This window comes from Somniosus microcephalus, chromosome 3 (genome assembly GCF_052327205.1).
Source record: "Somniosus microcephalus isolate GS21.2 chromosome 3, FLI_Smic_1.0, whole genome shotgun sequence".
In the NCBI taxonomy this organism is placed as follows: Eukaryota; Metazoa; Chordata; class Chondrichthyes; order Squaliformes; family Somniosidae; genus Somniosus; species Somniosus microcephalus.
Window position 1 is genome coordinate 241,389,023 of NC_140989.1, and position 135,880 is coordinate 241,524,902.

A 135,880-nucleotide genomic window follows, 5' to 3' on the forward strand; every position below is an offset into this window, starting at 1 on the left:
TATAAATGTGACAGGTGTTCAGATCTCCTGGTTTATAAATGAGCGAGATGTGAACATCCGTGGTTTATAAAAGAGGCAGCTATGTACATCTTCTAGTTTATAAATGTGACAGGTCTGTACATCTGTAGTTTATACACGAGGCAGGTGTGTACATCTCCTAGTTTATAAATCAGACAAGTGTGTACATCTGTAGTTTATAAATTGGACAGGTGTGTACAGCCCCTAGTTTATAAATGAGCAGCTGTGTACATCTGTAGTTTATATATGAGACAGGTGTACATCTGTAGTTTATAAATGAGACAGTTGTGTACATCTGTAGTTTATATATGAGACAGATGTGTACATCTGTAGTTTATATATGAGACAGCTGTGTACATCTGTAGTTTATAAATAAGGCAGGTGTGTACATTTCCTAGTTTATTAATGACACTGGTGTGCACATCTCTTAGTTTATAAATGAGACTGATGTGTACATCTGTAGTTTATAAATGAGCCAGGTGTGTACATCTGTAGTTTATTTATGAGCCAGTTGTGTACATCTGTAGTTTATATATGAGACAGCTGTGTACATCTGTAGTTTATAAATGAGACAGCTGTGTACATCTGTAGTTTATATATAAGGCAGATGTGTACATCTGTAGTTTATATATGAGACAGGTGTGTACATCTGTAGTTTATAAATGAGAGAGATGTGTACATCTGTAGTTTATAAATGAGACAGTTGTGTACATCTGTAGTTTATGAGACAGATGTGTACATCTGTAGTTTATATGAGACAGATGTGTACACCTGTAGTTTATATGAGACAGATGTGTACATCTGTAGTTTATATATGAGACAGATGTGTACCTCTGTAGTTTATAAATGAGACAGTTGTGTACATCTGTATTTATATATGAGACAGATGTGTACATCTGTAGTTTATATATGAGACAGCTGTGTACATCTGTAGTTTATAAATGAGGCAGGTGTGTAAATTTCCTAGTTTATTAATGACACTGGTGTGTACATCTGAGTTTATAAATGAGACTGATGTGTACATCTGTAGTTTATAAATGTGACAGGTGTTTAGATCTCCTGGTTTATAAATGAGACAGGTGTGTACATCTCCTAGTCATCCACGGTGGCATAGTGGTTAGCCCTGTTGCCTCACAGCGCCAGGGACCCGGGTTCAAATCTGGCCTCGGGTGACTGTCTATGTGGAGTTTGCACATTCTCCCCGTGTTTGCGTGGGTTTCCTCCGGGTGCTCTGGTTTCCTCCCACAGTCTAAAGATGTGCGGGTTAGGTTGATTGGCCATGATAAAAATTGGCCCTTAGTGTTAGGGGGAATTAAATACATGGGGTTACGGGGATAGGGCTTGGGTGGGATGGCTGTCGGTGTAGGGACCGGATGCTAGGGTTTGGATGATCAGCCATGATCTCGTTGAATGGCGGAGCAGGCTCGAAGGGCCGAATGGCCTACTCCTGCTCTTATCTTCTATGTTTCTATACATGGGACAGGTGTGTACATCTCTGAGTTTATAAATGAGATGGGGGTGTGGATCTGCTAATTTATAAATCAGACAGGTGTGAACATCTGTAGTTTATAAATGAGACAGGTGTGTATAGCTGTAGCTTACAAATCAGACAGGTACGTACATCTGTATTTTTTTAATGAGACAGGTGTGTACATCTAGTTTATTAATGAGACAGGTGTGTGCCTCTGCAGCAGTCTCTACAAAAAATGTATCTTGTGCATAGTTTCAACAGTGCCACCTTAATATATAAATGCTTCATATAAAAAGTCTGCTTTTGGGACTCTCGAAAGGCATAGATGGTCGCAGATTGACAGTTCTATCATCATGTTTCTTATATCAGATTGGCTACTTGGTTTCCGAATTACTATTCTTGGCTTGTACCCAGAAATTCCAGATGATCAGTTTGCCCTGATGGTCAATTTGTACATGGACTACCTGCTGTGGTACTGAGCAACTCAGACCAGAAAAGCCCTTGGTCTATGCTGCGTTAGCCGACCTCAGCGGGCATTGCATTGGGAGACACTGTAATTCGCCTTTGTGTACCTGGGTTAGCGAACAGTAAAAAGGAATTCCAGATGATAAATAGCCTTTGTCAAACTGGAGAACAGTTTTAAGCGGTGAGCTCAGTGTTTCTTGAAACCACAAAACTACTTGATGTTAATTTAAAATGCCATTCACATTTGTAATTTGTCAATTGTATTAGTGTGCTGGCTCTTGCTTCTCTGTGCCTCAGTAGGGTGCTGCGGTTTATTTCATGTTGTGCATTTTAGGATGAATAATTTAAGTTGAGGATGAGGGAACTGTTCCAATTGACCCTTGTTAATGTGGGAGTGTCGGTGGAGGGGGCGGGAGAAAGATTCCTTTGATGTAGTTCTTCAGATCTTTCCCCCGATTTTTCACTGAACTGGATTTCTTTCCAGGAGGATTGCTCATTCTTATGCAAAATTCAGATACACACACAGCGCCCACACATATGAGCACACACACAAATGAGGATGCATGCACATGTTCACTCAGATGTGCTGACACACATGCACCCAGACACGTGTGCCCACACACACGAATGCAGATACGAGCATGCACACGCGTGCCTACACTCACGAGCACCTACGTGCCCACACACACATCCACAAATAAGAATAAAGCGAAAAAAATTAAACAAAAACAAATAATGTGGGAAATACACAGCATTTTGGCTAACAGTTGGAGAGAAAAACCGAAGGGGTTTGTGTGGGGCTCGAAGCACAGAGATGGAGTTTGTGCGGGGGCTCGAAGCACAGAGATGGAGTTTGTGGGGGGCTCGAAGCACAGAGATGGAGTTTGTGTGGGGCTTGAAGCACAGAGATGGAGCTTGTGCGGGGGCTCGAAGCACAGAGATGGAGTTTGTGTGGGGCTCGAAGCACAGAGATGGAGTTTGTGTGGGGCTCGAAGCACAGAGATGGGGTTTGTGTGGGGCTCGAAGCACAGAGATGGAGTTTGTGTGGGGCTCGAAGCACAGAGATGGAGTTTGTGTGGGGGCTCGAAGCACAGAGCTGGAGTTTGTACGGGGGCTGGAAGCACAGAGATGGAGTTAATATGTTGATTCACCTGCTTCAAAGGAAAAGCACAGGATTATTTGATGTTATGAAAATATTATCTCAGTCAGACAGTAGGCTGAAATATCAAAGAAACAAAAGAACATGCAAATAACTGCGAGGGGTCTACCCCAGGAAAAGGGCAACTAGAAAAGAGTGAATTTGAATAAAGAGAGATGGAAAGCCCATTGATGAAAATTAAATATCAAATTGCTGCTGAAGGTAAGCATGCAGGTGCAGCAGGCGGTTAAGAAGGCAAATGGTAGGTTGGCCTTCATAGCAAGAGGGTTCGAGTACAAGAACAAGGATGTCTTGCTGCAGTTGTACAGGGCCTTGGTGAGACCGCACCTTGAGTATTGTGTGCAGTTTTGGTTACCTTACCTGAGGAAGGACGTTCTTGCCATGGAGGGAGTGCAGCGAAGATTCACCAGGCTGATACCTGGGATGGCAGGAATGACGTATGAGGAGAGATTGTGTCGATTGGGCTTATACTCACTGGAGTTTAGAAGATTGAGAGGGGATCTCATCGAAACCTATAAAATTCTGTCAGGTCTGGACAGACTAAATGCAGAAAGGATGTTTCTGATGGCCGGGGAGTCCAGAACCAGGGGTCATAGTCTAAGGATAAGGGGTAAGCCATTTAGGACTGAAATGAGGAGGAATTTCTTCACCCAGAGAGTGGTGAACCTGTGGAATTCTCTGCCACAGAGGGTGGTGGAGGCCAGTTCATTAAATATATTCAAGAAAGAGTTGGATATATTTCTTGAGGCTAAAGGGATCAAGGGATATGGAGAGAAGGCAGGGACAGGGTACTGAATTTGGATGATCAGCCATGATCTCATTGAATGGCGGAGCAGGCTCGAAGGGCCGAATGGCCTACTCCTGCTCCTATCTTCTATGTTTCTATGTAAATTCTGGCAAATAGTGGGTCTGCTGGGGCTTCCTGGGCCACGATTTTATTTCAGGAGGCGGCTTGGAGTCGGGTTGCGTGGTAGGCGGGGTCCGGACTCCCTGCCGGCTGGATCAGCTCCGGTTTTGAAATATTGATTCAATTGCCTTGTTCAGTTCATTGGAGTGCGCTGGCTGGTCCAATGCCTGGGATCGGGTCCGTTAGCCGCCTCTGATGACTTCATTATTGCAGATGCTTTTAATGGTCCCATGCAGCCTCAACCTTTTAGTTCTTGATTCTGCTGGTTTGGACATGTGTGAGAGCAAGAATGAATGCTTCCAGAGGCAAGGCAGCTCCATGCTTCAATGAGGACTCCCTCCAAGCTCTTGTTGAGGCAGTAAGAGGGCGCAGGCAGATTCTCTTCCCTCCGGATAGCCAGAGGAAGCCTCCTCAACACAGCCTAGCTGTGCATTGCTGAGGAGGTCAGTGCAAGGTCCATATGTTCACGCTCATGGATCCAGTGCAGGAAACGGGTTAATAATCTTCTGCGATCATCATAAGTGAGTATCCCATCACACTTACCTTCAATCTGCTTCCCTTCTCTTTTCATCACCAGCACTCTTGCTTTGTAAGCCTGCTCCTCCACATACTTAGGGATTCTTCACACCCACTCCATCACAGTGGTTGAAACTCAGCTTGTGTCCCTTCTTGCAGGAAAAGATAGTCCACAATAAGAGAGCGCACAGACAGGAGGAGGCACACCAACCCTTGCAACATTGACAAGTGCCGAGGAGGCAGTGCACAAAATCGTCGGAGGTGGCGAGGATCTGGAAGTGGGCGATGGAGAGACGGGCACACTAGACGAAGCTAGTGACAGAATAAAGTTTCATCCCTCTCATTTACATTTAATGATTGACTGCAATGGCATATGATGTTCACAGAGATTCCCTTTGTATCATCTGCACAATAGGATGTGTCCGCTACCTAAAAATCAGAGTCTAACTCATGCCTTTACTCTCCCACAGGACCATCGAGAGCCCCCCTCCCCACTGTCCAGGAGGAAGAGGAAGATGACTCCTCAGAGGAACCTGAAGCCTGTGAGGGAGCAGCGTCACCAGGACTCAGCGCAACCAACACCAGTCCAGAAATGCACACCTCGACGGGGCCTTCGTGACTTAGAGTAGTGTTGTCACCTGGTGTATCACAGCTCACAAGTGAGCATCAGCAGACGGTGGAGACAGTGACAGCAGTGGAGAGTCATCGGAGGTTGCAGGACTCCTAGCTCTGCTCAGCTGCATGCAGACATAGAAACATAGAAGATACGAGCAGGAGTAGGCCATTCGGCCCTTCGAGCCTGCTCCGCCATTCAATGAGATCATGGCTGATCATCCAAATTCAGTACCCTGTCCCTGCCATCTCCCCATATCCCTTGATCCCTTTAGCCTTAAGAAATATATCCAACTCTTTCTTGAATATATTTAATGAACTGGCCTCCACCGCCCTCTGTGGCAGAGAATTCCACAGGTTCACCACTCTCTGGGTGAAGAAATTCCTCCTCATTTCAGTCCTAAATGGCTTACCCCTTATCCTTAGACTATGACCCCTGGTTCTGGACTCCCCGGCCATCAGAAACATCCTTCCTGCATCTAGTCTGTCCAGGCCTGACAGAATTTTATAGGTTTCGATGAGACCCCCTCTCAATCTTCTAAACTCCAGTGAGTATAAGCCCAATCGACACAATCTCTCCTCATACGTCATTCCTGCCATCCCAGGTATCAGCCTGGTGAATCTTCGCTGCACTCCTTCCATGGCAAGAACGTCCTTCCTCAGGTAAGGCAACCAAAACTGCACACAATACTCAAGGTGTGGTCTCACCAAGGCCCTGTACAACTGCAGCAAGATATCCTTGTTCCTGTACTCGAACCCTCTTGCTACGAAGGCCAACATACCATTTGCCTTCTTAACCGCCTGCTGCACCTGCATGCTTACCTTCAGCGACTGGTGCACAAGAACACCCAGGTCTCTTTGCACTTCCCCTTCTCCCAATATATTGCCATTCAAATAATAATTTGCCTTCCTGTTTTTGCCACCAAAGTGGATAACCTCACATTTATCCACATTATAGTGCATTTGCCATGTTTCTGCCCAATCACCCAACCTGTCCAAATCGTACTGGAGTTTCACGACATCCTCCTCACAGCATACCCTCCCACCCAGCTTTGTGTCATCTGCAAATTTGGAGATATTGCATCCAATTCCCTCGTCCAGATCATTAATATATATTGTGAACAGCTGGGGTCCTAGGACCGATCCTTGTGGTACCCTACTAGTCACTGCCTGCCACTCGGAAAACGACCCGTTTATTCCAACTCTTTGCTTTCTGTCCGCCAACCAGTTCTCTATCCAAGTCAATACCTTGCCCCCAATCCCATGTGCCTTAATTTTGCACGCTAATCTCTTATGCGGGACCTTATCGAAAGCCTTCCGAAAGTCCAAATACACCACATCCACTGGTTATCCCTTACCTATTTTACCAGTTACATTGTAGGAGTCTTAACAAAAACAGTGTGAACTGAACTGGTAGTTAACAAACTTAGTTTAATGCACCGAAAGTATTACAAAACAAAAACGCAGGAGAAACTCCAAACAGGTCTGTACACTAGCTCACTCCACGAGGACCAACTGGAAATGCCCTCCAACCCTGACGTCATGACGTTTCCCGCCGTTGGGAACGTCACGTGACCCACGTGATGACATCATCGCGTCAGATCGCGATTTTATCGATCCCGCGCTGTTTAAACAGGGCAAATATTAAAAGGTAACAATAATGATTAAAGACAATTGTACAAGTTACTGTGAGAGTCTCTTCGGTGGCTTTGCCACATATGCCCCCCCAGAATTGTCTTTAATGAGGAAAGTCAATCGCCAAGGAGGTCGGACAAGCCTGTTTGACTGACTCCTAAATTCCCGGAGTCGCCGATCGCCATCGTGGCCACGGGGGACGCACTGGACCCGGTGTTCTTGACTCGTGGCGGTCTGTTCGATGGTCTGGGCACGAAACCACACGGTGGTCGGCAGCAGCGGGCCTTCGGGCTGAAACGAGTGTGGTAGTAACAGTAACCGGCCGTTGGAGGCGCTGGGGCCGGGGCTGGGCCCCTCGGGGCGGAGCGGGGCATTGCGCAATATTGCTGCCGGACCGCGTAAATTTTATCCGCCTCTTCGGCGAGCGCGATGCAGTCCCCAGTGTCCGATCTGGCGAGGGCTGCCTGGACGTGTTCGGGCAGCTGCGTAAGGAACAGCTCGCGGAACAGGAAACATGGGGGTTCGGACCCCAGGAGCGTTAGCATGTGGCTCATTAGTTCCGAGGGTTTGGAGTCACCTAACCCTGGTAGTGTCAGTAAGCGGTGAGTGCGCTCCGCCTTGGTAAGGCCAAATACCTGCAGCAGCCGAGTCTTGATGGCTACATACTTGTCAGCATTCGGGGGGTTCTCCAGAAGGCTGATGATCCTCGACGCCGTCGAGCTATCGAGGGCGGAGACCACGTACAAATATTGGGTCTGGTCCTGCACGATGTTGCGCAGTTAAAATTGCGCCTCGGCCTGCAGAAACCAGGAGGCCGCCTGTTGTTCCCAGAATTGGGGGAGCTTCAAGGCCACAGCGTTGGCATCCATCACTGGCCTGCGTTCCGTGTCCACCGCGAAAAACGATCGCGAGGATTCGGGGTCACCAATGTAGGAGTCTGTGCACTCCTAACAAAAACACTGTGAACTAAACTGGTAGTTAACAAACTTAGTTTAATGCACTGAAAGTATTACAAACAAAAACGCAGGAGAAACCCCAAACAGGCCTGTACACTAGCTCACTCCACGAGGACTAACTGGAAACGCCCTCCAACCCTGACGTCATGACGTCATCACGTTTCCCGCCGTTGGGAACGTCACGTGGCCCACGTGATGACATCATCGCGTCAGATCGCGATTTTATCGATCCCGCGCTGTTTAAACAGGGCAAACATTAAAAGGTAACAATAATGATTCAAGACAATTGTACAAGTTACTGTGAGCGTCTCTTTGGTGGCTTTGCCACAACATCCTCAAAAAAATTCCAGTAGATTAGTCAAGCACGATTTACCTTTTGTAAATCCATGCTGACTTTGTCCGATCCTGTCACTGCTTTCCAAGTGCTCTGCTATTACATCTTGTATAATGGACTCTAGCATTTTCCCCACTACCGATGTCAGGCTTACCGGTCTATAATTCCCCGCTTTTTCTCTACCACCCTTTTTGAATAGTGGGGTAACATTAGCTACCCTCCAATCCATGGGTACTGTTCCAGAGTCTATTGAGTTCTGGAAGATGACCAGCAATGCATCTACTATTTCTAGGGCCACTTCCTTAAGTACCCTGGGATGTAGATTATCAGGCCCTGGGGATTTATCGGCCTTCAGTCCCATCAATTTTCCTAACACCATTTCCCTACAAATACTGATTTCTTTCAGTTCCACCCTTTCATCAGACCCTATGTTCCCCGGCATCTCTGGGAGGTTATTTGTGTCCTCCTTTGTGAAGACAGAACCAAAATATGTATTTAGTTGGTCTGCCATTTCTTTGTTCCCCATTATAAATTCCCCTGATTCTGACTGCAAGGGACCTACGCTTGACTTCACCAATCTTTTTCTCTTCACTTTTCTATAAAAGCTTTTACAGTCAGTTTTTATGTTCCCTGATAGCTTACTCTCATATTCTATTTCCCCTTTCTTAATTAATCCCTTTGTCCTCCTTTGTTGAATCCTAAACTGCTCCCAATCCTCAGGATTATTGCTTTTTCTGGCCAATTTATATGTCCTCTCCTTGGATCTTATGCTATTCCTAATTTCCCTTGTTAGCCACGGTTGAGTCACCTTTTTTGTTTTATTTTTATGCCAAACTGGGATGAACAAATTCTGTAGCTCATCCATTTGGTCTTTGAATGTTTGCCATTGCCTATCCACCGTCAACCCTTTGAGTGCCATTCCCCAATCAATCCTACCCAACTCGCTCCTCAGACCATCATAGTTTCCTTTATTTAAATTGAGGACCCTAGTCTCTGAGTCAATTACTTCATTCTCCATCTTAATGAAGAATTCGATCATATTATGATCGCTCCAACCCAAGGGGCCTCGTACAACAAGATTGCTAATTAATCCTTTCTCGTTACATAATACCCAGTCTAAGATGGCCTGATCTCTGGTTGGTTCCTCGACATATTGGTCCAGGAAACCATCCCGTAAACACTCCAGGAATTCCTCCTCCACAGTATTGTTACTAATTTGGTTGGCCCAATCTATATGTAGATTAAAGTCACCCTGCTGTGCCCTTATTGCACGCTTCTTTAATTTCCCTTTTAATGCCATCCCCAACCACCGCCTTGCTGTTTGGAGGTCTATATACCACCCCTACAAACGTTTTTTTCCCCTTAGTATTTCTCAATTCTACCCATACAGATTCCACATCATCAGAGCTAATATCCTTCATTTAATTGTGTTAATCCCTTCTTTAACCAGTAATGCTACCCCACCTCCCTTTCCTTTTTTGCCTATCTTTCCTGAATATCGAATACCCCTGGATGTTGAGTTCCCAGTCTTGGCCATCCTTGAGCCATGTTTCTGTAATCCCAACCAAATCATATTGGTTTACCTCTATTTGTGCAGCCAATTCATCCACCTTATTACAAATGCTCCTCGCATTAAGACACAAAGCCTTCAGGCTTGTTTTTTTTAATGCTCTTAGACCTATTAGAATGATTATTTACTGTGGCCACGTTTGATTTAAACCATTGATTTCTCTGACTGCCACTTTTGTTTTTCTCCTTCCTATCTTTTGCTTTTATCCTTGTTTCCCTTTCCTCTGTCTCCCTGATCAGGTTCCCAACCCCCTGCCATTTTAGTTTAAACCCTCCCCCACAGCACTAGCAAACACTCCCCCTAGGACATCGGTTCCAGCCCTGCCCAGACGCAGACCATCTGGTTTGAACTGGTCCCACCTCCCCCAGAACCGGTTCCAATGTCCCAGGAACTTGAATCCCTCCCCCTGGCACCATTCCTCTAGCCACGTATTCATCTGAAGTATCCTTCTATTTCTATTCTGACTAGCACGTGGTACTGGTAGCAATCCTGAGATTATTACCTTTGAGGTCCTGTTTTTTAATTTATCTCCTAACTCCCTATATTCCGCTTTTAGGACCTCATCCCGCTTTTTACCTATATCGTTGGTGCCTATATGCACCACGACAACTGGTTGTTCACCCTCCCCTTCCAAGATGTTCTGCAGATGCTGTGCCTCTGGGGTCATCCAGAAAGAGAGCGGTTCGGGAACTCCAGGAGTCTCTGGAAGGGGGGTGCTCTCCAGCCACTTGCTAGCATTGAAGTGCGGCTGACCCATGAGAGGGATGTTGGTGGCAGCCAACAAGGAAGTGTGGTCTCATCTCCAAGCGCTCACATGACCATGCCACTGCAGAGCCCTCACTCAGAGACCCACCTGAGATGGCTGTTTCAGCCCCTGCACAAACACAGGAAGAGCAGACTGTTGCAGAGCCCTCCCAGGCTCCCAAGCCCAGAGGATGCTCGACAAAGACGTCTAAGCAGGCGCAGTATCCAAGTGAGCAAGGTGCCTCTACATCTGCTCAAGCCATAGGGGAACCACCACGTAGAAGCACGCGTAAGAGGAAGATAAAGCACAAATAGTCACGAGGGGACTCACTTGGGTGTTTTATCATGATTTTTCTTCTTCTACTTAAGAGTTTGCATTGTGATCCTTTTGTCAATGTAGTAAACAAAAGTGATGGCAAACAGTTGAATGTGTGGCCTATGTGTTCTGGGAAATGGCAAATGCGCATTGAGGGCTCAGGGTGACTTGCATTTGTAATGATGATGGTGAAAGTGATGGGAAAGAACTAGTTATAGCAGAGATCATATGTGACGTTGCAGGAAGGTCAGCTGCAATTACAGAGCCATATGGTAGCCACCCATGGTTGAAGAGTAAGCTTATGCAAATGTGGCATGGCAGTGTGCATCCTTTGGTTGACGGGCAGCAGTGAACTGGAGGGATGCTGCATTGGTCACAACAGGGCCTGCAAGGTGCGCCTCCTCTTCTTCCGAGTAAGCTCTGCGCTGAGCCACGCAGCTGCTGCTCCTCTGATTATGATGACCAGGATGAAAGGAAATAAATGGAGTCCATAACGCTGGAAGATATCTCAGTCAAGGAATGGATGTTGTGAGCACTCAAAGTGGCCAGAGGGTGTTCCAAGGAGCTGACACAGCAGATGGATTTCAGACTCTAACCTCACAAGATTAGTTGAGCACCAAAATGTCTCCCATACATCAAACCTCTACGTTGTGGCTTGTGAACAAATGAGACATTGCAGGACTGCTTTAAAGCTGCTCGAGCAGCTGTCAACTATTGAGGTCTGAGGTGAACACGCCTCCATCCACCAGGCGTGTTTTGATGAAGGCAGGGCAGCATCTTAAAAAACCACAAAAATATGATCAGCACTTTAAAATAGGATTAACCAGGCAGTTAACGACCTGTTAACTGCCTTAACAACCTGTCCCACCATTTGATGTTGGGTCAGTTCGGGAGCGGCTGACCTGACATTTCCAAAAGTTGGGTGAAGGTGGGATGGAGGTGGGTTCGCAGCCTGCCCCAAATTTTCAGATTTTCGCGTCAGACCTGCCTCCAAACTCACCCCCTCAGAGGAATAAAATTCGCAGACCTGCTGTCTGTCCCATGGGAAAGTGACAGGTTGGTAATATCTGAGGGGTACCTTGTTGCTCTGTTGCGAGGAGAGATGGACTGATGGGGCTGAAGACGATGAAAAGTTTTGAAAATCCTGCTAAGTTTAAACTTTCCCAGCAGTTGAATACTCTGGGATTGGTTGCCATTAGGGAAATGGCGCTTCTGGCCTCACTTGCACTAGATCATTTCATGTATGTCTGCATGATGCATATTTACTGTCCATGAGGTGGAAGAGGAGGCAAAACCAACAGGATTTCTGGTGGATGACATCATTGTGACAGCCTCGTCTCCTCTCCCGATGCCAGGATAGAAGAGGACAGGCGTCAAAAGCTCTCTCTCTCTCCATACATCCGCACAAATATAATGGCTAAATTTAATTATATTGTGAAATAGGTAACTATTAAACTTTTGTTTATAACCTTATTTTAGACATCAGAAATTTCAGTTACTGAGGAAAAATACACGAAAGTTCATTCAACTAACATTTTGAGTCATTTGATTGGTTTATCAACAAATCATATTGGCAAAATAATTATATATTGTTTTCCCATTATAAAATGTTTACCTGCTGAATTTCTCTGTCCCCTTTTTCTGTGCCTCAGGTTATTATAAATCAAAACACGGGTGATGCTGAATTAGAGTTAAAATTCAGCTTTTTACATTAAAAAACTTAAATTAATATGAAAGACACAATCGCATTCAACTGCTTAGGCTTTCCAAGGAAAGATACTCACTCTCCTCGCCTCTCTCATAATGATGCCAGTATTTAGAATGTTTATATTTGGTAACTGGCAACAAAGCACATGATAATTAGAGGCGGTTTGCTTGAAAATATATTGGTTTTGTTTTTTGGAAAATTTAACTCAAATTAGAATGACAAAATATACAATTTCTCTGAGCTTAATGCATTTTAATCAAATGACTCACAATTTCCCTATGCAGTTACTGTAACTCTGTTGATGAACCAACTGAATAGCTCAAAATGCTTTTTCTCATTAGTTGGAATTTGTAATGTTCAAAAATCTTCATTACCATTTTTATTTCAAGGCCTCGTCTTATCTCATAAGCCTAGGCCGTGACTGGATATGCTTTTTACCTCAAAACAGTTGTCCAGTACTTTCGATCACATCAGTGCATTCTGAGCATGTGCAGCTTTAAGTGTCTCCCAACATGCAATCACTGTAGTCCGAGCAAGTGCAATCTGTGCATCAACAGGAGTTGATATCAAATAGAAGAATGTGTCCCCTCATCCTGTGAGGGCTTTGAGAACTTCCTGGCATTTTCAAAAACACTTTGAAAGAAATTAGAAACCGACTTCACAAAAGCTTTTATTTCAGACAAACAATAACAAATACATGTATTGACAATTGTTATTTTTTGTTATGAACTCCTCACAAACAACACCTGTAAAAACAGTGTATGTGAACAGCAACAGTTGTTATTGTAGTTTCTTAGTGATGATTAGAGAATAGTTTTTTTTTAAAAGATTGAATTGCTGTTGAAAATTCAATTAAAGTCTTCCTGGACCCTTGGAAACACCTTCCAGTATCTCAAAATACCCCATCCCACTACTTCCCAACCTCATGCCCCTTCGCAGTGGTCCCAGGACCATGCCCAATTGCTAATGTCAGAGTCCCTAGTAATTCCAGTTGGTATTACTTCTGCTCTTATAAAACTGTGAACAATGCCATGGAAGTTCTGTTAGTATATCATTTGTATTGCGTAAATATTTTTGTAAGGTGTGCATTCAATATAATTTGTCTTATATATCCTTGTCCCCACATCCACTAAACTGCTGATCATCCAGCTTCCTGGTGCTGTCCCCCCCTCTTTCAAAAGCACCATCAAAGCCCTCCTCAAATAATCCACCCTTGACCACTCTTCCCATCTCCAACCTCTCATTGCTCTTCCAAGTCCTTGAAAGTGTTGCCACATTCTAAATCCATGCCCATTTCTCCACTTCATGTCTGAATCCCTTTAATCAGGTTTCAGCCCCTTCCACCGCAATGAGATGCCTCTAACCAAAGTCATGAACGACATTGTGTGTGAATGTGGTGCATTATCCCTCCTCAACCTCTCTGCAGCCTTTGGCATAGTCGATCACACCAACCTCTTCCAGTGCCTCTCCTCCATTGTCCAGCTTGCCCTCTATTTGACTCTTACCTATTCGATTGTAACAAGAGCATCTCTAGCAATGACTTCTCTGCTCACTCCCACACCATTACCTCTGGAGTCCCCCAAGCATCTATCCTTGATCCACTCCTCTTGCCCTTGGCATCATCACCTGCAGTCAGGGGAGGTCAGCTTACACACATACACTGATGATATCCACCTCTCTCAACCCCTCTTCTGCTTTAGACAGCTTGTCCAACATCAGCTCTTGGATAAGTCACAACTTTCCTCAGTTAAAACATTGGGAAACTACCATTTATGGCCTCCGCTATAAACTACGTACCCACGCCACTGACTTCATCCCCTTCCCCAAGCCACAATCTTGGCCTGCTGGCAGCCTTGGCATTCTTTTCAACATCAAGCGGAGTTTCCAACCTCACATATTCTCCATCACAAAGACTACCTACTTCCACCTTTGGAACATTACCCATCTCTTCTCCTATTCAGCCTATCTGCTGCTGAAACTTTCATCCATGTCTTTGTCACTTCCAGACTCGATTATTCCAATACTCTCCTATCCTCCGCCCTCTATCAACTTCAGTTCATGCAAATCGCGACTGATTTTATCCTATCATATCCTGCTTGCTGATCAATTCTGTCCTCGCTCACCTACATTGGCTTCCAATTCACAGAATCACAGAAACCCCACAGTGCAGATAGAGGCCATTTTGGCCCATCGAGCCTGCACCGACACATATCCCACCCGATCCCTGTAACCCCTACACCAACACATATCCCACCCTATCCCCGTAACCCCACGTATTTAATCCCCCTAACACTAAGGGTCAATTTATCATAGCCAATCAACCTAACTCGCACATTTTTGGACTGTGGGAGGAAACCGGAGCACCCGGAGGAAACCCACGCAAACACGGGGAGAATGTGCAAACTCCACACAGACAGTCACCCGAGGCCGGATTCGAACCCGGGTCCCTGGCGCTGTGAGGCAACAGTGCTAACCACTAATTTAAAATTCTCATGCTCGTGTTTAAATCCCTTCATGACCTCATCCTTCCCTATCTCTGTAACCTCCTCCAGCCCTACAACTCCCACCCCCTAGAACTCTCTGTTCCTCTGATTCTGGCCTTTTGTGCATTGTTCCCTCCCTTTAACCCACCATTGACAACTATGCTTGCAACTGTCTAGGCCCCAAACTATGGGATCCCTTCCTTACGCCCGACCTCTTCCTTTCTTAATCTCTCCTTTCTTTGGTTCAGCATCCCCCATTTTTGATTACATCTGTGACGTTTTCTACCACAAAGGTGCTATATAAATGAAATTGCTGTTCTATCTTTGTGAATGTCAGCTTATGTTCTGGTGGGAAAGGCTATATTTATATTGATGGGTGCCTGACTGTGGGTGTGTATCATCAGGCAGGTCATTGGGACCTACTCCATCAGCAAACAGCTTTGCCTGTCAGCTCTGCATAGCAGGAAACTGCAGGTACACTGCTCGTGAGTCTCTGTCCATTACAATTATTGGGCAGAGCCATATTTCCGGATTTGGGCTATTTTTCCACAGAAAACATTTGGGGAAAATTTTTTACCATTAATGTTGAGTTTTTAAAGAAGTATTGCATATTCAGAAAAGTTAAAAATAGGGCTCCGAGACACAAGCTAGCGTTGATGTCATTGTCCCATAGACTGTAAATAATGTAGCCATTTGTTGGACTGTCTTGGCAATCAATAAACACATTCAGACCCACTGAGTTGGAAGTCGTTGATTCCCTTTCTGGCAATGAAAAAAGAAGAGATTAAAGCACAGACATTTATTTGGTGGGGGGAGGATTTTCAATGGCCGCTCACCTGTTTCTTGCAGGAAGCAGCTCTGGAGTTTTGTAGAAACAGAAAGGGCTGTTGGCTTTGGCAACATTGAGGTTGTGGTCCTGGATTTTGTAGAACTGCGGGACGAATCCCCGTGGGGATAGGGGATGGGGTGGGGGAGTTTGCCACAACTTGCAGGGGGCCTGGGGTTTGGCAGCAGCAGAGATATGGTAGCACATAGTCAGGCTACCAGAGCATGGCAGTACTGGGCCGTGGGATCACACTGTCTTTCAGCTGAATGGAAGGGTGTTTGGGCTGTGTCAGCATTGGGAGGTTGGCCCAGGTTGCGGCAGCACACGGGGCTGAGGGGAAGCCAGAGAATCAGCATCCCTGCAGCCAGATCTCAGGTATACCCTCCTGACCCGGTCTCCGTTTGAATCCGCCGCTGGCTGACCCCAGATCTGCTCCTGTCCGATCTCCCCACCCAGCTTCCCTCCAATCTCCTGCATCTGCCATTAACTTCTGTGCCACTTCTCAGTGCCATCAGCAAGCATCGCGGAGCAGCGAGCAAGGCACCAGGATAATGGTGGCAGCAGTAATGGCAGGTCAGAAGGGAAACAGGGCTGACTTGGAAAGATAAGCTGGGAGACAGGGGGGTGAGAAGGGGAGGACTAGTAGATGCAGGTTGTGAGGAGATACTTTGCTCCATTCCGCTCCACCACTCCTTTCCATCATTCCCCTTCCACCTTCACCCCAATGCTCTCCTTCAATATCCCTACCCCATCTCCTGTTCTCCCACCCATTCCTACCTACCACTTTTAGTCCCCTGTCCAAAAGTGCAGCACCGAGCTAGGAAATTAGTTCCTTTTTAAAAAAAAGTGTGCATATATTGTATTTGCTGACTGTACATTCAGTGAATACAGCACAAGTGCTTTAGTGCTTTAAAAAAACTCAATGCTGATTCCCCAGGGAATGAAGGTTAGACCACTTCTGGTGAGAGATCTGACTGGGATTAGCATTCCAAGACTCGCGGCCCAATCCCCAAGACTCCAAGTTCAAGTGGGCAGGAAGACAATGGTGACAATGGCAATGAGGGGTAGATGGCAGCAGCAAGGGACGGGCAGGAGGGAATGAAGACAAGGCTGGGGAATGCCAGTAAAAATGGGAGCGGGGGGGGTGATGGCAATGACAAATGGGGGGGGCCATGTCAAACCTGGGAGGACCACAGCTGTGGAGTTAATCAGATGTTTAACTCAGCCAATCAGAGATAACACAATCAATAGATTTGTCTCACAGCTTCACCTAGCATAGTGTGTCAGGAGGACTGAATCACAGCTCAGTGTAATAAAAGGGAACACTGAAATTGCATGAACAAATTATCACAGGAAGTGTTACAGAAGTAAATGTTACATTTACAGGAAGTATGCACATATGCAAGACTTTTAATTATAGACCAATAAATATTTAAATATTGTGCGCGCTGCTTGGCATAAAGTCTCTGTTATGTATGTTTCGCTAAAAGGCAACTGTTCTTACCAGTGCTAGGGCAACCATATGGACAGCCTACAGAAATTTGCTGTTTCACTTGTGGAGTGGACAGTTTCAGATGTGAAAGGAATTTAAATCTTTAAAATGTATCGGACTTCTATGTTGACACAGCCTGCAGATCAGATACACAACATTGATCTACTTAACATTCTAGCTCAGGCCGTATTCAATCACCTGGTATTAATAAGTAACTCAAGTGTAAACAGAGAGTGTGGTTTACCCTTGTGTATGTCTTAAGACGATATATATATAAAAATATAGAACAGAATCTAAAACAATAATGTTATATACTTCTCATAAACATCAAAGTATTCTAAATCAGCTGCAAAAATGGCAGCTATTTACATGCTCAATAATTAATGGAACAATTGAATTGTAGGAACGGAGGTTCCTATCAAAAAGACTGAGTTCGACTCAGGCAATTAAAACAATGAACTTTAATGAAACGAAAGAAGTTTAAACTGGAAACTGCTAGAACACATCAATTACAAGTCTACTCTCGAGGGCTCCACGAGGACTGATCCTCTGGTCAGAAGACTGACGTCATCACGTTGAAACCACGCTGTAAAGGTAACTAGACATTGTAGAGTCAAACAGTGTAATTAAAGGTACAGGCACAGACAGTAACTACATTGCTGTTAAAGGAATTATGTACAACCGCTGAGTCCTTTGGTGGCTCTGTCACATGCGCCCCCCCCAGAATTGTCTTTAACAGAAAAAGTGAGGTGAGGAGGAGGCCTGACAAGCCTGTCCGATCGACTTCGATACCCTGGTAGAGGAAGTTGATGACCGGTGGTTGAGTTGGCAGTCGGTTGTGGTTGAGCAGGCGCGGCGAGCGCGGTCGAGTTGGCAGGCGGCTTTGGTTGATCTGGTGCGGCGGCTGCGGGCGGTCGGCCACGTTTGGGTGGTTGAGCGACTACGACAGGGTGGTCCAGGTCCAGGTGAGCCGGCTTCAAGCGGTCCACCAAGATGTGATCCGGCTTCCCTCCGACGTCGACCGAAAAGGATTTGTCTCCTGGTTCGATGACGCGGAAAGGACCAGTGCAAGGGGGCTTGAGCGGATCCCGGTGAGCGTCGTGGCGGATGAATGCATACTCCGCATTCTTCAGTCCCAGTGGCACGTAGGAGTTCTGCAAACCGTGATTGGATGTAGGTATCGGAGCGAAGCATCTGGCCGCTTTGTGGTGGCGAACGAGTTGCTGGGAGGCGGACCATGGTTCCGTGGGAGAAGGGAGGACATCCCCTGGTACACGGAGCGGCTGGACATAGACGAGTTCAGCTGAAGGCGATTGTAGGTCGTCTTTGGGCGCCGTGCAAAGACCCAAAAGGACCCATGGAAGTCTGTCCACCCATCCTGCACCTTGAAGATTGGCCCGAAGAGAGGCTTTAAGCGACCTGTGGAATCGCTCGCAAAGGCCGTTCGCCTGTGGATGATAGGCGGTGGTGCGATGAAGTTTGGTGCCGAGCCCGAGCCACAGCATTCCAAAGCTCCGAGGAAAATTGCGGCCCGCGGTCAGAAGAGATGTCCGCCGGTACCCCGAAACGGGCAACCCAACAGGAGATGAAAGCTCTAGCGACGTCTGCCGAAGTGGTGGAAACCAAAGGAATTGCCTCTGGCCACCTAGTGGTGTGGTCCACTATGGTGAGATGAGTATAACCCTGAGAAGGCGGAAGCGGCCCCACAAGGTCAACATGCACGTGGTCGAAACGACGCTCCGGAACAGTGAACGCAGCCACTGGAGCCTTGACATGACGCTGGACTTTGGCTTTCTGGCATACGACGCAGGTATTAGCCCAGTCACGGACATCGAGGTGCATCCCCTTCCAGACGAACTTAGCCGACATAAGCCGTTGCGAAGCCTTCATCCCAGGGTGCGACAACCTGTGCATGGCATCAAAAACCTTCCGGCGCCATGCGACTGGCACGATAGGTCGAGGAAATCCCATGGAGACGTCGCAAAGGAGCGTGGCGCCTGCGGCCTGGAAGATGACGTCGGTCGCTTGGAAGCTAGAGGGAATGGTTCTATATGATTGGACCTCCGAGTCCGAGGCCTGATCTGCAGCCATGAGGGCGTAGTCGATCCCCAGGTGTACCGCGTGGACCGTCGCACGGGAGAGGCAATCTGCCACCAGGTTGTCCTTACCAGGCACATGTTGAATGTCCGTGGTAAATTCGGAAATGAACGTCAAGTGACGTTGTTGACGAGCGGACCACGGTTCGGCGGTCTTGGCCATGGCGAATGTAAGGGGCTTGTGGTCGACAAAAGCCGTGAAGGGACGCCCCTCCAATAAAAAACGAAAATGGCGAATGGCGAGGAAAAGGGCCAGTAGCTCCCGATCGAAGGTGCTGTACTTTTTTTCATTCTTCCGTAGTTGACAGCTGAAAAACGCCAGTGGCTGCCACGTGCCGTTGACCCACTGTTCTTGCACTGCACCGATGGCGTAGTCTGACGCGTCGGTGGTAAGGGCGATGGTGGCACCTGGAAGTGGCTGCGCCAGCATGGTTGCGTTGGCCAAAGTGTTCTTGGTGTCGCTGAACGCCTGGATCATCTCGGCTGTCCAGCTGATTAGATCTTTACCGGACTTACCCTTGAGGGCCCCAAACAAAGGTTGCATGAGTTGAGCCGCCTTGGGGACAAAACGGTGGTAGAAGTTGACCATCCCCAGGAACTCCTGCAAGGCCTTGACTGTCGACGGCCACGGGAAAGAGGTAACCGCTTCAACCTTTGTCATCAAAGGGACGGCGCCGTCCGATGTTATGCGATGTCCCAGGAAATCGATCTGTTGCAGGTCGAACTGGCACTTGGCCGGGTTGATGATTAAACCGTGTTGGCTGAGGCACGTAAAGAGGGAACGCAAATGGGAGATGTGCTCCTCCTTGCTGGCACTGGCGATGAGAATGTCGTCAAGGTAGACGAAGATGAAACGTAGGTCTCGAAGAATGGAGTCCATTAAATGCTGGAACGCCTGTGCTGCGTTCTTTAAGCCAAATGGCATCTGCAGGAACTCAAAGAGGCCAAAAGGCGTGATGACTGCAGTTTTTGGGATGTCTTGTGGGTGCACTGGAACCTGGTGATATCCACGGACGAGGTCGACTTTAGAGAAGATAGAATTTCCCGCCAAATGGGCCGAGAAATCCTGGATATGCGGGATCGGGTACCAATCCGGAGTGGTGGCGTCGGTAGTCACCGCATGGCCGCCAGCCGCCGCCTGGTTTCGGCACAATGTGGAGAGGCGAGGACCAGGGGCTCTTGGATCGCCGAATGATCCCGAGCTGCTCCATCGTGTCGAACTCCGCCTTCGCAGCCGCAAGCTCGCCGGGTTCGAGCCTTCTAGCCCGCGCATAAACCGGGGAGCCAGTAGTGGTGGTGTGATGTTCAACACCATGCTTCGTTGCCGAAGAGGAGAAGGTGGGCCTTGTCAGCTCCGGAAACTCCCCGAGGAGCCGCGTGAAGTCATCCGGAGGATGGAAAGCACAGGCAATGGAGCGCGACACGGAGGTACCGTGGTCGCCTGGAATCGAGTGGAAGGTGGCCGCGTTGATCAGCCGGCGGTGCCGGACATCGACAAGTAGGCTGTTGGCACACAGAAAATCCGCCCCTAGGATAGCCTGTGAGACTGTGGCCATGATGAATTCCCATAAGAAGCGCTGACCGCCGAAACAGGCTTCGACCCGCCGCTTTCGGAACGTTCGAATTGCTGCGCCATTAGCCGCTACAAGGGAAAAACCGAGGTACCCAGTCTGCATGTCGAGCTTCGACGCAGGTAGAATGCTACACTGCGCCCCGGTGTCACAAAGAAAACGGCGGCAATCGGTGATATAAAGGAGTTTCCCTGTAGATCAGACGGCCATTGCCACCGCGGAACGCCTGTTAGACTTGGTCATCCATTGCCAGGGACGCCGCCTGCGCTTTCTTGGGTTTTTTTGGGGCGAAAAACTGCAGGGGGAACGGCAGCATCGTGCTTTCGTGCCAAAACGGGTGTGGTAGGAGCACCAGCCCACTGTAGGAGGAGCTGGAACCGTGTCTGTGGGGGATGGGCGCCTCGTGGCCGCGCAGCACTGCTGGGTAACCGTAAAAATCTTATCGGCTTCGGCCGCAAGCTCGGCGCAGTCTGTAATGTCGGATCTGGCTAGGGCAGCCTGAACCTGTTCAGGCATTTGATAGAGGAAAAGCTCCCGGAAGAGGAAACATTCCGGTTCGGCACCCAAGAGCGTGAGCATTTGGCTCATGAGCTCGGACGATTTGGAGTCCCTGAGGCCAGGCAGCGTGATAAGCCGGCGTGCGCGCTCCGACTTTGAGAGCCCGAAAACCTGAAGCAACCGCGCCTTAATTGCATCATACTTGCTGTCAGTAGGAGGACTACCGAGGAGGCTGATGATCCGTGATGCAGTTGCGCTGTCGAGGGCGGAGACCACGTAATAATAACGGGTCTGATCCGCGACGATGTTCCTAATGGCGAACTGGGCTTCAGCCTGGATAAACCAGGCGTCTGGTTGTTGCTCTCAGAACTGTGGCAGTTTCAGCGTGACGGCGTTCGTGTCCATGTTGAATCTTCCATGAAAATCGTTCGTAGAATTCGGGGTCACCAATGTAGGAACGGAGGTTCCTATCAAAAAGACCGAGTTCGACTCAGGCAATTAAAACAATGAACTTTAATGAAACGAAACAAGTTTAAACTGGAAACTGCTAGAACACATCAATTACAGGTCTACTCTCCTTGAGGGCTCCACGACGACTGATCCTCTGGTCAGAAGACTGACGTCATGATGTCATCACGTTCTTCCCGCCATTGGGGCATCACGTGACTAATGGCATGACGTCATCACGTTGAAACCGTGCTGTAAAGGTAACTAGGCATTGTACAGACAAACGGTGTAATTAAAGGTACAGGCACAGACAGTAACTACATTGCTGTTAAAGGAATTATGTACAACCACTCTGAGTCCTTTGGTGGCTCCGCCACAGAATTATTTTTGAGTTTGTGTACTTTAAAAGAAATAGATCTTAAAATGAAATCCAAGAAAGAAGCACAGGATCTTAAATGTATGAGTATTCAAAAGTCGCCGGATCTGTTAAAACTCCTGGGTTACATTCCTGCTTGAATTTGCATTACTCCAACCTAATGGCATCATATCAGATTCAGTATATGTCCATTCATATGGCCAGAGATGTCATTCATAAGATGCACCTGCTGTTGAAAGACACCTGGCCTGTTCCAACCATTGCCTGCAGCGGAGAGGACAAAAGAGGCCCTTTAAGTGGTCATGGTTCCTCACACTATTTTGAAAGGTGTGTAAAAAGCTTGAGTTCTCTACCCAACAAAATGATTTTTTTCCTGTACTTTCTTGTACCTTTTTTCTGAATTCAATGCAAGTGACATGTGTAATCAATGTGCCTGCTTTGTTCTCACTTTTCTGCTCTGTCCATTCCTTTCCTGCATCTTTACCTATAATATTTAAATATAAAACACACTCTTGAAGTTACTTACTTAAAATTGTACATTAATGTGCATTAAGAACATAAGAAATAGGAGCAGGAGTAGGCCATTCAATGAGATCATGGCTGATCTTCTGCCTCAACTCCATTCACCGGCCCTATCGCCATATCCCTTGATTCCCTTACTGGTCAGAAATCTATCGACTTCTGTTTTGAATATACCCAATGATTGAGCCTCCACAGCCCTCTGGGGTAGAGAATTCCAAAGATTCACCACCCTGTGTGAGAAGAAATTTCTTCTCATCTCAGTCCTGAATGGCCTACCCTTTATCCTGAGGCTGTGGCCCCTGGTTCTAGACTCCCCAGCCAAGGGAAACATTCTCCCAGCATCCACCCTATCAAGCTCTGTAATCATTTTGTATGCATCAATGAGATCCCCTCTCATTCTTCTGAATTCAAGAGAATACAGGCCTAGTTTACTCAATCTCTTCTCATACGACAGTCCCGCCATCCCAGGAATCAATCTCGTGAACCTTCGTTGCACTCCCTCTATGGCAAGTATATCCTTTCTTAGATAAGGAGACCAAAATTGTACACAGTACTCCAGGTGCGGTCTCACCAAGGCCCTATATAATTGGAGTAAGACTTCTTTACTCCTGTACTCAAATCCTCTTGTAATGAAGGCCAGCATACCATTTGCCTTCCTAATGGCTTGCTGCACCTGCACATTCACTTTCAGTGACTCATGTACAAGGACACCCAGGTCCCTTTGAGCATCTGCATTCCCCAATCTTTCACCATTTAGGAAATACTCTGCCTTTCTGTTTTTTCTACCAAAGTGGATAACTCCACATTATATTCCATCTGCCATGATCTCACCCACTCACTGAGCCTGTCGAGATCCCCTTGAAGCCTCTTCACATCCTCTTCACAACTGACACTGCCACCTAGCATCAGCAGCAAATTTGGAAATGTTACATTTAGTCCCCTCATACAAATCATTGATATAGATTGTGAATAGCTGGGGCCCAAGCACCGATCCTTGTGGTACCCCACTAGTCACGGTCTGTCATCCTGAAAAAGACCCGTTTATCCCTACTCTTTGTTTTCTGTCTGTTAACCTATTCTCAATCCATGCTAGTATATTACCCCCAATTCCATGTGCCCTAATTTTGTTCACCAAGCTCTTGTGTGGGACCTTATCAAAGGCCTTCTGAAAATCCAAATACACCACATCTACCGGTTCCCCTTTGTCTACTCCACTAGTTACATCCTCAAAGAACTCCAATAGGTTTGTCAAACAGGATTTCCCTTTCATAAATCCATGTTGACTCTGCCCAATCTTACTATTAATTTCTAAGTGCCCAGTTATTGCATCCTTTATAATAGATTTCAGCATTTTCCCAACTACTGATGTGAGGCGAACAGGTCTGTAGTTCCCCGTTTTCTCTCCCTCCTTTCTTAAATAGCGGGGTTACATTTGCTATCCTCCAATCTGCAGGAACCGTTCCAGAATCACTAAACATAAAAACACTAGACATAAAATGAAAGCTACAAGTTATTGGTCTCTGCATCTTCCATGGTTTTAAAAGGAAACTATCTCCTCGGATGTTTCAAATGGGCATTTTCCTACCTTTTGTGCTGGCTTTGCCTGGATCTTGCTTCTCGCTGGCTTATTTCCTTACCTGCACGAGACCATGCGTTGATAAGTCGCTGAGTAGTGGTGCGTTCTTGGTGAGTCTCTGATTCATTCTTCACACTGTGCCCCTTTACTGCAAATCTCAAGTCACAACAAATGGAATCAACCTTCCATGTAGTTTTCAGATCGCATTAACCTTTAGAGCGGTTTCACGTGCACTGAGGGCTATGAAGATTATGAAGTTCAGCAATATCACTACCCTTATCTATAAAGGTATCAAATTGATATGCCGCGCACTCCTTAATTGGGGTCCATTCTGCACCTCGTTAGGATTTCCTGTTACAACACTGCCCATCATACAGTCACACCCGTGGCAGCACACTTCAACTAGTTCCCAAAACCAATGCTCATTTTCAGAGACCCTGCTTCCAATCCCCCCCCCACCACCACCTTGGTTTCTCTTTAGGTAATTTGTCATTTTATAATTTCTCCTCTTTTTATTTAAAGTGTTTTTCAGACTTTATTTTTTTTCCTGTTCATTCAAGGTTGTACTGCCTTCCACCCTCCCTTTCCAAAATTAAAAAATAAATTGGATTCCTACCTGCTCCTTCTGGCCTTCTCTACCCACCCCTAGCGCCTCAAGGAGTACCATTTATTATTATTAATATATATATATATATATATATAATATATATATATATTTTTTTACTTTTAAATAAACAATATGCTCCACTGCCTGCGTCACATTCTCTGATACTTTCCCTGGCTCATGGTAAGGCCTGCGGAGGATCTCTTTAGCCCTCCCTTCACTCCACCATGTGTGTGTCACCCCCAATGACTATAGCTTCACTATATCCTGAGCACATAATCCAGGCTGACACTCCAGTGCAGTGCTGAGGGAGTGCTGCACTGTCAGAGATGCAGTCTTTCAGATGAGACGTTAAACCGAGGCCCCGTCGGCCCCCTCGGGTGGATGCAAAGGATCCCGCAGCACTAATTTGAAGAAGAGCAGCGGAGTCCTCCCCGGTGTCCTGGCCAATATTTATCCCTCAACCAACAGCACTAAAAACAGATATCTGGTCATTATCACATTGCGGTTTGTGGGAGCTTGCTGTGCGCAAATTGGCTGCTGCGTTTCCTACATTACAACAATGACTACATTTTAAAAGTACTTAATTGACTGTAAAGTGCTTTGGGACATCTGGTGGTGGTGAAAGGCGCTATATAAATGCAAGTCTTTCTGTAACCCTATGGAAAAACTGCACTGCCTCTTCAGCTTCCTCTGCCTGCTCCCTGATTGCAATTGAAGGGTCTGGAGCTGCCCTGTGTGCAATAAAGAAATACAGAACTTGCATTTATATCATGCTTTTCACAACCTCAAGACATTCCAAAGTGCTTTACAGCCAACGAAGTGCTTTTTTGAAGTGTAGTCACTGTTGTGATGCAAAAAGACGAAGCAGCCGATTTGCGCACAGCAAGATCCCACAAATAGCAAGGAGATAAATGACCAGATCATCTGTTTTAAGGTAATGGTTGAACCATAAATATTAGCCTGGACACCGGGGAAATGCCCCTGATCATCTTCGAAATAGGTGGATGTAGCAGATTCTAAGGCACTAAGAGGGCAGATGGGGCCTCGGTTTAATGTCTCATCCGAAATACCGATGCCACAGGAAATGGACCAGTATACAGTTACAGTTAGTCTTTCATCACCTGGCTAGAATTAAGTGAACTATACTCAGAACTCCTTACCAGACACTGGCTATTCAAACTCCAACTAAATGGTAAAAGTTTTAAGCACGCAATACTTTTTAAATTGGTCATAACTGGTTGCAGCATCGTGCACTCTTGTATTTTTCCTGCATCGATTGATTCCTTTTTCGCATTTACTTCTGGCTAGTTTTTATGGTTTGGTAATAGAACACTACACCTGTGCTTTTCTTTAAATGAAAAACATGTTTATCTATATCACCAAGGTTTTCTGAAGCTGCAATTAACCTTAGTTCCAAAGGTTAATCTTTGTGATTGGGTGTTCTTGTGCTCCAGTAAGGTCAGTGGTACAGAATCATATAAACAGGAAAACCAGTTCGTAATCCTACTTTTGTTTCAACCTCATGATCCCGAGATGAAAAAGCAATAGCAAACTACAGAAAGAAACTACAATATTTTTATTAATAGAAAAAAAAATTCAAAATGTCGCTGGGAACACCATTATCTGCTAAAAGCAACCATATTATCCAGCACCGAGACAGAAAGCTTTTTATATATATTTTTTTTGGATAGGACAGGTGCTTATCAGTTCCAACAGAGAGAATAAAAGTTTTATATCCAATGTTGTGCGTCCATTTGTTGGGTTTATTAGACAGTGTCCTCGTAGAAAGTAACAGGCCCTTTGCCGCTTGTTGCACATTTCATTCATTCACTGCTTGGAGACACGATTGAAGGAATCAAGAACAGGAAGAGGTCTATCCATGGTAGCATCAACCCAAATTCACAAGATTTGACAGAGGCCTTTCACAGATTTCGAAAGTTCGTCAGAGAAAGCTTGTGTTTCCAGACTTGACTGTAACATCAAGTCAACCATGCAGAGTTTTCAAGCAGACTTACTATTATTTGTCACCAGTTGTCTTCCTTGGAGTTTGAGGCAACGTTCAAAGTTGCATACTTGCGGGCACGAAAAGTAAGAATGCAGAAAGGAAATCATTAGCAGCAAAGAGCATTGATAGTCCTCAGCGGTGCTAGCATTTCCATTCGCAAGGAAACATTAGTCCCATAATGTAGCACACAATGCCAAAAAGGCTTCCACCTCCAATGTAGTCTTATTCGCAGTGGTAACTTGAACATACTGGTCTGGCTTTAGTCTATATACACAGTGGTAGTCGTACATTGTGTGAAAGGATTGGCACTATGTAATGTCCTCTTCTTCTGAACAGTAGTCACGCCCCTAAAAAAGATAAACACCATTTTTAAAAATTCAATAAATTATATTCTTCGCCCCAAACCAAGTTAATTTTAAGGCATTTAATGCACATGTAATCAATGCAGATGACAGCTGTCCTTTAGAAATTCACTGCTGTCGTTATCTAGGATCCAACGGAAAATTGTTTTGTTAGAATTCAAACATAATTTTTATTTTTACTCATAAGGCACATCTTAGGATGCAAGCACATTTTATAATACATGAAACAGATCTGATTATAAATTGCAGTTAGTTTGATAAAGTATATTGCATTTTTTTTCATAAAGTATTTTTCAAATTCAACTGCAACCTTTTCAGTTTAACATAAAGTGATGCACAAGGCACGGTAAGCTTTAGCAAGGAATACGGGCAAGACTGTAAAGCATTACATATGATGAAAAGGTATGGTGTCAAGAAATATAGGCATGCCCCACAACAGTGCAATACTTATTAGCAGTACAAAGATGGCCACAAAATACTTATGCTACCCAAATGATGATGGATTTAGTTGTCTACAGTAAGGGGATTCAGAGAAAGAAATACATCCCAACACCAAATGATAAGGTTGGTAGTGAAAAAGCATCAAACACTCCAGGGTCAGCAAGAGCATGGGTCAGATAAACACTGAAGATCTTTTATACTTCCAAGAACCTGCCTGAATGGCAGCTTTGGAATAGCACCCCTGAAACATGTGTAAATTTCTCCTGACACTGCCAATTTAATAGCAAAGAGCAAACTGTTTTGTGCGGTCGACCCACATCCACTTGGAACAAGGCTGAGAAAGACCAAACTCAATTTACTTCACTTGGGACCCTCATGAAAAACACATTCCCAATAGTTTGATCTGGATTTGAACCATGGAAACCCTTATCCATGCTTTTAGCAGCTCCAGACTCACCCTCTCCAGTCACTGACCTCCATAAACTTCAAATCAGCCAAGACCCTGGCTCACATCCTGTCATGTGAAAAATCTCATTCCCCATCACACCCATCCTTGCTGACATATATTAAAATGCTGTCTCCAATAGGATCCAATTTAAAATCCTCAATCTTGTCTATAAATGGCCCCACTCTACCGCTGCAACATCCCTTCCTGGATTCTTGACTTTGGTCTCCTGCATATCCTCCCCCTCCCTCTGCTCAAGCTTTAAAGGGAGTGCCTTCAGCTGCCTCTCAAACTCCCTCTCCCAAACTTACCCCCTTTAAAAACCTTCTCAAAATACTTCTCTTCCACTCGGTTTTCAATCACCTCTCCTAACCCTCTCGCAAAGGCTCCCAGTGCCAACTCCTTTTGTGCCTTTGTGAAATGCCTTGCGACGTTTCTCTTTTTTTAAGATGCTAGAACATTGCAAGTAGTTGTTGTTCCAGAGGTAAAAGATCAGTGTGTGAATTCGCAGTACCAACCAGACCCCCTCTTTCTCTCCTCTCCTGACTACCTTACATATAGTAGAGGAGAAAATTTCCACCCAACAACTGAGATGGTTGAAAAAAAAGGATTATTTTTTTCAATCATAAAACATCCACTCAGTTTCACCACTAGTGCATTTTAAGCATGGCAAAACTGCCATGTTTTAACTTGCAACTGTTTCAAAACAATTTCCTCATCAAAGTTGAAGACAGTTAACAAATCTAGAAAATTTCAGCACCATGATTAGGGGGAAAAAAAACCCACTGCCTATGGACTTAGTCAATGCAAGCAGTAAGAAAACCCAACCCAATATTTTCAAATTTTAAATGTGTGCATTTCATTGGGTGATTGACCACACTATTCCATAGCTCTGCTGTGTAGCTGCAATGATCAAACCAACCAGTTTACAGAGTTGACAGAGACAAATTCACTAATTAAACTTAGAAATGTCAAAGAGGAAGCAACAGTAATTCAAAGTTTGTGACAACTGATGTCAAACATCAGACCTCTGGAAAAGTTATAACTTTACAACTCTCTCCCTATTATTGGCCCAGAACTTGGTGATGGGGGCTTGCCGCATGTGCAAGCCCCCGATGTGCGCTCACCCTGCGCGCCGACATCTGAAACCTGGCCCGCAGTGGATTTCCTTTCAGTGGCCAGGTTCTGATGTCGGCGCGCTGTGCTAACCTGACCCAGCGGCGTAGTTAGTGCGATGTGCCGGCTGGGATCAGGTGAGCACTGTTCAACCAATCAGGGGAGGGGAAACTTCATTCATAAGTTTGAGAGTAAGAACTGTCAAACTCATGAGAAGTACTGCACCCCAAAACACTACTTAAACTTTAAATAAAATTTTAAAAAACATCCCAATCATTAAATTAAGTATAAATAAGTTTAAAAAAATAATTTAAACAATAATTTATTTTTTTGAAAAAAATAATTTTTTAATAAAAAGGGTCTAAAACTAAACTTACCTTATTGTAGATTGTTTAAAATAATAAACCTGTGGGAAAAAAAATTCTAAATTGCACTAAAACACCACTTACCTGTAAAAATAAATGCTTACGTGTGCTTTTTACAAGCGTAAAGACCGGAGGCCTTTACACATGCGCAAATCCCCCAAAACAGAGGAAATCCAAGACGCACGCGCTGCCCCCTACAGCGCACGCGCTAGCCTCTTCACCTCTTGGGTTAGAGGAGAGGAAATGCCGGTCTTCAGCGCATGCGCTGTGCATGCTGAAAACCGGCATTTCCTCCGGCCAGACGCGTGAGTACCCCTTCCGTACTCACGCGTTTGGGGAGGAATTTCTGCCCCTATGTGTTCTCTTTATTTAATTGCATATCTACTGAATAGACAAACACTTAAGCTACCCAGGTTAGCTTTTACAGATGGTTCCTTCTATTCCACCTTTCCAATTATGGTAATTGATACTTTAAGAACCCATTAACTCTGCAGCACATGCAGATGAATGTAATCACCCCACAGGCATAATCCAACACAACAGGTCCCGAATATCATGGGTCGCATTTGTGCATAAATGATGCCAGTTTCTGTGTCACTTTCGCTGACAGGATCTTACACTGAAATTTCGTGCAAAGCTCATTTGCCTAGAAGTGAACTAGAGCACTACACAATCAGGTTATTGTAATCTATTGCGCAGGCTGACTAAAGATTCTGCCTGTCCCTACCCTCAAAGGGCACTAAGGGATTGTCAATTTCTGAATCTATGCTAGTTTTACAGTGAGCAGACAGAAAATGCTCAGCCGGTCAGGCAGCATCTGTGGAGCGAGAAACAAAGTTAACATTTCAGGTCAATGACCTTTCATTAGAACTGGAAAAAGTTAGAAATGTGACAGGTTTTAAGCAAATACAGAGGCAGGGAAAGCGGGGAGGGGAGGAAAGAACAAAAGGGAAGGTCTGTGATGGGGTGGAAGGCAGGAGAGATTAAATGACAAAAGGGATGATGGTGCAAGGCAAAAGGGGATGGTAATGGGACAAGTAAAGAAACAAAAGATGGGACTACAGGAGGTGTAAATGGCAATAGCAAAATGATTAACAACTGTTACTGTCCGAAAAAATAGAAACAGTGGTTATGATCTGAAATTGTTGAACTCAATGCTGAATCTGGAAGGCTGTAAAATGCCTAATCGAAAGAGGAGATGCTGTTCCTCAAGCTTCATTGGGACAGTGTAGGAGGCCAAGGACAGAGAGGTCAGAGTGGGAGAGCAGCAGAGAATTAAAATGACAAGCAACCGGAAGCTCAGGATCATGCTTACGAACTGAATGGAGGTGTTCCGCACCAGTTCTTCGGATATGTCTTCCTGTTTTCTCAACCAAGGATTCCCCTCAGTTTGGTGGGACAAAATGCATCAGTGAATTGAGCAAAATAAAGAAATCCACTGGAGATGCCTGTTGTACTGGAGAGACCAACTGGCCTGCGAGAGATCTCACATATGAAATTCGTCTTCTGTACATTTCTAGTGTGCTTACCAGAGGACACTGCTAGAGCGGCAATTATTTTGGTCACTTTACAACACTCGATGCTCTGTCTTTCCTAATGCAGTTTTGCTTTTTGACCGTAAGAGAATTAACATTGGCTATGGTTGGAGGAATATTAGTTGTCTGACCTCTGCTTCCTGCATGTTAGGACTTTGACCATTCTTTTATCATCTCTTCTTAACACAGGAGCTACTTGTTCCTTGAACTCCCCTGGAAATGTAAACATGGGTCATGGTTCATAAGCAGACACCAATTATAGTGGTCTGTGATTGGGGAAAGTTTTTTTTGCACTCAACATGGATTTTAAAACTAAGCCAAGGCATACCAACAAAGCATTTCAGGCCAAGGAAATATGTGCAGTGGTCAGATCAAGAGTGGTAATGTTTTCACTTAAACAGGAACAGCACAAAGCAACTGATGCCAACAGCTGAAAAGAGAGACAGACATAGGCTACAGTACTTGTTCTAACCCTGAAACTTTATGAAAGCTGCCAAAAACCAATGGCCTATTTATTTCTCTCAAGTTGGTAGGATCAGTGTCTTCTTATTCCCATAAAACCCTCCCAGTCAGCAAGGAACATGTATTCATATTGCTGCCTACGTATGTAACACAATATTAAATGGAGCTCAGCAACACCTGGCTGTATGTGTTAGATCTAGCATGCCAAATGTTCATTCTCCTAAATGAACTACCCTGGACCAACGAACAGGATCTTGTTTAAATCGATGTGCAAAAATCGTGAAGCTTTTTAAAAAGAGGAGCGAGAGAGAAAGGGGAGCAATTTAGAAAGGAAGATGGACAGGCATAAGCTGTTTTTCTACTACAGGTAGACAGACTATACTTTATCCGAACTTCCGAAAACCTCTAAAAACCAAAAGTTTTTTCGTTCAGCGTAAGTCGTGCGCACGACATGACCAGAGTGGCGCACGACTTACGCTGAGCAGGGCAGAGGGTCACAGAGTTCCCTCCTGGGCAGGAGATTGCAGGCCGAGCCGGGCAGTGTGAAGGAGGTACCGGGAGAGTGAACCCAACAATACAGCGGCCGGTCCGATAGCTGCAGCAGCCCGTCCGATATTCTTTTCTCCCCTGACCCGACGCCCATCCGATATTCTTTTCTCCCCCCCCACACCCGACCCGACCCGTCCGATATTCTTTTCTCCCGACCCGACCCGAACCGTGACCCGTCCGATATTCTTTTCTACCCCCTGACCCCACCCCCGACCCGGACCCCCCCCGACCCCGACCCCCCCCCCCGACCTGAACCGCGGCCCGTCCGATATTCTTTTCTCCCCCCCCCCCCCCACCTGACCTGATTTGCGGGCCAGCTTAGTAGGAGTCAGCCGATATCCGGCTTTCCAGAGAAGCAGGAAGGGGAATGAGACACGGAACAGTCGCAAGAGGTAGCCTGAACATTTAAAAATTTATATTAAATACAAATTTCCCAGTCTTATAATAATACCTTCTGAAATCCGAAAAATTCCGAAAACCGAAACTCAGCTGGTCCCAAGGCTTTCGGATAAGGGATAGTGTACCTGTACATGTTTTGTTAGCTGACTTCTAAGAATTTCTATTAACATAGATTTTTAGGAACAGGAAAAGGGTTTTTGGCCCAATTGGCCTGTCCCTTTTTATTGTGTGTAGTCATGAAATTCCAAGGACAGAAGTACCTTGACCTCGTAACTGTGAAGAGGATGATATGATGACTGCAAGAGATTAGTATAATACAACTTAATAATTGGAAGGAAAGGGAAGAGTGGGGAGGAATTATTTTCCTAATAATAACTGCATCGTCAGAAAACTTGGAAACCTATATAAAACCAGCATATTCCCATCAACAGTTAATACCAAATCTTATGACATGATCTATTTGCTGTAAAATAAAAACAGCTTAAAAATCTTCTTATGGACACTCGGTACTGTTTGGCTATTGTTTGCAATGTAACATACTTACTGCAAACATACATAGATAACTGGAAAAATTAATTGCTTCAATATGTGAAATGTTGTTCTTGCTTATTTTGTTTTTCCTTTTGCTTTTTGTTTTCACCCACTATAGGGTAGAATGATGAAGGTCAGGGATTTACTCCACAGCTCCAGTCAAGTCATAGTCACACCAAATCACTTTCACAAACCAAGGAGTTACAGAATGGCACTTGTGACAGATTATAAAACCAAGCAATGAATGGGTCTCAATTCATAATATTATGGAAAAGTGAGATAAAGGGGGAAAATAACCTCAACCAAACCCTGCAGGGAGAAAGGGGATGCATTGGGACAAAGATGAGAAAATGCAGAAACATTTTAAGAGGCAAAGAGAAACCTAGAAAAACGCACAGCAGCAGAAGCTAAACACAATAGTAAAAAATTCTTACAATGGTAAGAGGGCAATCAGATGCTAACAGATCAAGAGTGAACACAAGAAAGTAAATATTCTGAATGATTACTTCCTCCAAGTATTCACAAGGGATAACATGAGCAACAGGTCCCAAACAGAGGTAACCCAGGTAAAATAATTAACTTTGACACCAATAAGATAGAAATCTTAGATGGGCTAAAAGGGCATAAAACCAATAATCACCAGGTACTTATCCCTCAGTGCTGAGAGAAACCAGGAGGAGATTTATGAGACACTGACGATCATCAGAGGGAGTCAATGGAGTGTAGGGAGCTACCTAAAGAATGGAACCAGGCCAACATGGTGCCCATATTCAAAAAGGGGAACAAGACAAGACATTGGCAAGTACTGACCATTACTCTTACTGCTATTCTGTGTAAACTTGATTTTCTGTGCAGTAGTAACGCAGTAAACAGCAGTCAACATGGATTCAGAAGTGGAAGATTGTGCCTGACCAACCTCCTTGACTTCTTCCAAGTGGACTGTGGGAATCCCCATGCCATGGTGCATCTAGACTTCCTAAAGGCATCTGACAAAGTTTCACATAAAAAGCTATGGGCTCAGCTCAAATATATGAGGATTCAGAGTAAACCTTGGGAAGTGCTGAGTGGGGTGCTACTCGGTGATGGGACCACTACTGTTGCTACGTTACATAATTGACTTGTATTCAAAGGTTCAATGAGGTGACATTTGCAGATCATACCCAACTAGGAGGAGCAGTGGAATCAGAAGAGTAGATCATAAGTTACAAAATGAGTTGGCAAACTATGTAAATAGGCAGAACAATCAACATATGGAGTAGAGAATTCCAGATGGAGCAATGGAGCTGAACACCTGGAAGACTTTAGGATCTTACCAGATGGACAAATGAGGATGGGCCAAATGGCCTTCCTCATCAGTAATTATCTTGTGAACAAATGAAAATGATTGGAATCCTAGGCCAACTTGGCTTTTAGTGCAGAAATACTCAGTTCTCAAATGGTTCCATACAATAGCCAGGATAATACCATCGGGTCATTGACATTCAGAAATCCCAGATCAATTGTGGACCAGTTTTCTTTCGCTGCTCTCATAGCTGTTACTCAACATAACTTTAAGAACCTTTGTACATTTCTCTGTTTAGCAATCTTTCATTGTTTTTTGTAACATACTCTTGACAAAAGATCACAAATAGGGGATGTCAAGTAGGAGAGATTTTATTGTTACATGATACTAGCTACAAATAGGTAGAAAAAACCCAGGAAAATCCATCAACTGGAACATATATATACCGCATATCCTAATCTTAAACTACATCCGTTACATACAATAACTTCAGGCTCCTTGAGATGAAGGTTAAATTTCTTCTGTCAAATAGAATAAATCCCTCCTTTTGACCAAAAAAAACAAGAATCAAACCTCATGGTTTGAAATATGTATGGTTTAAATACAGGCAGCGTGTAGTATTATGAATCATAAAACTGAATTGATAAAACTGCTGGCACTGATTGCCTGCTGGGTCTAAATAACTCTTTTGTACTAATAAACACAGGATGCACAACTCAAAAATAGTTGTATGGCTATGTAAATTTGCTCAACATCTGACCGACTGTATTCATTCGTATTAGGAACAGAAAGTGCGGCAGAGGTTGGAAGGCGACTTAACATTTCCACTTGAAGAAACATTGGGTACTGAGATCATTAAAATACGAACAAAAAGCAAAGTACTACAGATGCTGGAAATCTGGGACATAATGTTGGAAAAACTCAGGTCAGCCAGCATCTGTGGAGAGAACAGACAAGTTGACATATCGGGCGTGGGCCCTTCGGCAAAATCGGAAGATATTTCTGATGAACAGTGTTTAAAAAGGAACAGAGCAAAGGCAAGGGGGAGGGGAAGTAAATAGAAGGACCTGTAAAGTGTTTAAGGTTAAATGGCAGAAGTAATCTCGTCTCATGTCAACATAACTTCTGCCATTTAACCATCTCCTGTTTTCCACTTTACAGATCATACCATTTGTGTGTGCATGTGACTGGCAGACAGTGAGTTAGTGTTTCCCCTCCCCATTCCCTTCATTGAGTTCTTTATAATCGCTATTCGTCGGTAATATCTTCCGGCTTTGACAAACGGCCCCCACCCGAAACGTCAAATTGCCCGTTCTCTCTGCAGATGCTGCCTGGATTGCTCAGCGTACCCAGCATTTTCTGTTTCTGTGTCATTCAGAATACTGCAGCTTCCTCTCTTGGCAACCTAAGCTATGGATTTTAACATCAAAGTGGATGGCGGAAGAATGCACTCGTTACTGACTCGATCAAAACAAGGCATCTGGCTGTCTGAGGGTTGTTTTTTTTTTTTTGCGCGGGTTGATGGTGTGTTTTATACGTGTAGTGATCTAAAACTCACCATCTATATACGGGGAGTGCTCAACAGAATATACAAAATCAAATTCATAGGCCAGCAATCTGTTTAGCAATTTTAAAGCTGTAACTGAGTTTACTTAACTATTGTTTCATTCTAGTTGATTCTTCACTACGCTATAACGCTTTAAAAAGCAAAAGGGAGCTAAAGAGCAATTTTATCCCAGGTTCTCTTAGTAAGCTGCTATACTTTATGAATTATCATTTGAAGCTTCTTCTTTTAAGTGGTATTTTGATAACGTTTTTATTAAATGACAAAATGAAGATGAGGTTTGTTGGCAGGTAAAGAAAAATGAATTAATCGTATTGTCGCATTTTGATTAGCTAACCATAGATCACAAGTAGATTCATGGAGATATATCCGAGTAGTCTCTGGCCATAGAAGCCTGCATACCATGTTGGAGAACTGCTAATAAATGCATTAAAATGAATCATATCAACATTTTAAGTGCACATTTTACTCTCTTAGGAGACGAGTTTGGCTATAGTTTATTTAATCTCGCAGATTGCCAAAGAAAGGTGACTAAATTCTGACAGATTGTGAAAGAAAGACAGATAGTTGGGGTGGGGGGGAGGAAGAGAAAGGAATTTTAAACTTGAGAAAGGTAGATTATGCGTCAGAATTAATTAGCCAAGAAAAGCTACTGAGAAAGAACTTAATTAAAATCTTACCCTTTCAATTTTTTCATCCAGCATCTTGAAGAACTCTTGCTGACTGTCTGAAGTGTGAATGCTAAAAGGGATATTTAAAAACATGCATTACATTTAAACATATATTAATATTCTGCATAAAGGAACCACATAATGATAATTACTGGCATTTAACATGCGCTTGTTGTTTTGCCTAGACCAAGTACAAGTATTTGCATACTCTACTGCGTACAGTAAGCACTTGGACCTGCAGGGTTAACCAGGTTACAGGCTAGGTTATTATACTAGCTCAGGGGGCACAGTGAACAGAATCGGCCGTCTCCTCCAGATAACAGGGAGTGAGGATGAGACAGGCATGAAGCTGCATAGGAAGTTGAATGTTTCTAGAGAGCAAATAACAGAAATGACAACGGAGAAGGTCATAAACTTAGGTAGCAGTGGGGAAATTAAAAAACAGAACGTGTCAGGAAGGGACAGAAGGTATGGAGTAAAAGGTAAAGTAGTAAAAGGGGAAAAAACAGGAACTTTGGGCTGGATTTTGCTACGGGGGCGGGTTGGAGGTGGGAAACCCACATTCGGGCTTGTTGTCCCGCCTCCATGGAGATGTGGCCAACCCACTGGATTTTCCTCTGATTGACCTTGTTGAGCCCGCCCTGTGGGCTCAGCAGGCCAATTAAGGGCCACCCGGCAACATGTGACGTCAGAGATTGACATTTCATCTGTCAAAAGCTCTTGGCAGATGAAATATCAGTGTTTAGTAGCTGTTTGAAGCTGTCAAGCACTGAAAAACTGCTAATTCAGCCTCAGTCCTTTCTCAGGATAACTTTAAAATCATTTTGCTGCAGAAACCAAGAAGCTGATTTTTTTTTAAAAATCGGAGCTTCTGTGGTTCTTGCAGCCGACTCCCGACACCGGAATGCAGGACTCCTGTAAAGGTAAGTAAAAGTAAGTTAAACTTATTTAGACACTTTAAACACTTGCAAAACACTTACCTTTGCACTCCTGCACCCCTCACTCACCTGAACACTGGGCATCTCGACCCCTCCAAGACCTCAGACCCGCGTCCCGCCTCGAAAACTTTTCGTGGTTTGGAGCTGTCGGGAAGCCCACAAACCAGCAATAAAAATCGCGAATAGGCAAAAAACTACCTGTTAACAGGCAGTTTAATTGCCTTTAATCGCTTCCCGCCTCTGGGAGTCGGGTTCCAGCACTTGTCAGCAACCCGACTCCTATGAAATTGACATGGAGGCGGGTTGGAGGCGGGACCCCCGGATCTCCGATTTTTATCGCCCGCACGCCTCCAACCCGACTCCAGGGGCTTAGGAAAATCCAGCCCTAAGTGTCACAAAACATATTTGAAAGTTCTTTATCTGAATGCACGTAGCATTCGTAACAAAATGAATGAGTTAACGGCACAAATAACTACATATGGGTATGATCTTGTGGCCATTACAGAAACATGGCTGCAGGGTGACCATGACTGGGAATTAAACATACCAGGTTATTTAACAACCAGGAAGGACAGGCAGGAAGGGAGGGAAGGTGGGGTGGCTATGTTAATAAAGGAAGGAATCACTATAATACAGAGAAATGATATTGGGTCAAAGGAGCAGGATAGTGAAACAGTTTGGGTAGAGATAAGGAATAATAAGGGGAAAAAAACTAGTGGGCGTAGTCTATAGGCCTCTGAACAGTTGCAACTCTGTTGGACGGAGTATTAATCAGGAAATAGTTGAGGCTTGTAATAAGGGAACAGCTATAATTATGGGAGATTTTAACTATCATATTAACTGGACAAATCAAATTGAGCAGAGCAGCCTTGAGGATGAGTTCATTGAGTGTATTAGGGATGGGTTTCTTGAGCAGTATGTAACTGAACCGACCAGGGGGCAAGCAACCTTAGATTTGGTCCTGTGTAATGAGACAGGATTAATTAAAAATGTCATAGTAAAGGATCCCCTTGGAATGAGTGACCATAACATGGTTGAATTCCATATTCAAGTAGAGGGTGAGAAGGTTAGATCTCAAACAAGCGTGCTGAGCTTGAATAAAGGAGACTATGAAGGTATGAGAGCGGAATTGAGTAGAGTGGACTGGGAAAATAGATTAAAGGGTAAGACGGTACATGATCAGTGGTGTACATTTAAGGAGTTATTTTACAACTTCCAAAAAAAATATATTCCACTGAGAAGAAAAGGGTGTAAAAGAAAAGATAGCCATCCGTGGCTAAGTAAAGTAATTAAGGATAGTATCTGACTAAAAACAAGGGCATATAAGGTAGCCAAATCTAGTGGGAGGATAGAAGATTGGGAAGTCTTTAAAAGACAGCAAAAAATAACTAAAAGATTGATTAAGAAAGGGAAGATAGATTATGAAAGTAAATTAGCAAAAAATATAAAAACGGATAGCAAAAGTTTCTATAGTTATATATAAAGAAAAAGGGTGGCTAAAGTAAATGTTGGTCCCTTAGAGGATGAGACTGGGAAATTAATGGTGGGAAACATGGAGATGGGAAAAATGCTGAACAAATATTTTGTATCAGTCTTTACGGTAGAGGACACTAAGAATATCCCAACACTGGACAAACAGGGGGCTCTAGGGGGAGAGGAGCTAAATACGATTAAAATCACTAAGGAAGTGGTACTTGGTAAAATAATGGGACTTAAGCCGGATAAATCCCCTGGACCTGATGGCTTACATCCTAGGGTCTTGAGGGAAGTGGCGGTAGGGATTGTGGATGCATTGGTAATAATTTTCCAAAACTCCCTGGACTCAGCAAAGATCCCGGCAAATTGGAAAACTGCTAATGTAACACCCTTATTTAAAAAGGGTAGTAGGCAGAAGGCTGGAAACTATAGACCTGTTAGCCTAACATCTGTGGTTGGTAAAATGTTAGAGACAGTAACGGGACATTTGGATAAACATAATTTAATAGGACAAACTCAGCATGGTTTCATGAAGGGGAAGTCATGTTTGACAAATTTGCTTGAGTTCTTTGAGGAAGTAACATATAGGGTGGATAAAGGCAAACCAGTGGACGTAGTGTATTTAGACTTCCAAAAGGCATTTGACAAGGTGCCACACAAAAAATTACTGCTCAAGATAAAAAATCACAGGATTGGGGGTAATATTCTGGTGTGGGTGGAGAATTGGCTCTCTAACAGAAAGCAGAGAGTTGGGATAAATGGTTCATTCTCAGACTGGCAATCAGTAACTAGTGGTGTTCCGCAGGGGTCAGTGCTGGGTCCCCAACTCTTTACAATCTATATTAACGATTTGGAGGAGGGGACCGAGTGTAACATATCAAAGTTTGCAGATGATACAAAGATGGGAGGAAAAGTAGTGAGTGAGGAGGACATAAAAAACCTGCAAAGTGACATAGACAGGCTAAGTAAGTGGGCAGAGATTTGGCAGATGGAATACAATACTGGAAAGTGTAAGGTTATGCACTTTGGCAGGAAAAATCATAGAGCAAGTTATTATCTGAATGGCAAGAAACTGGAAAGTACTGTAGTACAAAGGGATCTGGGGGTCCTGGTGCACGAAACTCAAAAAGTTAGTATGCAGGTGCAGCAAGTGATCAAGAAGGCCAATGGAATGTTGGCTTTTATTGCTAGGGGGATAGAATATAAAAACAGGGAGGTATTGCTGCAGTTATACAAGGTATTGGTGAGACCACACCTGGAATACTGCATACAGTTTTGGTGTCCATACTTAAGAAAAGACATACTTGCTCTCGAGTCAGTACAAAGAAGGTTCACTCGGTTAATCCCGGAGATGAGGGGATGGACATATGAGGAGAGGTTGAGTAGATTGGGACTCTACTCATTGGAGTTCAGAAGAATGAGAGGCGATCTTATTGAAACATATAAGATTGTGAAGGGGCTTGATCGGGTGGATGTGGTGAGGATGTTCCCAATGATGGGTGAAACTAGAACTAGGAGGCATAATCTTAAAATAAGGGGCTGCTCTTTCAAAACTGAGATGAGGAGAAACATCTTCATTCAGAGGGTGGTAGGTTTGTGGAATTTGCTGCCCCAGAAAGCTGTGGAAGCTACATCATTAAATAAATTTAAAACAGAAATAGATAGTTTCCTAGAAGTAAAGGGAATTAAGGGTTACGGGGAGCGGGCAGGAAATTGGACATGAGTCTAGGTTCGGAATGGTCATGGCCCTGTGGGTAGTGGAGCGGGCCCAGGGGCCGTGTAGCCTGGTTCTGCTCCTACTTCTTGTGTTCTAATTCTGTGTTAGATTTCAGGAGATGGTTTTATTCCTGTTCCTGGCTGGGGTGGAGATCGCCTTTAGAGAAGGTAAGTACTGTAGAAAATATAGGGACAGAGTGATCTCCTAGAAGAGTTTCGATCGCCTAGATGGGTCGGAGAGGAATTTCCCAGATTTTTTCTCCCAAATTGGCCATTGGGTTTTTTATCTGGTTTTTCGCCTCTCCCGGGAGATCACATGGGTTCAGGTGGGATGGAGAGTGATAGTAGATTTGAGGTTAGGATCAGATCAGCCATGATCTTATTGAATGGTGGAGCAGGCTCGAGGGGCCGATTGGCCTACTCCTGCTCCTATTTCTTATGTTCTTTTTGTTTTGGGATTATTAAACCTCAATTGTTCATTAATCCAAGTGACTGTTCCTGGTTAAAAGAATCTGAAATCCCACTGTACCAATGCGCTTAAGAAATTTCACACTTAAACCAATACGCATCTTGTGTGATACACTTAATTCATCATCAGAAATTATTATCATCTCAACCGTCAGTGTCCTATAACCAGCAGTACTTGGCTGCTCCAGACGCAACCCAAGTGTGCAAGGACAAAAACTATAATGATAGAGCTGGATTTTTTTTTATTTTTTTAAACACTCTGTTTGAATGGATACAGTAAGAAAATATCACATGCCCACCATTAGACTTCATTGCAATATGAGTGCCAATACTTCTTTTTATAATAAGTATTCCCATGAGGAGAATTAAATAATAGTTAGCACTGATTTAATCAGAATGTATAATTGATCCAGTATTGGCAACTCTCGCAATTCCATCGTGAGACACGCGATTTCGGAGTGAAATAAAGCTTCACTTGCAATCTCGAGATGGAATGCCTAAATCTCGGGATTTTTTTTTGGGAAAACAAATATGCAGATATGCGCATGCGCAACGAATACATTATGTGCGCGTGTGCAAAAAAAGTAGCAGATTCAGAGTGCTTTCCTGGGGAGCCTCTGCAAGTTTTAATACTGTCCCTGGGACCCTCTATACATTTTCACGCTGTCCATGGATCCCTTGTTCTAATTTCTATGACTGTGTTAGCCACCCAAAGACAATCTGTGCTGTGGATAAGAACCTATGTTTATATAGCCAAAGTGCTTTACAGCCATTGACCAAACAACATTACTTTTGAAGTATGGTCGCTATTCTAATGCAGGTAAGCGTAGCAGCTAATTTGCACACAAATAGTAATGACATAATTAACCCGTGTTTGGATCAGAGATGGGTGTTGACAGTAGGAGAGCTCACCTGCGCTAAGAATGGTGCTATGGAATCTTTTAGATCCACCTGAACTGGCAGGTGGGTCCTCAGTTTGACATCTACTCCTCCCAGTGCTGCACTGAAATGTCAGCCTAGACTAGGTGTCAGCTGTGGCTCAGTGGGTAGCACACGCACCTGAGTCAGAAGGTTGTGGGTTCAAGTCCCACTCCAAAGATTTGGGCGCATAATCTAGGCCGACACTCCCAGTGCAGTACTGAGGGAGTGCTGCACTGTCGGAGGTGCCATCTTTAGATATGCGGATAGGGTGGGAGGAGACTCATGTATAGCATAAACCCCTGTACAAAGCTGGGTGGGCGTGTGTGCTGTGAGGAGGATGCCAAGAAACTCTAGTATGATTTGGACAGGTTGGGTGATTGGGCAGAAGCATGGCAGATGCAATATAATGTGGATAAATGCGAGGTTATCCACTTTGGTGTCAAAAACAGGAAAGCAGATTATTATCTGAATATCAATAGATTGGGAGAAGGGGAAGTGCAACGAGACCTGGGTGTCCTTGTGCACCAGTCGCTGAAGGTAAGCATGCAGGTGCAGCAGGCGGTTAAGAAGGCAAATAGTATGTTGGCCTTCGTAGCGAGAGGGTTCGAGTACAGGAACAAGGATGTCTTGCTGCAGTTGTACAGGGCCTTGGTGAGACCACATCTTGAATATTGTGTGCAGTTTTGGTCACCTTATCTGAGGAAGGATGTTCTTGCCATGGAGGGAGTGCAGCGAAGATTCACCAGGCTGATACCTGGGATGGCAGGAATGACGTACGAGGAGAGATTGGGTCGATTGGGCTTATACTCGCTGGAGTTTAGAAGAATGAGAGGGGATCGCATTGAAACTTATAAAATTCTAACAGGACTAGACAGACTAGATGCAGGAAGGATGTTCCCGATGGCCGGGGAGTCCAGAACCAGGGGTCACAGTCTAAGGATAAGGGGTAAGCCATTTAGGACAGAGATGAGGAGGAATTTCTTCACCCAGAGAGTGGTGAACCTGTGGAATTCTCTACCACAGAAGGCAGTAGAGGCCAATTCATTAAATATATTCAAGAAGGAGTTAGATATATTTCTTAAGGCTAAAGGGATCAAGGGATATGGAGAGAAGGCAGGGACAGGGTACTGAATTTGGATGATCAGCCATGATCTCATTGAATGGCGGAGCAGGCTCGAGGGGCCGAATGGCCTACTCCTGCTCCTATCTTCTATGTTTCTATGTATGGACCCGTTGGCCCAAATAGCCTGTTTCTGTGCTGTACATTCTATGTAACGCTATCGTGAAATGTATTTTACGGTCAGAGTGGAGCCTATCTTTTTTTGGAGCCAAGTCAAGTGTTAATGTCTTATATTAATCCAATTTATGGAGAGTACAGTATTATGGAGAGACCGGCACGCCCTGACCCCCAGCAGCACTGAGTGCTGAGCATTGTGAGATAGGAGCCCAGGTCGTGGGTATTGTAATGTGCTGCCATGTACTAGTTTCAAATAAATTAGAGATTTTCTCACTCCAAGTTAAAGAGGAATCTAATAAAGGGTTTTCAAAATTATGAACAGTTTTGAGAGGGTAAATAGTAAAAGATTGATTGATAATAATTCAGATTGTTAAATGCATCAAAGTCAAAGTGAGAAATGTTTTCACACAGGGTTGTTGCAACATAGGGTGCTTTACCACATGTGGCTTTTGACATAGGCACTGCAACATTACTTAGAAGGAAATTGGATAAGTATTTGAAAAAGGAACGAATACAAAACCATATGGGTAAAGGAAATGGGATTAGGATAGCTTCAGGTGAAAGGTTAGCATCATAATATGGCACAATGGAGCAAATAGTCTTCATCGCTGCTGATTTTATAGTTCAAATTAAAGTTGGATGGACAGGCTAGGATTCTAGAGGGATGAGTTCTTATGGGTTGAATTCCTTTGGTTGGCAGCTGCAGGGACTTCATTGCCTGGTGATTGTTGGGCACCAGATGAGGGGTGGTGATAAAGGGTAGGATTTTAAAAAAGTTATTTATAAAGCATTTTTGGATGCAGTACAGTAATATAGTTTTTGTAAAGAGCTGTGACCTGTTAGAGATTAAATAAAGCCACTAATGATGTTTATAAACAAACTGTCAATCTATACTGCTATATGTTTGAAAAAAATAGAAACTCATGATTTCTTACCAAATTCCATGATTTTTTAAGAGTTTGGCTCATGATTTATGAGACGGTGGGGTTGGCATTACTGTTGATGCAAAGTGGACACTAGTCTGAGAAAACCTGAGACTTAGTTATGTGCGTAGGCCACATAGGTGGAAGACAGGTAAATAGCAAGAATGCAGAATGCCAATCTGTTGAAAAAACATTTTTACTTTGGATACAAAGGCCAGCTGGGACAAATTGTATTACTTGTACAGCAGGGAAAGTCATGCACCACAATACATTTACAGAAGGCACAGTACCAATGTTCAAACCCTCTGTTGACTCAATACCACAGGGAAAGGGCAGGGCGGGGAAAGAGGGGGGTGTTACTAGAAAAAAAGTATAGCCTTAACATATAGCCAGATCACAACTTTCCTATACCAGCACCTAATTGCCTTGATTCTAACTTCCTTCAATGAATCAACCCTATCAATGAGTCATGTATAAAATATGCGTAACAATCATTTTAAAAAAAACAAAGCCTTGCACCGTAGTGTTACTAGATCAAGTGACTACTGCATGGAGTCGAGACTGGAGATATTGCTGCACAGGAGTTCATTTTGTCTGATCCTTAATGTATTATGTTTATACTCATTCTATTTAAGCTTGAAAGAATGTTTGATCAAAGCCAATTAACAGAAACAGCACCAGTACAAGAGGTGAAGTGGATACAACACAGATCAAATGTGGTATAATCTTTTTATCATTTCAAATTTGTTAGTTCAATACCAATATAATTTTTACAACAGCGCTTATTTAAAATTCATGAGATTGGAAGCTGACTGGACCTTGACAAACAAAATGGGTAATATTCACTCTCCTCCCTCTTGCACATGAAAGAAGCCTTTTCTTCATTTGTTTTCACTTTAGAGTCATACAAATTGTCTCCATTGCTACCTTTGCTATTATGTGTGCATAGACCTTAGTGATAGATGTTTTTCTTAGGCAATCAGAGGCTAAATTCATGGACCATCAGTGTATTAGAAGGACAAGGTGCAAATATTTTTGTAGACAGTGGAAGGCACTTAAATTTAACAACGTTTGTGCCTCTGACATTCAGGTATTGCAATTTAGTATAATCCTACTTGCTTTGTTTTGCAATATTTGACTGAACATCATCTTCAGGCTAATCAAAGTGAGGCAGAATTAGTCCACTGCATACTGCGATTACTGCTTTGTGTCTGCTATAAGAGGAAATAACAGCATGTGGTATTGTGGCTAAACGGTCATCTGGTATTGACTTACTACTGCTCAATATCTTGTTGCTTTAAAAGTAAACTCCTGACTGAAGGAAAGCAGCAGATATTAATAAAACAGCAAGTGCTTGAAGTGCACGGTCAGCATTTGGAAGAGACAGATTTGACATTTCAGGTGGGATTCTGGTTCGGAATCCTTTTGAAGGGCTCCACTGAATCATTCGCACATCCTTCTCGATCAGATGTTAACTGGCATGCCGATGCATTTACAGCAATTTGGCACTTTTATTCTTACATTTCCAAAATGTATGTCTTTTTTTTCCCCAAAATAAAACTTGACCAATCTTAAGGCTGGTACCAAAAGGATTGTCATCAAATATTAAAGGCTCTGAAAGCTATCTACTGTTGTTGCATAATTATTTTTCTACATAAAGTGCGTGAGTAATGCAATATCTTGAACTGGAAAGTTTGGGCGAATGATATACTTCATAAATAAACTAAGGTGCGAATAACAGATTCACTGGACCGAATACAAAGCCATGATCTCATTCAGGGATTTAGATGTTGCCATAAACTTCAAGAGCAGTTTATAATGGCAGCCGAACACTGAGCTAATGTCATCACCTTGTAGTTACTGTAAGGTACAAAAACATTTCTATATAATCTGAAGTTGTTGGGGGGCACCTTTTCACAACTAGAATTGCTGCCCTTTTTCCAAGTTGAAGATAAGGGCAAGGCAGGGGGTGAATTTTGAGGTTCGCTTTACAGATGATGCAAATTCATTGAAAGCTTAAAACCTCATGCCTACACAACCTACCACACAGGCCCGTTTATAGAAACTACCTCCCTGACATGAGCAGTTTAGGGTTGCCCTCCAATTATTAAAACAATTATTGCGGTCCTGATAGTTACAGGGAGATGGGGAGGGAGCAGGGGGGGGGGGGGGGGGGGAGCATGCTTGGGAGCATGGGGTGTGGGGGGAGGCCCCGAAATCCCGGAGACACGGAGGTCCTGTCGAATTTAACGGCAGGATCTCATTATCACTGTTTTATTCCACTTCCCGCCCAGCAGCCGGACAGATTGATAGGCTGGCTGGCCGAGAAAGCCAGCGGTAGAAGGCTGCAGCCAGGGACTGTTGGAGACAGTCCCTAGCAATCAGGACAGATCGGGGCTTGTTTGAGGGCGGGGTGGGAATGGGTGGTTGGTGTCCGGCAATCGGGGAGGGAGGGAAGGAAAGATCAGAGGTTAGGGGGTCAGCTGATCATGGCAGCGAGGAGACACCATGAGCGGCAGAAAGGAAGCCGAAGGTTTGCTTGAGGGGCTGGGGGGAGCATGCCTGCTCCTATAAAATTTAAATCGGGCTCCCAATTGCACTGTAGGAGCCTGATTTAAATATTGGAATGAACTGTCCCATCTCTCCAAGACGGGCCACAGACACGCCACACAACCCACCACCATAAAGATGGCAGCAGGCGAGTACTTGACAGGTTGGGGAAACACCCCCCCGGTTTTTAATTTTTAACCCCCACCCGTCATGGGAGGATTAATATTGACCCCTGTATGTCCCAATATGTCTCCACAAAAGAACAGACTAAGTTTTACAAAAATAAAGTGCTACATTTTAAGTTAATAAATGGGCATAATAACAATAAGCAAATTACAATAAGCAAAGCAAGGTCAGCGCAGCTGTTAAATGTAATTTATGTTAACAGCAGCTCAATCTATTAATCTGAAGAACGCAATGCTAAGCGTCTGCACTTGCCATGCCAATAGCAGCCAGCAGAGTGCCAGGCTTAATGATGTTTAATCAGAAGTTTTTATAGCAGCAGAAAATTACACAGTGCTTGTAGTTGCTAAAAGGTATTAATTTTAAAGTCACTGAGATAATTAAAGGGGACAGAGACTGTGGGGAAGGACATTTTATAGAAGAAATAGTCTATTTTCCGGCTGGCATGGAGACCTCCAGTAGGGTCACTTTTTGCTTCTGTGGCATCAACTACCGAGAACTGTCCCATGTATTTTGCAGCAGCTCCATTATAAACAACAGGGAGTGGGGACTCCACACGCCGGGGGTGAGGGACTCCACATGACGGGGGGGGGGGGGGGGGGGAACGGCAAACTACTGGTCTGAGACCCGCTCCAGCTTGCCTGACCCTGGGAACTGGAACATTTGCATTCCGAGCTTGTAGCACGGGTTCATAGAGTTGGTTGACTACAGTTCGACACTCAGTGTTTTGAAGTCACACCACTTACTGTTTGCAATTGAACTCCTCCAGGTCACTCAGTAGTCACACTGGGAGGAAGACCCTACTCAAGAGTTTCTCTGTGCTAACAAGAAAAGTGATGTTTTCATAAAACATTAAATCATTTTGAGGCATGTTTGACATTTTCTTTTCAATTTACGACAGCAAAATCTAGCTTCCAGATCAATCAATAAATATTAGGCGAAAATTAATTGGATATCAAATTTGTCTGACTAATTTTTCTTGTTGGTCATCGCCCCTGTGCTCGTTTACCTACTTTAGCTCCCAGTCCGGCAATGCCTCGATTTTAAAATTCTCATCTTGTTTTTCAAATCCCTCCATCGCCTCACCCCTCCCTATCTCTGTAACCTCCTCCAGTCCCTACAACCCTCTGAGATCTCTGCATATCTCCAATTCTGGCCTCTTGCACATCCCCAATTTTCTTCACCCCACCATTGGCGGCCGTGCCTTCAGCTGCCTAGGCCCTAAGCACTGGAATTTCCCCCCCTAAACCTCTCTCTCATCTTTTAAGATGCTCCTTGAAACCTACCTCTTTGACCAAGCTTTTGGTCATCTGTCCTAATATCTCCTTATGTGGCTCGGTGTCAAATTCTGTCTGATAACGCTCCTGTGAAGCGCCTTGGGACGTTTTACTATGTTAAAGGTGCTACATAAATGCAAGTTGTTGTTGTTGTTGTTAATTCTTTTGCTGATCAAACCGATGAACATCAGTGCTGGGGGAACAGAGCGCTCCAAAGTGCTGCCTGCACATACAGTGTAAAATTGGTGTAAGTTAAATCTCGCTCTTGTACCCCCGACGACATACGTCAACCCCTGCATCAGAAACAGCAAGGTTGCAAAATTCATGTTTCTGACAGCAGCATTTCCTGCAGCTTCATTTGAGTGAAACGGACAAATTTAGCATCTAATTCAGTCAAATTATTAGCAGTATTCTACCTTCAGGCTTCTGTAGTCAGCAGAGAGGCCACTGTTGCATCAGTTTGGGCAGGACTCAACTCAGGTCACAGAGGTGAAAGAGCAATTTTTGTAATCTGCTCCACCAGCCAATCACTCAAATTTCTAATCATTGTTTTAAGACATTTTGGGCTCAATTCAACATATCATGGTGATGGGATTTAACACAATTGTAAATGGACTTATTATTTTAGAAATTAATTCATGTTAGGCTTCCTCATAATTTATGAAGTCTCTCAGAAACATCTCAAAGTGCTTCACATGCAACTGATTACTTTGAAGTTCAGTGACTGCTTTTATTAGGCAATCCCAGCAGCAATTTTGCACACAGCAAGTTTACACAAACAGCAGTCGGAATGTTGTACCAGAAGAATTCCCTTCTCTTCTTCGAATAGTATCATAGGATTGTTAATATGCACCTGAACCACTGAACAAGCAGCTAAGATCTCGGTTTAATGTCTTATCCAAAAAAGACAGCACCTCCGACAGTGCAGCACTTCCTCAGTACCGCACTGGAGTGCCGGTGTTGATTATGCGCTCAAGTCCTGGAGTGGGGTTTGAGCCCCCAACCTTCTGACTCAGAATGCTACCAACTGATATCTACCGACATACTTAGATGCAACTCAGTTCTGGGGAGTGATTGGATACGGGTTATACCTTGCAATTCCCTCAAGGAGTGAATCAAGGGTCAAATTGAGTCATCACAGAGTGAATGAGGGAAAAGAAAAACAGGAGGTGCAAACTAGGCTGCTCTCCAGGACTTCTGAATGGCTGGTTCAGTACAGCTTTGGCAAAGAGCCAGGGGCATGCCGTCTGTCTGTTCTCTTGATCAGGAAAGAAGCAGGGAGATAAGTCTGAATATATAATGGTGCAGAACTTCGGGTCTCCACGGGTGAGTAAGCACAGGGTACTCACCCGTAGGCCCAATGGAAGTGCCGGTTTCCTGCATGCACTGGAAACCGGCACTTCCATTCTGCTGAAAGCAGGGGTTAAGAGGTGGAACGCGTGCGCAGGAGAGGCTGCGCGTGCGCTTCGAACTTATGTTTTTTTTGCAGGTTTTCCTGGGAAGGTAAGTCTGCAGGAGTTAGACATTTAAAAAGCAGTCGTAAGGCCTGCTTTTTACAAGGTAAGTGGTGAATTAATTAAAATTAAAACATTTTTTCCACAGGTTTATTATTTTTAAATACTTTAAAAGAAAGGTAAGTTTATTTTTAGCCCCGTTAGAAAATAAAATTATTTTTTTCAAAAATTTAAATTATTGTTTAAAATAGTTATTTCATGTAATTTATAGTTTATTTAAAAAATGTGATTAAAAAAAAATTATTTGAAGATTTAGTGATGTTTTGGTGCTCGTAGTATTTATAAGTTTGACAGCACTCCCTGTCAAACTTATGAATGGAGCATTCCCTGTTCCGATTGGCTCCCCATGGCCCACGTGATCCCAGGGAATGCATCGAACTAACTGCGCCCCTGGGATACGCAAGCACTGCGCGCCGGCAGTTGGAGCAGGCCCAGGATCGGAATTCCACAGGGGCCCACAGCTCAACGGCCGGTGCGCTAGGTAAGTGCAGGTCGGGGGCTTACACCTGCGGGAAGCCCCCGACCCAAATTTCTGGGCCAATAACAAGGCAAATTGCTGGGTCAAGACAGAAGGGATATTATAATTTTGGAATGGATTGCTCCACTTGCATCGTCAATATAATTTCAGATTTATTACAGCAATGATCTAATTGAATGGCTGAATGGCCTACTTTTGTTCCCATGAAACTTTCTTTTCTGGTCGTAACTTCAGGCGTGGAAGTCACCAAGTGATTTTTTTTCCAGTTCAGAGCAAGAAAACATTTTTCCAGAGAGAAGGAAATAGGAGCTTTAAAAATAATTTTGAGCTATGTAAGCACAGCATCCAATCTCCCATACTTACTGAGCTGAAACACCATGGGGAGCCCAGAGTATTCCCCAGTGAGAAAATCAAAAGGAGTATAGTACCCTTCGCTGGTTCTTGCACACTTCCTAACACCTTGTTCAGAGTGGTTTATGCAAAGGCTTGGAAACAGAAACTCTCTTGACTGCAGCTGTTGTAGGACTAAAGCCTGAAGGGGCAAAAAAAAAAAAACCACTTTTGCCCCATATCCCTTAAAACCTTTGGTTAACAGAAAACGATCAATCTCAGATTTAAAATCAACAATTGACCCAACATCAACTGCCATTTGCAGAAGAGAGTTACAAACTTCTACCATCCTTTGTGTGTAGAAGTGTTTCCTAACTTCACTCCTGAAAGGCCTGGTTCTAATTTTTAGGCTATGTCTCCATGTCCAGAGGAAATAGTTTCTCTCTATCTACCCTATCAGTTCCCCTTAATGGGCCATATTTTGAGACCCCTTAGGGTGCGCGTACGAGGTGTGTACGCGCCCGTAGGGGATGCGCAAGTTACGGGTTTAGGCATGCGAAGGGCATGCGCTATAACCCGGGACTTGCAATCGGTCAAGAATCTTCTTGACAGATCCTCCGCATCACCGGGAGATGGGCATCTGCGGGTGGAGAGTTGCGCTATTTGCATAACTTCTACCCGCTGAATGCCCGTGAAATTCTTACGCCTGGTAAAAGCAGGCGTAAGGCCTGCTTTTACCAGCATAAAAGTGTTTTAAAGATAGAAAAATAAAATTTTAGCAATCATTTATACATTAAAACCCTGTCCAATAAGGTAAGTTTATCTTTAGACCCATTAAAACATAAATTTCTTTTACAAACAATTTAATTTTTGTTTAAAATATTTAATTAAATGGCATTTTAATTAATTTTAAATATGTAATGCTTTTCTTTTATTTATTTCAGGTGTTCATGTATTTTTTAAGTGATCCCCATTCATACTTAAGGGGATTCCGTACGTATGCAACTCCCATAAGTATGAATGGGCATTCACTTCTTTTATTGGTTGGGCCGGCCCACGTGATCCCAGGGGCGCTTGCAAACCGCATCCGCCCCGGGACACGTGGGCCTCTGCCAGGATCGCAATTCTCCATACCTCCCGGGCCACCAGGTAAATTCGTAGAATTTTTACAGGTCGGAGGCATCGGCCTGCGGGAAGCCTCCGATCGCAAATTTTGGACCAATATCTTCAAAGCTTTGATCAAATCACCCATTAACCTTCTAAATTCCAAGAAATACAAACCTAGGTTGTGTAATCTCTCATCGCAATTTAACCCTTAGAGTCCAGGTATCATTCTGGTATCTATGCTGCACTCCCTCCAAGGCCAATATATCCTTCCTAATGTGTGGTGCCCAGGACTGAACACAGTACTCCAGGCATGGTCTAACTAGGGCTTTGTATAGCTGCAGCACGATTGCTAATCCCTTGTATTCTAGTCCTGTAGATACAAAGGCCAGCATTCCATTAGCCTTTTTGTTTATTTTGTGTACCTGTCCATGACATTTTAATGATGATCTATATACATGGACCCCTAAGTCTCTGGCCCTTCATTCGCTTCTAGCTTTTCACCATTTAGAAAGTACTCTGATCTATCTTTTTAGGTTCAAAGGGGTTGACCTCACATTTGCCTATATTGAAATCCATTTGCCAGAGTTTGGCCATTCACTTAATCTATTAATATCTCTTTGTAATTTTATGCTTCCAGCTACACTGCTTACAATGCTGCTTGTCTTTGTGTTATCAGCAAACTTGGATATGTGGCTCTCTATCCCGTTATCTAAGTAATTAATAAATAAAGTGAATAGTTGAGGCCCCAACACAGTTCCCTTTGGGACGCCACTAGTCTTGATAATGGGCAAGTATTCTAACTGACAGGAGAGCTGAAGAAAGTAAAAGAACGAACAAACTTATAGCGCCTTTCATGACCTCAGTATGTTTCAAAGCAGTGAAGAACTTTTTGACGTGTAGTCACTGTTGTAATGTAGGAACCACTACAGCCACATTGCTTACATCAAGGTCCCACAACCAACAATGAGATAATGGCGGGTATTATGTTTTAGTGGTGTTGGTTGAGGGGTAAATATTGGCCAGGGCTCCGGGGAGAACTCCTCTGATCTTTTTCGAAATGGGAGTTTTTACGCCCACCCGTGGGGGCAGATGGGGTCTCGGTTTAACGTCTCATCTGAAAGATGGCACCTCTGACAGTGCAGCACTTCGTCAGTACTGCACTGAAGTGTCAGCCTGGATTATGTTATCAAGCGTGGGACTTGAACCCACAACCTTCTGATTGAGAGGCGAGAATGCTATTAGTGAGCCAAGGCTGACACAGTGATTTTATATCTGCTATTCGTAATAGCGGTGAAACCTATGCAAATCTGCATGTGGCATGGTATTAATTGCTGTCACTTAACACCATTTTTGCACTCCACCAACGCACTTCTTAGAAAATTATTATACCACGAATAGAGAGGCCGGGAGTGTCCAACAAACTTGTTGGAGGAGTCCAGATGAAGTAACGTGCAAGTAAGAGTCAAGCAACTGAGTAGCTTATTACATTTTTCCAGCCCCACGAGTCTGTCAGCATTGAACACTCTTGGAAACAGTGTTGCCTGTTCATAAATCGAAGAATCCCCGATAATGCTGGACCCCGGTTCCAATGAGGTTAAGGGGAAACAATGCACTACATTTTACTGCTTTAATATACTCCTGTAGAAAATGTTTTGCAGAATAAAGAGCGAAAACAACAAAAAAAAGAAACAATTTACTGCACACGTAAACACATGAGCCTGTGATCGAACAGTGTACTCATGTCTGCACAGAACAGGATAGCCATTTTTTGGCACGTGATTCGATCAAGTCTGTGCACTCATTTTCTCCACACCCATTCACACTGGGAGAAATCTCTCATCTAGGTCCAGAACCAATTCGGAGGCATGGAATTTCCATAATTACCTTAACAGAGCAGATGCTATTATCCATCCAAATTTCCATATAGATCAAATGTCTCTTATATACCTTGTTCACCGTACAGAAGAACTAACTTCTGTATTGCATTCATTACTTCATAACACAGCAACACTTGTTGAAAAACCCTTTTAAATCTTCCCCAATTTTCTACCGTGTTGAAGATTATCCATTGCAATTAACAGTCATTTAAAGAAATGAAGGATTCCTGAAAACATGGAATTTTAATAAGCAGTAATAAATGTTTCCTTTAAAATAAACACCCTGGTGTCAGTGTTTGAGAGTAAAGTCCATGCTACCCCTGGTCAGTAAGGGGAACTAAAGTGATGTCTGTTTCTTATTCTTCTGACCAGAACAGACATATTGCAATCTGGGTGAATTGGTTATCCTTACCGAGGTTAACAGTTCCAGTTGAAAAAGAGCAAATACCACAGCAAGAAAATTATTAAACATTTTTCTACAAATCATGTGGAAATCATATACCACATTTGCTTGTAATGTACACTCATTGGATTCACTCCACACAAATCTGGTACCGCTCTAATTGCTGGTACAGTAAATTATGTTCCAAGATGGCTCCTGTGCTGGCAGCTCCCTAGGGAGCTCCTTTGCCATCCTTGACCATCCGTTGCCATCCTTTGCTCTTTTTCCCCCCAGTCTCCTCTCTTCTGCTGTTTAAGTTCCCCTGGCTCTAATAGTGGGTGCATTTTATCCCTAACTGCAAGTTCAAGCTGCAAGGTTAAAGTTACCTGAGCCCACTGCCCATCACCCGACCATGCCTTTGTTCTCAGTGAGCACTGGCTCTTCGCTTAAACTTAGCTCCCAAATTCCCAGATCTCTCTGCCGTCAAGGCTACGCATCTCCACTAGGCTAGTGATCTAGTGACTAGTGGATCATGAGTGGAGCTCGGGGCCAGGGATCGCAAGAATATTGTAGTATAATTGGTGGTATTGATTTAATTTAAATTAAAAGGTAAGTCATGGCAGCAAAGCTCGGCCCCGTGGCATGCTCCTCCTGCACTATGTGGGAAATCAGGGACACTGTGTCCCTGACGACCATGTGTGCGGGAAGTGCATCCAGCTGCAGCTACTGGCAGACCGCATTGCAGCGCTGGAGCTGTGAATGGATACATACTGGAGCATTCGTGATGCTGAGGACGTCGTGGATATCACGTTTAATCAGTTGGTCACACTGCAGGTAAAGGATGCACAGGCGGGAAGGGAATGGGTGACCGCCAGGCAGAGTATTAGGTGCAGGCAGGTAGTGCAGGGGTCCCGTGGTCATCCCCCTCTCAAAACAGATATACCGCTTTGGATATTGTTGGGGAGGATGGCTTATCATGGGAAGGCAGCAGCAACCAACTTCCTGGTACCATGGGTGGTTCTGCTGCACGGGACGGGAGGAAAAAGAGCGGGAGAGCTATACTGATAGGGGATTCTATTGTAAGGGTAACAGATAGGCGTTTCTGCGGCCGCAAACAAGACGCCAGGATGGTATGTTACCTCCTTGGTGCAAGGGTCAAGGATGTCTCGGAGCGGCTGCAGGGCATTCTGGAGGGGGAGGGTGAAGAGCCAGTTCTCATGGTGCATATAGGTACCAACGATATAGGTAAAAAAATGGGATGAGGTCCTAAAAGCTGAATATAGGGAGTTAGGAGGTAAATTAAAAAATAGGACCTCAAAGGTAGTAATCTCAGGATTGCTACCAGTGCCACGTGCTAGTCAGAGTAGAAATAGAAGGATATTTCAGATGAATACGTGGCTAGAAGAATGGTGCAAGGGGGAGGGATTCAAATTCCTGGGACATTGGAACCGGTTCTGGGGGAGGTGGGACCAGTGCAAACTGGACGGTTTGCACCTGGGCAGGACTGGGACCGATGCCCTAGGGGGAGTGTTTGCTAGTGCTGTTGGGGAGGGTTTAAACTAAAATGGCAGGGGGTTGGGAACCTGTGCAGGGAGACAGAGGAAAGGGAAGCAAGGATAGAAGCAAAAGACAGGAAGGAGAAAAGCAAAAGTGGAAGTCAGAGAAATCAAGGGTGTAAATCAAACATGGCCACAGTAAACAATAATTCTAAAAGGTCTATGAGTGTCAAAAAAACAAGCCTGAAGGCTTTATGTCTGAATGCAAGGAGCATTCGTAATAAGGTGGATGAATTAGCTGCTCAAATAGATGTAAATGGATATGATATAATTGGGATTACGGAGACATGGCTCCAGGGTGAACAAGGCTGGGAATTCAACATCCAGGGGTATTCAATATTCAGGAAGGACAGGCAAAAAGAAAAAGGCGGTGGGGTAGCACTGCTGGTTAAAGAGGAGATTAACACAATAGTAAGGAATGATATTAGCTCTGATGATGTGGAATCTGTATGGGTAGAGCTGAGAAATACCAAGGGGCAGAAAACGTTACAGACCTCCAAACAGTAATGCTGAGGTTGGGGATGGCATTAAATGGGAAATTAGAGCTGCGTGCAATAAGGGCACAGCAGTTATCACGGGTGACTTTAATCTACATACAGATTGGTCTAACCAAATTAGTAACAATACCGTGGAAGAGGAATTCCTAGAGTGTATACGGGATAGTTTCTTGGAACAATATGTCGAGGAACCAACTAGAGATCAGGCCATCTTAGACTGGGTATTATGTAATGAGAAAGGATTAATTAGCAATGTTGTTGTGCGAGGCCCCTTGGGGAGGAGCGATCATAATATGATAGAATTCTTCATTAAGATGGAGAGTGAAGTTGATTCAGAGACTTGGGTACTGAATTTAAATAAAGGAAACTACGATGGTATGATGCGCGAGTTGGCTAGGATGGATTGGGGAATGTTACTTAAAGGGTTGACGGTGAATAGGCAATAGCAAACATTTAAAGATCACATGGATGAATGACAGAATTTGTTCATCCCTGTTTGGCATAAAAATAAAACAAAAAATGTGACTCAACCGTGGCTAACAAGAGAAATTAGGGATAGCATAAGATCCAAGGAGAGGACATATAAATTGGCCAGAAAAAGTAGCAAACTTGAGGATTGGGAGCAGATTAGGATTCAGCAAAGGAGGACAAAGGGATTAATTAAGAGGGGGAAAATAGAGTACGAGAGTAAGCTTTCAGGGAACATAAAAACTGACTGAAAAAGCTTCTATAGATATGTGAAGAGAAAAAGATTGGTGAAGTCAAGCGTAGGTCCCTTGCAGTCAGAATCAGGGGAATTTATAATTGGGATCAAAGACATAGCAGACCAATTAAATACATACTTTGGTTCTGTCTTCACAAAGGAGGACACAAATAAACTCCCAGAGATGTCGAGAAACATAGGGTCTAATGAGAGGGAGGAACTGAATGAAATCAGTATTTGTAGGGAAATGATATTAGGGAAATTGACGGGATTGAAGGCCGATAAATCCCCAGGGCCTGATAATCTACATCCTAGGGTACTTAAGGAAGTGGCTCTAGAAATAGTAGATGCATTGCTGGTCATCTTCCAAAACTCTATAGACTCTGGAACAGTTCCCATGGATTGGAGGGTAGCTAATGTAACCCCACTATTTAAAAAAGGTGGGGGAGAGAAAATGGGGAATTATAGACTGGTAAGCCTGACATCGGTAGTGGGGAAAATGCTAGAGTCCATTATAAAAGATGTAATTGCAGAGCACTTGGAAAACAGTGACAGGATCGGGCAAAGTCAACATGGATTTACAAAAGATAAATCATGCTTGACCAATCCACTGGAATTTTTTGAGGATGTAACTGGTAGAATAGATAAGGGAGAACCAGTGGATGTGGTTTATTTGGACTTTCAGAAGGCTTTCGATAAGGTCCCACATAAGAGACTAGCGTGCAAAGTTAAAGCACATGGGATTGGGGGTAAGGTACTGACTTGGATAGAAAACTGGTTGGAAGCAAAGAGTTGGAATGAACAGGTCTTTTTCCGAGTGGAAGGCAGTGACTAGTGGGGTACCGCAGGGATCGGTGCTTGAACCCCAGTTATTCACAATATATATTCATGATCTAGACGAGGGAACTAGATGTAATACCTCCAAGTTTGCAGTTGACACAAAGCTGGGTGGGCGTGTGTGCTGTGAGGAGGATGCAGAGAAACTCCAGTACGATTTGGACAGGTTGGGCGATTGGGCAGATGCATGGCAGATGCAGTATAATGTGGAGGTTATCCACTTTGGTGGCAAAAACAGGAAGGCAGATTTTTATCTGAACGGCAATAGATTGGGAGAAGGGGAAGTGCAACGAGACCTGGGTGTCCTTGTGCACCAGTCGCCGAAGGTAAGCATGCAGGTGCAGCAGCCGGCTAAGGCGGCAAATGGTATGCTGGTCTTCATAGCGAGAGGATTCAAGTACAAGAGCAAGGATGTCTTGCTGCAGTTGTACAGGGCCTTGGTGAGACCACACCTTGAGCATTGTGTGCAGTTTTGGTCACCTTATCTGAGGAAGGATGTTCTTGCCATGGAGGGAGTGCAGCGAAGATTCACCAGACTGATGCCTGGGATGGCAGGAATGACGTATGGAGAGAGATTGGGTCGATTAGGCTTATATTCGCTAGCGTTTAGAAGAATGAGAGGGGATCTCATTGAAACTTATAAAATTCTAACAGGACCAGACAGACTAGATGCAGGAAGGCTGTTCCCGATGGCGGGGGAGTCCAGAACCAGGGGTCACAGTCTAAAGATAAGGGGTAAGCCATTTAGGACTGAGATGAGGAGGAATTTCTTTACCCAGAGAGTGGTGAACCTGCGGAATTCTCTACCACAGAAGACAGTTGAGACCAATTCATTAAATATATTCAAGAAGGAGTTAGATATATTTCTTAAGGCTAAAGGATTCAAGGGATATGGGGAGAAAGCAGGGACAAGGTGCTGAATTTGGATGATCAGCCATGATCGCACTGAATGGCGGAGCAAGCTCGAGGGGCCGAATGGCCTACTCCTGCTCCTATCTTCTATATTTCTATGTTTCTAATATCAGTGCTAATTTGATCCTGTGAGAGACAACATCATTCATGTCCGCGGCCGGGGCCCAGCAGCGAGGTCAAGGCCCAGGAGTGGCGCAGCGTGGACCAGCAAAGGGGTCGGGGCCCAGGGAAGGTGCGTCACGGGCCAACAGCGAGGTCGGGAGGACCACAATGCATCGTACGAAACCCAGGCAGAGAGGGCCTGCGGGAAGGAGGGAGGAGGACAGTAGCAGTATGTTTGTGCACATGTGTGCGCTAGGCCGTTGTAAGAACCTGGTCTCCAATCGTCTTGGACCCCCCTTGCCATTGGACCAAGACCTTGCTCTGTCAAGCCCGTGTGGTAGCTGGTGTGCAACGGCCACCCCACGCTAAAAGAATTCACGCACAGGCATCTTCCACCCTTTAAAATGAAGTTCGGGACCTGGAACGTCAGGACCCTCATGGACAACCCCAACAGTGACAGACCGGAACGCCGTACTGCTATCGTTGCCCGGGAGCTCAACGTTTCGACATTGAGATCGCCGCCCTAAGTGAGACCCGGCAGGCAGGGGAGGGCCAGCTCAAGGAGCAAGGTGGTGGTTACACCTTCTTCTGGAAAGGCAAACCTGAAGAAGAACATCGCCTCCATGGGGTAGGCTTCGCCTTAAAAGATGAACTGGTTGGGCGTCTCAGAGACTCCCCTAGCGGTATAAACGAGCACCTCATGACTCTTCGGCTCACCCTAGCCCAGAACCAGAGAGCTACGGTCATCAGTGCGTACACCCCAACACTGGAAGCCACAGATGAGACCAAAGAGGAATTCTACTCTAGCCTCGAACAATCCCTGTCGCGAGTTCTAACGGGCTGATCCTCCGCAGGGAAAGTCATTGCAAGAATCCTCCTCAATCGCCTCCTCCCAGTGGCCGAAGAGCTCCTCCCAAAGTCGCAATGCGGATTCCACCCACTAAGGGGCACAATGGGCATGATCTTCACCGCACGTCAATTATAAGAGAAATGCAGGGAACAGCACCAACCGCTGTACATGGCCTTCTATGGTCTCACAAAGGCCTTCGACACTGTCAACCGTGAGGGATTATGGTGTGTCCTCCTCAAATTCGGCTGCCCTCAAAAGTTTGTCACCATCCTCCACCAGCTTCGCGACGACATGCAAGCCGTGATCCTGCCCAATGGATCCACCACAGAACCGGGGTCAAACAAGGCTGTGTCATCGCACCAACGCTCTTCTCGATCTTCCTTGCTGCAATGCTCCATCTCACCCTCAGTAAGCTCCCCACTGGAGTGGAGCTAATTTACAGAACAAACGGGAAACTGTTCAACCTCCATCGCCTCCAGTCCAGATCCAAGGTCGTCCCATCCTCTGTCGTTGATTTACAGTATGCAGACGACGCTTGCGTCTGCGCTCACTTGGAGGTCAAACTCCAAACCATCGTCAATACCGTCACCGAAGCGTATGAGAGCATGGGCCTTACACTAAACATCCTAAGACAAAAGGTCCTCTACCAACCTGCCCCCGCCACACAGTACTGCCCCCCCGATTATCAAAATCCACAATAAGGCCTTGGACAACGTGGACCACTTTCCATACCTCGGGAATCTACTGTCAACAAGGGCAGACGTCGACGACAAAGTCCAACACAGCCTTCAGTGTGCCAGTGCAGCCTTCAGTCACCTGAGGAAGAGAGTGTTTGAAGACCAGGACCTCAAACCTGGCACTAAGTTCATGGTCTACAGAGCAGCAGTGATACCTGCCCTGCTGTATGCCTCAGAGACATGGACCATGTACAGCAGGCACCTCAAAGCACTGGAGAGGTAACACCAACACTGCCTCCGCAAGATCCTGCAAATCCACTGGCAGGATAGGCGCGCCAACGTCAGTGTTCTTGCTCAGGCCAACATCCCCAGCCAAATGTATGTTGAATGTTTAAATGTCTTAATCTAAATGTACACTCTCGGGAGCCGCAAGCCTACATTTCGTTGTACTGCACTTGTGCACTAACAATGACAATAAAAATTGATTTGATTTGATTTGATCGAAGCTTTGACCACGCTCAATCAGCTCTGATGGACGGGTCACATTGTCCGCATGCCCGATACGAGGCTCCCAAAACAAGCGCTCTACTCGGAGCTCCGGCATGGCAAGAGAGCCCCAGGTGGGCAGAGGAAATGCTTCAAGGACGCCCTCAAAGCCTCCTTGAAAAAGTGTAACATCCTCACCGACACCTGGGAATCCCTGGCCCAAGACCGCACAAAGTGGAGGAGAAGCATCCGGGAAGGCGCCGAACACCTCGAGTCTCTTCGCCGGGACCAAGCGGAAGCCAAGCGCAGGCAGCGCATGTCAACCCAAGCACCCCACCCACCCGCCCCTTCAACCACCGTCTGCCCCACCTGTGACAGAGACTGTAGGTCCCGCATTGGACTCATCAGTCACCTGTGAACTCATTTTTAAAGTGGAAGCAAGTCATCCTCGGTTCCGAGGGACTGCCTAAGAAGAAGGTACAGTAAGACACCAGGAAAGTACTTGCTAATAAATAAGGGGAAATGTTTTTTTCATATGGTAAAAAATAACTTAATATTGTAGAAAGTAAGGCAGCTGAGGAGCTAAACTTTTTAACAATAATATTAAGGTACTGCCAATGGGAATAAAATACTTCAGATTCGCTTAAGTTCTTGAGGTCACTGAGGTTCTTGTTTGCTCTGTATGTTTTGAAACTTCCTCCAACCTTTCCATTATTCTACCTCCACAACAATTCCTTTCCATACAACACAATTAATAATGTGAATATTTTCCAGAACATGGCTTCTCACAGTGTGGCTACAAGGGTTGCAGCTACACGCACACACATGCACAGTAATAACATTAATCCACCCTCTCATTGACAGAGTCAGGAGGCTTGAGTTTAGAATGAATGGAAGCTCCTAGCATGTGGTTTCCTTGGTTCATTTACATAATGTTGTTATGAGGCTTGCCCAACGTTAGACAATGATTCACGGTGTGGCCTTTATAACAGCTGAGGAACTGTAATCCAACCTTCTTCCATCAGCATTAATAACAATATCAGTGATCCGCAGGGAGCCCTAGATCAGCCAGAACTACTTTTTTTTGTCATTTTTAATGACTGTAATTTGTGCCTGACAAAAGTCTCATTAACTTGCTGACTCTAGGAACAGGTGCACTGGAATACAATGCTTTAACTTGCTGGGGACATTTTCTCTTCAAGCTGTAATTTTCAAAATATTAAGTCATATTTAAGAACATAAGAACATAAGAAATAGGAGCAGGAGTAGGCCAATCGGCCCCTCGAGCCTGCTCCGCCATTCAATAAGATCATGGCTGATCTGATCCTAACCGCCAATCCACTATCACAGAACCATCTCCTGAATCTAACAGAATTAGACACACGAAATAGGAGCAGGATCAGGCTACACAGCCCCTGGGCCCGCTCCGCTACCCATAGGGCCATGACCGATCCGAACCTAGACTCATGTCCAAATTCCTGCCCGCTCCCCGTAACCCTTAATTCCCTTTACTTCTAGGAAACTGTCTATTTCTGTTTTAAATTTATGTAATGATGTAGCTTCTACAGCTTTTTGGGGCAGCATATTCCATGGACCTACCACCCTCTGAGTGAAGTAGTTCCTCCTCATCTCAGTTTTGAAAGAGCAGCCCCTTATTCTAAGACTATGCCCCCTAGTTCTAGTTTCACCCATCATCGGGAACATCCTCCCCGCATCCACCCGATCCAACCCCTTCACAATCTTATATGTTTCAATAAGATCGCCTCTCATTCTTCTGAACTCCAATGAGTAGAGTCCCAATCTACTCAACCTCTCCTCATATGTCCATCCCCTCATCCCCGGGATTAACCGAGTGAACCTTCTTTGTACTGACTCGAGAGCAAGTATGTCTTTTCTTAAGTATGGACACCAAAACTGTACACAGTATTCCAGGTGCGGTCTCACCAATACCTTGTACAACTGAAGCAATACCTCCCTATTTTTATATTCTATCCCCCACTGGCTGCAAAGCGCTTTGGGACATCCTGAGGCTGTGAAAGGTGCTGTTTAAATGCATGTCATTCTTTCTTTTTAGAGCTGCCTATACCACGACTGACTTCAGTAGCACTTCTGTAGGTAAACAGGTCATTACAGCGAAATGCAGTGTGGACAGATGGCAGGTACCGGAAATTCTCACTGAGATCTGTAACTGACCTCAAAACGCTAAAAAAGTATCGAGCAACCTATGCAACTTTATTGCAAGCCAAGTATTTCTGAATTAGCTGAAAATCTAAAAAGCCTAGGGATATTGGTACCACATTTACTAGTTTGTTACTGTTTCTCAACAGGTATGAAGGGTTAACTTCTGAAGAAAACTATTCAGACTGGCTGCCCCTTAAGTGAAACATTATTGTATGGATTGGTGGGGAGAATCAGGGCCACTCAGTTTACCAGTAATTGCCCTATTACATGACCACTCAGTTTACCAGTAATTGCCCTATTACATGACCACTCAGTTTACCAGTAATTGCCCTGTTACATGACCACTCAGTTTACCAGTAATTGCCCTATTACATGACCACTCAGTTTACCAGTAATTGCCCTATTACATGACCACTCAGTTTACCAGTAATTGCCCTATTACATGACCACTCAGTTTACCAGTAATTGCCCTATTACATGACCACTCAGTTTACCAGTAATTGCCCTATTACATGACCACTCAGTTGACCAGTAATTGCCCTATTACATGACCACTCAGTTTACCAGTAATTGCCCTATTACATGACCACTCAGTTTACCAGTAATTGCCCTATTACATGACCACTCAGTTTACCAGTAATTGCCCTGTTACATGACCACTCAGTTGACCAGTAATTGCCCTATTACATGACCACTCAGTTGACCAGTAATTGCCCTATTACATGACCACTCAGTTTACCAGTAATTGCCCTATTACATGACCACTCAGTTTACCAGTAATTGCCCTATTACATGATCACTCAGTTGACCAGTAATTGCCCTATTACATGACCACTCAGTTGACCAGTAATTGCCCTATTACATGACCACTCAGTTGACCAGTAATTGCCCTATTACATGACCACTCAGTTTACCAGTAATTGCCCTATTACATGACCACTCAGTTTACCAGTAATTGCCCTATTACATGACCACTCAGTTTACCAGTAATTGCCCTATTACATGACCACTCAGTTTACCAGTAATTGCCCTATTACATGACCACTCAGTTGACCAGTAATTGCCCTATTACATGACCACTCAGTTTACCAGTAATTGCCCTATTACATGACCACTCAGTTTACCAGTAATTGCCCTATTACATGACCACTCAGTTTACCAGTAATTGCCCTGTTACATGACCACTCAGTTGACCAGTAATTGCCCTATTACATGACCAGTTTACCAGTAATTGCCCTATTACATGACCACTCAGTTTACCAGTAATTGCCCTATTACATGACCACTCAGTTGACCAGTAATTGCCCTATTACATGACCACTCAGTTGACCAGTAATTGCCCTGTTACATGACCACTCAGTTTACCAGTAATTGCGCTATTACATGACCACTCAGTTTACCAGTAATTGCCCTGTTACATGACCACTCAGTTTACCAGTAATTGCCCTGTTACATGACCACTCAGTTTACCAGTAATTGCCCTATTACATGACCACTCAGTTTACCAGTAATTGCCCTATTACATGACCACTCAGTTGACCAGTAATTGCCCTGTTACATGACCACTCAGTTGACCAGTAATTGCCCTATTACATGACCACTCAGTTGACCAGTAATTGCCCTGTTACATGACCACTCAGTTGACCAGTAATTGCCCTATTACATGACGAATCGTTTCAACCCCCACAGCTCTCTACTCCCTCCAAAATTACAATCATAATACTAGAATAATTTTGAGTCACAGCATTACACTTATAAACAACATTATATTTAATTTGTGAATCCTATAAATTCCTACACTCAATTAAATGCAAATCTTGTCTAGTGACATCTTGAATGTGTATCAAAATTATAGTTTCTAAGTTTATATTTCTGAATGAATATGGAAAGTAATGAATGCCCAATTCTGAGCTGGAAGTTGTTTTTTTTAATGTTTCTATATAGCCGGGGGAGTTTACAGATGAGAATGTTCACGTATTTTATACTTTTAACACCACTGAATTCACTTTGCTAGCTTCACAGCTGGTATGAAATATTGATACGTCGTTCATGGTGTTCAGTGGCTACAACTGTTAAAGCTTTCACTAAATATCCTGAAGTAAACCAGGGCTGATGGTCTACCATGGATTCCCAATTTAACCTGCTGTGTAAGTAAGGAAGATCTCCAAATTGAAATCTGGATTATTTCCATAGTATTAACTTTGAATTCCCTTTTGCCAAGAAATGAGGTCTGTTTTTTCTGACTGTTAACTGAAAACTCATTCCTTGCTGTAACAACTATTAAATTATCACCATGTCCACTAGATGGATTTTGCTCCCCCAGTGGCTCAGTCATGATGCATGGACCAACACGCCACTGATAGAGACTTGGAAGCTCACAGGTTCAGTGCCTGGTTTGTGCTGAGTTACCTGATCCCAATCAGGGTGGCAGTGGAAGGGATTCAGGTGGCCTCAGATTCACTGGACTATGAAGGAGGGAGTTAAAAATAAAAAATACACTTGGCCAGAATTTCCACTACTGAACGCCACCCTGTGAAGTGGAGAACCCTCTGGGAAATTGCACATGTGAATATTAGCTGAGTACAGGATCAGGCTCAATGAAAGAGTTGCCAGCACTCACTGCCCATGAGCACATGAAGAATGGCCCCTTGGGTTAGGTACCAGTGCCCACCGAAACCGCTCCCCCTCCCCACACCCACCCCACCTCCAGAATGGCCCCTTGGGTTAGGTACCAGTGCCCACCGAAACCGCTCCCCCTCCCCACACCCACCCCACCTCCAGAATGGCCCCTTGGGTTAGGTACCAGTGCCCACCGAAACCGCTCCCCCTCCCCACACTCACCCCACCTCCAGAATGGCCCCTTGGGTTAGGTACCAGTGCCCACCGAAACCGCTCCCCCTCCCCACCTCCAGAATGAATGAAGCCCTTTAGGAGAGGAGATAATTGACAGGGGTGGGGGAAGAAAGAGAATTGCAGAAATTTGAGGGCGAGCACGATAGCAGCATTTTTGCAATTTCCAAGAAGGAAACTTCCTCATTAGGTGATCCGTTTTCCCTATGGAAAGCCCCTTCTTCTGAGCTTTGCTACTTAAAACCTAACAAAAAGCAAGTCTTTCAGAGTACATTTATCATTTTTAGGGGGAAAAAGCACTATTTCTAATTCACAATAGTGTAAACTTCAACTGAGCGGCGACGGGAATCTCGGAAGAGCGGTGATATAAAGAGGCCCCAGAGACCAGGTAGTCCTCAGAGTGGCGAGAATCTCGGAGGAGCGGTGATCGAAAGAGGCCCCAGAGACCAGGTAGTCCTCAGAGCGGCGAGAATCTCGGAGAAGCGGTGATCTAAAGAGGCCCCAGAGACCAGGTAGTCCTCAGAACGTACTAATCTCCGAACTCAGAGAGAGGGAGAGAAGTAAAAAGTAATCGAAGTGTGATGTCACCAGAAAGCAGGTAAGTGATTGGTTGGTGAGTATTTCTCTCTTTTTAAACCTTAACTCTGTGGTTTATAGTTTCTAAAGTCTCTGTGGTGTAGCGGGCACTGTTGATAAACCAGGGCCCTTAAATATTCCATTTAGCTGTAGTGTAATTGGTGGGATTGATTTTATTTACTTTAATTTCAATTAAAGGGTAAGTCATGACAGGAGAGCCCGGTCCCGTGGCATGCTCCTCCTGCGCTATGTGCGAACTCAGGGACACTTCCTGTGTCCCTGACAACTATGTGCGCAGGAAGTGTGTCCGGTTGTAGCTACTGGCAGGCTGCATTGCGGCGCTGGAGCTGCGATTGGATACATACTGGACCATTCGCGATGCTGAGGAAGTTGTGGATAACACGTTTAAGCAGTTGGTCACACCGCAGGCAAAGGCTGGACAGGCAGAAAGGGAAGGGGTGACCAACAGAAAGAGTACTAGGCGCAGGCAGGTAGTGCAGGGGTCCCCTGTGGACATCCCCCTCTCAAACACATACACCACTTTGAGTACTTTTGGGGGGGTTGGCTTTTCAGAGGAAGGCAGCAGCAGCCAACTTCCTGGCACCAGGGGTGGCTTTGCTGCACAGGACGGGAGGAAAAAGAGGGCTAGAGCTATAGTAGTAGGGGATTCTATTGTAAGGGGAATAGATAGGCGTTTCTGCGGCCGCAAATGAGACTCCAGGATGGTGTGTTGCCTCCCTGGTGCAAGGGTCAAGGATGTCTCGGAGCGGCTGCAGAACATTTTGGAAGGGGAGGGTGAACAGCCAGTTTTCGTGGTACATATAGGTACCAACGATATAGGGAAAAAACGGGATGTGGTCCTAAAAGCTGAATATAGGGAGTTAGGAGGTAAATTTAAAAATAGGACCTTAAAAGGTAGTAATCTCAGGATTGCTACCAGTGCCATGTGCTAGTCAGAGTAGAAATAGAAGGATATTTCAGATGAATACATGACTACAGGAATGGTGCGAGGGGGAGGGATTCAAATTCCTGGGACATTGGAACCGGTTCTGGGGGAGGTGGGACCAGTTCAAACCGGACGGTTTACACCTGGGCAGGGCTGGGACCAATGTCCTAGGGGGAGTGTTTGCTAGTGCTCTTGGGGAGGGTTTAAACTAAAATGGAAGGGGGTTGGGAACCTGAGCAAGGGGACAGAGGAAAGGGAAACAAGGATAAAAGCAAAAGATAGGAAGGAGAAAAACAAGTGGCAGTCAGAAAAATCAACGGTTTAAATCAAACATGGCCACAGTAAATAATAATTCTAATAGGTCTAAGAGCGTTAAAAAACAAGCCTGAAGGCCTTGTGTCTTAACGCGAGGAGCATTCGTAATAAGGTGGATGAATTAGCTGCACAAATAGAGCTAAACAAATATGATTTGATTGGGATTACGGAAACATGGCTACAGGGTGGCCAAGGCTGGGAACTCAACATCCAGGGGTATTCAATATTCAGGAAAGATAGGCAAAAAGGAAAGGGAGGTGGGGTAGCATTACTGGTTAAAGGAGGGATTAACACAATTAAATGAAGGATATTAGCTCTGATGATGTGGAATCAGTATGGGTAGAACTGAGAAATGGCAAGAGGCAGAAAACGTTAGTGGGAGTGGTATATAGACCGCCAAACAGTAATGTGGAGGTTGGGGATGGCATTAAAAGGGAATTAGAGAAGCGTGCAATAAGGGCACAGCAGTCATCATGGGTGACTTTAATCTACATATAGATTGGGCTAACGAAATTAGTAACAATACTGTGGAGGAGGAATTCCTGGAGTGTTTACGAGATAGTTTCCTGGACCAATATGTCGAGGAACCAACCAGAGATCAGGCCATCTTAGACTGGGTATTATGTAACGAGAAACGATTAATTAGCAATCTTGTTGTACGAGGCCCCTTGGGTCGGAGTGATCATAATATGATCGAATTCTTCATTAAGATGGAGAATGAAGTAGTTGATTCAGAGACTAGGGTCCTGAATTTAAATAAAGGAAACTACGATGGTCTGAGGCGTGAGTTGGGTAGAATTGATTGGGGAATGTCACTCAAAGGGTTGACGGTGGATAGGCAATGGCAAACATTCAAAGACCGCATGGATGAACTACAGAATTTGTTCATCACAGTTTGGCATAAAAATAAAACAAAAAAGGTGACTACACCGTGGCTAACAAGGGAAATTAGGGATAGCATAAGATCCAAGCAGAGGACATATAAATTGGCCAGAAAAAGCAGTAATCCTGAGGATTGGGAGCAGTTTAGGATTCAACAAAGGAGGACAAAGGGATTAATTAAGAAGGGGGAAATTGAATATGAGAGTAAGCTTGCAGGGAACATAAAAACTGACTGTAAAAGCTTTTGTAGAAAAGTGAAGAGAAAAAGATTGGTGAAGTCAAGCGTAGGTCCCTTGCAGTCAGAATCAGGGGAATTTATAATGGGGAACAAAGAAATGGCAGACCAATTAAATACATATTTTGGTTCTGTCTTCACAAAGGAGGACACAAATAACCTCCCAGAGATGTCGGGGAACATAGGGTCTGATGAAAGGGAGGAACTGAAAGAAATCAGTATTTGTAGGGAAATGGTGTTAGGGAAATTGATGGGACTGAAGGCCGATAAATCCCCAGGGCCTGATAATCTACATCCTAGGGTACTTAAGGAAGTGGCCCTAGAAATAGTAGATGCATTGCTGATCATCTTCCAACATTCAATGGAATCTGGAACAGTACCCATGGATTGGAGGGTAGCTAATGTTACCCCACTATTCAAAAAAGGTGGTAGAGAGAAAACGGGGAATTACAGACTGGTAAGCCTGACATCGGTAGTGGGGAAAATGCTAGAGTCCATTATAAAAGATGCAATAGCAGAGCACTTGGAAAACAGTGACAGGATCGGACAAAGTCAACATGGATTTACAAAAGGTAAATCGTGCTTGACTAATCTACTGGAATTTTTTGAGGATGTAACTGGTAAAATAGATAAGGGAGAACCAGTGGATGTGGTGTATTTGGACTTTCAGAAGACTTTTGATAAGGTCCCGCATAAGAGATAAGTGTGTAAAGTTAAGGCACATGGGATTGGGGGCAAGGTATTGACTTGGATAGAGAACTGGTTGGCAGACAGAAAGCAAAGAGTTGGAATAAACGGGTCTTTTTCCGAGTGGCAGGCAGTGACTAGTGGGGTACCGCAGGGCTCAGTCCTTGGACCCCAGCTATTCACAATATATATTAATGATCTAGACAAGGGAACTAGATGTAATATCTCCAAATTTGCAGACGACACAAAGCTGGGTGGGCGTGTGTGCTGTGAGGAGGATGCCGAGAAACTCCAGGATGATTTGGATAGGTTGGGTGATTGGGCAGAAGCATGGCAGATGCAATATAACGTGGCTAAATGCGAGGTTATCCACTTTGGTGTGAAAAACAGGAAGGCAGATTATCTGAATGGCAATAGATTGGGAGAAGGGGAAGTACAACGAGACCTAGGTGTCCTTGTGCACCAGTCGCTGAAGGTAAGCATGCAGGTGCAGCAGCCGGCTAAGAAGGCAAATGTTATGCTGGTCTTCATAGCGAGAGGGTTCAAGTACAGGAGCAAGGATGTCTTGTTGCAGTTGTACAGGACCTTGGTGAGGCCACACCTTGAGTATTGTGTGCAGTTTTGGTCACCTTATCTGAGGAAGGATGTTCTTGCCATGGAGGGAGTGCAGCGTAGATTCACCAGACTGATACCTGGGATGGCAGGAATGACGTATGAAGAGAGATTGGGTCGATTAGGCTTATATTCGCTAGAGTTTAGACGAATGAGAGGGGATCTCATTGAAACTTATAAAATTCTAACAGGACCAGACAGACTAGATGCAGGAAGGCTGTTCCCGATGGCGGGGGAGTCCAGAACCAGGGGTCATAGTCTAAGGATAAGTGTTAAGCCATTTAGGACTGAGATGAGGAGGAATTTCTTCACCCAGCGAGCGGTGAACCTGTGGAATTCTCTACCACAGAAGGCAGTTGAGGCCAATTCATTAAATATATGTAAGAAGGAGTTGGATATATTTCTTAAGGCTAAAAGGATCAAGGGGTATGGGGAGAAAGCAGGGACCGGGTACTGAAATTGGATGATCAGCCATGATCGCACTGAATGGCGGAGCAGGCTCGAGGGGCCGAATGGCCTACTCCTGCTCCTATCTTCTATGTTTCTATGAATTTCTATATTCAGCATAGAGAAAGTGGAAAGTGCAACAAAAATAAAAGAGAATGTCCCACAGAACATACAATCGGCATACACAGGATTCATCATACTCCACAATCTGTATCATCACACATCGCAACTTGGACATATATCGCCGTTTCTTCAATGTCGAAATCCTGGAACTCCCTGCCTAACAGCAGTGTGGGAGTACCTTCACCACATGGACTGCAGCGGTTCAAGAAGGCCCACAACCACTTTCTCGAGGGCAACTAGGGATGGGCAGTAAATGCTGGCCATGCCAGTGACGCCCACATCCCTCCTTAAAAACCCACCTCTTCGATCAAGCTTTCGGTCACCCCTCCGAATATCTCCTGCTTTGGCTCGGCATCCCCTCTTGTCTGATTAGGCCTCTGTGAAACACCTTGGGATATTTTACGATGTTAAAGGTACAATATAGATTCTAGTGGCACAGATACAATGTGCACACTGGTCATGCATCATTTTAGATGAAAGTATTTTAATGTAGTGATGTCGCAGAGCTAAATCACAATGGCCAGTAGAAAGACACTGCTTTGCATTAAATTTTTAAAATATAATTTTTGTGCACTACCTAAAGAAAACATTCCGGGAGTTGCTCATTATGGAAAGACTATTTAAACAGCATCAATTGTGTATTTTCATACACTATTGCAATTCAGAGTGTTCATCCCTGGCAGCATACTAAATCTGTGGATGATGATCAACAATATCTGTACTTTAAAACCATGCAAAAATTGAAATATTTAATTTTCAAATAATGTCAGTGCAATTGATGAAAAGCTATCTTTTCAAGAAACGCACAATGACTGTGTTTGCAGTGGGAAAAGGGTTAACCAGAGCTTTCGACCATCAACACCTCAGTAAAAAAAACATTTAAAATACAAAACATAGAAACATAGAAGATGGGAGCAGGAGTAGGCCATTCGGCCCCTCGAGCCTGCTCCGCCATTCAATGAGATCATGGCTGATCATCCAAATTCAGTACCCTGTCCCTGCCTTCTCCCCATATCCCTTGATCCCTTTAGCCTTAAGAAATATATCTAACTCCTTCTTGAATATATTTAATGAATTGGCCTCAACTGCCTTCTGTGGTAGAGAATTCCACAGGTTCACCACTCTCTGGGTGAAGAAATTCCTCCTCATCTCAGTCCTAAATGGCTTACCCTTTATCCTTAGGCTATGACCCCTGGTTCTGGACTCCCCGGCCATCGGAAACATCCTTCCTGCATCTAGTCTGTCCAGACCTGACAGAATTTTATAAGTTTCGATGAGATCCCCTCTCAATCTTCTAAACTCCAGCGAGTATAAGCCCAATCGACACAATCTCTCCTCATATGTCATTCCTGCCATCCCAGGTATCAGCCTGGTGAATCTTTGCTGCACTCCTTCCATGGCAAGAACATCCTTCCTCAGATAAGGCGACCAAAACTGCACACAATACTCAAGGTGCGGTCTCACCAAGGCCCTGTACAACTGCAGCAAGACATCCTTGTTCCTGTACTCTAACCCTCTTGCTATGAAGGCCAACATACCATTTGCCTTCTTAACCGCCTGCTGCACCTGCATGCTTACCTTCAGCGACTGGTGCACAAGAACACCCAGGTCGCTTTGCACTTCCCCTTCTCCCAATCTATTGCCATTCAAATAATAATCTGCCTTCCTGTTTTTGCCACCAAAGTGGATAACCTCACATTTATCCACATTATAGTGCATTTGCCATGTTTCTGCCCAATCATCCAACCTGTCCAAATCGTACTGGAGCTTCATGACATCCTCCTCACAGCATACCCTCCTACCCAGCTTTGTGTCATCTGCAAATTGGGAGATATTACATGCAATTCCCTCGTCCAGATCATTAATATATATTGTGAACAGCTGGGGTTCTAGGACCGATCCTTGCGGTACCCCACTAGTCACTGCCTGCCACTCGGAAAACAGCCCGTTTATTCCAACTCTGCTTTCCATCTGCCAACCAGTTCTCTATCCAAGTCAATACCTTGCCCCCAATCCCATGTGCCTTAATTTTGCACGCTAATCTCTTATGCGGGACCTTATCGAAAGCCTTCTGAAAGTCCAAATACACAAAAGCATAGGAAGTGCATTGGTTCAGGTCATATAACTCGATTAGGACTAGCAGTTTTCATTATTTAGTCGAACAAAATCGAACATTTCTTTGTCAAATTATGTTCGATATCCTTCCTGGTTTACTCGTATGCTGTCAGAGTTTGAGGTCATGGTGTTTGTTTTCCCAGGATACAGACATGAAATAAAATAACATTTTTTTAAGTAAAGTTGATGCTAAATGGAAGGCAACAAACATCTTGAATTGAATGGCCGCTTGGATAACAAAAGATTATAAAGCTTTTTCCTATGTAAAAAAATTAATTTCCGATTTCAAAATTATGCAATAGGAATGCAAGCACATAATCCTCTTAGCAATAGGTGGTTTATGAGCTTAGAAACAGCAAAGTTCTTAAACCGCATTAAAAATATGCTACTTACTTTGCTCTAGGTGTGTGTGTTAGTATCGGTGCCTCTTTGCTGAGTTTAGCTTTAGCATTTGGCAACGCACTCCTGTCCTAGAAACACAAAATCCACGACACAGCATGAGTACGCAACAGTTTAAATAGATTATTCGTTATGTTCTAGTGTTTGGGATGAAGGACATTTTTCAACCTTTGATATGCTTGTCCCTGTAAAATATTAGAATCTCTTCTTTTCCTCGTATATACCTGAACCATTTCCTGCCTCCGACTTCTTTACCAGTTCTCTGAACTGACATTATCAGCATAATATGAGTTACAAACAATCACAATAAAGGAAAAACATTCAAAATCACAAAGCAAGAAAAGAGATTAGCTTTCTGCCCAAATCACTGCAAATGAGTAAAAAGATCGAGTGTGAGCACCATGAAGCCCCATGATTTAAGAACATAAGAACATAAGAAATAGGAGCAGGAGTAGGCCAATCGGCCCCTCGAGCCTGCTCCGCCATTCAATAAGATCATGGCTGATCTGATCCGAACCGCCAATCTACTATCACAGAACTATCTCCTGAATCTAACAGAATTAGACACATGAAATAGGAGCAGGATCAGGCTACACGGCCCCTGGGCCCGCTCCGCTACCCATAGGGCCATGACCGATCCAAACCTAGACTCATGTCCAAATTCCTGCCCGCTCCCCGTAACCCTTAATTCCCTTTACTTCTAGGAAACTGTCTATTTCTGTTTTAAATTTATGTAATTAGAGAAATGGCAGCCACTTTCAGTGCAGAAAGTCACCCTGGGCAGATGAACCTCTATTACTTGGTACCCTACCATTTGACACCACAATGTAAGCAATCAAAATGAATGTAATATCTGTACATTTACATAATTCACCCGATTATGAAAACTACATGTTCAGGAGAAATGCAACCAGGCAAGATGCAGCATCACAGACACAGCTCTGCTAAAAAAGGTCACCTGATTGCGTGCAAGATAATTAAATAGCAATTTTTCTATTATAAACACTTTGCTCATCAATGCAGTTAAACATTTTAAGGCGGTGCCCAAAAATGTTTGTAAATCACTTACTGCCAACTTAGTACATGGCGCATTATCAACTTAAAAAGCTCTTATGTTATTGGCTCGATCCAACTACTCCTGGACAAACAGTAAAAAGGGACTGGCTAGCAGTGGCTCAACACATTGACCTTTCACCTCTGGGACCTGGGTTTAAAAGCAACCCAAACTCAGGACAAAGGCTTCCTCTCTGACAGCTGCAAAAAAAGTCCTAACTAAAGTGAGATTGAGCAGCCTCAACTCAGCTACTAGACGACACAATGTGATATCTCTCAGCTTGATGAGCATGTACAAAAACTGTGAGGGGCACATTTTGTTTTCATGAACAAAAAATACATTGCAGTTTAACTAATTCTGTAAAACATGGCTCTGGTTCAGTGGCTGTTCACAAAAATACAAGTAAATAATTCTGGCAAGCTAAGAACATTTCAATTTGATGTCCCAGATTTCAATCAGGTGCTGTTGGGGAATCATGCAGTCAGGAGGTTGTGGGCTCAAGTCACACTCCAGAGCACAAAATCTAGACCGACACCCCAGTGCAGTACTGAGGGAGTGCTGCACTGTTGGAGGTGCCATCTTTCGGATGCAACGTCAAAATGAGGCCCCATCTGCCCTCTCAGGTGGACATAAAAGATCCCATGACACTATTAAGAGGAGGAGCAAGTTCTCCTGATGTCCTGGCCAATATTTATCCCTCAACCAACATCACTAAAGCAGATTATCTGGTCATTATCACATTGCTGTTTTTGGGACCTTGCTGTGCACAAATTGGCTGCCGCGTTTCCTACATTACAACAGTGACTACAGTTCAAAAGTACTTCATTGGCTATAAAGCGTTTTGGGACATCCTGAGATTGTGTAAGATGGGATATGAATGCAAATTCTCTCTTTTAAATAAATTACATAAGAAATAGGAGCTGGAGTAGGCCATTTGACCCCTCGAGCCTGCTCCGGCATTCAGTAAAATCATGGCCGGTCTTCTACCTCAACTCCACCTTCCCGCACTATCCCCATATCCCTCGATTCCCTGAATATCCAAAAACGAAAGGTTACTGTACTGAATATTGGGTGAGGACAGGATTTTTTTTTATGCATTGGTTATCTTAGAAAATTTACACCAGAACTTCCTGCCAAGCCACAATGGTGGCTGATCCTCAGCAGGACAAGACTTCCAAGCTGCCAGTCTGGAGTGCCCCTGGCCTTTCCTACAAATCTGAGGGTTTCCATAAATAGAGCAGGTATTACTGGGGTGCCTGCCACAGTGTTTGTGGGGGGGAGGGGAGGAGGCGGCAAATGTGGGAGTGGCACCATACCCCAATATTAAGGGTGGCAGCTATGTCAAAGATGCCTAAAAATTCAGAAATTCTATCTTGCTGCTTTTGCAACAGAAATTAATCGTCCTGGGTAACCAGCGTTCCATACGCTCATGGGTTCAACTGCCGCCAGGATCTTATCCTGGTTTGCATGATGGAGGCATTTGTTCTGCTGGGGTTTATCGTGGTAGAACTGGTGGGAATTCCAGCAGATAACGTCATCCTGCCAGTGTCGACATTTCTGGTGATGTATGGAGGCTGTGGGCAGGGGTGAGGGGGGAGCGGGCATGAGGGTTCCTGCTAAGCTGCACAGCCACGCAGTGGTCTGGAGATCCTGTGTAGGCCGCTCACCAGTTTTTACATGCAAGAAACTATGCATGCGGGAAAATTTGAATGGGCCGCGCAGCCAGTTAAAGGTACCGCACATTAAACAAAAATTTGAGGACACATTGATGGTTGGGGTGAGGGGGGGGGGGGGGGGGGGGGGGGCGGGGAGGCAGGGAAGGGTCAACATTCCCGCTAAGCTGTGAGGCTGCATGGGTGTCTGCCGGTCCCACGCAACCCGGGACCAGCTTTTCAAATGTGAAATTTCACTCAAGTGCAAAACTTTGAATGGAACACGGAGCCCTTTAAAGTGGGTACAAACCCCCCAAAAATTAGGGATTTGGGGCCGAGAAGGGGTCAGGTGTGAGGAGGGGTCGGGGGTGAGCCTATGGAAGGAGCATCTGCCCCACTTCCGATGGAATTTGAGAGCACACAGAAAAAGGGACAGATCTCTGGTGGAACTGGGTCCAGCCCCAAATTCTGACCAGAATGCCACCATTTCACCTACCCCAGGCCCAGGAATTTCGGGCCTGATATTTCGAACTGTACACATTCACCTGAGCAACGAATAAAAATGTAAGGCGGAAAGAAAATTAAAGAAAGAACGTGTGTTTATATAGCGCCTTTCACAACCTCAGGACGTCCCAAAGTGCTTTACAACCAATGAAGTACTTTTGAAGTGTAGTCACTGTTGTAATGTGGCAGCCAATTTGTGCACAGCAAGATCCCACAAACAGCAACGTGATGATGACTAGATAATCTGTTTAAGTGATGTTGGTTGAGGGATAAATATTGGCCAGGGCACCGGGTATAACACCCCTGCTCTTCTTTGAAATAGTGCCATGGGATCTTTTACGTCCACCTGAGCGCAGACGGGGCCTCGGTTTAACGTCTCATCTGAAAGACGGCACCTCCGACAGTGCAGCGCTCTCAGTTCTGGCACTGGGAGTGTCAGCCTAGATTTTTGTGCTTAAGTCTCTGGAGTGGGACTTGAACCCACAACCTTCTGACTCGGAGGTGAGAGAGTTACCCACTGAGCCATGGCATTGGAGTCCAACTTGATTCAAAGTCCACATGTAACGCACAGAGGAGTCACTCCATATCTAACAGCAATGGGAGCGCAGGCTGATTTTTCTTCTTCCTGGTCCAAAGTACTCAAAGCCAATTGTATTGCCCTTTCTGCTGCATGTGCTGAGATCAGCTAACTCAGAGACCAGGGATCAACCCAAGATCTTCGAGTCTGTAATGATTAATTCCAATTCTACTTAAAGCTGCAATGCCCCATAACTCAGAGTAAATGCTGCTTCTAAATAAACCTGCCTTTTACCCCATTCCCTACAGGGAAAAAAAGCATTTCGGCAGTATCTTGGTGAAGGTATTTTACAGCAATTACAGGATTTAAATCAGGAAGCAGCTGCTTTGTGTAATTATGCTGATTACCGCTTGTTCCTTACAATCAGATTAACACAGGGATGAAGAACAGATGCCAGCACCACAGGTACTCTGTCTGCACAGAGTACCAGCAAAGTAGTGGAAGGGGAGGTCACATTTTTTTTTTTAATTTAAAGGGCACCCAAGAAAGCTTGCAAAAGAGATTAGAGAATGTCTCCATCTTGAGAACTTAGTGTTCAAACTGCAGTATCATGCAAACCCATAATATTGGTTTTCCATTTTAATAGTGCATATCTCTTAGTGGATTCTACTGAACTGAACCAGGATTAGCTTTCCTCCTACTTCTGACCAATAATTTTCCTTTGTCTTACATTCCAGCATCAGGAATGCTGCCTGATCCAACTGTCTTTCATTATGAAGAGAACCGATAGGGTAGATGTTGACCATGACCATGATTTGTGCAGATCTAGGGCGTATAATTATAAGCCACAGTAAGCTTATAACTACATACCCTTGCCACCTCGAACCACTAATGCCGACTTGGGTGAAGCATTCTAAAAGGAAACTGACAGATTCCTGAGTCAGCAGGGACCCAAGTCTGGCAACCTTGAATGAGGAACCAGACAGCAGATCGACTTGGACAGGCAGGAGGGCTTCATCTCATTCTGACTTTCTGATGCGCCCATCAAGCAGGATTATTCCCTGCATTCATTGTTTGCGCTGGCAGCAGCAGAATTCCAAAAATCTTATGTTGGTACTTGGGAAAAACCAGTTTTTTTTTGCTGTAGCAAGTTCTTTTAAAGCAACGGCCCATCCAAGATCCCAGGGTGGCACGGAGGCATTGGTAGAAGATCACAGCGCAGTCACCAGGCTTTGTGCTACAGTTGATATATTGTGGGTTGTTGCTGCCAAGAAATAATGCTGGTGGAGTTGTGCTTTTAGTAGTCATGAATTCAAATGAGATGCAAACTTATTATCAGATAGGTCGCAGCCATCAATGCCTCAATTTGGTAAAAGGCTCAAATGATGACTTTGAAGAAAACAAGCTCAAGGAATGTACCAGTGTTCACTGGTAATTATTTTGTACACTGTAAATGGAAAACACCTTGCAGCATCTTTGAAAATCAAAATATATACAAGTCTGAATTGATTGAAGACAGCTGCTTTAGTCAGAAACACTTATTACTAAAAGCTGTGGTAATTTCTTAAAAAAGAACACATACATGAGGGGCTGATTCAAGAAAAAACACACACACCCACTAATTTAAGTATTTTCAGTTGGCTAGTACGCTTTACAGTGGAAAATTGTAATGACATTCCTCATTTAAAGCTCAAGGAGTTCTGCAGTAGAATAACAAATTTATTATTACCCTGCTCCCGATGGTGTTAAGAAAATAAAGAAATCAGACCGACAAGTTTGGCATGACTACATCAAGCTGAGAAAAAACAGAATAGGTGGATTAACATAAGCAACACAACAGACCCATCAACCAGATTTTACTATCAGAATATTTGGGAATGTCAGACATACCATCATAGTAAGTACTTCTTCATAGAATAATTACAAATAGTACAAAGGAGATAGAAACCAGAGCCAACGCTGGGCGTTTAAGAAAAATTATTCTGAAATTGTTTGCTTAGATATTTGAAAGTTAAAGTCTTGTGGAACCGTTCCGGGGCACATTCAGCTTTAGACTCGAGACAAACTGCATGTTGTTATTCTTCAGTTGTGACACGCAGAACAAAAATACATGATAAACAGCACGCAAAGGATATTAAACTCTTGGAAGATAAGTACAGTGATAGGACGCCAAATAAACAACGTCCTTGTGACCTCTGCCAGAAAGAACAGAGTGTCTGGATTGGTTAACCTTGTGATAATAAGCTAGCAGGAGTCATCTACTTTTCTGCAAGACAGGCATGAGGAAACAGGCTGACATCTGCGGAGGCGTGACAGCTGGTGGCAGTGTTAATTGTTACTCATTCCTGCACAACAACAACAAAAGACAAAAAAAAAGTCGGATCTCTTCCAATTCAGAATGTTGAATGCTTCGGTTAAAATCAGAAAGCATTGTTATTATAAAAGGGATTGCCAGTCAACAGGTCAGAGAAAAGCTTTTTAAAATACAAATATTGCTTTTTTGGAAGGTGGAGGCAGTAATTTCTGTGCAACACTCTAGTTTGGTGGGGGAAAAAATGAATCACGGCTCTGATCTTGATTTAAATGTATTTTTAATCTTGTGAAGTACTGTCACACTGCGTCACTATTCACTTCCTGAGCTGCACTGCTGACTCAATTGTGGGTTGAAGGGAATGAGTACATCCAGGAGCATCTACACGGATTTGAATGGGAGTTGGTGCTTTGGGACCAACCTGGGAGGCTGACTGGCAGATTCCTGCTGAGCAGTGGCTGGTAGTTTTGTTTCACATGAGATTGGGAGTGTAATTTGTACAGAAACCACACTAACCTTTCCTCTTTTAGTTTTGCAGTTGCACTTCAGTTTATCTTAATTAATGTTTCTTTTGCTCCTGGCACTGATCAAGGAGCCAGGTCCGAAAGATCTGCCCCTTTTAACCGAAAGATCTGCCCCTTTTAACCGAAAGATCTGCCCCTTTTAACCGAAAGATCTGCCCCTTTTAACCGAAAGATCTGCCCCTTTGAACCAATTTTTAGGGACAGATAAAGAAGGGCAGGTGTGCAGCAAAGGTGGCTGGGAATTCTCCAGAAAGGTTGGTCTTTCTTGTCACCATGAGCTACTTCAGCTTTCTTTGAAGCTTAAATCCTTCCAACAGATGGGATATTGTAAGCTCCATTTGACAGCCGGCACCTGTTGCTCCTAGACTCAATACAGTCCAAAATACTGTGGCAACAAGGGCAGCTCAGAGGTTAGGTATTCTGTGGTGAGTGTCTCACCTCCTGACTCCCCAAAGCCTTTCCACCATCTACAAGGCACAAGTAAGGAGTGTGATGCAGCTCCAACAACACTCAAGAAGCTCAACACCATCCAGGATAAAGCAGCCCGCTTGATTGGCACCCCATCCACCACCTTCAACATTCACTCCCTCCACCACCGGCGTACCGTGGCTGCAGTGTGTACCATCTACAAGATGCACTGCAGCAACTCGCCAAGGCTTCTTCGGCAGCACCTCCCAAATCTGCGACCTCTTCCACCTAGAAGGGCAAGGGCAGCAGGTGCATGGGAACACCGCCATGCTTCCATCTACACTGCTTACAATGCCGCCTACCTTTGGGTCATCGGCAAACTTGGACATGTGGCTCTCTATCCAGTTATCAAGTCGTTAATAAATAGAGTGAATATTTTTGAGGCCCCAACACAGATCCCTGTGGGATGCCACTAGTCACAATTAGAGTACCTGCCCATTATCCCTACTCTCTGTCTCCTGCCACACAGCCAATTTCCTAACCAGGTCAATAATTTGCCTTCAGTTCTGTACACCTTACCTCATCTGTTGGACTCTCAGAAAATGATGACACCTGGGGTGGACAAATTTAAAATACGACCAGAAGGATTCCTTTATTGATTCTCCCTGCCTCCGAAGGGAATTGCTGGATATCTGCATGGGATCTACTCATAACTCCCTGCCAAGGACTTGGAAATTGATTGCGCTGAAAAATGCAGCTACAAGCTCACGTCCTACCACTCCAGGTGGTGCAGCGGCCCACAGGCAAGTTGTTGCACTTGATAGTTGGGGCCTTGGACAAGGATCGGTGGTCAGGAGACGGAGTCGGGGCCTCGGACAAGGGTCTGGGGGCCTGGATCTCAGGACCGGAAAGATCGGGATGGTGACTGTGGTAAGTGGTTACTTTTTTTTTTTAATTCATGCGATGCTTAGGGTTGGTTTTCCCTGAGGCAGCCAACACTGGTGCCGGCTGCCTCAGGATAAACCAAAGTTGCAGCAGGGACCTGAAGCAGCAGTTAGGCCCCTCATTTGCATATGCAAACAGGCTAATGCCTGCTTCCGGCGTAGGTAAAGGACGCCTCTTGTTTGTTCCAACCCAATTTGGTAGGCAGTGCACTTCCGGTCTGAAGTGTGCACAAGCTTCCTGCCCGCCATTTTAATGCCTTAGGAAGCTGCGTAGCGCCTGAAAAACTGGCGCTATGCAGCCTAATTTAACACCCCTTGCCTTCACAGTGGTACCATGGTACTCCAAACTAATTGTCCACCGCTTTACTCTAGGTTTCGCAACTTTAAAATAACGCAAAAGTGATAATAACCACGTACAAAGGAAAAACGCAAACCCAGCCAGTTAAGTGTGGGTGCTGTATTTTGCTGTATTACTGAAATTAACATGTCGTGCATTTCTTAAAACTGATGAATCTTGGCCTTGTGTCCATCAGATCAAAAGATTAATAATACAAGCGGTTCAACAGCCAGTAACAATTATCTTTGCTGGAATTATATTCATTGCAATGATATATGCAAATACAAAGCGACAGCTGAAGTGCCAGCAGCTACTAGCTCTTTTTTTCTAAAGGTAACAATTGTGTTGTAGCCTTTAAATCGAAGTCAGCAACAACACGCCCTACCCGGGCTAATCATGATATCTTAACTACCAGTCTGAAGCCAGCTTTGCATCAGCAGGTAACATGAACCTATAATTTAGGAAACAATAGCATGTGTAAGACTCATATATCCAACACAATGAAGGTAGCTGGAAAGTGTAAAGAGAGAATCGTATGACATGAACTGTCACCACTTGTGCAACTGCATTGCCACCATTCTTTATTCAAGAGATAGTACGAATTAGGAGGAGGCTCGTGTGGAGCATCAACATTGGCATAGTTTGGCTGAATGGCCCGTTTCTGTGCTGTAAAATTCTATATTAACACAGGGAAACAATTATATTGGGAGGGTCCCCCCCCACACAGGGAAACAATTATATTGGGAGGGTCCCCCCCCCCACCCCATCCCATTTAAACAGTACATCTGATTGGTTATTTCAATAAAAACCACTGTTAGAACGCGAGGTCATAGGCATTTATTTTTAGAAACAAGGAAACAGCATTAGACCCTTTCTCGCACACAAATTGCTTCTGACCACATTCCTTAATCAATTGTCTCTCTAAAAACTCATCAAACTGTCTCACTTACAACATTGGCCTCCTCGACTGCTTAATGCATAGCCTCTCGCTGAACCCTGGGTTAAAAAAATAGTTCCACTTCACCCGCCCCTTCCCCCCCCCAAACTCACTTACTGCCAACCTCCTAATGAACAATTTGCTCATATCAACTTTGTCAAGGAGCACTTCAAAGTCTCCTTTTTTAAAGAAATCAAGCCAAAGTTCTTTAACCTTTCTTGATCGCAACTTAAGATTCCCAATGCACGTAGTCACCTTGGTTTTTGCTGCTGTGATTTTGGAAGAGCAGTAACATTCTTTCCATGATTAGGTGAGCAGGATTCATGTGCTATTCCAGATGGGCTCTGACTGACTTCCACCTCCTTCCCCTCCCCCGTCTCACTTTTCTCGGCATGGATTCATGCCCCAAGACAACCTAATAACAAGCGGTGCCCAAATTCATCAATGCATATTTCAAAATAGTTTGGCCCTGAGTTTCCAATCAGAGGCTTCTTGCGGGCGGATGCCTCCGATCAGAAAACATTCTACGGCCCTACCTGCTGGTTCCGTAGATACCGAGGCTTCTGCTCCTGGGCCTCTTCTCTTTGAAATTCACAGAGGCCCACGTATCCCAGGGGCACATGTGGTTCGCAAGCGCCCCTGGGGTCACATGGGCCAGCCCAACCAATGGAAGAAAGGAATCCCCATGACAGTTCCGCACGTACAGAACTGTCAAAAGTATGAATGGGGATGACCATAAAAATACACCAACACAATAAACAAATAAAAACCATTACATATATAAAATTAAGTAAAATGGCATTTAATTAAATACGTTAAACAAAAATTTAATTTAGAATTTTTTAAAAATATATTTTGTTGGGGCTTAATATAACCGTACCTTATTGGACAGGGTTTTTAATTTATAAATAAAGTGATAAAATCTTGTTTTTCTATTTTTAAAAAACTTTTATGCTGGTAAAAGCAGGCCTTACGCTTTTATCAGGCATAAGAATTCTATGGCCTTTCAGCGGGTGGAAGTTGAGCAAATAGCGCAACTCTCCACCCGCAGAGGCACTTTTCTTGGGCATGTGGATGACAGATCGCAAGCTTCGGGTTGCAGCGCATGCGCTTCGCATGCCTAAACCCGGAACTAGTGCGGCCCCTATGGGTGCGTACACACCTGTGGGGGTCAGAAATTCAGGGCCTTTATTTCAGAATTAGATGTCTTTGAATAATTTGCATAAAAAAGTTAACACTTGTACCATAACTTGCAAACTCTCTATAATACAAAACCATTTCAAGAGATCCTGCAATGCTGCGAAATGTACTCTATTAATATATTGACACAAGTGTCTTACCTCAGCCATACTGGGAGACACCAAAGACAGGCTATTCACCTTCCCAAGGAAAACCAGAGTAAGAATGGCTATTCTTTTGCTCACTTGTGGTGGCAGGATTACACAATCACCAGAGGTTTGGAAACAGGTGAGTCCCAGATGTATACGGACTAGGAGACTCGGGCTTCATACCCTCACAAACATAAAACAGAGGTCATTAGCAATTGATAATACTCATCTCTCAACAAGCTTCTATAACTTTGAAACTTGTTTAGAATTCTCCACCACCCATCTACCACTCTAGTCCATTAATATATACTGGAGTCTGCTCAATTCAGGTTTATTTGGTTTCAAGAACATGTTTTGTTGCTTAAACCTACATGAAAGGCTAAATTAGCATCCGCATTTAACACCATGCAAAAATATTAACCATAGTTAGGGTGTTGTTCTCTGTTCTGGTCCAAGTCGATGATGCATGCTTCACTCTCTCACAGGGCATAGCCTGCACAAGCACACACTGTACAAGGATTAAAGCTCTCAGCATCCTTGGTGCACCTAGAGCAGCAATAATGACTGGGAAGATGGTTGTGGTTGTTGGAGGCCAATCATCTCAGCCCCAGGACATTGCTGCAGGAGTTTCTCAGGACAGTGACCTTGGCCCAACCATCTTCAGCTGCTTCGTCAGTGACCTTCCCTCCATCATAAGGCCAGAGGCGGGGATGTTCGCTGATGATTGCACAGTGTTCAGTTCCATTTGCAATTCCTCAGATAATGAAGCAGTCCGTGCCCGCATGCAGCAAGACCTGGACAACATCCAGGCTTGGGCTGATAAGTGGCAAGCAACATTCGCGCTGCACAAGTGCCAGGCAATGACCATCTCCAACAAGAGTCTAACCATCTTCCCTTAACATCCAATGGCATCACCATCATCAAATCCCCCATCAACAACATCCTGGGGGGTCACCATTGACCAGAAACTTAACTGGACCAGCCACATAAATACTGTGGCTACAAGAGCAGGTCAGAGGCTGGGAATTCTGCGGTGAGTGACTCACCCCTCGACTCCCCAAAACCTTTCCAGCATCTACAAGGCACAAGTCCGGAGTGTGATAGAATACTCTCCACTTGCCTGGATGACTGCAGATGTGGGCATTGCCAGCATTTATTGCCCATTCGAGATGGCTAGACTTTCTCTAGAGACAGTCATTGCTTGGCACTTGTGTGGCACGAATGTTACTTGCCACTTATCAGCCCAAGCCTGAATGTTTTCCAGGTCATGCTTTAAAATGAAAGGTCATCGACCTGAAACGTCAACTGTTTTTCTCTCCACAGATGCTGCCTGACCTGCTGAGTGTTTCCAGCAATTTTTGTTTTTATTTCAGATTTCCAGCATCTGCAGTATTTTGCCTTAGTCTACACTTTCATTGGGTATTCTGTACAAGTGTAGACTATCAAATCTTTTAGAAAGAATATTATTTACTTATTTCATTCCAATGGTAATAATTACATGCAGACAGTGCTTTAGTACTGATCAGACAAGACTGACTTCCACCTTAAGGCAGGCATTTATTAAATTCATGAGGCTGTTATCAGCAAGTCAGGAATTTCGTATTCACAGTTAGCATGGCAACTGAACATAAATGCAGCCTTTTGAAAAAGAAATGAAATTCACTCAATGGAAATGGATGGATCCGCCTCAGTCCTGTTTTGCAACAGGCTGTAAAATATTTGAGTATGGCAGATTTATAGAACTAACAAAAGGTAGGTGAACTAGTTCCACCTAAAATGTGGAATTTATTAATATGATGTATAAAATATATACCTCGCATGGAAAATTCTAGTAACTTATAATGTATTGTTCCTTATTTAAGAAAAAAATCTACTTGTGGCGCGCGATGCTATGAAGAAAAGTGCAATACTCTTCCCTATGACATGATGTGTTAAGAGACTCTCATGAATAAACATGTAATGGCAGCCTTAGTACACTGAAGCAATAGCCAGAAGCTACAAGGGATGGGATTAAAATCTCAAATACTAACAGAAGACATTGATTACATAAAACAGAACAGGACAGACAGCGAAATGAAATTCTGAGCACAACGTTGTGATATCAAAAAACAGGCAATTGCAAAACAGCCTCGGAATGCATCTTCAGAGACCAAACTTATTTTAAACATTTGATTTGATTATATCTATATTAATTAATACATTCAGCATATTGTATATATTATATATTAGCGCTTTTCCTGTCAACTTATCCACTGTAAATTCTACTGCCCACATTTATAAACTTGTCACGCTGCAATTACACCCTCCTGCCAGTAGAGGTAGTTCAGCACACTTCACCACTAGCAGGTGTGTCTAATTGTATTTTGACAAGTTTACATAGCTTAGTTTGCATTTTTGCATTACAGCTGTGACATAGGAATTTCCAATGGAAATATATAAAAATAAGGACAGAATGTCTGCCATTAAAATGGACTGAATTACATGCGTGTGTCCTGTTCCATTCATTTACTGCCCTCTAGCCGGCTTCACCTGAAGACTACAATAGGTCTTGTTGGGCATCTGTTTTACCCACTAGTATAAAATAATTTACTTTTGTAATTATATAGCATCTCCATTAGAAACAGATTGAAATTCCTTTAAAAATGCATTTACAAATTGAGAACTGTTTACAAGGGCCGTTATCTAATCACAGACTACAGATCAGTTTTTGATCTACAACAGTTGTAGGTTAACATGTGGTTTATAACAGTTATCTAATTCCCATATTTAGATTACTGCCTAAAAACCACTTCAGTGCATCAGTTATTCAAAATGTTTTACTCCTCAGGGCAGTGTCCTCGGCCCAATCATCTTCAGCTGCTTCATCAATGACCTTCCCTCCATCCTAAGGTCAGAGGTGGGGATGCTCGCTGATGATTGCACAGTGTTCAGTTCAATTCGCAACTCCTCAGATAATGAAGCAGTTCATGCCCGCATGCAGTAAGACTTGGACGACATTCAGGCTTGGGCTGATAAGTGGCAAGTAACATTCACGCCACACAAGTGCCAGGCAATGACTATCTCCAACATGAGAGAGTCTAACCACCGCCTCTTGACATTCAACGGCATTACCAACGCCGAAGTCCCCACCATCAGCATCCTGGGGGTCACCATTGACCAGAAACTTAACTGGACCAGCCACATAAATACAGTGGCAACAAGAGCAGGTCAGAGGCTGGGTATTCTGCAGTGAGCGACGCACCCCTTGACTCCCCAAAACCTTTCCACCATCTACAAGGAACAAGTCAGGAGTGTGATGGAATACTGTCCACTTGCCTGGATGAGTGCAGCTCCAATAACATTCAAGAAGCTCGACGCCATCCAGGAAAAAGCAGCCCACTTGATTGGCACCCTATCCACCACCTTAAACATTCACTCCCTCCATCACGGACGTACCATGGCTGCAGTGTGTACCATCTATAAGATGCATTGCAGCAACTCACCAAGGCTTCTTTAACATCACCTCCCAAACCCCACGACCGCTTCCACCTAGAAGAACAAGGGCAGCAGGCGCATGGGAACACCACCACCTCCAAGTTTCCCTCAAGTCACACACCATTCTGACTTGGAAATATATCGCCGTTCCTTCATTGTCACTGGGTCAAAATCCTGGAACTCCCTCCCCATCAGCACTGTGGGAGTACCTTCACCACACGGACTGCAACGGTTCAAGGCGGCTGCTCACCACCACCTTCTCAAGGGCAAGTAGAGATGGGCAATAAATGCTGGCCTTGCCAGCGACGCCCACATCCCATGAACGAATAAAAAAAGAAATTTGATGACTTTCATCCTTCCACTCCCAAAGGTGTCGGCTTCTGTCGGGATAGAGTTCCAATTGTGACCGTCACCCTCTGATAACTTTCCGTTCGACACGTGTCAGCCCAGTTCGTGCTGCCATGTTGTTTGCCTGTGACCGGCACCACAGCCAAATCTGATCCTCACTCTCTGTCCACATGTTGACAATTCCAGCAGAAGTCATTGGACAGCAATCAGGAGAAGGATTCCTGGCTGGATTCCTCACTTCCTCTTGGCAGTACAGTTGCGATCAAAGCAATTTTAACCAAACTCGCTTGGCGGGAAACCCACAGGATTCGGTGGAATGATGGATTTACACCCTGTCTGATATTACTCACTATTCAATGGAGCATAAAATTGTGCAGAGTGTAAAACCAGTGTTGCACCCGATCCCCTCTGGAGTACTGTGTACAGTTTTGGTCTCCTTACCCAAGGAAGGGTATACTTGCCTTAGAGGGAGTGCAATAAAGGTTCACCAGACTGATTCCTGGGATGGGGGGATTGTCCTATGAGGAGAGATTGAGTTGACCAGGCCTATATTCCCTAGAATTTAGTAGAATGAGAGGTGATCTCATTGAAACATACAAAATTCTTACAGGGCTTGACAGGGTAGATGCAGGGAGGATGTTTCCCCTGGCTGGGGAGTCTAGAACCAGGGGACATAGTCTCAGAATAAGGGGTCAGCCATTTAGGATGGAGATGAGGAGAAATTTCTTCACTCAAAGAGTTGTGAATCTTTGGCAATCTCCACCCCAGAGGGCTGTGGAGGCTCAGTCGTTGAGTATATTCAAGGCTGAGAGCAATAGATTTTTGAATACTAAGGAAATCAAGGGATATGGGGATCGGGCGGGAAAGTGGAGTTGAGGTCGAAGATCAGCCATGATCGTACTGAGTGGTGGAGCAGGCTCGAGGGGCCGAATGGCCTGCTCCTAATTCTTATTTTCTCCTGTTACCCGCCAGGTGAGTTAGGTTGAAGTTGTTCCCTTGACTTTCTCCGCCAGACGGCTCCGTTAGACGCTGCCCTTACCAACTGAGCCATTGGGGGAGCAATTCGTTGTTTTTCTTTAAATATAAACTATTAGTGTTACAGGATGGTCTTATGCTGTTCAGGATATATTGTGTGCTTGCAGTGGCGATATATACTGACACGAACTGCCCCTATATTCCAAGTTCTTGATGCATGATCACACTCTGAAGATTCCATTATTGCAAGTTGATACGAACCTCAACAGTTTGCAACTTTTTAACCAGAAAATGGTGTAGATTACCAAAATGCGATCTATGTATATAAAAGTTTGGTATCTACCACTCATAAGTCACAGTTCAAACGTCACACTTATTACAAATGCAAAATAATCTTTCAATAAAGTATTCAAGAGAAAGTAAGATACCATTTCCTTAATGCATTTTTTTAAACCTGGTTGGCGATGGGGGGAGCCAGAGATGAACAAGCAGTTGCCAAATCACAGAAACAATTAATTAATTGGTCTCATAATGTGCCTAACAGGAACTAGCTTCAACTTGATCTCAGGATGCGCCTATTCAGAGAAACTAGAGCTTGTGGCCCGAAAGAGATACTCCCTTTTACACACAGCTCCACCTTGGCAGCAGAATAATACACCGTGTATTTTGTGTGGTATAAAGCACCTAAAACAACATATTCTCTGACTTGCTATGATCAATCCAATAGATCTGCTAGGATTACATGCATTAACAGCAATACATTCATTTCAGCGAGGGCTTCAGACGACAACATTAAGCCCTGAAAGCAAAATGTGATCTGTTCAAGTGCAAACAGAAAATATCTTGTGCAAACCCCGAGCGTTCACAGGAGCGTTATCAAACAAAATTTGACACCGAGCCACATAAAGAGATATTAGGACAGGTGGCCGAAAACTTAGTCAAAGAGATAGATTTTAAGGAGCATCTTAAAGCAAGAATGTGAGGTGGAGGGGCGGAGAAGTTTAGGGAGGAAATTCCAGAACTTAGGTCCTTGGCAGCTGAAGGCATGGCTGCCAATGATGGAGCAATGGAAATCGGGGATGTGCAAAGGGCAGAATTGGAGGAGCACAAAGATTGTCGAGGGTTGTATGGCTGGAAGAGGTTACAGAGACAGAGAGGGGCGAGGCCATGGAAGGATTTGAACACAAAGGTTGAAAAAAATTTCAGGACGCGAATGAAAGATTTGTTGGAACCTGGTGCAGATTGTGCAATCAGAGTGACATGTTTACACAGGCAAACTGCATCAAACATGTGGGCATAGAAATTCATAATAGGAAAAAGTTGACAGAAAGAGTACGACAAAAATGTTGTGCAAACCCAATATTTTATAAGATACAGATAGATACAATGAGATCAGACATTTCATCAGCACATGGCAATGTTGCACTCCAACAAGTTGCTTCTCAAATGGAAAATTAGCTCCAGAACACAGTGCTGTTCCTGATTCACATCACCATGATGGAAGGGTCTGAGATTCCCAACTTTAAAAGAAAACTTTTAAATTTAGTGCAGTTGACACAATATATGCTTATTAAAATTAAGAACGAACGAACTTGCATTTATATAGCGCATTTCACAACCTCAGTATGTCCCAAAGAATTTTACAACCAATTAAGTAGTTTTGAAGTGAAGTCACTGTTGTAATGTAGGAAATGTGGCAGCCAATTTGCACACAGCAAGGTCCCACAAACAGCAATGAGACAATGACCAGATAATCTGTTTTTTTTTTAAAGTGATGTTGGTTGAGGGATAAATATTGTCCACGGCACTGGGGAAAGTAAGTGGAAGATGCAATATCATAGCTATTCTCTAATGAGATAATAAATATAGCTTAAATATAAACGAGTAGATCTCCTGTGGTGTGGTTCACAGTGAGTCAAATGATATTATGTTTTGAAGTTTTTTTTCCCCAGAATGGTTCTTTTGAAAATCCCTTTCTGTTTAAGTGCAGCCGGGGTCAAACGGGGCCATGGAATTTGGGATAGGGCCTGAAAAACTGATGAATGAGAAAAATTTGTATCAGTAGGGCTGGGGTCAGAGGCCTGAGAGAGCCATAAATCAATGGGATGAGGGCAGAAGCAGCAACAAAATAAAACTGGGGATGAGGGAGCCATAAAGGAGCAAGTTGGCAGGCAGCGAGATCAAAACAGGGCTCATAAAACCATAAACCAGTGGTGTTGGGAAGCAGCAAAATATAACCGAGGATGAGGGAGCCATAAACCAGGGAAGCGAGGCACTGAAATAAAATCAGGGTCAAGGAAGCCATGGCAGTGTGGTAGTAAAACAATGGGCAAAGCAGCAAAATCAAAGTAGGCCAGGACCAGAGGGTAGCGGGGCGATTAAAACATTTGCATAAACCTGGCCAACACACTAAATCCCAGGACCAGAGCGGGCCATGGAGGGAGCTAGTGTGAGGGCAGGCTCTGGAGGTTGGGATGCTGAGCGAGCGGGCCAAAATCATGAAGGAGGCTAAAAACATGAATGTGGGCAGACTGGAGCTAAAAGCTCCCGTAAACGAGACAAACAACTTGCACGGAAGGGGGAGGGGGGCCAACAAAAGGAGAAGGGCATACAACTGCCCGCAAAACACAGCTTCATGCCAGCAGCACACATACTTCAGCAAGAGCTATTAGAACACCAGAGAAAGGGAGGCCCATAATTGGAAAGAGGTCAGAGACCAGTGGGACAAACAAAGCACCGAAGCAAGTGGGCAGCAAGCCAAAATTATAGAGCGGCAGCAAACTTACATGGGATGGGCAACAGGCTGGGGCTAGAAAACAGTGAGAGCAGGCAATGGGGAGGGGGGTCATAGGTCAAAGGGTGGGCCAGAGAGCACGCAAGCCTTTACCAGAAATATTGCAAATGTGAGAAAACATTTAGGAAAAACACAATTAGTAAAAATTATTTTAGATAGAAAGAATCTTAAGAGAATTTTGCCAGTAGAAGAACACGAGTTGTAAATATATTGAATGGGGCAGGCTGAGCAGCTGAAAGATGTGGGCAAGAGGTACTAGACAATGCAACTAGTTGTAGGATGGGTGTAAATATGTCATTTGTAGTGTAAATGTAGCCTGAAAGGCTAGTTCATCTTTGGTAGCTGTCTACTTAACATGGTTTTAGCATAGTCCATTACAGTATGATTCAGTTTGCAGTCACCTCTTCCATTTTCAAAAATAAGCTGCCCTTTTCTATCAGACATCGACAGAAATGATTCTCTCTATGTTTAGAATTATGAATGCTCTCTGTGGAATTACAATGATGCAGTCCAAAGAAATACATTTATGTATCCATAGCACTTGTCAATCCTATTCTAGCGCTAACCACGAGAGGATGAATGATTACAACCTGGATGAATCACCAACCCCCAATTTTGCCTTCCTCTCTCACTCTGAGAAAATGCCTTCCCTCTGCGCTCTATGGAGAAGTGCCTCCCTGACGGACTACAATAATGGAGATGATAACTTGTAGGGAACTGGGGCTGTAAATTTACATTGTATAAGGCTGCCTCACCACCCTTTTTATCATTTGTGATTCATACGCATGAGAACTACAGCAATTCACAGCTATGCAACTTGACAGTTCAGCATTAGTAATGTATATCTGAAGCATCCAATAAATCCACCCAAGTTCAGCTAAAGCGATCATTTGTGTCAAGCCTGGACACAGTTTTTTAACTGTTTGGATTATAAAATATAAAAGTCCTAAACGGCCTATGTTGGGAATTAAACTCACAAATGATGGCATCAATTTTACGTGACTGGAGATCGTTGGGTTAGCTAATCAAACCATATTTGGCTTTGGACTAGAAGAAATAAGAAAAACAATTTACACTTCAGTTCCTCCATGTTATTATAGTCAACAGAGATCACCCCCTCCATCTCAGCTAGTACAGTGCTTGCAGATTCATTTACATGTCTCTGGTGTGTAATTTTGTTATTTAAGCAGAAGGGTCTGAACACGCCAAAAACCTCAGTGTTCAATGAGTTGAGACAGTACTGACGTTCAAGAATATTTGTGAACACATTTTGCTGCAGTGAAATGTCTGGATTATTTCCTGTACTGACAGCCAGCTGCTATTTCCAAGATGAAATGCAAATTCACTAACAAGCTGCCATGACACAGTAAGCCACATTGCGCACTACTGCTTGTGCAACTCCATCTAACAAAAGGTATAAAGTAAACAACTTTGTGGCTCGTTGTTATCCCACAAAGTTCTGCTTATTATGCAGCAAAAAAGTCATCTCTCTTTATGATGAACACATGATGATTGGCAAAGTACTTCAGCCTTGGCTCAGTTGGTAGCACTCTCGAGTCAGAAAGCTCTGGGTTCAGAGATTTGAAACCCATTTCAGAGACTTGAGCTCATAATCTAGGCTGACACTCCAGTGCAGTACTGAGGGAGTGTTATGTCTCAGGTGGGATGTATAACCCATCTACCCTCTCAGGTAGAGATGTTCTCTCCAGTGTCCTGGATAACAATCATTCCTCAACCAACACCACTAAAAAATGTAGTATCTACTAGTCATTTATCTGTGTATTTTGTGGGACCTTGCTGTGCGTAAATTGCCTGCCATGTTTCCTAGATTACAACAGAGACTACACTTCAAAAGAATTTCCTTTAGTTGTGATGTGCTATAGGACGTCCTGGGGACATGAAAGGTGCCATATAAAGGTAATTTGTTTCTTTTCTCGACCAAGATTCATAACAAAGAGAAAAGACCATTCAAATCATCCAATCTGAATCACCAATTAGATTATCTCGGGATCGGCACTACAGCTGACTACTATTAATTCCAAGTAATTTTTAGCGCCCAAAAATGTGAATTATCCAGTAGGTCAAATTAAGCAATTGGATTAAAATCAGTTATTGTGGAAAAAAAATTCAGGGATGCAACCTTTAAACTTGGTGTGATTTTAACCACCTCTTCCTGAAAAGACATTCTTTACATTATGTGCAACTGACAACATCTTTAAGATTGCAGCGATGCTCCTTGGTGAATCGATCCCAGCTATGCACACAAATTGAGTCCTTATTCTCCTCCCAGCATCATCCAGCATGGATCTTTATTCCAACAAGAGACACAACTACTTCTCTGTCCTCATAGCTCAATACCCTAGAGCAGTGTTCTTGGTTTCCCTTTTCTGAGTCCTTTATAGAACATAACTTTTTTATATTGGCATAATACAACACTTGAGTTTCACTAATGCTATAAAGAGTGTCAATATATTTTACCATGCACTTATTGCATTCTATTTGAACAACCCAATATTTAATTTGCCCTCGCAACCACTGCCACCCACTGATTACACTTTCAATATTTGGTTAACTAATATGTCCATTCATTTTGTTTCTGATCTACCTCATTTAATTGCATACCCTATATTTTATCAAAAGGCTTATACCTCTTGGAATTAAACTACAGTTTCATACCGGACAAAGGGAAAAGAATGCCTGTTAGAATGGAAAATGTGTAGTGATATTTTAAGTGTGATTTGATTGTATTTTCAAGTGATAGAAAGTATATATAAAACAGCTTGTTGAATGTTAAGACGGTAAACAAAGCAAAAAGATTACACTTGAAGCTCAACACTGTGGGCTCAACAGGCGGACACTCTAATGGACTCTTCCAAAAGTTTATACCTGCAATTTATCATGTAGCTAGTTCTGGACAACAGCCATGCTGCCAGGATAAAAGCTGAAGCCAGGCACTGTACAGAGAGAGGGCAAAAGGAAGAAAGGTTACCATAGGCTACTTCCCTGCAGTCAACTGGTTCAAGTTTGACCTGGGAGCAGTCCTTTCAGGTGAGTTCATGTTCCACTCCAGAGACTTGAGCACAAAACTTAGGCTGACACGCCACAGTGCAGTATTGAAGGAGCGCTGTACTGTCAGAGGTGCCATCTTTCAGATGAGAAGTTAAACCGAGGCCCCGGCTGCCCTCTCAGGGATGTAAACGATCACATGGCATTATTTCGAAGAGGAGCAGTGGAGTTCTCCCCAGTGTCCTGGCCATTATTCATCCCTCAACCAACACCGAAAAACCGATTATCTTGTCATTTATCTAACTGCTGTTTGTGGGAGCTTGCTGTGCACGAATTGGCTGCCACATTTCCTACATTACAACAGCGACGACACTTCAAAAATACTTCATTGGCTGTGAAGCACCTTGGGACGTCCTGAAGTCATGAAAGGTGCTATGGAAATGCAACACTTCCTTTCTTTTATGAGTGGCCCAAAGGAGACCTAAAAAAGGGGAGCATTTAAATTATCTAAGACATCTCATCCCACAATTTCTTTTTTCTAATATCGATGGTAGTCACCATAGGCAACTCAGTTGTTTATTAACTGCTTGATAAAATGCAGAGTTTATTTTTTTAAACTGGATTTAAATCAATTGTTTTTTTATTTGTGTATTTTGAACGCACCAGCCAGTCAACTGCAGCTGAATCCATGTTGGGCAACTTAACTTATCAGTTTTACATATACATATGTTAAAAAATTTGCATATTCTAGATGTTTTCTCAGGGGTGAGGAATCGTTTAGATATTATTTGAAAAATGTAATGGTGATTTTTGGTAAAAAAATAGACTGGGCCAGTGGGTCACACAACGAGTGTAAATTGTTGTGCATCTGTGTGCATTCTTTATTTCATCACAACGTGCTTTTATGCTAAAATTAAAAAATTTCCCAAATAAAAGAAAATTTCTGTATTTTCCTACACGATGTCAACAGCAATATCCTACTTTCAGATTTGAATGAATCGTAAGTGACAAAATGACGCACACCTAGTCCTTTTCATTAAATTTAAACTAAATCCAACATTACCAACACTGCCGTAGCTTCCATTAGTTAGAGAAATCTCAAAATAATGGCTTCACACAATACGGCAATACAACCAGAGAGCAAAATTCTCATTATTAAGTCTAGCAATTTCAACAAACCAACATTGCACCTGCTGCTGTCAATGTTCAATCCTACGTGGGCTGAATGTTAGGTTAGTATATCGCTCCCTGGCAAACCTAATTCACAAAGAATATAAAGTGCGTAATTGGTTTACCTTCACAAGTCCTTTTAGATGGGAAAATTATTAAAGGAAAGAGCTTTGCGTTCTTATCAGGCCAATCGTTTAAGAGCAGTAGGTGTGGCAATATGGAAATACTACAAAAAAGTAGATCTATTGGAAAGAAATGAAAGCAGCATGTTTCTGATCAGTACAGGTAGCTTTCCAGATATATGCTACACACAGCTGATTAGTTAACTCCCATTGGATATATTCAATGTTTTAATACTAAGAGATAGGCTCCTTAAAATTAATCTTATGTACAGTAGGTACAAAGTCACTTGGATTTGGAATCCCTAACCTAGTCTGTTACCAAAAAAGGGCATAAATGGACTTGAATAAAAAATTTTTGTAACAAGTGCCCTGAAAAAATTAGCACCCCCACGCCGGAAATTGAATGGTAGCGCCCCAAGCAGGAGGCGGGGCGCTACTGGAAGCGCTCCCTCTCCTTCCTGGGGCGCTACCATTGAATATCGCGGCGCTACGTGCAACAGGTCATTCAGCCTAACCAGTCCATGTCTAACCCTTGGAGTGAATTCCACAGTCTCACAACTCTATGGGCAGAAGTTTCTCTTTGCTCTCTGTTCTAAATCTCTTACATTCAATCTTACATATTTAACCGCTCGTTTGAGGCCCCTCAACTGGAAACAGCTTGCTTCCATCTACCCTGTCCCATCCTTTCATAATTTTAAACACTTCTATCATATCGCCCCTCAAACTGAGTTGTTCCAATGAAAAAGCACCAATTTTTAAAGACTTTCTTTGTATTTTCTAATATCAGGCACTGTATCGGCATTGTACCTTCTATAAAGTTTCAATATAGTAGGTGCACACAGTACTCTAACTGACGTCTTAAGGTTTTATATAGGCTCATCATTACCTCTTGACTTTTATAGTCTATACCTTGTGATAAACCTTAGAATTCTATAGCTTATTTGACAGCCTTATCAACCTGAGGTGCTGCCTTAATGTCCTGTGAACCTGTCCCTCACCCCCAAGTCCCTCTGCTCTTTATTAGCACCAAGCCTACTTCCATTCAGAGTATAATTATTGCTGTTAATTTTTTTTTACCAAAATGCATCACTTCACACTTACCGACGTTGAATTCTACCTGCCACCTCTTAGCCCGTTCCCCCCTCTTATCAATACCCCTTGGCAGTTTCCTTTAGTATTCTAAAGTATTGACTGTATTTTGGTATCATCTACAAATTTCAACACCACTTTTTCTAGGCTTATATCCAAATCGTTGATAAACACAGTGAACAGAAGGGGCCCCAGAACTGAACCCTGTGTGTACTGGCCGCGCTAGACGTGCTCCTATCTAGCTATCCAGCAAGTTAAACACTCATTCAAAATAATTCTTCCTGAAGCCGTTTGCTGTTTTGAAGCTTTTACTTGAACAAATTTGTGAAACTGTAAACAAAGACAAAGTATGTTTTGTACATAAACTGAGTACTACACATTCGATATTACACAAGATATAAACATATTTACAACAGTAGAATAGACTAATTGTATAACTAACTAACATTTGAACTAACTTCTGTAACTATTAAATATTAACCTTTTATAAACATAGTATTATCAAAATATTACTCTGACAACATTGCTATTATGCTAAGAACTAAAGATACTCACAGATATTGCGCTTGGCCTAACATATGAAGTCAGATTACACTGGATTGTAAATGGAACCTCTCATAGCAAATTCTCCATTACTCAAGTCAGGTTCTTCCTGGCAAAACTGCTTCCTGGGGTCAACAGGAAGAAAGGTAGGAAGGTCAAATGACCTCTCACAGGAAGAAAGGAACAAAGGTCAAATGACCTCACACAGGAAGAAAGATCAGATGACCTTTCCAGTATACAAACTGTTAACACAATAACCGCCACCAGAGGGTGCTATTGCATGTAAAAATGTCCAGAATGTCACAATGTCCATCGGTCCAGAACACTGTGGGACACCTCTATCCACTATTCTTCTCCAGTAATCTCCCAAGTGGTACCTTGTCACAGGCTTTCTGAAACCCCATTTACACTACATGCACTATGTCACTGTATCATGTCTGTTTTCCTCCACAAGGAATTCCATGAGGTTTGGCAAGCACAATTGTCTCTTTTGAAATCCATGCTGGCTGCTTCTATTTTCTCTTTAAAGATGGAATTCCCACATTTCTCGACAAAGACTAAAACTTTAAACTGCAAATGTTAATCTAACTGGTCTATAATAACTCGGTTTAGCTCAGTCTTCCTTTTTAAAAATGGGCACCACTTGACCACTCGCCAGTCCTCCAGCACACATCCACACCCAGTAGAACCCTGAAATATTACTTCCAAGGCCTTTGCAATTTCCCCTTCATCTCCCTCGGGACCCTAAGACTTATCCAGTCAAGTCCTGGTACTTCGTCTTCCTTTATCTGAATCACTTAATCTAAACATAAGAACATAAGAAACAGGAGCTAGAGTAGGCCATTTGGTCCTTCAACCCTGCTCCGCCATTCAACAAGATCATGGCTAATCTTTTACCTCAACTCCACCTTCCTGTGCTATCCCCATATATCCCTTAATTCCCTTCGTTCCCAAAAATGTATCAACCTCTGTCTTGAATATAATCAACGACTGAGCATCCACAGCTGTCTGGGGTAGAGAATTCCAAAGGAGACCAGAACTGTACACAGTACTCCAGGTGTGGCCCCACCAATGACCTTTATCATTGTATTAAGACTTCTTTACTCTTATACTCTCATCTCTTTGTAATAAAAGCTAACATACCATTTGCTTTCCTAATTGCTTGCTGTACCTGCATGTTAACTTTCTGTGACCCATGTACAAGGACATCCAGGTCCCTCTGAATGCAAACATTTCCCAGTCTCTCACCATTCAAAAAATATTCTGCCTTTTTGTTTTTCTTACCAAAGTGGATAACTTCACACTTTCCATTTTGTATTTCATTTGCCATGTTCTTGCCCACTCAGTCAACCTGTCTATATCTTTCTGCAGCCTCTTTGCATCCTCCTCACAGCTTACTTTCCCACCTAACTTTGTTTCATCAGCAAACTTGGATACGTTACACTCAGTCCCTTCATCCAAGTCATTGATATAGATTGTAAATAGCTGAGGCCCAAGCACTGATCCTTGCGGTACCCCGCTAGTTACAGCCTGCCAACCTGAAAAAGTCTTGTTTATTCCTACTCTCTGTTTTCTGTCCATTAACCAATCCTCAATCCGTGCTAATATATTACCCCCAATCCCATGAGTCCTAATTTTGTGTAATAACCTCTTCTGTGGCACCTTATTGAATGCTTTGGAAAAATCCAAACACACTACATCCACTAGATCCCCCTTATCCATCCTACTAGTTACATCTTCAAAAATTTTGAAAAGATTTGTCAAGCACGATTTCCCTTTCATAAAACTCTGCCTAATCATATTGTGATTTTCTAAGTGCCCTGTTACCACATCCCTAATAATAGATTCCAGCATTTTGCCGACTACTGATGTCAGGCTAACTGGCCTATAGTTCCTAGTTTTTTCTCTTCCTCCTTTCTTAAATAGCGGGGTTATGTTTGCTACCTTCCAATCCTTGGGGACTGCTCTAGAATCTAGGGAATTCTGGAAAGTTAATACCAGTGCATCCACTATCTCTGCAGCTACCTCTTTTAAAACCTAGGCTTTCCTTTTATCCATAATATCAATTGTCTTGCTCTTAGCCACTTCAGGATTTATCTCCTCCAATACCCTTCTCTTTAGAAAAGACCAATGTGAAATACTTAATAAAAATCTCTCCCTCATCTTGTGATCATCTACTAATTGACATTCCTATTCTCTCAGGGGTCCACCTCATTTTTAATAATTGTCTTTTTATTGATATACTGTAGATGGAAAATACTGTTTCTTTTGATAATTTTTGGATTACCTCATAACTTTACTTATCCTTCTTTTCGCCTCTTATTCTCTGCTAGTCCCCTTTAGTTTTTCATTATTATTCTGATAGTCTCAAAGTTCCTCTTCAATTTTATTTGGTGTCTAATCTCCAAGTATCCAAGGCAAAACTAAAATACTATCCGTTTTCTTCTTTTTTGATGGAATATATTTATTCCCTGCTTTTGAAATCTTTTTTTTTTTAAATCCCACCATTGCTCTAAAATCCTGTGTACCTATGTCTCTCTTCACGTCACCTCAGTTACCATGTTCCTCATTTTTCTAAATTCTTCCCATAGCCAATCTGGTGTTCTAGTTTATTGTACTTGCTTTTCTAGTTGGATCTTAAAGCTCATCATGTTGTGGTTACTAATCCTAAGGTGCTCACTCACATTTAGCTCATCTACCTCATTTAATTCATCTGCCCTATGAACATATTGCTTGAGGAAAGGGTACTGTACACATTTTAGCAATTCGATTCACTTTTTGCCATTTATTCCCTCTCTGTCTCAAACAATAAATGGATAATGAAAATCTCAGAACAATAATTTTTTTATTCCAACTCATCTCCCTAATCACGCTGCAGACTTCCTCTATTACCTTCTCACACTTATGCAGCCTTTAGTACTTCCCTACTAAAAGGAGAATCATTTTTGATCTTTGCGCTCCAACCGGATTTACTGTCTGTACCCCTTTCTTCTCCACATCAACCTGTATTCCCTCTTTTACCATCATTGCCACTCCACCTCCTCTTATCTTGTCTCTCTTAAATACATTATATCACAATATGATTATTTTCCATTCTTGTCCAGTTTGCAGCCAATTTGACCCAAAGGTTGAAAATTATTTTCCAAAAAAATGAGTCTGTTAAGCTCCATAAGAGTTGCCAAGCAAATATATATTCAACCTAATCCCATAAAATGTAATTGATTGAATGGTTCATATGTGTGGCTCAGAAAAATGACTAATTTGGCAACAACTGTATCCGAATAAGCTGCGAGTGAACATAAAAAGAACATAAGAAATAGGAGTAGGAGTCGGCCATTTGGCCCTTTGAGCCTGCTCCGTCATTCAATAAGATCATGGCTGATCTTCAACAACATCTCCACTTTCCAGCACTATCCCCATATCCCTCGACTCCCTTAATATTCAAAAATTTAATCAATCTCGGTCTTGAATATACTCAACGACTGAGCCTCCACAGCCCTCTGGGGTAGAGAATTCTAAAGATTCACCACCCTCTGAGTGAAGAAATTTCTCCTCATCTCAGTCCTAAATGGCCGACCCCTTATTCTGAGACCGTGACCCCTGGTTCGAAACTCCCCAGCCAGTGGAAACATCCTCCCTGCATCTACCCTGTCAAGCTCTAAGAATTTTGTATGTTTCAATGAGATCACCTCTCATTCTTCTAAACTCCAGCGAATATCGGCCTAGTCTACTCAATCTGTCCTCACAGGATAATCCCCCCCAATCCCAGGAACCAGTCTGGTGAACCTTAGTCGCACTCCCTCTATGGCAAGTATACCCTTCCTTAGATAAGGAGACCAAAACTGTACACAATACTCCAGGTGTGGTCTCACCAGGGCCCTATATAATTGCAGTAAGACATTTTTACTCTTATACTCAAATCCTCTTGTAATAAAGGCCAACATACCATTTGCTTTCCTAATTCCTTGCTGTACCTGCATGTTAACTTTCAGTGATTCGTGTACAAGGACATCCAGGTTCCTCTGAACACCAACATTTCCCAATCTCTCACCATTTAAAAAATACTCTGCTTTACTGTTTTTCCTACCAAAGTGGATAACTTCACATTTCTCCACATTATATTCCATTTGCCATGTTCTTGTCCTCTCATTTAGCCCATCTATATCCCCTTGAAGCCTCTTTGCATCCTCCTCACAACTTACATTCCCACCCAGCTTTGTATCATCAGCAAACTTGGATATATTACATTCGGTTCCCTCATCCAAATCATTGATGTAGATTGTAAATAGCTGAGGCCCAAGCACTGATCCTTGTGGTACCCCGCTAGTTACAGCCTACCAACCTGAAAATGGCCCGTTTATTCCTACTCTCTGTTTTTTGTCCGATAACCAATCCTCAATCCATGCTGGTATATTACCCCCAATCCCATGAGCCCTAATTTTGTTTAATAACCTCTTGTGTGGCACCTTATCGAATGCCTTCTGAAAATCCAAATACAGGAAACTCTTTTTTATCCGGCACCGACGTGTTGCCGGTTTATCAAAATTTCCGGATGACGGAGAGGGTTGTCTACCGAGGCTATTTTTAACAAAGAAAAATAAAAAAATCAAGAAATGTGCAGTATACAGTAATTGGGTACTCACCTACAGAATGTTGTGTTAAATGGATGGTGGAAGATGCTTGATTAAGTACAGTACTGCCAGTTGAGGGTAATCCATAACTCTTTAATTACTTAACAGTGAAACAAAACTTATAAACAACTGTACAGTACAGTATAAAGTACTGTGGTTGATTGTACACTTATTCCAAGTCAACTGGTTCATCAGGAATATATCCATGTCAGCTGGGTCATCAGGATCTTGCACTTCAACAGATTCTTCAGGCACTTCCACTACTTCAACTCTTTTGGAAGCTTTCTTAAACATGTCCCAGATTTCTGCTTGCTTAGTGGACTCTTGCCTTCTTTGTAGAAAGGTGGAATGCAGAATATGGAGGTGCATAACGTCTTGGGCAGAATAGCAAGGACGCCTTTCAGCAAAATTGAGGAATAAAGCAAATCTTCTGCAGCTTTAGCCCAAGAAATCTCATCCACTTCACTTTCCATCTCACTTTCCTTTTCTTTCTTTGGATTCAAAACATTCTCCATTATTTCATCATCACTTAGCATATGCACAACAGCAACTTCTCTATCTGCATCAACCCACTGCTCAATATCACTTTCACTGAAGTGATGTAGAGGGTTTGCTGGGCCTACATTTTTCACCATGCCAGCCATTTCCATTACTGTAGTCCTCTTGGGGCGAACATTGAACCCATGAAATTCCTCCTCTGAAGAAGTACCTTCAGCAAACATTACAGAGGCCACAATTTGCACCAGGCTTGTCTCAAAGTGTGACCTTTCACCAAGTTCCAGGAACATGCAGCATTAAAGATGGCATCTTTAAGATTGTATTCCTTCTGAAATGCGTGAATATTGTCATCTTGGCTTATCAGTTTACGTAGGGAGTCTTTCTTGTAATGACACTTGAGATTTTGGATAACGCCCTGGTCCATGGGTCGTATGAGAGAAGTTACATTTGGTGGCAAATAAATGGTGAAAATATTTCCCGAAACCAACTCAGATTCATGCAGATGGGCTCTACAATTATCAAGCAATAAAATGCATTTGCTATCTTCAGGTTTCCCTATTCTACGGAAATGTTCCCTCACAGGTGGAACAAAAATATGATGGAACCAATTCGAAAAGATTTCCTTATCCATCCAAGCATTTCTTTGAGCTTTGTACTCAACAGGTAAGTGCCTCACATTTTTAAATGCACGGGGATTTTTATACTTCCCAATGACAAGAAGTTTAACTCGGTGAGATCCAGCAGCGTTCGCACATGTTAGCACGGTTACACGATCTTTATTTTTCTTGTAACCTGAAGCATTCGCCTCACTAGCCCCAGCAAGCGTTGATTCTGGCAAAAACCTCCAAAATAAGCCAGTTTCATTGGCATTGTATATCTGTGCTGGCGACAAATCATGTTGCTGCACAATCCGATTGAAATAATCGCAGTATTCTTCTGCAGCGTTGTGATCAGCTGATTTCATCTCTCCGGAAATATCGAGTCGTCGTATCCCGTGCCGTACCTTGAAGCAAGTTAGCCATCCCTCAGAGAAAGCACACTTGTCAGTGAGCTCCATCTTTGCGTAGAAATCCTTCGCTTTTTCGATTAGCATGGGTCCGGAAATCGGAACACCCTCTGAATGCTTAAGAGAAAACCACTCAAAGCACGGTATCCAGCTCTTCAAGCTTAGGCTTACGAAGCGTACGCTGTTTCTCTATACTCTTAGATGTCTCCAAGCTTGAATAAAACTTGAGCAGCTTATCCTTCTGTGATTTGATGTCGTAGATTGTTGACGAACCGATTTTGAATTCATTCATAATGTTGATACGCTTCTCTCCCCTTTCTAGTCGTTGGCATATGTCGATTTTCTGTTTTAAAGTTAACACCACTCTCTTCCTTTTGCTTGGACCAACTTTTGGGGTTTCCATAATGCAATGCAATGACTACCAGCAGCGTGGGAGACACAGTAACCCTGTAAAATGGCGGATTGGAAGAGACTACCGGCAGCGCGGGAGAGTCAGACTCCTGGTACAGGGGTTTTGAGGTGTTCCGACTTCCGATAGCGCCAAGAAGCCGAGTAATGGCAGTTTGGAGAACTACCCCCACTGACTAACTCGGCCACCGCGGGAGACTCGGACTCGGACACATTGCCGGTTATTGAGGTGTTGTTTTCGGAGCGAGAATTTTGCTGGTTAATAGAGAATTCCGGATATTTAGGTGCCGTTTAAACACGAGTTTCCTATACATCACATCCACTGGTTCCCCCTTATCAATTCTGCTAGTTACAACCTCAAGAAACGAACAGATTTGTCAAACACGATTTCCCTTTCATAAATCCGTGTTGACTCTGCCCAATCCTATTAGTATTTTCTAAGTGCCCTGTTACCACGTCCTTAATAATAGATTCTGGCATTTTTCCTACTACTGATGTCAGGCTAACTGGTCTGTAGCTCCCCGTTTCTCTCTCCCTCCTTTCTTCAATAGTGCGGTTACATTTGCTACCTTCCAATCCACGGAAACCGTTCTAGAATCTATGGAATTTTGGAAAATGACAACCAATGCATCCATTATCTCTGTAGCCAACCCTTTCAAAACCCTAGGATGTAGGCCATCAGGTCCAGGGGATTTATTGGCTTAATTTTGCCAGTACTGTACTACTTTTTTACTAATACTAATATCTTTCAGTTCCTCATTCTCGCTAGACCCTTGGTTCTCCACTATTTCCAGGCAGATTTTTGTGTCTTCTTCCATGAAGACAGACACAAAGAATTTGTTTAATTTCTCTGCCATTTCCTTATTCCCCATTATAATTTCTCCTGTCTCAGCCTGCAAGGGACCCACATTTACTTTCGCTAGTCTTTTGCTTTTTACATACCTATAGAAGCTTTTACAATCTGTTTTTATGTCTCTCGCTAGTTTACTCTCATATTCTATTTTCCCTTTCTTCATCAATTTCTTGGTCCTCCTTTGCTGAATTCTAAAATCCTAAATGAATCTAAAATGAAGCTGGTTTTTGATCCCTTATGTCCTGTGAGTGAATTAAAGAAGCAAAGACTGACAAAAGAACCAGAGGTGACACAAGGAAAAAACTTTTTAACGCAACGTGTGGTTAGTATTTGTAATACACGGTCTGATAGAGTGGTGGCTACCAATTCAATAGTAGCCTTCAAAGGGACGCAGACTTGAAAGGATATGGCAGACAGCTGGTTTGGCCATTCACCGCCAGATCTGGCTGGACCACATAAAGCATTATCGTGTCCTGCTTTCGACTGCCAAAATTGCATTCCACAATGATTCTGGAATAGTGAACAAAGATAAAGCCCGGCTTCTATTCTCCACTGCTAACCGTCTTCTTAAATCCTTCTCTCCTGTCTCCTCCACCTTCACCTCCGACAAGTGTGAGGAGCTCATGTACTTCTTTGTCTCTAAGGTTGAGACCATCCGATCAGCTGCCTCTGCCACTTACCTTCCTTCCCCTAGCCCACCGGCCCAAACTTCCTCTAAGGTTCCCCCCTGCCCTAGCCCTGAACTCATATCTTTCTCCAGTTTCTCTCCAATCTCCCCTCATGACCTCTCCGCGCTCATCTTGTTCATGAGACCCACTTCCTGCTCCCTCGACCCTATTCCCACCAAACTGAACATCCAACTTCCTTTTCTGGCTCCCATTTTAGCTGACATGGTTAACGGTTCTCTCTCCTCAGGTACTGTCCCCCTGTCCCTCAAATATACCGTCATCACCCCTCTCCTCAAAAAACCAACGCCTGACCCCTCCGTCCTTGCAAACTACCGCCCCATCTCCAACCTCCCTTTCCTCTCCAAAGTCCTTGAATGTGTTGTCGCCTCACAAATCCGTGCCCATCTTTCCCACAACTCCATGTTTGAATCCCTCCAATTGGGTTTTTGCCCCACCACAGTACCGAAATGGCTCTCATCAAAGTCACAAATGACATCTTTTGGACTGTGACAAAGGTAAACTATCCCTCCTCGTCCTTCTCGACTTGTCTGCAGCCTTTGACACGGTTGACCACTCCATCCTCCTCCAACGCCTCACCACCGTCGCCAACTGGGTGGGACTGCACTCGCCTGGTTCCATTCTTATCTATCTAATCGTAGCCAGAGAATCACCTGCAACGGCTTCTCTTCCCGCTTGGCGATATCATCCAAAAACACAGCATCAGTTGCCACATGTACGCTGACGACACCCAGCACTACCTCACTACCAGATCTCTTGACCCCTCCAGAGTCTCTAAATTGCCAGACTGCTTGTCCAGTTCTGGATGAGCAAAAATTTTCTCCAATTAAATATTGGGAAGACCCAAGCCATTGTTTTCGGTCCCCGCCACAAACTCCGTTACCGAGCCACTGATTCTATCCCTCTCCCTAACATTTTTCTGAGGCTGAACCACACTGTTCGCAACCTTGGTGTCATATTTGACCCCGAAATGAGCTTCCGACCACATATCTGTGGGATAACTAAGACCGCCTATTTCCATCTCCGCAACATCGCCCATCTCCGCCATGGCCTCAGCACACTCGCTGCTGAAACCCTCATCCATGTCTTTGTTACCTCTAGATGTGACTATTCCAATGCATTCTTGGCTGGCCTCCCACCCTACATAAACTTGAAGTCATCCAAAACTCGGCTGCCTGTATCCTAACTCGCACCAAATGCCGTTCACCCATCACCCCTGTGCTCGCTGACCTACACTGGCTCCCGGTTAAGCAACGCCTCGATTTCAAAACTCGCATCCATTTTTTCCAAATCCATCCATGGCCTCGCCCCTCCCTATCTCTGTAAACTCCTCCAGCCCCACCGCCACCCACCCCCTGCCCCCAAAGATATCTGCGCTCCTCTAATTCTGCCCTCGAGTATCCCTGATTATAATCGCTCAACCATTGGAGGCTGTGCCTTCTGCTGCCTAGGCCCTAAGCTCTGGAATTCCCTGCCTAAACCTCTCTGCCTCGCTACCTTTTTGACCAAGCTTTTGGTCATCTGCCCTAATTTCTCCTTATGTTGCTCGGTGTCAAATATTTTGTCTGATAATACTCCTGTGAAGCGCCGTGGGACGTTTTACTATGTTAAAGGCTCTACATAAATACAAGTTGTTGTTCAAAAGGGAATTGGATAAATACTTGGGGAAAAGAAATTGCAGCGATATGTTGAAAGGGCGGGGGAGTGGGACTAACTGGATTGCTCTTCGACAGAGCCGTCGCAGACTTGATGGGCCAGATGGCCATCTTCTGTGCTATACTATTCTATGATTCTATAACTTGGACAAAAACGCTTCATTTATCACATAAGCTGCCATATGCCATCCTTAGGGGTCTTGTAGAGTGTTGCCTGTTTAAGGCTCACTATTTTAATTTTGGGTGAGCTTCTTAACAAAAAAAACAACCTCTCTGCTTTTAGACCTGCAACTAGGTGTTTGCTGAACCTTTCTTTCTATAACTTGTTTGCCTTGGTTCCTGAAAAATAGTCCAGTGTAAAAGATCTCGACACATTTCATTTTGTTAGGAGTTTGAATTCTATTCATGGTCCAAGAAATCCTAAATTTTAATAACCATCATCTCTTAAGTGAGTTTTGTGTGTGCTGAAAACACTTTAAACTTTCCCAAACATCAATAACAACTTGCATTTATATAGTGCGTTTTACACACTCCCAGGGCACTATATAGAGGCAGAAGGAAAAAAGTGGACACTCACTAAAGGAGGTATTGGTGACGAAAAGCTAGGTCAAAGAATATTAAAGTGGTTTTAAACGGAAGACGGAGAAGGAGAGGCGCTCGTGTGTTGAATCAACAACTGACACTGCCTGTGTTCACAGATGAAAGATTGCCAGTTTCGTAAAGTAACGGGGGCACTGGGTGCCCATGAAACAGTACAAGGAGGAAACTAACACCTGCAAAGTAAACAATTGGCAGAAAAAAGTATATTAGAAAATCTCTTGCAATCAAATTTGGTGGCAGTAATTCCTGTTTCACATTTGAACACAATCTAATTTTATTTCCAGAATCATAATAGATTGCTTTCAGCATTCGATGGTGTGAAAGTTTGCAAAGCACAAGATAAACAACATTGGCCCATATTTTCTGACCCCCACGGGTGTGTACACGCCCATATGGGCCGCACAAGTTCTGGGTTTAGGCATGCGAAGCACATGCGCTGAAACCCGGAACTTGCGATCGGTCAAAAATTTTCTTGACAGATCATCCGCATGTCCAAGAAAAGTGCCTCTGCAGGTGGAGAGTTGCGCGATTAGCTCAACTTCTGCCCGCTGAAAGACCATAGAATTCTTCCGCCTGGTAAAAGCAGGCGTTAGGCCTGCTTTTACCAGCATAAGAGTTTAAAAAAACAGAAAAATAAGATTTTATCACTCACTTATAAATTAAAAACCCTGTCCAATAAGGTAAGTTTATATTAAAAAAAAGACAAAAAATTTAATTTTTGTTTAATTTAATTAAATGACATTTTAATTAATTTTATATATGTAATGGTTTTTATTTATTTATTTCAGTGTGTTGGTGCATTTTTTAAGTCATCCCCATTCATACTTTTGACAGTTCCGTGCGTATGGAACTGTCAAAAGTATGAAAGTGGATTCCCTTCTTCCATTAGTTGAGCTGGCCCACATGATCCCAGGGGCGCTTGCGAACCGTATGCGGCCTTGGGATACGTGGGCCTCTGCGCATTTCCAAGAGGATCAGAAGCCTCCTCATCTCCGGGACCAGCAGGTAGGTTCGTAGATTTTTTGCAGATCGGAGGTATCAGCCTGCAGGAAGCCTCCGATCGGAAATTCAGGGCCATTAAATCTGCACAAAACATTTATACGGTATATCCAAATAACAAGTAATAAACATTGTGTCACAATTATTTACACATATAATAGGTTGACTGTATTAAAATTAATGATTACAAGTGATATATTTATTTATAAGAATTCATTATTTCCCAAATAGAATTTATGCTCTAATCAATTTAGCAGGCCTTTAGATCTTGGCGAGAGGTCATATGTTGTGCATAAAAATCATGAGCGATTTAGGAATCCTAAAATGGATTATTTACAGTGATACAAGGTCCACCTTGGGATTTTGCTGTGAAACACAATAGTATCCAAACAGAGTATATTTCATCAGAAGCTAGGATTAACTGGCTTTGGCCATCCAAAGACAAAGACCTGATATTTCACCAGCAATGACAAGGAAATAATTAGTCCTTCAGAGAATTGGTTCTGTGTCTTTTCTTGACTGGTTTACACTACTTTTGGCTTAGAATTACTTTAACACTGGCCCTGGTTTCAAAAAGGCAACATTATTCTTACCAGGTTCTCCTGGTTCCTGGCAGCAACTTTCTGTTCATCTTCATGACCAGCATGTCCTTTCTCAGACCAATCGGATTCTTCCCGGTTGACATTCTTCATGTATTTCACCTCTTCAACTGTTCTAATCCTGAACTCCTCTGTAAAATGGTAACAGCAGAATTAATAAGAAAACCAAAGATGGATTAAAACAAAGGCAACCTGGGACCCAAGGAGCAATAATCTCAAAACAATAGTTTATTAAAATTGCTAAATTTATTTCATGAAATGGCATTGTACTTAAGAAAATAAACGTTATTAATACTGGATTGATTCATGCCAATTTGTGACAGTCAACAAATCATTTTGTGCAGATCAATAAGGCACAAGATACTGATTTCAGGATTTCTATACCACCATAGATGACCTTGGTGTAATATGTGTTAAAAATGCTACTACTGAGCAGCTGAGCTGGGAGATACAGATTAAGATTCAAACAGGATGCATGAACCTTCATGTTGCAGACAATGAAAGATAGTTTAACATTCTAGTGACTTTTCACACTCATTGCTGCTGCAGCAACTCCATTCATTTGAAGTCAGCACGGGTAATTGCCAAGTTAGGCTGCTGGATTTCGCTCTTTGGTTGGGGGTTATAGAGTCATAGAATTATACAGCACAGAAAGAGGCCCTTCGGCCCTTTGTGTCTGCGCCGTCCATCAAGCCCTGTCCAAACTAATCCCATTTTCCAGCATTTGGTCCATAGCCTTGTATGCAATGGCATTTCAAGTGCTCATCCAAATGCTTCTTGAATGCTGTGAGGATTCCTGCCTCTACCACCCTTTCAGGCAGTGAGTTCCAGACTCCAACCACCCTCTGGGTGAAAAAGTTCCTCCTCAAATCCCCTCTAAACCTCCTGCCCCTTACCTTGAATCTATGCCCCCTTGTTATTGACCCCCCTACTAAGGGGAAAAGTTCCTCTTTATCTACCCTATCTATGCCCCTCATCATTTTGTACACCTCAATCAGGTCCCCCCTCAGCCTTCTTTGCTCCAAGGAAAACAACCCCAGCCTGTTCAGTCTTTCTTCATAGCTGAGGCGCTCCAGCCCAGGTAACATCCTGGTAAATCTCCTCTGCACCCTCTCCAATGCAATCACATCCTTCCTATAGTGAGGCGACCAGAACTGCACACAGTACTCCAGCTGTGGCCTTACCAGCGTTTTGTACAGCTCCATCATAACCTCCCTGCTCTTATACTCTATGCCTCGGCTAATGTAGGCAAGTATCCCATATGCCTTTTTAACCACCTTATCTACCTGTTCCGCTGCCTTCAGGGATCTATGTACATGTACACCAAGGTCCCTCTGACCCTCTGTACTTCCTAGGGTCCTACCACTCATTGTGTATTCCCTTGCCTTATTTGTCCGTCCAAAATGCATCACCTCGCACTTTTCAGGGTTAAATTCCATTTGCCACTTTTCCGCCCATCTGACCAACCCGTTTATATCGTCCTGTAGCCTGAGGTTTTCCTCCTCGCAATTTAACACCCCACCAATTTTCGTGTCATCTGCGAACTTACTGATCATACCTTTTACATTCTCCTCCAAATCATTTATGTAGATCACAAACAGCAAGGGACCCAGCACCAATCCCTGAGGTACCCCACTGGACACAGGCTTCCAGTCACAAAAGCAACCTTCGACCATCACCCTCTGCCTCCTGCCACTCAGCCAGTTTAGGATCCAACGTGCCAAGGCACCCTGGATCCCATGGGCTCTTATCTTCTTGACCAGTCTCCTATGCGGGACTTTGTCAAAAGCCTTACTGAAGTCCATGTATACCACATCCACAGCATTTCCTTCATCCACACACCTAGTCACCCCCTCGAAAAATTCAATCAGATTGGTCAGACATGATTTACCCTTGACAAAGCCATGCAGACTATCCCCGATTAATCCTTGCCTCTCCAAGTGGAGACTAATTTTGTCCCTCAGAATCTTTTCCAATAATTTCCCTACCACAGATGTTAGGCTCACTGGCCTGTAATTTCCTGGTTTATCCCTGCTACCCTTCTTGAATAATGGTACTACGTTAGCTGTTCTCCAGTCCTCTGGTACATCCCCTGTGGCCAGAAAAGTTCTGAAAATTTGTGTCAGAGCCCCTGCAATCTCCTCCTTTGCCTCACACAGCAGCCTGGGATACATCTCGTCCGGGCCTGGGGATTTATCCACTTTTTGGCCTGCTAAAACCTCTAGTACCTCTTCCCTCTCGATGCTAATATGTTCAAGTATATCACAGTCCCCTTGCCCGATTTCTATGTCTACATCGTCTTTCTCCATAGTGAACACAGATGCAAAAAATTCATTTAAAACCCCGCCTACATCATCTGGCTCTACACACAGATTGCCACTTTGGTCCCTAATGGGCCCTACCCTTTCCCTAGTTATCCTCTTGCCCTTAATATACTTATAAAACATCTTAGGATTTTCCTTTATTTTGCTCGCCAGTGTTATTTCATGGCCCCTCCTCGCTCTCCTAATTTCTTTTTTAAGTATGCCCCTGCACTTTTTATACTCCTCTAGGGCTTCCTCCGTCTTAAGTCTTTTGTAACTGCCAAAAGCCCCCCTTTTTTTCCTAATGCATTTTTGTATATCCCTTGTCATCCAAGGTTCCCTTTGCTTGTTGGTCCCACCCTTGACCTTTACGGGAACATGTTGGCGTTGTACTCTCTCTATTTCCCTTCTGAAAGTCTCCCACTGCTTTGATGTGGATTTTCCTATAAGTATCTGCTCCCAGTCCACTTTTGCCAGATCCTGCCTTATCATATTAAAATCGGCCTTCCCCCAATTTAGAACCCTTATTTCCGGGCCGTCTTTGTCTTTTTCCACGACCACCTTAAATCTCACCGAATTATGGTCACTGTCGCCAAAATGCTCTCCTACTGACACTTCCACCACTTGCCCGGCTACATTCCCTAGAATTAGGTCCAGTACCGCCCCCTCTCTTGTAGGACTTTCTACATGTTGGCTCAAAAAGCTCTCCTGGATGCACTTTAAGAATTTTGCACCCTCTAAGCCTTTCACACTCTGACTATCCCAATTAATATTGGGGAAGTTGAAATCTCCCACTATTATTTTCGCACTTCTCTGAGATTTGCCTACATATCTGTTCCTCTATCTCCCCCTGACTATTTGGGGGCCTATAGTACACTCCCAGCAAAGTGCTTGCCCCCTTTTTGTTTTTAAGTTCTACCCATATGGCCTCATTAGAGGAACCCGCTAATATATCATCCCTCCTTACAGCAGTAATTGACTCCTTAATTAATATTGCAACACCCCCTCCCCTTTTACACCCCCCTCTGTCTCGCCTGAAGATTCTATACCCCGGAATATTGAGCTGCCAGTCCTGACCCTCCCTCAACCATGTCTCCGTGATAGCAACAATATCGTACTCCCATGTGTTCAACAACAACTTCAGTTCATCCACCTTATTTGCAAGACTCCTTGCATTAAAATAAATGCCTTCCAGCCTTCCCATATTGCCTTTTGCCTTCACATATTTGCTCTGCCTTCCCAGCTGACTTGTTTTTTCCTCCGTATTTGGCTGTAAATCACCCCCTACTATAGCTCCACTCTGTATCCCATCCCCCTGCCAAGTTAGTTTAAACCCCCCAAACAGTGCTAGCAAACCTCCCCGCAAGGATATTGGTCCCCCTCTGGTTCAGGTGTAAGCCGTCCGACTTGTACAAGTCCCACCTTTCCCAGAAGCAGACCCAGTGATCCAGGAAACTAAAGCTCTCCCTCCTGCACCATCCCTTTAGCCACGCATTCATCTGTTCTATTTTCCTATTCCTATACTCACTAGCATGTGGCACCGGGAGTAATCCAGAGATTACAACCTTTGAGGTCCTGCTCTTTAATCTTCTACCCAGTTCCCTAAATTCTTGCTGCAGAACCTCATCCCTCTTTTTACCTATGTCGTTGGTACCAATGTGGACCACGACCTCTGGCTGTTCGCCCTCCCCCTCCAGAATGCCCTGCAGCCGCTCAGTGACATCCTTGACCCTGGCACCAGGGAGGCAACAAACCATCCTGGATTCACGTCTATGGCCACAGAAACGCCTATCTGTTCCCCTAACTATAGAATCCCCTACCACTATTGCTCTCCCACTCTTTTTCCTCCCTTTCTGGGCAGCAGGAGCACCCCCAGTGCCAGGAAGTTGGCTGCTGCCGCCTTCCCGATAAGTCATCCCCTCCAACAGTATCCAAAGTGGTAAACCTGGTTGAAAGGGAGATGGCCACAGGAGTCCCCTGCACTACCTGCCTGCTTATATTGTTCCGCCTGGTGGTCACCCATTTCCCCTCTGCCATCCTACCCTGCGGCGTGACCAACTCACTGTACGAGTAATTCGCGACCCTCTCAGCATCGCGAATGTTCCACAACCCATCCACCCACAGCTCCAGCGTCCCAAGACGGTCCGTTAGTAGCTGCAGCTGGATGCATTTCTGGCACACGTTTTGGTCAGGGACACTGGCAACATCCCTGAATTCCCACATAGAGCAAGAGGAGCACATCACGGGGCTGGGCTCTCCTGGCATGACCTACCCTTTTAATCAATCCAAATTAAAATAATTCAATACCACCATCAAAGTAAGCCCTACCTGGTCTCTGGAGCCCTTTGTAGGCCCGCTCTACCGCTGATGCACCCGCTGAAGCTCTGAGGCCTTGCCTCACCTAACTCCCTGACTCACCCAACTCTCAGCACTCTGCTGAAATCACACTCAGTGCAAAATCGCACTTCAAAGCCTGCTTTTATAGGCCCTGAAACAAAGACTTGCTGAGCCCAGGTTAACCAGATTACTCCAGCCTCTTTTCAAACTGTTCTCCTCTCCGGCTCTCGCTCTTTTCAAACTGTTCTCCCGCTCTCGCTCTTTTCAAACTGTTCTCCTCTCCGGCTCTCGCTCTTTTCAAACTGCTCTCCGCTCCAGCTCTCGCTCTTTTCAAACTGTTCTCCCGCTCTCGCTCTTTTCAAACTGTTCTCCCGCTCTCGCTCTTTTCAAACTGTTCTCCTCTCCGGCTCTCGCTCTTTTCAAACTGCTCTCCTCTCCGGCTCTCGCTCTTTTCAAACTCATGCTGATACAGATATTGGGCCAATTTAACTAAAAGCTGACACTGGACAGAGGTGTTTTGGAAAATAGGAGGGCTGAGAGAACAGTCAGGTTGGTTAAAAAGCTTTTGATAACAGGTTAAACATGCTAGAGTAATGCAGATTCAATAGCATCTTTCAAAAGAGAATTGGATGCTCGAAAAGGAGAAAACTGCAGGGCTATGGGGAAAGAGCAGGGGAGTGGGACTAATTGGATAGCTCTTTCAAAGAGCTGGCACAGGCACAATAGGCGGAATGGCCTCTGTGCTGTATAATTCTATGATTGTTAGAAGACCATTTGTTCAAGTACACTAAGATGATCCCCTGGTGCAGGGTAGTGTGGCATATTCTTTCTTTTGCATCGTTACATGAAGATATAAGTTGCACAGAATCTGATCACAACTCTTGCATTATATGTTCATGTGCTGTGAAATAAAGCAACTTAATAATTTGCTTTAAGTGTCAACTCAGTTCTCCTTTAGAGAGGTAAAGGGATACACGTGTGAAAGACACAATTATCCAGTTCAGGTCAAGGGTGGGGTTGGGGGGTGGGAGGGGGGATTATTGTTACACCTCCGGGTTATGCTAATGGACAAGTAGATACAGGGAACGGTGAGTGAACTCCCCATGAAAAGTTAAGATAATCAAAGCACTTATGGGAGCGACTGATGCCACTGAACCAAAGAAAATCCTGGAACTCCCTCCCCAACTGCACTGTGAAAATACCTTCACCACACGGACTGCAGTGGTTCAAGAAAGCCGCTCACCACCACCTTCTCAAAGGCAGCTAGGGATGGGCTATAAATGCTGGCCTTGCTAGCGACGCCCACATCCCAAGAATGAAAACAAATTGGTATGCTTGTAATTCTCAAACATCGTGTACAGTGGAAAGGGAAGGGGGATAATTCCTACTTTGGTTTCTGTAATGTTAAAATTTGAGAACTTGGGGCTGTCTTTCATCTCTTCTCCTCCGCCCCCCTCCACCCCTGTCCTTTTCTGAATGTTGTAACTTGTGCTAGGTGGAAACAAACTTCCAAGTGGCCATACTTCTTGGGATAAACCTGTATCGAACCTTGGTTAGACCACACTTAGAGTACTGCTTACAGTTCTGGTCGTCATATTATAAAAAGGATAACGAGGCATTGGAGAGGGTGCAGAGAAGATTTACAAGGATGATACCAGAAATGCGAGGGTATACATATCAGGAAAGGATGAACAGGCTGGGTCTCTTTTCTCTTGAAAAAAGGCCGAGGGGTGACCTGATAGAGGTCTTTAAAATTATGAAAGGTTTTGATAGAGTGGCTACAAAGAGAATGTTTCCACTTGTGGGGAAGAGAATAACTAGAGGCCATCAATATAAGATAGTCACCAAGAAATCCAATAGGGAATGCAGAAGAAACTTCTTTACCCAAAGAGTGGTGAGAACGTGGAACTCGCTACCACAGGGATTGGTTGAAGCAAATAGTATAGATGCATTTAACGGGAGGCTGGACAAGCATATGAGGGAAAAGGGAATAGAGGGATACGCTGATAGATTTGGAGGAGGAAAAACAGGAGGAGGCTCGTGTGGAGAATAAAGGCCGGCATGGACTGGTTGGGCTGAATGGCCTGTTTCCGTGCCGTATATCCTATGTAATCCTATGTATGTAAGATATCTACAACAGACCAACATTTGTTACAGTGCATGATAGCCCATGCTATAACTTGGTTCAGTAATGGCAATTCATTTTTAGACATCTGTACATACATCACATAAATTACTTCCAGACTACTATTCCATCTAGGCCCTAGGACACACAATCTATAGAGTACTTCCACTACTAATGAGGAAGCCTGCTTAATAATCCTTTGCCACAGTCACTTGCATCATGTGCAAAATAGAGGAAGCACTTGCACAACTTCTGTGATGGACAAAAGTGTATGTTGCTAGACAAATTCCACCCAATACACCGAGTATAGTGCTGCTTGTTGCTGCAGTACACCACTCCAAAGAAAAGTACGACATAAAAGCTCAGAATGAGCAGAAGATCCTGTGGCCCCGGTCGGGAGACTTGCCTTCTCTATTTTGCTCTCCTGCTCCTCCTGACCGCACCAAGTAAAGTTTTTGACTCATCTTGGCGGGCCTGCCTCTTCTTACTCACCAGGTTTTAGTGAGCAGTGTGCAGGAGCCCCAATCAGTAGGCCATTAAAGTGCCATCAGAGGACCCTGATTAGCATATATTAATGAGGCTCCCGCCCAAGTCAGGTGGGTGCCTCAGCCATCGAAAGAACAGGCGCAATTAAGATCGTTTCAAGTGGGAATCGAGCACGTACAGGGTTAAAATTCCCTGACAATTGTGTTTTAAAAAAATGACATGACTTGGAAAAAAAAAATTCACTAAACATTGTTCCAATTTTGGGTATTTTATTAAATGTTTTCTCTCTCTCTAGTAATTCCTGTAAGCAGACTATTATGCAGAAACGATGTTCTTATTATAACCTACCCTGATTTGAGGGTTAGTGATTACCTCCCTTTTAGTAATCTGATAACTAGATTAACAGTAGTCTATTACTAGTATACTACACTCACACTGAATTAGTGGCTATGAAACACAGATTAGAGTTTTCACAGACTACATACTAATGTATATGAAACACAGACATCCAGTAAAATATTAAACAACTCTGTGATGGTTAAATTACCCTTCAAAAGAAATGTCTGAATAAAAAACAAAGTTATCTATTTTCCTGATTACTGGCGAGGCGTGTTTCATTGGTTAGAATGGAATGGTTACAGCACGGAAAGCGGCCATTCAGCCCGTCCAGCCCATGCCGGCTCTCTGCAAGAGCACTTCAGCGAGTCCCTCTCCCCTGCCCTTTCCCCGTAGCCCTGTAAATTTCTTTCCTTCAGATACTTATCCAACTCCCCTTTTAAGATCGAGTCTGCCTCCACCACCCTTTCAGGCAGTGCATTCCAGATCCTAACCACTCGCTGTGTAAAAAAGTTTATTCTTACGACGCCTTTGGTTCTTCTGCCAATCACCTTCAAACTGTGTCCTCTGGTTCTCGACCCTTCTGCCAATGGGAAGAGTTTCCCTCTATCTACTCTGTCCAGACCCCTCATGATTTTCAACACCTCTATCAAATCTCCTCTCAATCATCTCTGCTCCAAGGAGAACAACCCCAGCTTCTCCAGTCCATCAACGTAACTGAAGTCCCTCATTCCTGGAACCATTCTCGTAAATCTTTTCTACACCTTCTCTAAGGCCTTCACATCCTTCCTAAAGTGTGATGCCCAGAATTGGACACAGTACTCCAGTTGGGGTCGAACCAGTGTTTTATAAAAGTTCATCATAATTTCCACACTTTGTACTCTATACCTCTATTCATGAAGCCCAGGATCCCATAAGCCTTTTTAACTGCTTTCTCAACCTTCAACGATTTGTGCACACATACCCCCAGGGCTCTCTGTTCGCGTACTCCCTTCAGGATTGCACCATTTAGTTTTATGTCCTCTCCTCATTCTTTCTACCAAAATGTATCACTTCACACATTTCTGCGTTAAATTTCATCTGCCACGTGTCTGCCCATTTCACCAGCCTGTCTATGTATTCCTGAAGTCTATCACTCTCCTCCTCACTGTTCAATATACTTCCAAGTTTTCTCATTCCACTCTCAGTATCAGCAGAACGTCTTTCTGAAGCAGACAGCTAAACGTGAGTCTTCCATCTGATTGAAAGAAGTGTGGTGTTTTTTTCAGCATCTTGTTTTTAAACCAGTATCAGAGTCAACCATTCTAGGAAATCTCCACTGCCTACTTTCCTAAGCCAGATTAAAGATTGACTTATGCTTCTGGAAGAGACTGGAGATAAAGTACCACATATTATACTTGTTAACAGAATTGAAGCCCATGGAATAAAAGGGGCAGTAGCAGCATGGATACAAAATTGGCTAAGAGATAGAAAACAGAGTTCTGGTACTGTAAATGGCTGTCTTTCAGACTGGAGGGGGGTATACAGTGGAGTTCCCCAAGGTTCAGTGCTAAGACCACTGCTGTTTTTGATATACATTAATGACCTGTACTTGGGGATACAGGGCACAATTTCAACATTTGCAGATGACACAAAACCTGGAAGTGTAGTAAACAGTGAGGAAGATAGTAATAGACTTCAAGAGGACATAGACAAGCTGATGGCAGGTGAAATTTAATGCAGAAAAGTGTGATGTGATACATTTTGGAAGGAAGAATGAGGAGAGACCATATATATACTAAATGGTACAATTTTAAAGGAGGTGCAAGAACAGAGATACTGGTTTGCACCTGGGCAGGGCCGGGACCCATGTCCTAGGGGGGAGTGTTTGCTAGTGTTCTGGGGGAGGGTTTAAACTAAAATGGCAGGGGGTTGGGAACTTGTGCAGGGAGACAGAGGAAAGGGAAACAAGGATAGAAGCAAAAGACAGGAAGGAGAAAAGCAAAGGTGGCAGTCAGAGAAATCAAGGGTTTAAATCAAACATGGCCACAGTAAATAATAATTCTAAAAGGTCTAAGAGTGTTAAAAAAACAAGCCTGAAGGCTTTGTGTCTTAATGTGAGGAGCATTCATAATAAGGTGGATGAATTAGCTACGCAAATAGAGGTAAATGGATATGATATGACTGGGATTATGGAAACATGGCTCCAGGGTGGCCAAGGCTGGGAACTCAACATCCAGGGGTATTCAATATTCAGGAAAGACAGGCAAAAAGGAAAAGGAGGTGGGGTGGCATTGCTGGTTAAAGAGGGGATTAACACAATTGTAAGGAAGGATATTAGCTCTGATGATGTGGAATCTGTATGGGTAGAACTGAGAAATACCATGGGGCAGAAAACGTTAGTGGGAGTGGTATACAGACCCCCAAACAGTAATGCGGAGGTTGGGGATGGCATTAAACAGGAAATTAGAGACACGTGCAATAAGGGCACAGCAGTTATCATGGGTGACTTTAATATACATATAGATTGGGCCAACCAAATTAGTAATACTGTGGAGGAGGAATTCCTGGAGTGTATACGGGATGGTTTCCTGGACCAATATGTCGAGGAACCAACTAGAGATCAGGCTACCTTAGACTGGGTATTATGTAATGAGAGAGGATTAATTAGCAATCTTGTTGTGCGAGGCCCCTTCATTAAGATGGAGAGTGAAATAGTTGACTCAGAGACGAGGGTCCTGAATTTAAATAAAGGAAATTACGATGGTATGAGGCGCGAGTTGGGTAGGCGTGATTGGGGAATGTTACTCAAAGGGTTGACAGTGGATAGGCAGTGGCAAACATTCAAAGATCGCATGGATGAACTACAGAATTTGTAGTTTGGCATAAAAATAAAACAAAAAAGGTGACTCAACCGTGGCTAACAAGGGAAATTAGGGATAGCATAAGATCCAAGGAGAGGACATATAAATTGGGAGCAGTTTAGGATTCAGCAAAGGAGGACAAAGGGATTAATTAAGAGGTGGAAAATAGAGTATGAGAGTAAGCTTTCAGGGAACATAAAAACTGACTGTAAAAGCTTTTATAGATATGTGATGAGAAAAAGATTGGTGAAGTCAAGTGTAGGTCCCTTGCAGTCAGAATCAGGGGAATTTATAATGGGGAACAAAGAAATGGCAGACCAATTAAATACATACTTTGGTTCTGTCTTCACAAAGGAGGACACAAATAACCTCCCAGAGATGTCGGGGAACATAGGGTCTAATGAGAGGGAGGAACTAAATGAAATCAGTATTTGTAGGGAAATGGTGTTAGGGAAATTGATGGGATTGAAGGCCGATAAATCCCCAGGGCCTGATAATCTACATCCTACGGTACTTAAGGAAGTGGCCCTAGAAATAGTAGATGCATTGCTGGGCATCTTCCAAAATTCTATAGACTCTGGAACAGTTCCCATGGATTGGAGGGTAGCTAATGTTACCCCACTGTTCAAAAAAGGTGGTAGAGAGAAAACGGGGAATTATAGGCCGGTAAGCTTGACATCGGTAGTGGGGAAAATGCGAGAGTCTATTATAAAAGATGTAATAGCAGAGCACTTGGAAAACAGTGACAGGATCGGACAAATTCAACATGGATTTACAAAATGTAAATGGCGCTTGACTAATCTGGAATTTTTTGAGGATGTAACTGGTAGAATAGATAAGGGAGAACCAGTGGATGTGGTGTATTTGGGCTTTCAGAAGGCTTTCGATAAGGTCCCGCATAAGAGATTAGCATGTAAAGTTAAGGCACATGGGACTGGGGGCAAGGTACTGACTTGGATAGAGAACTGGTTGGCAGACAGGAAGCAGCGAGTTGGAATAAACGGGTCTTTTTCCGTGTGGCAGGCAGTGACTAGTGGGGTACCGCAGGGATCGGTCCTAGGACCCCAGCTATTCACAATATATATTAATGATCTAGACGAGGGAACTAGATGTAATATCTCCAAGTTTGCAGACGACACAAAGCTGGGTGGGCGTGTGTGCTGTGAGGAGGATGCCGAGAAACTCCAGTATGATTTGGACAGGTTGGGTGATTGGGCAAATGCAGTATAATGTGGATAAATGCGAGGTTATCCACTTCGGTGGCAAAAACAAGAAGGCAGATTATCTGAATGGCAATAGATTGGGAGAAGGGGAAGTGCAACGAGACCTAGGTGTCCTTGTGCACCAGTCACTGAAGGTAAGCATGCAGGTGCAGCAGGCCGTTAAGAAGGCAAATGGTATGTTGGCCTTCATAGCGAGAGGATTCGAGTACAGGAGCAAGGATGTCTTGCTGCAGTTGTACAGGGCCTTGGTGAGACCACAGCTTGAGTATTGTGTGCAGTTTTGGTCGCCTTATCTGAGGAAGGATGTTCTTGCCATGGAGGGAGTGAAGTGAAGATTCACCAGACTGATACCTGGGATGGCAGGAATGATGTATAAGGAGAGATTGGGTCGATTGGGCTTATACTCGCTGGAGTTTAGAAGAATGAGAGGGGATCTCATTGAAACTTATAAAATTCTAACAGGACCAGACAGACTAGATGCAGGAAGGATGTTCCTGATGGCGGGGGAGTCTAGTACCAGGGGCCACAGTCTAAAGATAAGGGGTAAGCCATTTAGGACTGAGATGAGGAGGAATTTCTTCACCCAGAGAGTGGTGAACCTGTGGAATTCTCTACCACAGAAGGCAGTTGAGGCCAATTCATTAAATATATTCAAGAAGGAGTTAGATATATTTCTTAAGGCTAAAGGGATCAAGGGATATGGGGAAACAGTAGGGACAGGGTACTGAGTTTGGATGATAGCAAAATACTGCAGATGCTGGAAATCCGAAATAACAACAGAAAATGCTGGAAAAACTCAGCAGGCCAGGCAACATCCGTGGAGAGAAATTAGAGTTGACGTTTCGGGTCGAAACCCTTTTTCAAAACTGGAAAGGAAATAAAATAGATCGAAGTCAGGGCTGCGATAGAGCAAAAGTAAAAGAGACATTAAGAGGTATTCAAAACCAGACGAGATGCTAATAGGACAGTGGAGACAAAAGACGGCTGAGATTAGGTGTGAAGTGTACTGGCAGGATAAGAGACAGCTGCCATGTGGGAGAAAGAGAGAAAAAAAAGGAAAGGGGGGGGGGGGGGGGGGGAAGGGAAGACTCAAAACAAAGGGGTGGAAAAAAATATAAGTAATAATGTAATGGTGGCCGAGGTTATGATCTGAAATTGTTGAACTCAATATTGAGTCCGGAAGGCTGCAAAGTGCCTAATCAGAAGATGAGGTGCTGTTCCTGGAGTTTACTTTGAGCTTCCGTGGAACAATGCAAGAGGCCAAAGACGGTGAGGTCCGAGTGGGAATGGAGCGGTGAATTAAAATGACAGGCGACCGGAAGCTCGGGGTCACCCTTACGGACTGAACGGAGGTGTTCCGCAAACCGGTCATCCAATTTGCGTTTGGTCTCCCCAATGTAGAGGAGACCGCATCGTGAGCAGCGAATGCAGTATACTAGATTGCAAGAAGTACAAGGGGTGTTTGGGGCCCTGGACAGTGGGAAGGGGGGAGGTATAGGGGCAGGTGTTACATCTCCTGCGCTTGCACGGGAAGGTGCCAGGCGAAGGGGAAGGGCTGTTGGGGGTGATAGAGGAGTGGACTAGGGTGTCTCGGAGGGAGTGGTCCCTACAGAATGCTGAAAGGGGAGGGGAAGATGCGTTTGGTGGAGGGATCACTTTGGAGGTAGCGGAAATGGCGGAGGATGATCCGTTGAATGTTGAGGCTGGTGGGGTGAAAGGTGAGGACAAGGGGGACCCTATCGTGGTTCCGGGAGGGAGGGGCAGGGGTGAGGGCAGAAGTGCGGGAGATAGAACGGACACGGTCGAGGGTCATGTCAACCACGGTAGAGGGGAATCCTCGGTTGCGGAAAAAGGAAGACGTCGGAAGCACTGGTGTCGAAGGTGGCATTGTCGGAGCAGATACGGCGAAGACGGAGAAACTGGGAAGAATGGAATAGAGTCCTTACAGGAGGATTGAGTAAGGATCCAACTTACATTGAGTTTAGATGATCAGCCATGATCTCATTGAATGGCGGAGCAGGCTCGAGGGGCCGAATGGCCTACTCCTGCTCCTATCTTCTATGTTTCTATGAGAGACCTGGGGGTGTTTGTACACAAATTATTGAAGGTGGCAGGACAGGTTAAAAATTCAGTTAATAAAGCTGATGGGATACTGGGCTTTATAAATAGAGGCACAGAGTACAAAAGTCAGGAAGTTATGCTGAACTTGTATAAAACACTAGTTCGGCCCAAGCTGGAGTATTGTGTCCAATTCTAGGCTCCACGCTTTAGGAAGGACGTGAAGGCTTTGGAGAGGGTACAGAAGAGATTTACTAGAATGGTTCCAGGGATGAGGGATTACAGTTTTCTGGATAGACGGGAGAAGCTGGGATTGTTCTCCTTAGAGCAGCGAAGGCGAAGAGGCGATTTGATAGAAGTGTTTAAAATCATGATGGATTTAGGTAGTAGAGCAAATAAAGAGAAACTGTTTCCAGTGGTTGAAGGGTCAATAACCAGAGGGCACAGATTTTTAAGGTGATTGGCAAAAAACCAGAGGCGACATGAGGAAAAACATTTTTACGCAACGAGTGGTTCGGATTTGGAATGCACTGCCTGATAGCGTGATGGATACAGATTCAATAGTAGCCTTCAAAAGGGAATCGGATAAATATTTGAAGGAGAAAAAATTGGAGGGCTATGGGGAAAGAGTGGAGGAGTGGGTCTAACTGGATTACTCTTCGAAAGAGCCGGCGCAGACTCGATGGGCTGACCGGGCTCCTTCTGTGCTGCACTATTCTATGATGGCTTGTACACGGTTTCCTGAACAGATAAACAACAGTACCGCATTCAAATGCCACTGTTCTTGCATGCAACATCACAAGCATATAAGTGAGGAGCCAGAAAAAAAACACAATCCCATCAGGGATGCCATTTTCAGATGCAGCCGTTTACTCAACATGCATGTTTTGCAGACAAAGGCATTGGTTAGCTTAGGTATAAGCAGAAACAATTAACTCGTCAGTTCATGGGAATCTCATGTGATTTACAGTGACGTGTCATTAGTAATTTAAATTAGTGACCACAATCTGATCTAGGATAAAATCTATCCTTTCATCAGCAACCTTCATCTGAACCTTAAATAAAATGAAACTGTCAGACCAAGAATCTTGGAGCATTGAAGGAGGCCACTCAACTCAACTCACTGTGACTGTTGAATCTTTGCTCGAGCAATCCAAAGTCAATCCCACTGCTGCACTCTCTCCCCGTAGCCCTGTATGTCACTGCTTCAAATATTTATTGGCTCTTTCCTCAAAAAAAATGCCACGCTCGCCGCCTTACCCACTCCGTGGTGAAGAACTCCATGCTCCAACAACCGTCTGCAAAAAGAACTTTCTGCTAACTGCTCTCTCACAATACAATAAAAATGAAACTAGATTTAGTCCCCAAGAGGCTAACATACTGTTTTTTCCCTAGAATGGGGGTGTTTTACAGAACCTGATGAGCAACAGAAGCTCTGAATAAGACAGTCAAGAAACTCAAGACTGTCTCTTGGTGAATCTTCCAAATGAGATGTTGGCAGCAAATTTAACGGAGGAGGCGGGAGAGCTGGTTTCTGGGTTCCGGTCCCGCTCCCAGCTGCATCCGCTCTGCAGACGCGATTCTACCTTGATTGGCCTCGTTGAGCCCGCCCTGCGGGCTTCCCGGACAATTAACAGGAAGCGGGTCTGATGACGTCATTTGATGACGTGTCATCAGCCGGTTTCCTTAAAGAGACCACGTCCACATGGAGTTTGACAGTTGTTCTGTCAGTGTTTGACAGCAGTGAGGTGCTGCAAACACTGACGATCACTGCACAAAGGAGAACACTTGCACCCAGGCTCTCCAATAACTCCCTCCATATGCTTATGGACGGAGTCACAGCACGCAGGGAGGTCCTCTTCCCTCCAAAGAGAAGAGACCTCCCCAGGACACCAACTTAGCTTGCACCTCCACCCAACCCTCTCTATCTACTTTATCACTTCCCCATCTCACTAGCCACCCCTCACACTCATCCTACTGCAAGCATACCAGCTAACAACACACAAGGGTAGGCACTTGAAAGGTTTAGCCAATGTCCATGTGAAGTTTCTGGTAATGTGTTGTCATACAGTGAAATCTCTTTTTCCAAAAGTGCCCCTTATTGGACAGATCTGAGCGCACCTTGAGAAGTGTCTTACTGAGTTCCGGTGATTGTTCAGTCATAACTCCCCCTGCCCCTCCCCCGCCTATAGTGATGTGTGTGCATGGAATGGCTTGGACATTAAAGGGATGCTTCACGGTGCTGGTGTGGGATGGTGTCAACCTGGCGCATCATGTGGCAGCCAGGGTTTACAGAGTCAAGTGAAGAAAATCTGGTCATGGTGATGCCATCGCTGGCCTCCCGGGCAGCAATGTTGTCAGGGGCTGATGCCCTCTGTCCAGTGCAGCATCAGGTGATGGCAGAGAAGGTTGGTGATGTTGTTGGTGTGCCTGGTGATGCTGGTGTTGGGGCTGATTGTGGAAGGATTCGGAGGACCACGGTCTGATTGTTTCAATGGCTCCGATGCTGCTGCAATAGATGGCAGCTGCAGGTGAGATGACAGAAGTGATCTGTCAATGGTGAGAGAGGTTCTCCCAATGACACACAATTGGATCTAAAAACTTGTAAGCTAAAGAAATCTCTATATGTATTAAAAATGCAGTAACCAACATTTGATGTGCACTGAAACTCACCATCTACAACATGGCATCCTTGACACCACTTCTGCAGCTGTCAGCTTTTCACAAACATCAGAACAGACTTAAAACACGCCAGGTTGAGCTGGCGAGTTCCCCGAACAGCGGGTAACCAGTGGGGGAGAACATAAAATTAGAAGTGAGCCTCAAAATAGTCTTAAATTTGCTCTTGACAAGCCATTTAACTAGGTGAATTGTCTCCCCCGCCGCTTGGTGTCGGGTCAGTTCTCCGCTGACAGACCCAACATCTGGGAAACTAGCGTGGAGGCGGGTTGACAATAGGTTTCCTACCCGCTGTCGACCTTTGCTATTTTGACAGCGGAACCGCCTCCATACCCGCCCCCTCAGTGCTATTAAATTCACGGCCGTTGTATCTGGACAGTGCGGTTTTCAGTTCACCCCTAGGGTTCAAATGGCTTTTGCCAGAAGAGCTTAGCAGCCAAAGCTGCAGTTTATGTCTTCTGATTGCTTTCATGTTATAGCTGTTTCTTTTCAAGCAGACAGAGAGTTTACAAGTTTTATACCTTGTGAGATATGGTGTGATGTCTAGAAATAGTGCATGTAAGCTTCTACTACACCGAGTTTCAACATTTATAATGGATTTTCGTAATGGCTTAGTATTCAGTGGAGTACAGTTGGCCCCACAACTATGGCCCGTAATTTGCGGTCAGCTGCTGGCCCAGAAGCAAGCTTCCCGCAAAGATCTTGATCTCTGTGGCAAGAAGTTCAGCTTTTCCGACGTGCAGTTGAAATCAGCGCAATATAATGGGGAATCCCTGACGCGAGCTGCTGTGATGTCAACAAGCTGTCTAAGCAGCCCATCACAATGCAGAATTCTCACAGACCACAAACCAGGAAGTGAGTAAGCTTCTTTGATTCTAACTTTTTAAAAATGTTAGAGAGCAGAACAAAGACTGGGGCTCTCACATGGGGAAAAGGTAAATCTGAAATAAAGATGAACAAACTTTTTCTTTAAAAAAAATTACGAACAAACATTTTAAAATTTTTATTAAAATGAATTAATTTGACACTCCACAAAATTAGTTTTTCAGGGCCATGACATTTGTTTAGCAGTCAATACGCTGTTAAAATCCCAGTTACACCTAATCCAAAAGGATCTAACTTTTAATGGGGTATTTAACAGTGACATTACCAGGGAAGAGCCGAAGTTTTCATCAGTTTCCCTGATTACGCTGATTGCCGCCACTTTCGGAGCAATAAATGACTGGCTGCAACTTCAGGATTTCCACGTTAGGATGCGTATGCGCTAAATCCTGAAGTTGTGCTCAGTTTTAAAGAAGTAACAGCGAACAAAGGGCCGATATGTCCAGCAGTACATATTATTTGCACCATAAGATTCATTCCCAGCCTATAAAAGGGGTCCTTTCATCAACTATCTGTCTGTTCCAGTATAGTGAATCTTTAACTCTCAATTTTGATTGCATCTCTGAAGTGCCTTGCGACATTTTAATACATTATATAAAAGCAAGCTGCTGTTGTACAAATGTGGGTGCACACATCTTAAATAATGTTGAGCATTTACAAAATACACCCTCTCAAATGATTGTTTTGCATTCTTTTGGCAGTACAGCTGTGAGAAGTCTAGGACTTAACACAAAGTTTAATTACTTTATATATGTAAAATGATTTAGAGCTTTCACAAGTAATAAATAATTGATTTCTTTTTCGCAGCTATAAAATACCAACTTTCAGAGTTCTTCATCTGTCAGCTTGGCTTACCCATTAAAGCACATTTGCATCTGAAGATAAATTGCATAACTGCTTAACTATATAAAAGAGACATGAGAAAATAGCACTCGCTTCAAGCTCACACCTTCCACAGACCGTGCACTATCTGCTCTATCATAGACTTCGCCCAATTTAATATCCTAAAAGCGACAAATCAGGTCATACTTTCAAAAAGAAAAAGAAATCAAGAAATGTCATCCCCGACCCCTGAAGATAACCCAGCTAAACTCCAGCATATCAATCCAATATTCCAATCAAGATTATTTAACCCCAACCTGTTTCATTCCACCTATATTAATTTCAACAGTCTCAAGCAGAACATGAAGCGCCTTGCTTGAGAGAGCTCTTCATTATCTATGTCTAAATACAGGACTGTAACCTTCAATTTTGTTCTTAAGAGTGTGTTTACACTGCAACTTTACAGTTGTTTCCATTTTGCAGCAATTCTAAAGTTGCTGTGTAATTCCGGGTAAGAGCCAACCAAAATTCCATGGCCCAGTGGTGGAAGACTCCTCTACACGAGGTAGTCTCGCACTGTTTTGGTTTGACAATGCCGTAACTTGAGTGCAACATTAAACCTGCTTTAATATGTGCCCAGGGAGTTCTCTGGACACATTATACGCCTCCCTAGATTTGATTTAAATGTTTAGAGTATGTGGATATTCCTGCCTGATCTCTCTAAACATTTAAATCTCAACTCTCGGGAGTGGCCTCGGTATATGTCAGTAAGTGCAGGAGAAGTGCAGTTGGAGCCAGGCAGTAAAGAAAGAGTTTGTATTTCTATAGCGTCTTTCACATCCTCAGGATGTTCCTCAGCGCTTCATAACTACTGAATTATTTTTGAAGTGTAGTCACTGTTGTTACATAGGTAACACGGCAGCCAATTTGCACTCGGCAATATCCCACAAACAACAGCACACAACAGTTGGGTGTAACACAGTTAGATGGAAATAAAATCTCCTTCTACGCTGTTCCATGTCTTAACTTGAACCTCAGAATGGCACTTCCTACTGTACTACTGTGAATACTTCCATCTACTACATCAGTCCCACCTTGATGCTGTTCCGAGTGACGTGATCAAGTTATGTCAAATTACAGGCAGTTCTGTGCGGTGGACCCCAAAGACTGAAGCCCAAGTTGATACTGCACAAACTCTTTCCACTTAAATGCTTCACAGCCAACAGGTAAATGAGAAAAGGAGACTTTGATCCATTCAGCCTGTGCTGTATTTCAACCCTGGAGCCAAAGGTGTGAGAATGGTGATGAAACACGCACCACCACCTGACCTGCTTCTGAAGCTAGGCATCACAAGATGGCTACAGATGAGGATGACCATTTGGTCCATCCTAGAAAGAATTTACAGTCCCCCAATCATGAGCATCCAACCATGTCTTAAACTTTTTCAGGGTTTATATCTTCACTAAGCTACCCAGAAGCCTTTTCAACATGTCAATCGTTCTGTTGGCAACAATTTCTTGACATTTGTCTAAAATTTGATTTTCATTGGTTTGAACCTGCACCCTCTTGGCCTATAATTCAAGGAAAGGAAAGTACTTGCATTTTTATAGCACCTTACATGACCTCAGGACCTCCCAAAATGCTTAACAGCCAATAAAGTACTTTTTGTAGTGTAGTCACTGTTGTAATATAGGAAATGTGGCAGTCATTTTGTGCACGGCAAGCTTCCACAAATAGCAATGCGATAATGACAAGATAATGTGATTCAGTGATGTTGGTTGTGGGATAAATATTGGCTAGGACACCGGGGATAACTCCCCTGCTCTTCTTCGAATAATGCCATGGGATATTTAACATCCACCAAGAGGGAGGCCTCGGTTTAATGTCTCATCCGTTCAATTTGAATCAGTGTACCAAGATTTAACTTCTCAATACCATTTGCAAATTTACATATCTCTACATGAAGTTCCATCTCACTCATTTCCTTCCAAGTCTAAAAAGCCCAAGTTTCTTCAGTTTTTCCTCATAATTCAGTCCTATCACCAGTCTCGTGGCTGTTCTTCACACTGGTTTCACGGCTTCATTGTCTCCCTTGTACCACACTGACCAGAACTGCAAGCATTACTCAAGATGGGATCTGACCAGATCACTGCACATCTGAAGCATGATTTCTTCAGATTTTCCCTAACATTTGGTTATACAGTTCAGTATTGTATTTGATCTGTTAATTGATGCTCTGCAGTGACAGTCCATGTTAAGCAGCAAGTCTATGACAGACATCCCAATTTTCTGAATCCCATTGCATGCCAAAGGAGTAACTTCACTAGCTATTGTGTATGAAATGCTCCACGCAGATATTCAAGACATTATTGTGCATTTCAGTCAAAAATCAAAACCCGGTTATGTGTGACACATTTTGTGCCATAAGAGCCTTTAGTCATGGGAAAAAAATTGGACCAGTCTGTGATACAGGATGACGAACAAAATTCAGAGGTTCCAAAAGACCAGCAGATAAATACAATGCCCTGTCTGAGACTAAGTTATACACTGCACACATTAGGAAGGTTGCAGCTTCCTAGAATTACATAGAATGCTAGCTGAAGTGCCCGGCGGTGCCGAGGGATTTTTAGAGGGCATGTTGTTGTTGGAAGAGAGAGAGAGAGAGAGAGAGAGAGAGAGCGAGCGACTGGGGGGGGGGGGGGGGGAGAGAGAGGGCGCGCGGCGGGGGGAGGAGGGCGCGCGGGACGGGGAGAAGAGAGCGCGCGCGACGGGGGGGAGGAGCGCGCGCGCGACGGGGGGGAGGAGCGCGCGCGCGACGGGGGGGAGGAGCGCGCGCGCGACGGGGGGGAAGAGCGCGCGCGCGACGGGGGGAAGGGAGCGCGCGCGGCGGGGGGAAGGGAGCGCGCGCGGCGGGGGGAAGGGAGCGCGCGCGGCGGGGGGAAGGGAGCGCGCGCGGCGGGGGGAAGGGAGCGCGCGACGGGGGGAAGAGAGCGCGCGACGGGGGGAAGAGAGCGCGCGACGGGGGGGAAGAGAGCGCGCGACGGGGGGGGAAGAGAGCGCGCGACGGGGGGGGAAAGAGAGCGCGCGACGGGGGGGGAAGAGAGCGCGCGACGGGGGGGGAAGAGAGCGCGCGACGGGGGGGGAAGAGAGCGCGCGACGGGGGGGGAAGAGAGCGCGCGACGGGGGGGGAAGAGAGCGCGCGACGGGGGGGGAAGAGAGCGCGCGACGGGGGGGGAAGAGAGCGCGCGACGGGGGGGGAAGAGAGCGCGCGACGGGGGGGGAAGAGAGCGCGCGACGGGGGGGAAGAGAGAGCGCGACGGGGGGGGAAGAGAGAGCGCGACGGGGGGGGAAGAGAGAGCGCGACGGGGGGGAAGAGAGAGCGCGACGGGGGGGAAGAGAGAGCGCGACGGGGGGGAAGAGAGAGCGCGACGGGGGGGAAGAGAGAGCGCGACGGGGGGGAAGAGAGAGCGCGACGGGGGGGAAGAGAGAGCGCGACGGGGGGGAAGAGAGAGCGCGACGGGGGGGAAGAGAGAGCGCGACGGGGGGGAAGAGAGAGCGCGACGGGGGGGAAGAGAGAGCGCGACGGGGGGGAAGAGAGAGCGCGACGGGGGGGAAGAGAGAGCGCGACGGGGGGGAAGAGAGAGCGCGACGGGGGGGAAGAGAGAGCGCGACGGGGGGGAAGAGAGAGCGCGACGGGGGGGAAGAGAGAGCGCGACGGGGGGGGAAGAGAGAGCGCGACGGGGGGGAAGAGAGAGCGCGACGGGGGGGAAGAGAGAGCGCGACGGGGGGGAAGAGAGAGCGCGACGGGGGGGAAGAGAGAGCGCGACGGGGGGGAAGAGAGAGCGCGACGGGGGGGAAGAGAGAGCGCGACGGGGGGGAAGAGAGAGCGCGACGGGGGGGAAGAGAGAGCGCGACGGGGGGGAAGAGAGAGCGCGACGGGGGGGAAGAGAGAGCGCGACGGGGGGGAAGAGAGAGCGCGACGGGGGGGAAGAGAGAGCGCGACGGGGGGGAAGAGAGAGCGCGACGGGGGGGAAGAGAGAGCGCGACGGGGGGGAAGAGAGAGCGCGACGGGGGGGAAGAGAGAGCGCGACGGGGGGGAAGAGAGAGCGCGACGGGGGGGAAGAGAGAGCGCGACGGGGGGGAAGAGAGAGCGCGACGGGGGGGAAGAGAGAGCGCGACGGGGGGGAAGAGAGAGCGCGACGGGGGGGAAGAGAGAGCGCGACGGGGGGGAAGAGAGAGCGCGACGGGGGGGAAGAGAGAGCGCGACGGGGGGGAAGAGAGAGCGCGACGGGGGGGAAGAGAGAGCGCGACGGGGGGGAAGAGAGAGCGCGACGGGGGGGAAGAGAGAGCGCGACGGGGGGGAAGAGAGAGCGCGACGGGGGGGAAGAGAGAGCGCGACGGGGGGGAAGAGAGAGCGCGACGGGGGGGAAGAGAGAGCGCGACGGGGGGGAAGAGAGAGCGCGACGGGGGGGAAGAGAGAGCGCGACGGGGGGGAAGAGAGAGCGCGACGGGGGGGAAGAGAGAGCGCGACGGGGGGGAAAGAGAGAGCGCGACGGGGGGGAAGAGAGAGCGCGACGGGGGGGAAGAGAGAGCGCGACGGGGGGGAAGAGAGAGCGCGACGGGGGGGAAGAGAGAGCGCGACGGGGGGGAAGAGAGAGCGCGACGGGGGGGAAGAGAGAGCGCGACGGGGGGGAAGAGAGAGCGCGACGGGGGGGAAGAGAGAGCGCGACGGGGGGGAAGAGAGAGCGCGACGGGGGGGAAGAGAGAGCGCGACGGGGGGGAAGAGAGAGCGCGACGGGGGGGAAGAGAGAGCGCGACGGGGGGGAAGAGAGAGCGCGACGGGGGGGAAGAGAGAGCGCGACGGGGGGGAAGAGAGAGCGCGACGGGGGGGAAGAGAGAGCGCGACGGGGGGGAAGAGAGAGCGCGACGGGGGGGAAGAGAGAGCGCGACGGGGGGGAAGAGAGAGCGCGACGGGGGGGAAGAGAGAGCGCGACGGGGGGGAAGAGAGAGCGCGACGGGGGGGAAGAGAGAGCGCGACGGGGGGGAAGAGAGAGCGCGACGGGGGGGAAGAGAGAGCGCGACGGGGGGGAAGAGAGAGCGCGACGGGGGGGAAGAGAGAGCGCGACGGGGGGGAAGAGAGAGCGCGACGGGGGGGAAGAGAGAGCGCGACGGGGGGGAAGAGAGAGCGCGACGGGGGGGAAGAGAGAGCGCGACGGGGGGGAAGAGAGAGCGCGACGGGGGGGAAGAGAGAGCGCGACGGGGGGGAAGAGAGAGCGCGACGGGGGGGAAGAGAGAGCGCGACGGGGGGGAAGAGAGAGCGCGACGGGGGGGAAGAGAGAGCGCGACGGGGGGGAAGAGAGAGCGCGACGGGGGGAAGAGAGAGCGCGACGGGGGGGAAGAGAGAGCGCGACGGGGGGGAAGAGAGAGCGCGACGGGGGGGAAGAGAGAGCGCGACGGGGGGGAAGAGAGAGCGCGACGGGGGGGAAGAGAGAGCGCGACGGGGGGGAAGAGAGAGCGCGACGGGGGGGAAGAGAGAGCGCGACGGGGGGGAAGAGAGAGCGCGACGGGGGGGAAGAGAGAGCGCGACGAGGGGCGGGAAGAGAGAGCGCGACGGGGGGGAAGAGAGAGCGCGACGGGGGGGAAGAGAGAGCGCGACGGGGGGGAAGAGAGAGCGCGACGGGGGGGAAGAGAGAGCGCGACGGGGGGGAAGAGAGAGCGCGACGGGGGGGAAGAGAGAGCGCGACGGGGGGGAAGAGAGAGCGCGACGGGGGGGAAGAGAGAGCGCGACGGGGGGGAAGAGAGAGCGCGACGGGGGGGAAGAGAGAGCGCGACGGGGGGGAAGAGAGAGCGCGACGGGGGGGGAAGAGAGAGCGCGACGGGGGGGAAGAGAGAGCGCGACGGGGGGGAAGAGAGAGCGCGACGGGGGGGAAGAGAGAGCGCGACGGGGGGAAGAGAGAGCGCGACGGGGGGGAAGAGAGAGCGCGACGGGGGGGAAGAGAGAGCGCGACGGGGGGAAGAGAGAGCGCGACGGGGGGGAAGAGAGAGCGCGACGGGGGGGAAGAGAGAGCGCGACGGGGGGGAAGAGAGAGCGCGACGGGGGGAAGAGAGAGCGCGACGGGGGGGAAGAGAGAGCGCGACGGGGGGGAAGAGAGAGCGCGACGGGGGGGAAGAGAGAGCGCGACGGGGGGGAAGAGAGAGCGCGACGGGGGGGAAGAGAGAGCGCGACGGGGGGGAAGAGAGAGCGCGACGGGGGGGAAGAGAGAGCGCGACGGGGGGAAGAGAGAGCGCGACGGGGGGGAAGAGAGAGCGCGACGGGGGGGAAGAGAGAGCGCGACGGGGGGGGAAGAGAGAGCGCGACGGGGGGGAAGAGAGAGCGCGACGGGGGGGAAGAGAGAGCGCGACGGGGGGGAAGAGAGAGCGCGACGGGGGGGAAGAGAGAGCGCGACGGGGGGGAAGAGAGAGCGCGACGGGGGGAAGAGAGAGCGCGACGGGGGGGAAGAGAGAGCGCGACGGGGGGGAAGAGAGAGCGCGACGGGGGGGAAGAGAGAGCGCGACGGGGGGGAAGAGAGAGCGCGACGGGGGGGAAGAGAGAGCGCGACGGGGGGAAGAGAGAGCGCGACGGGGGGGAAGAGAGAGCGCGACGGGGGGGAAGAGAGAGCGCGACGGGGGGGAAGAGAGAGCGCGACGGGGGGGAAGAGAGAGCGCGACGGGGGGGAAGAGAGAGCGCGACGGGGGGGAAGAGAGAGCGCGACGGGGGGGAAGAGAGAGCGCGACGGGGGGAAGAGAGAGCGCGACGGGGGGGAAGAGAGAGCGCGACGGGGGGGAAGAGAGAGCGCGACGGGGGGAAGAGAGAGCGCGACGGGGGGGAAGAGAGAGCGCGACGGGGGGGAAGAGAGAGCGCGACGGGGGGGAAGAGAGAGCGCGACGGGGGGAAGAGAGAGCGCGACGGGGGGGAAGAGAGAGCGCGACGGGGGGGAAGAGAGAGCGCGACGGGGGGGAAGAGAGAGCGCGACGGGGGGGAAGAGAGAGCGCGACGGGGGGGAAGAGAGAGCGCGACGGGGGGGAAGAGAGAGCGCGACGGGGGGGAAGAGAGAGCGCGACGGGGGGGAAGAGAGAGCGCGACGGGGGGGAAGAGAGAGCGCGACGGGGGGGAAGAGAGAGCGCGACGGGGGGGAAGAGAGAGCGCGACGGGGGGGAAGAGAGAGCGCGACGGGGGGGAAGAGAGAGCGCGACGGGGGGGAAGAGAGAGCGCGACGGGGGGGAAGAGAGAGCGCGACGGGGGGGAAGAGAGAGCGCGACGGGGGGGAAGAGAGAGCGCGACGGGGGGGAAGAGAGAGCGCGACGGGGGGGAAGAGAGAGCGCGACGGGGGGGAAGAGAGAGCGCGACGGGGGGGAAGAGAGAGCGCGACGGGGGGAAGAGAGAGCGCGACGGGGGGGAAGAGAGAGCGCGACGGGGGGGGAAGAGAGAGCGCGACGGGGGGGAAGAGAGAGCGCGACGGGGGGGAAGAGAGAGCGCGACGGGGGGGAAGAGAGAGCGCGACGGGGGGGAAGAGAGAGCGCGACGGGGGGGAAGAGAGAGCGCGACGGGGGGGAAGAGAGAGCGCGACGGGGGGGAAGAGAGAGCGCGACGGGGGGGAAGAGAGAGCGCGACGGGGGGGAAGAGAGAGCGCGACGGGGGGGAAGAGAGAGCGCGACGGGGGGGAAGAGAGAGCGCGACGGGGGGGGAAGAGAGAGCGCGACGGGGGGGAAGAGGAGAGCGCGACGGGGGGGAAGAGAGAGCGCGACGGGGGGGAAGAGAGAGCGCGACGGGGGGGAGAGAGAGCGCGACGGGGGGGAAGAGAGAGCGCGACGGGGGGGAAGAGAGAGCGCGACGGGGGGGAAGAGAGAGCGCGACGGGGGGGAAGAGAGAGCGCGACGGGGGGGAAGAGAGAGCGCGACGGGGGGGAAGAGAGAGCGCGACGGGGGGGAAGAGAGAGCGCGACGGGGGGGAAGAGAGAGCGCGACGGGGGGGAAGAGAGAGCGCGACGGGGGGGAAGAGAGAGCGCGACGGGGGGGAAGAGAGAGCGCGACGGGGGGGGAAGAGAGAGCGCGACGGGGGGGAAGAGAGAGCGCGACGGGGGGGAAGAGAGAGCGCGACGGGGGGGAAGAGAGAGCGCGACGGGGGGGAAGAGAGAGCGCGACGGGGGGGAAGAGAGAGCGCGACGGGGGGGAAGAGAGAGCGCGACGGGGGGGAAGAGAGAGCGCGACGGGGGGGAAGAGAGAGCGCGACGGGGGGGAAGAGAGAGCGCGACGGGGGGAAGAGAGAGCGCGACGGGGGGGAAGAGAGAGCGCGACGGGGGGGAAGAGAGAGCGCGACGGGGGGGAAGAGAGAGCGCGACGGGGGGGAAGAGAGAGCGCGACGGGGGGGAAGAGAGAGCGCGACGGGGGGGAAGAGAGAGCGCGACGGGGGGGAAGAGAGAGCGCGACGGGGGGGAAGAGAGAGCGCGACGGGGGGGGAAGAGAGAGCGCGACGGGGGGGAAGAGAGAGCGCGACGGGGGGGAAGAGAGAGCGCGACGGGGGGGAAGAGAGAGCGCGACGGGGGGGAAGAGAGAGCGCGACGGGGGGGAAGAGAGAGCGCGACGGGGGGGAAGAGAGAGCGCGACGGGGGGGAAGAGAGAGCGCGACGGGGGGAAGAGAGAGCGCGACGGGGGGAGAGAGAGCGCGACGGGGGGGAAGAGAGAGCGCGACGGGGGGGAAGAGAGAGCGCGACGGGGGGAAGAGAGAGCGCGACGGGGGGAAGAGAGAGCGCGACGGGGGGGGAAGAGAGAGCGCGACGG

General features: G+C 45.2%; 1 protein-coding gene across 1 annotated transcript; it reads right to left on the minus strand.

The window, feature by feature from the left end:
* Nucleotides 1-26,466: 26,466 nt before the first annotated feature.
* On the minus strand, nt 26,467-109,131 carry LOC147121772 (uncharacterized protein C1orf21-like). Its single transcript, XM_085982265.1, has 4 exons — nt 108,964-109,131; nt 72,992-73,068; nt 36,642-36,702; nt 26,467-27,257 (listed from the first exon to the last, which is right to left on the minus strand). The coding sequence occupies exons 1-4, from the start codon at nt 109,060-109,062 to the stop codon at nt 27,219-27,221; spliced, it is 276 nt and encodes a 91-aa protein (XP_085838391.1). The 5' UTR covers nt 109,063-109,131; the 3' UTR covers nt 26,467-27,218.
* Between the last annotated feature and the right edge of the window lie 26,749 nt (nt 109,132-135,880).

What these genes read in the sequence shown, in the direction of transcription:
- LOC147121772 (XM_085982265.1), bottom strand. Translation starts at nt 109,062, where the DNA reads ATGAAGAATGTCAACCGGGAAGAATCCGATTGGTCTGAGAAAGGACAT. An exon ending in CCAGGAACCAGGAGAACCTG is followed by an intron (nt 73,069 to 108,963) that starts GTAAGAATAATG and finishes TTGTGTTTCTAG; the next exon opens with GACAGGAGTGCGTTGCCAAA. An exon ending in ACACACACACCTAGAGCAAA is followed by an intron (nt 36,703 to 72,991) that starts GTAAGTAGCATA and finishes TATCCCTTTTAG; the next exon opens with CATTCACACTTCAGACAGTC.